We start from the raw sequence: 132,497 nt of genomic DNA, 5'->3' as shown, positions 1-132,497 counted from the left end.
GTTGGGAGACTTGGTGGACAAGTCTCTAACTTAGATGGCAATTAGTACTCATATAAGGCAAGGGATTCTAGATCCTTCCTTGTAGGAGTTAGTGCCCATGTTGACCTCATGTCTCTGTTCTTTCAGTCGTATTGGGCCGAGTCTATGAACAGCTCATGTTCGTGGACCTTGACGACCTGTGCTCATGGACCTTGACTGCTTAGACCGTCTTTAGTATGTTACGAGCCTAGACCAGCCTGGTTTGTATTGGGTTTTGGACAATAATTCCAAGCGTAATTAATATGACATTTAATATGTATTTGAGATGTATTTTCTGTCCATATCAGATATCAATATTGAGTGTCGATCAGTCTTTATTTTAGTACTCCGACCAATTGTGTATGTCGGTCATTTTTACCCTTATTTTGGTCCGGTCGGTATTGGTACAATAGGAAAAATCCTTATTTCTTGGAGGAACTATGAGTTAGATATAATATGCATATTAATGATGTGTTAATTGAGAAAATAGTTTTAAATAAATGTTATATAAGTATTAATATTCATGTATATATATATAAAATAGTAATAAGAGTAAACATAGTAAAAATATTTACAGAACATATAAATATAATTACAAAATATACTAGTTCCCCGGGGAACTAGTTCTCATTTGAGTCTGCCCCTTATATATAATATAAATGTAGGGATCCGTCGCTCTAACAAAAAAAGAAAGCTATCAAGATATTTCATACATTAAACTTATAAATTTACATGTTTAATATGTCCCATTGGCACAAATTTTAAAAAAAGCGTTAAAATAAATAGACTAATCAATGCATTTCCAAAAGAAGGGCGGCTTAAAGTTTAAAAAAATTTAAAATTGGTCGGTTCGGTTCAAGATATATTCAAATTAGTTACTATCAATATTCGGTTCATATTACTTGATTGAGAATATTTATTTTTAAAACTTATGCCTCAATTTTTGAAAGATGGGATTATATATAGGATTGGATTTAATGAAATCATTTTATTTTCACCTCAACTTATATAATTATAAGCGAATGCTTATTATAAAATTAATTCAATGAATCAAAATAAATAAAAGATAATAATTAAATTAACATTTTAACATTATAATTATAAAAAAATATTTTCAATCACTCAACATTATATCACCTCATCCGATTTTTTAATTTTCTTTTTGTCATGGTCTAAATATTCGTAGATAAATTATCTCGAAATACAGAAGTCGCTCCATATAATTTTTTTCATTTAAGAGAATTTATCATCTAATCGAAGAAAGTGCAAAGATATCCCCAAAAATTTAAACAATAAAATTTTAATATAAAAAAAAACATACTACAAATTGTTTGCTCACCTGAAAAATAAATAAAATCTTATAATATATCAGTTATAAAAATGTAAGATAATGTTCTCAAGAATAAAATGACAAGCAGATTATTCTCAAATGAAATTAAACAAGCAAATAATACGAAGGTCAATCAAATTGATGGATATCGGGAGTAGAATGTTGATATCCGAGGTTTATAAGGTTATTGCGAAGCGCGGTTTACTAAGCACTGAGTCAAAATCAAGTGTTCCGATAGTAAGAAAATCATAGAATAGTTTAGAAAAATCTGACGTTCTTCTCTGAAGTCGTCATCATCTTCACGTGCTAAGTCTAGGTCGTCAAATAATTTTCGAATATGATCATCTCGCTACTAGAGCAATAAATTTACTTTGTATAATTGTTACGTTGTTTACGAAGTGATGGATGTCCGGTGAATGATCGTCTGTTATAGTGTCTTAGTATCTATTTATTAAGAATCTCATATTGAACATCACGAAATAGGAAATTTAGAATTGATAAAATATATTAAACTTTTTATAGATTTTGTTAAAAACACGTTTATAATCATTCTAGACGGTTCGATTACAGTTAATAGGTAAAAATTTAAACTAAACCGACGTGCAGGATTTGGTAACTATTTTTGATAAAAAATATTTGAGTCGACCCGACCTGTGCACACCCTAAAACTCATACTTCATATGTTAAATGACTACATATATAATAATTAAACAATATTTTATATTTTTAAGCTATTGTAGTTTATACGAAAATGCAACTTAGAAGGTAAATAACTTCATGTTGTCAGCCAAACAAGTACTATATAAATTAACTCTACGAGGATTCATTTTATTTAAATAGTGGTATGAGATTGAAATTAGTAATCAGGTTAATGTGATATAAGGTTGAACTAGCTCGATAGCCCGTGGAATGCACGGGCATACTCTAGATTGCGCTAATTGAAATTGTTTTCGCTGTAATTATTGACAATATATTTATGTTGTTACCTAATGGATGAATAATTTATTTGTTGATACATATGATCAAGAGTGATTGAGATATGTTTACAACGGTACATTCGTAGGAAATAATAATTATGTTAGTATACATTTTTTACAACTTCATAATTTAATCGTATTTGTAATATGTTAATTCTTAGAAAGTAAAATAAATATAAGTGATTATGTGTGTCTGATATATATGAATCATTCTAAATATAACATAATTATTAATTTATCTTTTAATTATTTAATGTGTTTCTGTGTTAGAAATGTGATTGATGATTATACAATATGGGCAATTGAAGTCAATACTGTAAGTTTACTCACTGAATGACATATGATTCTCTATGTCCTAATAATTTTCTATTCTAGGATGTTCCAACAGATTATTAACATTTCCTAAAATAACATATTATCTTATAATGGCTCCAAAATTTACCCCCGATTTCTTAATTTTTCTTCAACATAATTCATTTTTTTTATCTCTATGTCTAATAACGACTAGTAATTGTAAGGCATATGTCATAGCCTATTTGTATATTCAAGGATTTAACTCAACTCAAATAAGAATGTAATAAGTAAATAGTGGATCTACCGTCAAAGAGATCTCACAAAGTAACATCTGTCAAAGGATTCAGAAATAAGGTTCATCTACAGACTTGAGGAATTACTTCACTGGAAGAAGTTCAAGAAATTGATCAAGCCTCAGTGATATAAATCAAGATTGTGGATTTAATCAAGTGACAGAGATCTTGTTAGGGTATCAGAGAATTATAAGGATTTAATCTGAAGCAAAATCAAGTATCAAAGTCAAGACATGAAGAAACGTCACAGAAGTTAGTCACTCATGAACCAGACAGTACATCGAGTGTCAACATTGAAGTGGTGGAATTGATTCATAATTCTCAGTGATTTTTAGAAGATTTTCAGAAGAGTGGTTGCTGCTCAAGATTAATATTAATTCTCTATTAATTAATTAAGTCATATAATTTAATTAAGAAAATAAATTATATCTGCAAAGATTAATTTATTGATTAATTGAATTGATTGATTAATTAATTCTGAATTAATATTAAGAATTTTCAGAATTTTAATTGGATTAAAATCAGTTTTAATTCAGCAAGACAATTGAAATTGAACTAGCATGACAATCTGGATTGTCATACCGATTGTCATGCCAGGTCATTTCAATTGTCTCACCGAAAGTTCTACTGGAAGGAGATAGACTTGCTAGTTCAGTTTGATAGTCTTGTTAGTTCAACAGATAGTCTTGCCGAAAGTCATACTAGCTTAAATTGATTGTCATACCGAAAGTTCTACTGGTTCAGCAGATTGTCTTGCTAGTTCAACCGATTGTCATTCCAGTTCAAGTGATTCTGTTGATTGAATTAAAAAGACAGAAGCAGCAGAAGACACAGTTTTTATCCAACAGAACAGAAGTCAACAACTCAAGAACAAAAGAAAAGCAGAGCATAAATATTTCATCTCATTGCTGCAAATTCAAGATCAACAATTTCTAGTTATTAAAGTTAAATCCAAACCACTAGAAATCATTCTCTTGTTCTTGTGTAACTATCTAGCGGATCAAAATCCCTAGAACTTAATCTCAAATTGCGTTTAGCATTTGATTCTTTTTATTGCAAAAATAGAAAAAGTTCATGTCAAATTTATTTTAGATTTGTGATAATTAATTTGAGATTAATCCCTTGTAATCGATACCGTTGTTGTAACACCTTTCAAGTTTAATAATATTTTTATTTAACTTGAATTTTGTTTCAATTTTTTATTCTGCACTAAATTCTATTATTCGGTATTATTTGTATTCAACCCCCCTTCTACAAACACATTGGGACCTAACAGTAATATAGCTCGTGCTTCGCACACGGGAATTTCTTGCAATATACAAAATTTATTTTAAATTTTTTTTAGTGCAATATCGCAAAATTCATCGTAACTTTGTATTATTAAAAAAATGCAAAGATTAGCATGTGTGACTGATAATTGAATTAGTATGTTAAAACACATAATTATATTTAATTATTTACTATTATAAAAATGTACATGGAGTAAACTTTAAATTTGTTAAAAATATTTTTAAACTAATTATGTTAGTGAAATTACATCACCAAAACAAATTATGCGTGCAGTACTGTATAATAATTGAAAGACATAAAATTGATAAATTGCTAATAAATATAAGTAAAATTTATAATGCTTTATGAATTCCCACCACAATATTCAATGAACTGGTTAAAATATCCAATATCCAATACCACTGCGCATTTAAAAATACTATGGTCTTAATATTTTATCGAATATATTGGCAATTTTAAATCCTTAAGATTCTTGATGATGACTAATAATTTCACTCGGCAAAATAGCGGTCCATCAAATCATTGACTGAAACAAAAAACATGATAAGATATTAACCAAAAAAATGTATAAACAATATAATTATAATTTAAAACTAAAAAAATAAATTAATTTAATATATTTAATATTTAATATTAATATAACATAACTTATAATAAAAAAAACTTTCTCTCATTATTATTACCACCTCCAAACCAGGATTAAGATATATCTTCGATGCAGGGAAATTGGTTATTTTTATTGAGCCTTTTAAAAATATAGAAGTGCAATAATTGTTAATAGGTTATAAATTATTATGTGAAAAATATGAACCTAAAAGTAATAATATTAACATTATGTCTCTTAACGATGACCTTGTATAAAATCACAACTACAGGAGTTTCTAATGCTTGGGGACAGGTGGCTCATTTCCAGTTGCTGCTCTCATTGGAACATGAGGGTCTCTTTCTATGCAGTCCACATAGGCCTCATCTTGAGAAAGCAAATGAAGATGCATCTTTACCTTCCAATGATGGTAATTATCTTTATCCAGAAAAGGAATCTTGACTCCAACATCCTTCTTGTTCATCTTGTTGTATTGTTTTGATCTTTAAACTCTTTGTTCTTCAAGAGCTTGCTCTGATACCAATTGTTAGTCCCTTAACAATATAACAAGAATTACAGAAGGGGGGTTGAATGGAATTCTTGAAACTTTTTCTTGAATAAAAATGTTCTAACTCAAATATATATATAAGTGTGAATTGATTAGCAGAATGCGGAATAGTTACTTCAAATGAATCAAAACACAAGTAATTAAAAACAAGAGTCTTTAAAAACTTTATGGTGGATTTGAATGATTCCACCAGAGATATATAATATATATCGAGAGAACTCTGTGTGCAAAAAGCTCACAGCTGCTTACAAAATGATAACAACTAAGAACGAGAGAAATGCTAAGAATACAGCTTACAAATGTTTTCTCTTGGTTGCTTAGTTTCTTAGTTAGTTGTTATTCTATTGCTGCTTCTTGGTTTATATATCACCAAGATTACAAAGTAATAAGACAGGATAATAAAACAAAAACTATCAAGTCTAATACAATGCTACTTCATTACTCTATTTCAGCATCTTTGAATATCTTCATAATAGCATGGAAATGGCAATGCTTCTTTGTTCTCGAAAACCCAGTAGAATAGGCTACCACATTCCATTTGCATACACTCGACGCATGTGACTGTGTTGTCACTGTCAACAGATATTTGAATTCTTTATCCGTCAGGTTTATGATCATCCGTCGAGTTATTGATCATCCGTCGGGTTGTTGATCATCCGTCGGGTTGTTGATCATCCGTCGAATTCATTGTTATTTATCCGCCGGGTAGCAATCAGGCACTTGACTCCATTTCATTTATGCAGAATTACAAGACATCATCTATGTACAATTAATCAACCTATTCTGAATATCTAGTTACAGTCAACATGACTTAAGTACTACTATAAATTCTAAACAATGTGTATGTAGAAATGTGCTACAGACTTATTGTTACATAAGCTACTCACTCGATGGATAATAAGTCATCATCCGTCGGGACCAAAATGAGTTATCCGTCGGGACTATAATCCTTATCTGTTGAGTGCTACATTTTCACTAAGTAAAATCTACTAAGGTGTTTTGTTCATGAAATCATCAAGTACACAACATGTACACAACAATCTCCCCCAATTTATATCTACTGGAATTGTAGCCATTAATTAAGAGATACTTGATGATAACAAAACACCCTAAAAATACAACTTTAAAAGACAGTAGATAATACTGAAAAGTGCTTTAATTAACAAAATGTAAAATGTTTTGCTCACAGTCATTTTCAAGATGCTCCTCTAGCCTGAGCAGATTTATCTAGTTTCTTGAAGGTCTGGATCTCTTTCCAAGCTTTCCGTTGTTTTCTTCAATCTGATTTTGGAGCTGCCTGTGGAATTCCAGTTCATCAGATTCTGAGAGATTTAGCTTTTCTTGCATTTCCAAGAGAGTCTCATTGCTAGAGATGCTCAATTGGTCTTCTAATCTGAAAAATCTTCTCACTCCTTTGTCATCCATGAACTCCATTAGCCAATAGGGCCTTAGATGCACTCTTCTCCCTGTTAAGGGATGATTAGAGTCTTTGGGAGTGCATCTTTAGCTTTAACACTTCTTAGTTCTTCAATCTTCTTCAGTACCAATCTTCTTGCAGTAACATTGAACCCAAAGTTCTTCTTGAAAGATGAATAAACCTTAATCAGTACAGCTTGGCTTTCTTGAAGAATCCTGTGAAGTGGCCATTGAATCTCCTTTCCTCCCTTGTACTTGAACACTAACCTTTAAGGTAGGTTTCTGTATGAATCAATTCCTCTCACTTCATCTAGTTCATCTAGATAGAGGTTTAGATCAGAAAACTCCTTGATGTCACACAAGTACAGATAATCTCCTTTGTTGACTTTAGATTGAGCTTTGACTAGAGATTTTGAATTGAGAGGTGACAACTTCACTTTCTTGAATGCTCTTGACTTTGTTCTTTTTGGCTTGCTGAGGATTAGTAAATTGAAATCAGGAATTGGTTTATTTTTCCATTCTATTGGCTCATCCTTAGGCACAATAGGTTCACCATGAATGTTCCTGTAAGGATCCACCACCTTGATATCTTTAAATACCACAGAGGGTTTTGATGCTTGAGTTGTAGTTGAAGTGGACTCCTTGGGAAATTGATTCTCCAATTCCTTATCAACAATATCCAGTTTCCTTTTGGTTCTTTTAGCCAATTCCTTGATTCTTGGAGACTTCTTCTGTTGTTCAACTTGCTTCTTTGGATCTTGAGATTTAATGATTTCAGATGGCTGAGCAGGAATTTGTTATGATGAATTTACAGCATGTAGCTTGGCCAAGATAGCAATTTGCTCTCTCTTTTATTTAGCCTTTTTGGCATCTAGAGCAGCTTGTTCTTTTTCTGCTTTAATCTAGCCTTTTCTTCTCTCTTTGCTTGAGCAAATTGAGGATGTCCAGCCACCACACAAATTTCTTTCCCATTCCTGAAAATTTTAGCAATTCTCTTTTTGGAAGCTGAATCAGCGGGATCTTTGTAGAAAACAATTGACCTTGATATAAGCTTCTTTTCATCAGGTTTAGGTGTCTCATATACAGTGTCCAAAGGGTTCTTCAATGATAATCTTGAATAATTCACCCTTGGTTTCAGAATTATTTCAGCCTTTGGAGATTTGATGCAGGATGACTGTCCCCTTTCCAGATAGTCCATGCTCATCTCATTCACGAAAATTTGCTTGACTTGAGAGTGATGGATGGCTGACTTTACTGGCTCCTTGACTAGTTCAAACTTTCTTTGTATATCCTCATCAATCTTCTCCTAGTTGAGTGGGCTCAACTTCTTCTTTTCAGTTGCAAACCCAGTTGGATGCTGCTGCATTTATCAGATCTATACTGTTTGTAACTGGTGGCTTTGAGATAGTAATTGAAGACACAGTCACTTTACTGATTTGAATTTGAAGCTTCTCCCCCTCACTTGGTCCTTTCTCCCCCTTTTTGTTATCATCAAGTTGAGCAGAGGAGGGGGTTTGAGCAGCCACCAGTTTCTGAAGTAAATTTGTCTGTTGGGCTTGATGAAGATGAATGGCTGTTAAAGATACTTCCATGGCTGACATTCTTGTGTCCAATACATCTATCTTTGTTGCAAGATCAGAATTTTTCCTTAATTGCCTCTTGATGTCAAGCATTGTAGCTTCTGGAAGCTTAGAATCCATTTTATCTGAAATGGCCTTCTTCATCTCCTCAATATCACCCTTGATGGTGTTTACATCCCTAGCATGTTGGAAGCCTTGAATTTGTTGAAGTTGCAGAGAGGTTAGATGTGCCTGAAGGAGCTTCTTGGTGCTGGCATTTGAAGTGGTTTGAAGAGCAGTATTTGTCTGATTGATTAGTTGGATCAGGGTTGTCTTGAAGTAGTGCTCATCACAGTGCTTTGAAAATGCCCATGATGGCATACCTGATCTTGAGCTGGAACCTACTTCTCCCCCTATGTCCATTGCTTCATCTTCACTATCCCCACTTTCATCACCAAAGAAAACAACTGAGCCACCAGTCTCATAATCCACATCACCAGCTGTAGAGGGCAAAGCTGTGATGGCATCCTTAGCTCTTATCATAGACTGTGTGATATGCACCAGATTGAGCATCCTTTCTGCATTGTCATTGCCCTGTTCAGCTAGAAGTTGATAAGCTGGAACAGGGTGAGTAAATACCTCAGCATCAAGGGAGGTGGAATCTATAACAGCTTTAGGTTGCTGAGATAGTCCCTCCCTGTTTGCATCCTGGACATTCATTAACTCACTTGCAATGACATCCATCCTTATAGCTCCAATACCTGCATTTCTCTCATTTTCTCTCTTTTGTTGCATCAGGGTCTCACCCTGGCTCCCCACCCTCACACCCTCACCTTCACCTTCTAAGGTGGGACTCCTCTCACTTTATTTTGTCAATCCTGAAGAGATGGATTGCATAATTTCACTCATTTCCTCTCCTTTTTCCTGGGAGCATCCCAGACTCTCACTCAAAACACTCTTCTCTCTCAACCCTAATAGTGATTGTACAACCACTAATTCTTCTGCACTTAAAATAAATGAAGTTTGAAGTTGTGCAGAGATACTCGACGGATGAGTGATATCCATCGGGTGAGTGGTTTTGCTATCCGACGAATAACTGCTGGTAAGCTTATCCGTCGGGATACAATCACTACTCGGCGGATGAGCAATATCCATCGAGAGAGTGGAAATGAATGAACAAGGAATGAAAACTATTGTGGACTATGTGCTGATTGAAGATATTTTGGGCACAGATGATTCAAAAGTTCCTGAAAGAAGGGGCAAGTGAGCCAACAAATCATCTAAAAGATGATGCTCACTTGCATTAGATTTTGGTTTCCCCAATAAAGTTAAAGAAGGGGAATCAGGAATTGATGTGTTTATCATATCCACATCCAGTGAGTTTGTAGGTGAGTTTGGTGTTTGAGGTGCTTCTATTACTAGAGATTTTGGATGTGACTCCACATTTATTGGAGTCACATCAAACTGAATTTGTGAAGGTGCAATGACTGTGTTTTTAGCACCAGTTTGCACAGTGTGTGTACCATGTGCATCCCAAGGGTTTTAGATTTCTTCTTTCTGGCATAAGTATGGGGTGAGCTTGTGTCCCTAACCCTCTTGGCCTGTGCTCTTGGTTGAGAGCTATGTTCAATAACTACATCCTTTTGGGAGGATGCAGCTAGAAATGAACTTTTATCCTTTTTAAGCACTGCAGTTTGTTGGGAAACTGCAGTGTGGCTAGGCTGGGAACCACTCAACTTTCCATCCTTATCCTTAGGGTTTCTTTTATGTTCACCCATTCCCTCACTTGTCTTGCCCACCTACACACTCCCCTATTTGGTTTTGGTGGATTTTGCAACTGGCATCTTTTGAGAGATACCAGAGGGGGCTTTCTTTAATTTGGGTTTTGAAATATTTGCAGGTTTGGTAGCTTGGGTAGGCAACTGTTGGGTCATTGACACAATTACCATAGCCACACTAGAACTCAAAGAAATTAGTGAGGCTGGAATAGTGGTAGGAATAGATGAACTTACCTTACTTACCTGAGGTGCTTCCATTACAGAGAAATAGAACAGTGACACCTCCTTGTGATGATTGGCCCTGTTCAAATCTGCAATGAGCCTTCTCTCTTGAACCCAACAATCTAATTTATTATTAGGGTTCTCAAGCACAATACCCTCAGAGAGATGATTAGCTAACATCATAAAGAATCTAGCATAATACACATTCTTACCTCTCTTATTTAACTCTCCTAGTTTAAAACCTAACTCAAACAGAACAAGATCACTGAAATTATAGAATTTATCTGTAACTAGCATGTAGAGCATGTTAAGCATGGAGATATTGACAGAATAAAAATTACTGACTTTACCTGAAAAGACCTTTGTTACTACATCACACATAAAACTCCATTCCTTCCTAAGACCCAATCTCCTAATGTCACTTAACTTAGAAGTAGGAAGAGCATAGTTCATGGAATTAAGCATATTGATTATATCAGTGTCAGTGTGTGGTGAGGTTACAGTATTATCAGGAATCTTGTAACATGATTTTATAACATCACTATTGATACAGAATTCTTTACCTTTAATGGTGAGTGTGATTGTCTTATATGTTGAGTTGTATGTAGCAGTGGTCCACATATCTTCAACAACTTCACAAAAGATTGTGGGTGACTCCAGCATGGCATAGGTAAGCTTGTAATTCTTCACAAAGTCCATCATCTTGTGATAGTCACCATATTGCTGAATACCCTTGTTTACTAATGCAGTGAAATTGTTCTTCTCATAAATAAACCCAGTTTGAGACATAATCTTGATAACGGGCGCCATTGTTAGAGAATGAGAGCTTGAAGAGAAAGAGTAAGTGCTTTGAAAGAGAAAGAAATTTGAGCAGTTGATTTGAAAATGATAAAAGAAAAGCAATTGAAATGAAATAAGCTTTTAGACTATCTCAAAAATAACTGCTAAAAATAATAAAATAAATTAAAGTAACCAATGAAAATTTCCTAAAATAGCCGTTTAAAAATAAACTGTAAAAATTCCACCCATTATCCGGCGTGTTATGCTTACAAACTGTAAGTATATTCGATGGATAATGTCCAGGGAATTAACGGCTGAGATTAAGGCAATTCGACGGATGAGGATAGACTGTTATCCGTCGAGTCATAAAATATTCCAGAAAAATAATTGATTTTTGTTAGCAAATAGTATACCGACGGATGATCAAACTCGATGGATAAGGATCATCCGTCGAGATGTAAATTTTGACTTAGCCAAAATTTCATCCAAAACTGAAAAATCAATTAAATTTCTGGCTGCATTTCAACTTGCAAATTATCTCATATAGATTTAAGAATAATTAAGCATACCTAACTCACTTACCAACCTTGAAAAGGTGGATTCATCCAGTGGCTTGGTAAAGATATCTGCAAGCTGCTTCTCACTTGGAACAAAATGTAGTTCCACAGTACCATTCATTACATATTCCCTTATGAAGTGGTACTTGATATCTATGTGCTTTGTCCTTAAATGTTGTACTGGATTTTCAGTGATGGCAATTGCACTTGTGTTATCACAGAAAATAGGAATCCTCTCAACTTGCAAACCATAGTCTAGCAATTGATTTTTCATTCATAATATATGTGCACAACAACTACCAGCAACAATATATTCAGCTTCAGCTGTAGAAGTAGAAACTGAATTTTGCTTTTTACTGAACCAGGACACAAGCTTGTTTCCTAGAAATTGACAGGTTCCTATTGTACTTTTTCTATCAATTCTACAACCTGCATAATCTGCATCTGAATAACCAGTTAGATCAAAATCAGAATATCTAGAGTACCAAATGCCAAGTTTTGGTGTTCCCTTGAGATATCTGAAAATTCTCTTAATAGCTATTAAGTGAGATTCTCTAGGATTAGCCTGAAATCTAGCACATAAACATGTAGCAAATATTATATCTGGCCTACTAGCTGTTAAGTACAGAAGTGAGCCAACCATGCCCCTATAACTTGAAATATCCACAGACTTTTCAGTAGTGTTTAATTCAAGCTTAGTTGCAGTAGCCATGGGAGTTTTTGCAGATGTACAATCCATTAGATCAAACTTCTTTAAAAGATCAAAAATATATTTAGTTTGACTAATGAATATTCCATCACTAACTTGCTTAACTTGCAAACCAAGAAAGTAAGTTAGTTCTCCCATCATACTCATTTCATACTTACTTTGCATCAATTTGGCAAACTTTTTGCAAAGTTTCTCATCTGTAGAGCCAAAAATAATATCATCTACATAAATTTGAATAAGTATACTAGAGCCATTAACATTTCTAAAGAATAAATTTTTATCTACAGTACCTCTTGTGAAATGATTTTCCAAAAGGAACTTTGATAAAGTGTCATACCAGACTCTAGGTGCTTGCTTCAATCCATAAAGTGCTTTCAAAAGATAATAGACATGTTCTGGAAAATTTGGATCTTCAAAACCAGGGGGTTGACTGACATAGACTTCCTCCTCCAAATCTCCATTCAGAAAGGCACTTTTGACATACATTTGATAGACCTTGAAATTGGCATGGGCTGCATAGGCTAAAAAGATTCTGATGGCTTCAAGTCTTGCAACGGGAGTAAATGTTTCATCAAAATCTATTCCTTCTTGTTGACAATAGCCCTTAGCAACCAATCTAGCTTTGTTCCTGACTACTATGCCATTTTCATCCATTTTGTTTCTAAATACCCATTCGATGTCTATTGGATTCTTTCCTTTAGGCTTGGGTACCAGCTTCCATACATTATTCCTTTCAAATTGGTTTAGTTCCTCCTGCATAGCTAAAATCCAATCAGGATCCAACAAAGCTTCTTCTACCTTCTTTGGTTCTTCCTTGGAAAGAAAGCTGTTGTCTTGATGTGTGATTGAGTTTTGATTGTTAGAAACTCCCCCTGAGTTTGTGGATCTTTGATTTGAGAAAGGGGAACTTTCTATAGGTGATCTATACTGACTTCCTGCTCCTTTTGATAACCCGACGGATGGTGAATTTTGAGTACCGACGGATGAAGCTGGTTGTCTCCCGACGGATAACGCATATTGCCTCCCGATGGATGAAGCATTATGCAACTCGACAGATGTTGAGTTTTGTGCTTCATTAGTAGTAGATTTTTCTGCATTATCCTTTGATACTATTTCTTGATCATTTTCATCATCACTGTCATCACTAACCATCTCCCCATTGTCGAATTTGAGGCTCTCATGATAATCTCCATCTTTCAGTCCTTCAATCTTTTTATCATCAAACACAACATGTATTGATTCCACAACAATGTTGGTTCTTAGATTGTAGACTCTATATGCTTTACCAACAGCATATCCAACAAAAATTCCTTCATCTGCTTTAGCATCAAACTTCCCATTTTGATTAGTTTGATTTCTCAGAATATAATATTTACAACCAAAGACATGAAGAAAATTTAGAGTTGGCTTCTTGTTCTTGAACAATTGATAGGGAGTCATGCATCTTGCTTGATTAACCAGGGAAATATTCTGAGTGTAGCATGCAGTATTTACAGCTTCAGCCCAGAAATATGTTGGCAGTTGAGATTCTTCAAGCATTGTCCTTGTAGCTTCAATAAGTGATCTGTTCTTCCTTTCCACTACTCCATTCTGTTGTGGAGTTCTTGCTGCTGAAAACTCATGCAGAATCCCATTTTCCTCACAGAATGCTCTCATGACTGAATTTTTGAACTCAGTTCCATTGTCACTCCTGATTCTTCTAACCTTGAAATCAGGATGATTATTGACTTGCCTTATGTGATTGATGATGATTTCACTAGCCTCATCTTTAGACTTTAGGAAATATGTCCAAGAGAATTTTGAGAAATCATCTACAATTACTAGGCAAAATCTTTTCCTTGAGATGGATAACACATTGACTGGTCCAAACAAATCCATGTGTAGCAGTTGCAAAGGTTCTTTAATTGTTGAATCAAGTTTCTTCCTGAATGATGCTTTAATCTGCTTCCCTTTTTGACAGGCATCACACAGTCCATCCTTAGAAAACTCCACTAGAGGAATGCCTCTTACCAGTTCTTTCTTTACTAGCTCATTCATGGTCTTCAAGTTTAAATGGGATAGCTTCTTGTGCCATAGCCAACTTTCATCTTAACTTGCTTTACTGAGAAGACAAGTAACATATTCTGCATTAGATGAGTTGAAATCAGCTAGATACACATTTTCTTTTCTCACACCAGTGAGAACCACTTTGTTACTTCTTTTGTTAGTCACAACACAGGCTTCTGAGTTGAAGGTTACTGAGTTGCCTTTATCACAAAGCTGGCTGATACTCAACAAGTTGTGTTTGAGACCATCCACTAAGGCAACTTCCTCAATGATGACATTGTCCTTTGAAATCAAGCCATATCCCACAGTATAACCCTTGCTGTGATCTCCAAAATTAATACTTGGGCCAGCTCTCTCCTTGAACTCTGTGAGCAGGGTAGAATCACCAGTCATATGTCTTGAACAACCACTATCCAAGTACCAAAGATTCTTTCTATTTCCCTGCACATATCAAAATCAAATCAAGTTGATTTTGATACCCAAGTTTCCTTGGGTCCTGCCTTGTTAGCTTTCTTTTTCTGTTTCTTAGGCTTTATCTCATTTGACTTGGGGATATCAGATTCATCCTTGGTCATTTGAGTTGGGCCTTCGAAACCATTCATTGTAACAGAATTATCATGCATATTATAATCAACAGGGAATGGCATGCTATTAGTGAACATGTTATTCCAGTAAGGCATGTTAAATGGCATTTGTGGCATACTAAATGCAGCATAAGAGGGATTAGGTGCAAATGTCATATTAGCAAACTGTGCATTCAAATTCTGTGTAGACATAGCATTCATAGGCATGGAAGGCATGACATTCATGTTAGGAAAGTGAGGTGGCACAGACATGGAAGTAGGCATGGTAGATTTGCAATTAACAGACAAATGATTTACACTACCACACTTGACACAAATTTTTCTAGGAGCATATTTATCAGGTGTGTAGTTATTGTGTTTGTTAATCCCTACTTTACCATTTCTATTATTTTTCTTTTTAACCTCTTTTTTCACCTCAATCTTTTCAAGTCTGTCACTTAACTGTTTGACAGTCATGTGACCAACATTAGCCTTTTTCCCTTTCTTAACTTGACTCAATTCTCATGAAACAAAGTTCTTGAAAACAGATCCATACTTTTCATTCAGCTTAACAAGTTTGGCTTTATTGATAGGCTTGCTTACAGCCGACGGACGAGGATTTTCATCATTCGACGGATAACCCTTTTTGTTATCCGACGGATGATCCTCATCATCCGTCGAGTCTACATCTGTTAGCACTCCATCCACCAAATTTGGTTCTAGTTTCTCTTTGTTCTTTTTCCAGGCTGCATCACAGAAGGACTCGATTCCTTGAACTTTGGTAATTTGAGCATGGACATCTCTAGATGTTTTCCATGCCTTAATCACCTCCTGTTCACGCTCGAGCTGCTTCTTCAGAATTTCTTCTTTCTTCAAGGACTCAGTTAATTCCTCCTTGGCAATCTTACACTCAATTCTTAATTTTTCAGAATCAATGAACTGAGACTCTAGCACATTATTTCTCTCACTTAAAAACAAATTATTTTCTTTGATTTTAGCATTTTCTTTAGTAAGAGACTTAAGTGTAACACGTAAATGATATAACTCTGTAGACATGTCATTTATAGCATCATTACACTCAGCTTTAGATAAATGTGCAAGGTTTGTGGTAATTACCTGATTACTTGAAGAACTTGTTTCTGTTTCATCAGACTTGGCCATTAGGGCTAGATTGACATAGCTGACATCTTCATCTTCATCCAGACCATCTGCTGCCCAGTCGTTTTCTTATGTAATAAAAGCCCTTTCCTTTTGTTTGAGCAGCTCAAAGTATTTTTGCTTTTAATCCACAGGCTCAAACTTTTTCTTACTGGAATCTGACTTTCTACACTCACTGGCAAAGTGCTCTGCCAAGCCACATTTGAAACATTTAAATTTTGATTTATCCACCATATTTCTATTTGGCTTGGTTGCTCCAAAGTTCTTTTTGAACTTAAGCTTGGAAAATCTTCTGGAAAGAAATGTTAAATGTTCATCAATGTCTTCCATGTCATCTTGGCTCAAAGAATCTTCACTTTCTACTGCAAGCCCATTGCCCTTGCTTTCACAGACCCTTGAAGTTGACTCAACAGCTTCCATCTTCATCTCCTTCTCTTTCTCCAACTCAGCAACTAGTGCAATGGACCCTCCTTTCTTCTTTCCTCTTTCCATCCTCTCATCTTGCTATATTTCAAGCTCATAAGTTTTCAGAATGCCATACAGTCTCTCCAAAGTAAACTCCTTATAATCTTGTGAGTTTCTTAATGAGACTGTCATTGGTTTCCATTCCTTTGGAAGATATCTAAAGAATTTCAGATTGGAGTCTTTTGTCTGATAGACCCTTCCATGCAACTTTAGAGCATTTAGCAGTTTTTGAAACCTACTAAAAATGTCAGTTGTAAACTCACTTTCTTCATTATGAAAATGCTCATATTGCTGAATCAGTAGCTGCATCTTGTTTTCTCTAACTTGCTCAGTGCCATCACAGATGATCTGTATTGTATCCCAAACATCCTTGGCAGTTTTGTAGTTGATAATGTTGTCAAACATATCACCATCAACTCCATTAAACAGGATATTCATGGCCTTTTTATCCTTCCTGACTTGTTCAATATCAGGATCAGACCATTCATGCCTTGGCTTGGGGACAGATGGCTCATTTCCAGTTGCAGCTCTAATTGGAACATGAGGGCCTCTTTCTATGCAGTCCACATATGCCTCATCTTGAGAAAGTAAATGAAGATGCATCTTTACCTTCCAATGATCGTAATTATCATTATCCAGAAAAGGAATCTTGACTCCAACATCCTTCTTGTTCATCTTGATGTATTGTTTGATCTTTAAACTCTTTGTTCTTCAAGAGCTTGCTCTGATACCAATTGTTAGTCCCTTAACAATATAACAAGAATTACAGAAGGGGGGTTGAATGGAATTCTTGAAACTTTTTCTTGAATAAAAATGTTCTAACTCAAATATATATATATATATGTGTGTGTGTGAATTGATTAGCAGAATGCGGAATAGTTACTTCAAATGAATCAAAACACAAGTAATTAAAAACAAGAGTCTTTAAAAACTTTCTGGTGGATTTGAATGATTCCACCAGAGATATATAATATATATCGAGAGAACTCTGTGTGCAAAAAGCTCACAGCTGCTTACAAAATGATAACAACTAAGAACGAGAGAAATGCTAAGAATACAGCTTACAAATATTTTCTCTTGGTTGCTTAGTTTCTTAGTTAGTTGTTATTCTATTGCTGCTTCTTGGTTTATATATCACCAAGATTACAAAGTAATAAGACAGGATAATAAAACAAAAACTATCAAGTCTAATACAATGCTACTTCATTACTCTATTCCAGCATCTTTGAATATCTTCATAATAGCATGTAAATGGCAATGCTTCTTTGTTCTCGAAAACCCAGTAGAATAGGCTACCACATTTCATTTGCATACACTCGACGCATGTGATTGTGTTGTCACTGTCAACAGATATTTGAATTCTTTATCCGTCAGGTTTATGATCATATGTCGAGTTATTGATCATTCTTCGGGTTGTTGATCATCCGTCGAATTCATTGTTGTTTATCCGTCGGGTAGCAATCAGGCACTTGACTCCATTTCATTTATGCAGAATTACAAGACATCATCTATATAGAATTAATCAACCTATTCTGTATATCTAGTTACAGTCAACATGACTTAAGTACTACTACAGATTCTAAACAATGTGTATGCAGAAATGTGCTACATACTTATTGTTACATAAGCTACTCACTCGATGGATAATAAGTCATCATCCGTCGGGACCAAAATGAGTTATCCGTCGGGACTATAATCCTTATCCGTAGAGTGCTACATTTTCACTAAGTAAAATCTACTAAGGTGTTTTGTTCATGAAATCATCAAGTACACAACATATACACAACAACAGACATTATGGAAAATGATTTTTGTCGTTCTGTCCTTATATTTAAAGGTTCTAAACCAAAACATATAAATATTGTTTAGCAATCCTTCAGCTAATATCACCCCAAATAATAATATTTATAGTTAAGTTTCCACGGTGCTCATATGAATATGCTCCCTGTTAGTGCAGGTTTCCACTCACAATCTTTCACCGAAGAAGCTCCAACTGCTGATGACAGTGATACTTTAGAAAATTGGGGGTTGTATGAGCAATTAAATCTCACCATAGACTTCTCAGATTATTTGTGGTACCTTACAGAGTAAGTATTATCATCTACTGATATTAAGTATGATCTTACTTTGTTCTCTCCATCGTGAATATAACATCGAATGAATGGTTCCTCAAGTATGGAAAAGATCATATTTTTACTATTATGTCAGCTGGCCATACTTTGCAAGTGTTCGTCAACAGACAACCATCAGGTAAATAGACTAAAGTTGAGCTAATAATTTTTCCGAAGAACCTTCTTGCAAGATGTCAGATCATAGGATAACTTTCTTATTTCTACTGCCATAGTTTTATTTGAAGTGAATTAAGTGCTCCACAAATTATGTAAATGAAAGAGGTCTTAATATTCTTAAAAAAAAAGAAAAGAAAAAGAGTTTACTCCTATGTAGAAATCACTTGTTAGTTCTTAACTTATTTACAGTGTTTCAGTGTTCGTTAACTTACAGAAACGTACCAACCATGAGCACTTATTTTAATCTGATCTTTAATTTTTTGGCTTTTGTACGATATGGTTCATGCACAAAATTGTACAATATTTTATTTTGGTTAAGTTGGTGTTGGAATAAATTAGCTCCTCCTGGTTGTTGTCTCCTTTGCTTTTACTGTGGTAGAGTTATGTTTTTATCAATTTTTAGTAATCTAATAGTACAGTATCTATTCCAGTAGAATATCCAACATCTATTCTTTGGTGTTAATTACACATATTTCCAGTAGTATTTAAGTAGACACTTACTTCATCATGGTTATATTAAGATCATCAAATATATTGTTTAAACTATTACTTGATCATCATATTAGATCATTAATTTATATCAAATTTGATAATTATGTTGATAGATGAGTGAACTCGTATGACTAATCTTCCCAAAGGAGACATCCATAGTTAAAGTACATATGGTTATAACTTATAAGAGCCTGTCCAATAGTAGAAATCCTTAGTTAAATTTTTTTGCGCGGTAACCATTAAATATAATATGTATAAACTTTGACACTCCGACCATACAAAACCCCAGAAACAAAATAGTCATTAAACTAATAGTCATTAAATTTGTCGAATCTCTTGATTTTATTTTAAAGCATAAATACAAAATATGGAAACATTACACTTAAAAGTGTCTGGGCAATAATAATAAAAATGGATTGGTACGACTAAAATGACAAAAAACTGGAAATATCATGATCACCCTATGAATTTAGAACAAAGATTCAGGCGAAAATGGACATCTACCTCTCCTAAAAAAGAAACAAATTTGTGTAATTAGAATTCAGGTTTATCACCGAACTATATATCATAAAAGTGTCAAGTTTATCACTTTTATATGTGGTAAAATAATAACAAACTGCTTAACAATTTTATTTTCTTGCTTGTAGACCTAGCGGATCCTGGAGTATGTCCATGGTCCGAAACTTCTACCACATCAAACTGTAAAAAATATAGGCACTGAATCATCAATTTTGAATGATATGAGAAACAAAAAATAAATAGTTTAAGTATCATATGATGAAATCTGAGCATTACAATAAGACTTACATTTGCTGAGTTTGAAATTTCAGAGGCCACCGTATTTGCAGACATGGAAGATGTGGAGCCATTAGTATCATAAGCATCAATTGCATAGTAAATTGAACTATTGAGGATGATGTTATCATCATTGAGCTGAATTCATAGTGTAATCTTTTTCCCTGCAATAGCCTTAATATGCGGATGATATGTTCCTGAATCCTAAAAAATAATTGATTATGACAAATAAATTTATTATAAAATAGAAATTAAAAGCTGAATTTAAAACAAAGATATTATATAACAAATTGGCATACCTCGAAACCTTCGGCAATAAGTTTTGTTACTGCTTTACCCACTAGTCGTTTTGCAGCACAGTCATAGAGGACGAAATTAAATGCTTCTGTAGAGTATTCTGCAAGTAAAAAAATCTTGAACCTAAACATTAAAAAAAATTGATTAAGAACTTATGTGATTTTTTGAAGTTTCATATAACTGTAAACTGGTTTAGTTTACAATTATACAACCTTTTTTGAGGAACATGATTGTTTTGATTGCATGTGGAGCATTTATATTTTCCTTCCAGTTTTGTGACTTCTCCAGAACAATCCATCTTACTGCAGCTACGGTACCATCAGCCGACACTCTCCTCCACATTATAACTTTCACTTTGTATAGGAAACTCATTTAAAAAATGATTAACATATGATGAATAAAATTGTTTGGAGGCAGTAGATAAAAAAAATAAACTCAAATTTCTATACATATGTAGTTAGTAAAACTGTGTAAAGCAAATAAATAATTAATACCTTCAGAAAATCAGTTGCAGTTTTCTCACTAAGTTCTTTTAGCGTGATAGTATGAATAGTATGATAAATTGACCTTTCGGATTGAGTTGATGATGATATAGCTTTCCTCGAAGGAACGTAACCTTCTTCACGGAGTGTAATTCGAGAAATGAAGTACATGTAATAATTTTGGTATTGAGAATAAATACATACTAAAGAGCCATAATTACTCAAATGAGTCAGCAACGTTAACCTCTGTCTCATCTCAAAACCGGCATCATGGTACAGATTTAGATAAATTTTGGAAGCAGGTATAGTGCTAATCTGAGCAGAGGCTGCAACCAAGAAAATTTGAAAATTAAGCTTCATTGCTGCAATATTTTTGATAGTTTTATTAATAAGGAGGTTAGTTCATTAAAAATTAACTAACTATGAAAAATCTTAAGTTTGGTAATGGTCAATATGACAATCACTCGCTCTTCTTTTGGAATTTTTTTATAACGTGCATCAATTGCAATTGCAAGATTACCCCACACGGTAACTTTGGAGGAATGCCTAAAATAAAATAATAGATGAAGTAATGGTAAACATACAATATGGAAAGTAATATTAAATATATGTACACAAACAATAATCATAAAGAACCAAGAAAATTAATACCTTCCATCAGTAATCCGAAAATGGACAATGTCCCTTTGACCAAACTTAGTACCAATCTTGGTAAGCTCCTCAAAACTCTCTTATACTCCCATAACATCTACAATCAATCTTGATGTTAGACACTTTGCGTGGAAAAAAATTACTTGAAAATTTTAAAAAAAGGATTGTGTCCTCAAAATCTGTTGCAAATTCTGGAAATTATGCACCACCGTTTGCTTATGCAACAACAAATAATTCACTCAGATCCACAAATTCAAATTTGTGGGTAGATATCATAACATCATCATCAACAGGATCTACAGTTGTCGTATGTGAGAAATTAATTATTAACATAGAAAAAACAGGTTTTAGTGTTCCAAGAGCTTTTTGGTGTAAAAATTAGAAAACACGTATACGCCACCCTCCACTATCTTATCAGAATGCATTTTCCAATAATCTGGATATATGTAAGCATGTACATGACAATCCTACATAAACAAACAATGATGAAGAAGTGGTTAAACATAGAAAACATTTTATAAACAGATTGATATTTAAATATAACTTTATGTAACTATTATAAGTTAAAAAATATAGATTTTACACTATCAACCAGCAGAATGAGGTTATCCCTTGATGGCATCACTTGCGGTAGAAGAGTTTAGAACCGAAGGCCACATTCGAGTTACTCTTACTTTAATTTTCCAGGTGGTTCTAGAGAGGTCGAGAGAAGATAGTTGATCGAACATTGTTGCTAAATATCTGGAAAATAGTATATTCAGCGAATGAGTTCGAATCAATACAACTTTTAACTACATGATAGATACATAAAAAATCATGAGAATATAGAAAATCAGAAATAGTTGAGTATTATTACGTTTGTGTAATGGTTGCTAGCTGTTAGTAGGAAGATGTGATTTGTGTGAAAGGATGAACACAGTTTATATATGTCATTGAGACATAATTAGTGGGAGGAATTGATGTATGTATAAAAAAATCAGCACTAATAATTGTTTCCATGATTCAAATAATAAATTAGTGATTTTCTAATCATAAAAGAATCAATTATAGCATGAATTATGGACATTCAAGCTGCTTTCTCAAAATCTCTTCTTTCTTCAAATCTGTTGGATAGTAAGTTGGGTTACCCAGAACCCATGGATAGTGGATGGAGTATCCGATTAAGTATAGTATTTTTGTACTGCCACACTGAAATCGGTCGAACCCATGGGTTGCAAATGGGTCAATATCATTATTATAGATAATCCAGCTGAAGTTTTCATGACCAAAAAGGGTAAGCAAATGAATTAGCAGAGTAAAATAATGAAGGGTATTTAAAGTAATTTGTAAATCCTAGTGCTAGTAAACATTAAGAATAGATTGATAACGATGTTAACAACCTATGGGACGGTGATAGTATATGACATATGTTATATAATGATTAATAGTGAAGTACAAATCGTATATATCTGTATAAATATTTTATTTTATTTTTATTTCATATAATTTTATATCATATTTGTCCATTTCATTGTGTTAGAAGACGATATTAAATTGATGACAAATAGAAATATATGAGTATGTATCTATGTATGTATGTATGTGTGTATATGTGTGCACGCGCATGCGTGTGTATGTGTGTGTGCATACATGTATGTATGTATGTAGTTATGTATGCATGCATGCATGAATGTATTAATTTATACATATATATATATTCATTATACGTATTAATGTATGTATGCACATATTAATTATACAACAATTAATAATATATAATAAATGATTGATGAGGTGAAATAAATATTATATAGATATTTAATGTAGGGGCATAATTATCATATTAATTAAATTACTCATTAAACCCCTGTTATTGTATTATATATATAATAGATCATCTTTTTCGAGATTTATAAATTATTGAGATCGGGTTAATATGATATGGGATGGAGTAATCTTTTCAAATGAATTATCGAGGTTGAACGATAATTAACAAAACATAATCAAAGTTGCTTGATTCATAGCCTACATGATCGATAAAGCTATCAATTGAGCTCTTTTACATAAGAGCAAGTTTAATGTAAAATAGCTATAATTTTTATTATAATTTGGCATCAAAGAATTTTTTTCTGTGCTTAAACAAAACTTCAACTCCAAAATTAAATGCTTTTTAAAATCAAATATTTTCAAATTTATCTGAGTTTTGTCTCACTTTTCTGTAAGTTTCATTTATGTGCTCCCGAAATTTTTTTTAAAGAGATGGGAGGAGAAGAGAAGAGAAATAGTAGAAGAAAATAAATCAGTTTGTGTGCGCCCGAGTTTGTGTAAAAAATGAGAGAAAGTGACCAAAAAGAAGGAGGTAATGTGAGAGAATATTTCCAAATCTTTCCAAAAAACTTCCCATTTTTTGGAAGAAAGTTTTTGGGGAAAATTATAGGAATTTTTCTCTGTCCATCATTTCTCTTATCTCGTCAAAAAACTCGACAACACCCCCTGTAAGGAAAATTTTAAAATTATATTTTTTCTTCTCTTCTCTTCTCTCCATTTTCAAAGTTTGGTGCACAACGTTAAAGTAAATTAACATGCATCCCAGTTAAGATTTGAATATGATCCTTATAACCCCAATTTATAACACCTTGAGATTTTAGGAGAACTAGTAATTTAATAGAATAAATATTGATATTTACCTTGATGGGCCCAAATAAATGGGACGAGATCCCCATCGGCTAATTGAAAAATGTATATTATGGTTGGCCCATAAATGGGACGAGATCCCCACCTAGTAATTGACCGGACGCTAAGCCCGAAAAGGGCCGACACCTAGTGATACACTCTACAAACCTGAATAAATGGGGTTTTGAGTGAGGAAATATTAAGATATTGACTTGATCCTCGTAAACCCAATTCCTAACATCTCGAGATTTTAAGAGAACCGGTAACTTAACAATCTCATTTGTATTTGTTTAATAACCTGGCTAAATAAATAAATGCATCCTTAATTTTAAATTTATAATCTTGAATATATACTTACATATTTGCATTCTAAGTATAAAATTTCTTTGAAACTGAAATTTTTGACATTTGATTTTAAATTATAAAAAATGATACCAAAAATGGCATTGCTTTGTAACTTGCTCTAATACTATGTAAGAATGGTAGCAGTTCACGAACAAGCTCGAATTCGACTTGTTAAGTGCTCGTTCGGCTCGACTTGTTTATAAACTCGAGCTCGAGCTCGAACACAAAAATATGTTCGTTAAGCAAAACGAGCTCGAGCCGAGTTTAGGTATGTTCGGCTCGAGCTTGGCTCGAATTCGTTCAACTCGAGCTCGGCTCGTTAAAACTCGAAAAAATAAATAATTTCTAAATATTTTTAATTATATTTACACTGCTTAATTTATATACATATACGGATATACACACAAATAAACAGAGATGATGGTTGTTTATAACCAAATCAAAACTCAATCAAGATCACAACCAAATCGAACAATTAACTTCAAATACCCACTTACATATTCTTCAATTCTTGATAAAATCCCAAATCTGAAACCGCACTTTGTTGATAAAATCCTGATATAAAATCCGCACATTATTGATATGATTCTGTGTATTGCGTTTAAGCTATAACATAATAAAAACTTGGCATAACTAAGAGCTAGGCTGGGAAGAGGAAGGAGAGATGAACTAGAAGGAGATAATTGGGATACACCAATTGCTAATACATGTTTAGGCTTTTAGTTGACACTCGGTTGGGCTTAGATTCACTAAGTAGATAATTGGGCTGGGCTTCAATTGTTTTTTCTTTTAAAATGCAGGCTTGAATTGGTCAGGTTTGGCAACAATGTTATTTTTTACTTATTCGTTAATGAGCTGCTTGTTTCGACTCGAGCTCGGCTCATATGTGTTCGCGAATAAACTCGAGTTCGGCTCGTTAGTTAACGAGTTCGAGCTCGAACACGTTTTTCTGTTCGGTAAAGAAGCTCGGCTCGACTCGGCTCGTCAGGAAAAAAATAAAAGCTCAGCTCGTTTATGTCAAAACTCGACTCGGCTCAGTAGGTAGCTAGTACTGTTTGCACCAGCCTAAACCCCGCCCCAGAAAATCAAACTTACTTCTAAAAATCTTTGCTTACAACTTACAAGTGAAGACCGATGGATTCTGTTATAACTTATAACAGTAAGGGTTACATGCATGTACTCAGAGAAGCTGATCAAGTTATACATAAACTGATTGATGAAACTTTATCGTAAAAATAGTCACCATCAAGTATATTGTTTGAATATACAATACTGTAAATACAATTTACCTGCAAATCTGATAAGTTTTAATTTCCTTTATCTCCGGTTTATAACATCCTACAACTGCAATTTGAGCATGTGTTGTGTTACAAAGTGTTAAAATATGATTCTATTGGGGTCTTTCTCTAACACCTTGAGGTTCTGTTCCGGTTACTGGTACTGCTTGTAGCAAGCATTTTACCTTTTTTGGAAGTTCAATGCCCTTATACCTAATGCAAAGGAAACTGCAAAAAGAAGTGCAAATCCAGCAACTGCAGTTGCAGCTACCCAGACATTTTTATGTTCGAAGCCAAAGTAGTCCTCGATGTAATCCTTTACAGTCGTGTTTGTATCGCGAAGGATCTTGTCATCAATGTCCCCGAATTGAGATGCAATCAAACCGTACAGGGTGAAAGCCAGTGGACATGCCCAAGAATACCATCTCCACCACACAGGCATACTCTGATATTAAAAAAAAGATCGATACTGTGTTAAAAATAATGAGTTCAATGAAATATCGTATCTGTTAACAATTATTTGATTCTGCGTTAAAAAATAATGAGTTCAATGAAATATCGTACTCTGTTAAAAATTATCCGGTACTGTGTTAAAAATAATGAGTTGTGAACTTACAGGCCGCGGTATTATGAATCCTGAAAAGAGGTTCCATAGTGCATAGAATGCAGCAGCAACAATAGAAGCAATATCGGCATTTGGAGTCACAGCCACTGACAGCATGCCGTAAAATGTGAAGTATAGGAATGTGAAGAACATGAAGTACACATACCAAAGGAATTTCACTAATGTCCATTTGAACCCGATCATAGAATAAACAATGAGGCCATAAATTCCAGCTTGTGCCATTATGTATGGTACTTCCACCAGAACCTGCAAATTAAGGAATTGTTAAGTAACTGGTTCATCTAAAACTTTAAGGTGTCAGGGGAATGTCCTAACAGGATCTTATGTTATTTAACACTTCCCCAGGATCTTATGCTTTTTAACAAGAATATTGATCGCGAGTTCATGAATTTAAGACTACCTGTCCAACCGCATATGGCAGTGCTGAATACATTCCAGCTGCCCTTTCTCTGTAGAATACTGTTCTTTCTACAGCCACTACTGGTTGGACTGCCATGGCATTCTCAATCCCTAGGAAAAGACAGGCGGCATACATAGAACCCATTGCATTACTAAGATCTTGGCGTTTCTCCCTGTATCACATAAGCCATTGGTAATGATATCGAGATGGACCACACATTTTAAATAATTGAACTATATGAAACCGGTTGTTTTAACTTACGTTTGTGTACCAAGGTCCCAGAATATTGACCCGAAAATCGTGGCTATGGCTGCTGCAAAGATAAATCTTACTGCAGTGTAAGATGTGTTTCGCCAGTAAGAGCATCGTTGTTTCCAGAGGCAAGCCACACATTGAGTGAAGAATGGTTGCGAGAATTGAGTTGGAAAATAGAGATCCTTAGAACCAGGACAAGGTGTACTTAAGGCATTTATAAGTTCTTTGTTTCTCCTGCATTATGTAAATGTTGTTAGAACAGTTCTATTAGATGTTTAAGAACCTAAAGTACAAAACATTAATTCAGTATTTATCGAAGAACAAGAAATTAGTGTGCCAATGATATCTGCAGACTGCAATCACATGTTGCTAATTTAGCCTACCTGTACAAATCAGAATTTCTGTACATTTCTGTGAAATCAATCCCCAGGGCCATTTCTTGAGCAGGGCTTGTAATTTCCAACATCCAGGTTGCTGGATTATATCCATCTTTGATTTTACTTACTCCTTCAAAAGACTTCATGGAAATATAGTTTGCATTTAGAACTTCATTTAATAATTCTGAGAATTTGTAAAAATGTAGTACTATAGTTATATCGCTTGTTCTTCACATCTCACCTCGAAGTAACTGATCAGTTCACAAGAGCGTTGTCCCAGTGGTCCGACATATATCTCCTGTCCTCCTCGTTTCATAAGGAAAAGCTGCAACCCGTGTTTTGAAGCTGTTAGTTCAAGTTTATGAACTAGCTATTTTGATAAATTTATGTTTATTTTTTACCTCATCAAATGCTTCAAATATGTCAATGCTAGGTTGATGGATGGTGCAGACAACTGTTCTTCCGGTATCCACAGTATTTCTAACAGTTCTCATCACAATTGCAGCGGCTCTTGCATCTAATCCTGAGGTTGGTTCATCCATGAATATGATGGAGGGGTTTGCCACCAGCTCAACTGCAATTGTTAGTCTTTTGCGCTGCTCAGTGGAGAGACCATCTACACCGGGCAACCCAACAAGTGCCTCCTTCAACAAATTCAGCTCAACCAATTCAAGGACTTCATCTACAAACATCTGCAAACATGATCAAAAACATTAGAGAGATGTTATCTTGCTGCACACTTGTATTAAATCTATCGATATCCACTAGTCAGAAGACTCGCAAAACAGACATTTTTATTTCTGATTGTCACATGTTTCTTAGATGGAAATGTGGAATCCGAAAACAGTTATCAACAAACATTGTCATTAGACCAAAGTATACTCTGACAAAATCATTGGTTGAGTAAGGAACTGCCATAGTTTTAAACAAATCATTCACGAGTATAAGAATAACTCAAGATATACTAACCTTCCTTTTTGCAGAATCAACTTCTGCAGGCAACCGTAGCCAGGCTGAGTACAGTAAGGACTCGTAGATAGTTACATGAGGCGAATGGATGTCATTCTGCTCACAGTATCCTGATATCCGAGCAAACGTTTCCTGCTTTTTTGGGTACCCTGAAACTGTAATGTCTCCCTTTATATATCCACCAGTTTTTCTCCCCGCCAACACATCCATTAGAGTTGTTTTACCAGCACCGCTGACGCCCATTAGAGCAGTGAGAACACCTGGTCTAAATGCTCCAGTTACTCCCTTCAGAAGCAACAATTTATCTTCACCAATCCCTTGCTCTTTCATTTCCTTCATTAAGTCATATCAAATTTTAGGCCATTGTATATCGAGTGCACTACAACACTAAAATAAACACATCTAAACACCAGTATGCAAAGTAATCACCTTTGGCATGTCAACAGAATATTTGATATCATCAAAAGTAAGGGAATATGGTTCGAATGGAAGAATCATTCCTTTTTTCTTGTTCTGATTGGCGGATTCTGATAACTCAGCACCTTCTTCAGTTTGCTCAGTATTCCCCGCCTCTGGAACTATAGCACGGACTTTTCCCAGCGCTGCAGAGTTTAAAGCAAAAGTATCATATTACCAATTCATCTTGTATTACTTTTGCCTAAAATTGGAAATGTTATTGCTACTCACGGTTAAGAATATCAAGTGCAAGCGTGTAGGCTAGATTGAGAAAAAGAATGGTTATAAACAGTGCTCCGATCCCTATCCAGTACCAGCGTGTATGAGGGAAGAACCCCTTAGACTTCAAGACAGTAACTCCTAGCGTCTCAGTACCATTGGCAGTTAACTATGACATGAATATGATATAAAAAAAATGTCAGCCTATATTAATCAAGTACAAATTGAACACTTGAGAGTAATAAAACTTACATGGCTCCACTGATGCCCCAGAAATTCATTTACTGTGATTGCATTCATTGCATACATGACAGGTGACAAATAGTAAGCCCATATCCACCAGTCTCCTATGTCGCCTGTAGTACTTTTTCAAATTAGAAGCAGCATTGGCATGTGTCGATATTTGTTTAAAACTTGGTACTAGTTGATATTAGGTACCTCGTGCTAGCATAAATCCGCCTAGAACTAAAATTATAAGAAATACAAATCCCCCGAATGTGTTGGCAAGAACCATGTTTCTACCAACAGCCCCTGTAGTCTGGAACAATGCAGAAGCTACCTGACCCATGAGTACAAGTACAATGAAGTGTTTAATGAATCTGCAGTAAGAATAATTCTCTTTATCACGCTGCCAAAATCAAAAGATAAGGTTTCTCAAAGGAACGAGTACATTTGTAACTGTAAGTTTACCTCCCAACATTTGGATCAAATCCAATAACATAGTAACTGATGGCTACCCAGAATCCAACTTCTAGCAATGTTATGGGAATCTTGACAATCCATGATGGAAGAGCATAAGACCACGAAGGAAAAAATAGAAGGTCCCTTTGCTTGTAAAAGACCGGAAGCTTGCCTATTACCACGGTTAGCTCAGCCATTCCATTTAAAACAATCATCATCACAGCAAAAAATAGAGCTCCCATGTATAATCCTCCATCGATAATAGTGTCGTGGTCTAATTCTGTTCTTAAGAACACTGTCATGTAAATCATAGCCATTGCACTAAGCTGAAAATGACAGAAGATGATTATTAGTTGTAACATAGACAGTGGACCAAGACTTAACATAAGCATATACTGCATATTAATGTGCACTGTTTGTCTACTGCAAACTCACTTGGAACAATCTGAATAAGTAAACAAACGCGTTTCTCTTGATTAACAAAATCTCTCTTGCAGTCAAAGCTTTCACAAGCTCCTTTTTGTTAACACCGTATTTTTCAGTTGTCAATGCAGCTGGATGGTTTTTGCTCTTGTCAAACGGGGTTGCAAGAGCATCTCCCACTTGGATTCCAACATGGAATGACTGGAAAGCCTCGGAAAATTCTTTGGCTGTAACAAATCTGTAAGGCGCGTCTTTGTGTAGCCAGTACTGTTTCTGGTCCTTTTTTGATGTCACCTGCACAAGAGAACAGCACTCCCCAGAATGTTAATTAAATGTTTAAGACACATATTTTTCTTCAAATTTTCTAAATGACGGAACAAATGTAGACAGCTTACCTCTTGCAAAAAGTCTGCGACGCCTTTTCTTTCAGGACATTTGAAACCCATTGATTCAAAAAACGCAAGAACATGTTCCCGAGGACCCTGATATACTATCTGTCCATCCGTAAGGAGAATGATTTCGTCAAACAGATCATAAGTTTCAGGGGCAGGCTGCAGAAGAGAGATTAGAGCAGTTCCTTGCAGAATGTGGACACTGTGCTTTAGTGAATTGACTATCTGAAAAGTTGTTGAACTGTCCAAACCAGTAGATATCTCATCCATAAAAAGAGCCCTTGATGGTCCAACTAGCATCTCACCTTTAATTGATCCGAAAATTGGTTAGTATTCAACAAAGTAATTAACATATGAATAACACATTTATTTGATATATCCTAGCTAATATAGATTCTTTAACCTGTTGTAACACGCTTGCGCTGTCCTCCAGATATACCTCGAATCATGTTATCACCAACCAATGTATCTGCACAGATATCAAGTCCTAAAATCTGCACTCAAATCGAAGGATCAAGTTAATGCATTCATATGTTACCTTGTCGTAATATGAATATGAAGGCTATAAATTAAACTTTGTACCTTTAAGACATAATCTGTGACCACACTAGCCTCTTGGCCAACTGTTGCTGCTGCCTGAACAACAGAAAGATGATGAATACATTGATCATGTCTTAATCTGAAATGAATTTGTAAATGCAGATGACATGTGTATCGTCTACATTATTCATTTAGAGGGAAGCAAGATTTTATCTTAGGTCCTTAATCTATAATATGAGTTTGTAAATGCAGATGACTTTCTTAATTAAGATGGATTGCTTCTATATGGTGAAGTTCAAATAACTACTTAGAATAATCATGCAGGAACACCTATTCAAATCAGTGAAAGTTCATTTGCATTTAAGTTGGAGGATAATTGTTTACATATATGTTGTAGTTTTCTGCACTTCAGATATCACTCTAGGACTAAATTTACTGCATAATAAAGAACTGCAGTCTGTATTATCTTTTATCGAAACCTAGAAATATTAGGAAACAGGAGAAAGTTATGAAAAGAATGACACTTTCTTTTCACATCAAAGATATTTAGAACAAAATAATTAAACTTTAACCACAAGACAAGACAATCTTAAACCTTCATGAAGATGTCGATATCAGGATCAGGCTTAATATTTGCTTCTTTTTCTCGTCTTGATAGCTCCATCAACATTTCTGTGATTGAACAATGAACAAAAGTTTATAGAATTTAACATAAAAATTCACAGTAGATAAGCTGCAGAAGAATGGTAAATGGGAATAGTACCATAGCGCGATCCAACCCCCTGGCATCTTGCAGAAAAAGCCAAGGTTTCTTTCACAGTCATTTCTCCTATATGTAAATCATATTGGCTAATATAAGCAGCTGTTCTCTGGGGCACAAACTCTTTCATGTCATGTCCATTGTAAGTCACCCTTCCGGAGACCTAGCATCAGAAGAACAATAGTGAAAAAAACTGCTGAAATAAAAGAATAAAGATCAACAACTAATATGAGTTAAACCTTTAAGGAGGATTCAAGCTTCCCAGCCAAAGCAAGCAACAATGTAGTCTTCCCAGAACTCGGAGGACCTAAAAGCAACGTCATTCTGCAGAAATCGCAAGAAATACAAAAAAAAAAGGAATGATGTGTGTGGATTCACTTAGATTTTGGATAACAATTATCAATACTCAATCTACTTTCCAAGTAATCGAAAAGTAGAAATTGCTAGTCACCTGCCAGGCTTGAGGACACCATTAACATCTTGAAGAATATTCAGTTGCTTCTTTCTGCTTGGAAGTATTTTGAGATTATTTAACAAACCCTGAGGACCAGCAAAAGAATTATAACATCTCATCAACAAAAATAAGAATAGAAGACAATAAAAATAAATGCTTACCTCAATAAGACCAATATTGAAGTTCACAAAAGAAGGCAAAGCCCTGCTCCCTACATGAACTTGTGCTTCAATGTTTAAATGCTCAAATCTAACTTCAATTGTAGGCAAATCAATCCCAACTCTGCCATGATCAACAAAATTGGTTTAGGCTTTATAATTGTAGTGCAAAATGTTTAAGAGTATAAGATCCTGTTCGGACCTTCCTCTACTACCTTACTGTTTTAGTGCGACTGGTTACTTAACACAAAATATACATCATGAACTCTAAAATTTAAACACAAGAACACAAAAATAAGTTTATTTACGCGTCAATTCGATTCTTGAGCTTCAACAGGAACTTCTCATTATCTTCTTCAGCAACCTTAACAAGCCTGTCAATTAGTTTCCTCCTATCATCATACCCAAGATTATCAATATCAACTTCATTAAAACCAACCCCTTGTGATCCAAACAACAGGCCTTTCTTTAATCTATCGAACGTCGGAAGCTTCTCAAGAGAAGCCCATTTGAGAGCTTCTTCATCATCTTCATCCTTCACTGATTTTGAAAAAATGTCCATTCCTTTGTCCCTCCATAATGATGAACTAGTAGCCCTTAAACTTCCAACAGCACTCTTTTTTCTGCTATATCGAATGCTTGTACTTGTTGGAAACAGACTAATCTCATCCATTTTTCAGTTGCTAATAAAAGATTGTTAGCTTCAAATGGATCGTTTGCATGCAACTGCAGAGTTTATATGTCTACACACTTCATAAATATTTGACAGTTAAGTGCATCTTACACCAACTGAACTACTGTTCTTTTGACATGATTTACAGGGAAAACCCGCTAAAAATGCATAATTTGGTTATTCTTTGTAAAAAAAAATTCAATTTTTATTTGGTTTACTTTATTAATAATAAGCATATATTTTTTATTAATAAGCGAAATCATATATAATTTGATTTTTTATTGTAAATTTTTCCTTCAATTTTTATTTGGTTTACTTTAAAATTATCGTATTAGTAAGTTAATTATATAAGTAAATAATTAGATGCATGCATAGCTAGAACTATACGGTAAAATTTTAGAATTACACTTAACTTCGATTTTTTTAACTACATATTTTAACAACATTTTATATATTATATTTAGATCTGTATTTTGGATGGATTATGAATTTTAGTTTTACGCAAATAATAATATGATACTATTTTTTTCAATTTCAGACCCGCACCTTTATCAACTACTCCCTATTTTAAGAGTACTAGTCTATAAGTAGTATTTTAAGAGTACTAGTCTACTGCCTATTTTAAGAATATTATTTACCTTTAAGAAGTTCTTTCGAGAAGAAAATATTGTAGTTGGCAAAATAGTTCCAAAAATTGTTTTTAGTTGAATTATCACCAGATCTGGGGTCATTGGGATAACTGGATTGGATCTGCTTTTAAAATAGGATATATTTGGAGATCATTGGGGTTGAATTGAATTTAATTTAATTCGGGTTTAATTCGATTAAAATTTTATTAATTAGGTTTGGACTAAATTTTATTTAAATTTTTTCGAATCATCACTTATTCATTTTTTAAATTTGTGATACTTAAAAATATCTTTTTATTAAATTTAGTATTTTGATATAATATAATTTACTTTTACAAAAAAAAATTGATTAAATAATTATGTTATCATAAACATAAAATTATTTTAAGTATAAATTTTGAAAAAAAATAATTTTTTATAAGCTGAATACGTTTTTTCAATTTTATTACAAAAAACGGTTTTTCTGTAACTCGATACAACTACATGCAATATTAACACGTTTCTGCAATTATATGCAATCTCGACTGCAACCAAAAAAAATTCGATACAATTAGTTACATATCAAGTTTATTTTGATTGCATATTATTTTTGTCAATATTTTTACAATGTAGTAAAATCGTAAAAAAAACTTTAAAAAATTAATATTTTTGATAATTTTTCTATTTACAATCTTAAATATTCATTATTTCAATAGATTTTGAATTAGTGAACTGACAACTTTTTTATCAAGTTTGTCACGTACCTTAAAATATATCACTATTTTTATTTTGAAATTTTATTAAATCTTTTTTCTTACCATAAATAATGTTAGAAAAATTCTTTAAAATTGTGAAAAGTAGTTGTGTTAAGAAAGAATGCCCAAAATACACCACTTTCCAGGTTCAAGTGCCCAAAATACCCATCGGCGGAGAAACTGCTCAAAATACCCACCGAGTACGCATGGTATATATGCGTATTCTATTTTTAAAAAAAATAGAATACGCATGATGGTAATACGTATTCAGTGGATATTTTGGACGATTTTCCCGCCGATAGATATTTTGAGCAAATCTTCCCAAAGGTATTTTGATTTTTCATCCTTGCGTTAATTCACTCGCCAACGTGAAAAACACATGATATGCACACACATGTTGAGCAATAAATAACTGGGTTTTAAGATTTTCGAGTAAAAAACATGACTCACATTTCGTGTTTTCCGTTTAATTCATCAATAATGCAGTTGTTGATGCTCCATTTTCTCGAAATGATAGTGCGATGCATTTGTCAAATTTATTGTGCTAAGCCAATATATGGGTCAATTCTCGAATAATTTTACTCTTTATTTGACTAGATGGTAAGCAAACAAAGCACACATATTGAACATTTTGTCAGTTTTTTGCTTTATGAACTGCACTTAGCAGTCAGCTCAGTCAAGGAGATTTTGATATTTTATACTGCAGTCACTAAATGTTAAAATACAAATACAACTTGTATATTTTATATCATGATACACTAGGGGTATATTTGTAAAAGAGCTGTATTTCGAGTTGGGAGTTCGAACTCATCTAAGTGGGCTCGACTCGGCTTGAAGCCGAGTTCGAGTAGAGGTTCCCGCTCGTTTAGTTATTTGAGTCGGTTCGACTCGTGAAATTAAACGAGATGAATTCAGGTAGAGGTTTAGTCTCGATTAAGCATGAAATTAAATGAGCCGGCTCGACTCGACTCGTTAAATTAAACGAGTCGAGTTCAATTAAATGTTTAGACTCGTTTAGTTAAACGAGTCGGCTCGGCTCGAATTACACCCGGCTCGACTAATCTCGGCTCGAATTACATCCGGCTCGACTAATCTCGACTCGAATTACACCTGACTCGAAACTAGGCTCGCTCGTCCTGAATTACAACCCTATTTATAAAACATAAGTTGATCAAAAAATTATTTAATATATTATTAAAATATATTTTATACTCATTTATCTTTAAGGAGGCATTTTTCACTTCTTAATATCTTAACATTTCATAATGATAAATTTTTTATTCTGCTTCCGTATTGTCCATCATTTTTCAGTCGGAGCTCTGATATCATTTATGTTAAGTAACCAACTCATTTAAAATTTTAAAATATTAAAAAGATTCAACCGAATCTATATTCTGACCTGACAGTGGCCCATATTCATATCAATTCCAATTCCTGTACCGATAACCCAGGGACATGGCCTAATTAAGTACATTGATCCCAGAGTCATGACCACAATTATGAGATCAACTTGCTTTTTAAACTTTTTTCCGAATTGGATCAAATCTAGTCGTATTTCAGGCTTTTTAAACATATCTGATTCCCGACCTTGCATACTCACTCCGTCTCTCTCAATTGTTATCGTTTCCGAGAAAATATCCGATAAGTATTTTAAAATAAATAGAAAGTATAGTTCTATAATTTTTAAAAAAAAATTCTTTTTCTGAATAAAAGTCTAAACCTTCTATTTTTATTCAAAAAAAAAATTTGTTTTTTATAAAGTTATAAAACTATACTTTATTTTCATCTTAAAATGCGTGTCGGACACTCTCTCAGAAACGATAATAATTGGCCGGGACTGAGGAAGTAATAAACTAAATTGACAAATATAGAAGGGTGACTGTATTCGTACTATTTTCTTAATTTTCGAAACTCAGATCACTTTTACATGAGATAAATAAGAAAAAATGACAAAAATACCTCTTTTTTTAGAGTTTGTGACAAAAATACCTCTTTTTAAAATTTTGGCCAAAAATACCCGTCTAATACGCATTTTTCAGTTGGGTATACTAATACGCATTTTAAAAATGGGTAATTCGTATTAAAAAAAATTAAAAAATAAAATAAAAATAAGATACGCATTCACAAAATGCGTATCACCTACCCATTTTTCAGATGCATAATAGATTTACCCATTTCTAAAATGCGTATTAGAAGGGTATTTTTGGCCATAAACTCCAAAAAGTGGTATTCTTGTTACAACTTCTAAAAAAAAGGTATTTTTGACCATCACCCGACAAATAATTAAAATCTAATGTGTGCAATGTACAGAATACATACATAAATGATTAAAGCTATAAGAACTAACTTCAATCTAATAATAATTCTGTTTTTTCTGAGAAAAGAAGTTAGAATGAGATTTCAATCGATCATATATTGAACTTTCATTTGACAATTGATGAACTTCGTAACATTTCAAGAGCCACAAACCAATTACATTTTCAGTCAAGGTTTTGGTTCTCAGAAGAAATACATGATCATACATTTGTTAGGCAGTCTAGCTCTATACGTTTTTTTCCGAGAAAGGTCGAAAAAGAAATTTAGGTGATGTTTGGATCATGGGATTACAACCCGGTTAACGGAAATGGGAATAAGATTTCAATACATACCGTTAACCGGGTTGAAATCCCATGATCCAAACGGCCCCTTATTTGTTTCCAATTGAATTCGAACTCTTTTTGCTCTTTTGATTCAAGGGATCCTACTAGTGTCGAGCTTGTTGTATGATCAACAGTTTACGGGGCTTATTTAATTCGGATTTTGAAATATTTAACAGACCGATAATAATCGATAGATTTGTTAAGACTGATACTAACATGTTTAACTCTAGACATGAAATAACTTAACACAGTGAAAAAATAATCTAAGCTGCATTACAATTCAAGAAGTGTTGACAAATAGATGAAAGAAAATATTTTTTTTCAAGTCCTGTATGTGTAAATGAAAGGGATATCTTACTCATTCATCCTCGTGCTCTTTTTTCTGTACAGAATCTCGGGTGGCAGCAGAAACAAGTTCAGACTCGTATGACACCGAAGGCAACCTTTCGTACGCTTGGGATCTTGATGGTAGAAGCTTTAAGCGGCCGAAAGTAAGAGCCTGGCTGAGCTGCTCGTAATTCCATCGCTGCTGAACGTAGACTACAAACGCTAGAAGAACTGCTACGAAGGGTATTGCAATGTCGCCAGCTTTAGAGTAAAAGTCATGATTTGGGTTCACAAATTCGTACTCCTCGGGGAAGTAAGGATTTGGTTCGGGAGAACTCAGGGAATCATAGATATGAGGCAGTAGTCTTACAACTGTCATCCCGATGAAATAAAATTTTCTAAGTGGTCTACAATTAATCTGCCACATTATGTTAGCAAGTACTTGTGGAAGCAAAAAAAGATCCTGGACAAGCCCCGCGTACTCCTCAAGTTCAGTTTCCCATGCTGATAGTATATGATTACCTGTTGAATCTATATACTGTGTGTTTTGTATTGGCTTCTGATTCTTGTTTACGAAATGGATTATAAGAACACTTACGTACCCGAATATATGTACAACAAGGGTACCGATAATTACACGATTGTCACTTGGGACACGATGTGGTTCATCAGGACTTCTTGAAAGGAGTCTGACTCGAGATCTATACACCTTCTGGCAGAGTCGAAGAGTGATCGAAAAAGCAACCAGAACAAGAATCTTTACTGTGTAATCAATTGCACGACTCCACTGACTATTTTCGAAGTCATAAGACGGGCTTTCATAAGATTCAGAAGCCTTCTTCTGGAAGAGAGCTTCCATACCAGTGACCAATGGAAGACTGTACCCAATAGCTTGGACACCTAACATGACCATAGATATGTAAGGAACAGATTCGACATTATCATTGATGTAGAAAAGCTGGCTCAAAACACAAGCAATTGCCACTGAAAGTGTCAGAACACGAAGGATCCCCTCCACTCCTTGGCGAGAGAAAATGTCTTCTCTTTGTCTCCTGTACATTATAGGAGTTGTTTGTAGCTTGACTGGACTAAAATACAGTGGATCATCCTCAGTCCGTTGGCTGGATATAGAAATCTTGGCTGTTGGATTGACTAACCAACGGGCTGTTGTAGGCGGATATGACACAATTACTTCAACTAAACAATCTAACCCAGCCTCTAGGTCCATGCTTTCAAAAAGAATCTTCCATGAGGCTCGAACATCTCTACAACCAATAAGATACATCTTTCCAACAAGCTGATTGTACAGGCCTTCTAAAAAAATCATTGAAAAATTGTGGTAGGGTCTCTCAACAAAACCAAGTTGAGCTGACACATTTAGGAGCAGCTGTTTTTCAGTGTATTCAGCCTTGGTATGGTAAGGAGCCTCGTCCTCTGCTCTGGTATTATTCTTTGAAGACCAGTAGCGCCCGAATAAAGAACCAAGGGAAAGAATATCCAATTGGATGTTAGTCTTTTGCGGAAGAGAACGAGGGACTGGATATGGAACAGCGGAAGTTTGGAGAGTTAGATCTTCTGAAAGAAGGGAAAGACTTTCAAGGCGCGACTCTGTGCCTTCTAATTTTGGGAATTTCAGCAGTGATTTCTTGATTTTGGTTCCAAACGTAAAAGGCTCATTTTTTTCCAGTAATATCCCTGCAGAATCAATTTTGGAGTAAGTATATGATGGGTGAGATGCAGCATATTGATTCCAGAGTTCTGCAGGTTGAACCAACTTTTCGAACGATAAGGGAAAGTATGATTCATTGTTTGATTTGATGCTTGAAATAGTCCCAACAATAATGCTTCTTTGCTTTATAGAGAATGAGAGAGGAATATATAAACAGATCCGAGAATCACAATTTTTGCCTTCTGTATCAACAAATCCAAGGCAACCAACCATGCAAAGTTGGCCACTGGAAGATTTCCAAATTCCTTCGGCAGAAAGAGTCAAGTTGTTAAGCCCAGTCCTCTGAGTTGCAGTGAACTTATTTTCAAATGGAGGAATAGCTCGAAACACAGCAGAGACTCTGTTAGAGCTAACATTTCCCTGTGAAGTTGCTTTCTCGCATCGAACATCCTGAAGTGCGAGTCTGACATTTTTATAACTCCCATCAGTCGCTTTTATCTCTTTACTGGACATGAATGGCCCGAACTTGCTACAGAAAGCATCTGTGTCATTGCATCTCCAGTTTGGAACAATCGTAAAACTTTCTCCACGAGTAAATCTACTAAGAATTGAACAGAAGTTAACTCCTTTGTATATATCTATGCCACTGTTTATAGCATTATCTTTATATGGATAGGGACTGCAAGCTTTAGAAACTATCCTTTCTGAGCCAAACTCATAATCTGCTGATGTTCCCAACCATGAAGAGATATGAATTTCATCAAAATACTTGGGATTTGATTTCAGATGTAGACTTTTCATGCTACCACGAATAGCTCTATTCGTCAAACTTATTTTCTTTGGGTAGCTAAGAACAAGTAAAACTTGATCATCTTGCAAAAGAGGTGGCTGATTAGTGTAACCTGAAACCCGTACCCACTCCCACGGATCTGCAGGGTCAATGTGCCGAGCAGGCAGCATAGTGTCTCCCAACAAACACATGACTCTTTCCCCATCGTTTCCTTTCAATTCAGTGTAAATCCCCTGGAAAGAAATCAAAAGCTGAGAATGACCAGGCCATATGTCAAAATGAGGATTTCTCTCATCTGGTTTATCCATAAACAAGTTCTCTAGGGTCATGCCCATCTGCAGAAACCCATTAACACTAACAGACTTTTTAGACTTATGAGCACGGTCAACATCAGTTACCCAAAATGAAGTCAAATTCAGAGGAGATAGTTCTTCCAACGAGACCTCCGGCTGATCTTTACTATCAAATGGCATCAACGGAGCCCCATTCGATTCTTGCCACCAATCCCCATTCAAAAAAGAAAGTTCTTGCTTTATGCTATACATTCTATTATCATCCGGTTTCAACTCCGAAGCTTCATTCAAAACAAAAGAACACGCTTTCTTCACCTCATCAATTCGATCATAATTATAGGTCATGGCAACACCATTTTTACTTTCGAAACCCCTATCTTCAACATAGTAACCACTTACAAATGTAATGCACATAAACAACAACCCAACTACACTCCAACCATGATCCATCATCTTCATATACATCCAAATCTAATAACAATCACTGACTTACAAAACCCTTAAAGCCCACCAACTAAAACATAAATCTTGAACACCCAAATGATCTCCACAACATAAAATCCTAAAAATCAAATCTTTAATTACACTAACTTACAAAACCCTTAAAACCCCACCAACTAAAACATAAATCTTGAAGACCCAAGTGATCTCCACAACATAAAAATCCTAAAAATCAAATCTTTAATCACACTAACTTACAAAACCCTTAAAACCCCACCAACTAAAACATAAATCTTGACCACCCAAGTGATCTCCACAACATAAAAATCCTAAAAATCAAATCTTTAATAACCCACAATGTCAAGAACTTAAAAGAACCAAACTTTATCATAAACCCATAACAAATAATGGTAAAGAAACAATCTTTAGCATACAAGATTCAGATTCAAGCTCATTTAAGTAACCATACATACATATGTGTGTGTATATGCTGAAGTCAATATAAACACAAACCTGAAAATGGTGTTTGGCAGGAGGTTCTTGTGACTTGTGACTTGTGAGCAATTGGATCTTGAGCTTGAATGGTGAAGTTGAAGTTGAAAATTAAAGAAAGGAAATTATTATAGTTAGAATAATGAAGTGATAGTGAAGCAATTTTTTAAGACAAAGGGCGCGTGATAATCAGACACAGTTCTAAGTCTTGAGTTGAGTTGTTGTCTTGTTGACTTTTGGTCATAAATTGCAAAGTAAATATTATTATTTTTTTAATTTTTTCTTGTGAATAAAAAATTAAGTTATATATTTAATTTAAAAAAAAATTTAAAAATTATTATTTTAATTATACGGTCAAAACACTTAAAAATAGAGGGAGTATGAGCATTGAGTTCTGTTTGGCTGAACAATTTATTTCTTTCTTTTACAAAAGGTTGAACAATTTTGATTCTACAACAAAGATTTCTTGTTGTGTTTTAGACTTTTCGTTAAAAAACAAACAAGGTCTTTTTTTAATAAAATTTATAAATTTATCGAACTACTTTCATTTTCATAAATTTTAAGATAAGCGAAAATTTCATCACTAAAGTGTTGCATTACGCTCATGCCGAAAATTTGAAGAAAAAAATATGTCGAATCACTATATTATAGCAGCCAAAATGCTTAAAGTCTTGAAATTATTGGTCGCTTTATTATTTGCTTCAACAGCAGCAGAGAAACATTATCTACTGTATATTACAATTGATTGATAAACAAACTCATAAACTTAGCAAATTTATTTGAATGTCCTTTTGAATTGTGCATTACATTAAACCGAATTAGCGTATATTAACTAAACTTAAGACTTCATATTAAAACTTGATTATAATCCTCCTTAGTTATATGGCTTATATTTTAGTCTTCTCGGGTTATATGGCTTACATCTTACTCTTCTCGGACCATTCTCTGGATACTGCTTACGACTTATTCTTCTCTTATCTTTCTTTTCGAACTAGAATAAGCCGGTATCACGACTTATTCTTCTCTTATTCTTCTCTTATCACGACTTATTTATATATCTTACTCTTCTCGTACCCTTAGATAGTTCTTTTTCGTTAAGACATAGACTTCCTCCATTTAGAAGAAGATTTACCTCGTACCATTTTACTAGTCCTCTTGTAGGTGGCATCTTGTACTAATGGCGTCCTTCTCCCAATGTTGATCTCATTCTCAGTCAAGTACTCCTTCTCTTTACCCAAAACATAGCTACTAGAAATAGTACTGGTACTTGTTTTCAGTCCAAGTTTTCTCCAGTTTCCGAAAAATCCAGCCTTCTTTTTCTCAGAATGCAGCAGCTTTTCGATTTGGGCTTGCATGGTGTGACATTGTCCTTGTAATGTAAGAACATCTTCTTTCAACCTTCTTATTTCCATTTGTTCTATAGTCATTATCCGCTTTGACTGGTTTCGACCATGCAGATGTTCGAACCCTATTATACTTGGACTGCTTCGTGCTGCTGTTAGTGATCCGCTATGATCTAGTTGCCAATTGAGTTTGGATTGTTCAGAGAATAGAACTTGGATTACTGACCTCACCGGTAACCGCTCGTTCTGAGCTGCATGGAGACATGCGTCTGGTGACAGTTTTCGGCTGTCTATTAGACGGCATAGACTCTTCCGTTCGTGCTTTCCAACGCCAGGATGTGCCTGCAAGTGTCAATTGTTAATTGATTGCGACTGAATTTACATATTTGCAGTTTTTCACCTAGTGTGTGTGTAGTGTGTAGTTGTGGTTGAGCAATTACATATATTTTTTATAAATATTGAGCGATTAAATATTGAATATTGATACGTGATTCTGGTGAGAACAAATCATACGTGAGAACACTAAGAACAATTGTTCTCCACATTTTTCATATATTCAACATTACAATATTGTTCTGCTGCAGAAAGTACAATATAATTGTTCTCACTGTTCTCACGTTAAAATGTGTTCTTCATAGAGCATGAGGCCTATTAAATATGATAGCTAGAAATATGATAGCTAGAAAGTGGACAACAGACAGTCCAATTTAGCTAGACTCACATGAGGCCTGATGACCTACCAAGTCAGAAACCAGGATAAGGGGTACTTACAAATGTGACTTATCACAGAACAATCAGATCTGCATCTCCGAACCCTACTCACTTGACAACTTTCATAAGTATAATCCGTGCCTGTTGTGGTGGCTTTGTTTATCTATGAAGCAAAGCCTCAGGCTAGTCATAAAACATACGTTATTCTAGCCTTCTAGCTAGGTCATAGAATAACTCACTGTAACACCAGGACTTTTGTTGAATACGATAAGATCATGTTGGGACTTTTCTCTTGACACCTTAGGTTTTAGGGTGACTGGTTATCTAACACGTTTTAGTGATGAATTTCGTGGACTTAAGAGTTTCCAAGAAAGAGATTAGAAGAAGATAAATCGAAATGTTAGATTGTGATTAGCCTCTAACCTTAAACATATTTTCATAAGAAGAATTAGATGCACCTACAGTTTTAGGAGTAGAAAATTTTTTTGTGGTGTTGATGAGATTGATTAGGCCCACAGAGAACTCTCATGTTCAACTACATACTGCCTGCATATGTTATCTACTTTCAATTGACTTGTAAATTCAGCAGATATAATTTAAGTTAGAATAGTAATTTGCGGAAAAGTACAAGCTAGGTCAGGTAGAGAGAAGCTTACTTTGAGGTAAGTATCAATGGCACGGTATAAGCCATCATCTACAGAACGTCCATGAGTTGGTATAGCTCCAGCAAGTGCGATAAATTCTGGTATCTTTAATCTGGAATCAAGTGCAACTTCTGCAAGATAAGAATCCACAAGCTTTCCTACTTTGATCAATGCAGCGCCACTTTTAAAAGTTTCATCCAAGTTCACAAATCGTGTCACTAGTCTTGTAACTAGTTCAACATCTAATAGCACCTCACAAGTATGACTAAATGAAGGTATCATTAGGTCATCGAGTGAAGCTTGGTCAAGCTGCCATGAAATCCTTTTCTCGAGCTCAACACGATACATGTGTTCGACTCCTAGCATGTTGGCTGACCGGAGCAGGCGAAGAAGGAAGCTACAAGGCACTGAGTCTTTATCAGGAGGCAGAATGCCTATCAGTGTTTCGACAAAAAATCTCTTTTTCATCAAAGAAGCATTGGCACCCTGTGAAGGGTCAGGTGACTTGGGAGTCCTTCTTAGACTCCCCTTCTCGGATTCATCCACATTGGATAAATCCGGGAGCCATATTGAAGCATAATGTGCTATTATTGAGCCTATAAGTTCAGGACGCACGCCTTTGGCCTTAATGCCAGAAAGAGTTTTGACAAAATAGTCCATGTCAACTAGACACGTAGCGTCGTCAAACAAGCATTCCTCGGAGAATTGTGTGAACTTCCCCGAGATGTTGCTGGATTCCGGAGAAGAGCAGGCAAGATTCTTCATGAGGGTACAATGTAGTATCAATGTAAATAATGTTGTCTGTTTAGGGAGTAAGATAGTGTTTATGTATGTCACAAGACTCTGTTCATAACTTATATAAGCAAAAAGATGATGTGTGGGTTTATCCTGGTTCACGTGTTTTCCAGGCTATTCCTGAGCCCGTGGGATTTACCCAATGCGCACCTAAAGAGTAGCGGCTGCAGGTTCTCTACGATAAAAAAAAATGAAGTGAGGGCACAAATATAGATGGTGGGAGCAAAGGTGAGAGTGATGAGATAAGAAAAAAGGTTATAAGAAGCAAAGGAAAGACACACATAACAAGAGCCAAAGGTGATTTTTCCGTTGGATGTCGTTTTCGATTTCGAGATTTTGGCGTTGCTATGGTGAGCAGTAATGTGAGCTTTTGGCATTGCTGAGGGAAGTTATCAATAGTACTAGTCATACTAGAGAATAAGTCAAATTCTGTAGTTACAAAAGGAATATGGCAATGTCACTCATTAGTTTTCCAGTCAGATAAATACATAGGAATAGCTTGTACCTTGTGCAAAATATCTAGGAGTATTAAACAATATTACGTATTACGTTCCGCACTTTTGAACCCTTAAATCTAAATAAAAACTAATATAAAATTTAATAATTGATCCAAAACATTATTACAAAGGTCATTAATAAAAATGAGCAACTAAAAGCGGAAGTTGAAGGTCAATCTACTTGAATCCTAAGTTTTCGATCTTCAATACTATTTAACTTGAATCTCAGTTGAAACCTGAAATTGTAAGTAATAAACTATACAGCCCAAAAACCAATCAATCAAATCCAACTAGAAGAACAAACAGCATATACATATATAACAAAATGCGATAATGGTACCATATACTATACAAACACTTTCCACACACTTCAATATTCTTATTTTTAATAGATATATACGATATACATAACACATAAATAACAATAATTCAAAACTCGTAATTCATGTCACGACCACCACAATCCGGTGATAACGGTCCTAAATATTCTGAAAACAGTCGCTACAATTCGGTGACCACGGTCATAAGTTTTTATTCAATATTTTCACAAATCATAACATAAATCAGATATCCAAAATACACCACACATAGACACATATACAACAACACATATAACTCAAAATATATCATCACTTATCCCAAATTTTGATAATCAAATATACACGCATAACACACAATTTTAAAATCACTAACTAGATCGATCGAAAACTTACCTCAAGACTTGACCAGATCTGAAATTACTTATTTTTGACCGTTTAAACGATGTTTTCTTGGAAAACACGAAACACGAAAGTTGTAGAGAACGAAAGGACTTTTCCGAAAAATCCAGAATCAACTTTTTCGAACTTACGATGAATTTTCTACGAATTTTACAAGATTTCTTATTTTTGTGTAAAAAAGTCCTACGAATTTTTATCTTAAAAACAAGTAAGACGAATAGAATGTATTTATAACTATACAAAATACTATTTCTTAACTTATAAGTTATCCATATTAAAATTCAATCCAAATTTTAGCTCATTACTCTAATTCAATTTTAAATATCCTAATTTTATCTAATTCTAATCTCTTTTTTTTTTATTATTATTATTATTATTTTAAAAATTACGGATCATTAAAGTATGTGATTTCGACAATATATAATAGACGAGTAAAATCTGATCTTAAAAATATCCGAAAATAAGTTTCTGGGTTCTGGGTTCGATTAACAACTCAACATTTTGGAAGAGTTAGCCACTGACCTAAGAAGTTGGAATAATCCCAATCCGTGGAGTGACTAAACTCTACCTATACCTCTGTAGGACATGATACTAAATATGAAGGACGAAGAGAATATAGTACTAAACACACATCACCTCAGTCCATCTCTGATGCGCCCATGATTTTACAGCTATGTGGTAAAATAAGCAAGGAAGACAAAGGAAATTTGTCCAGAAATTTAAATGGACAAATGGTTCATTTTCAAGCAAATAATTACATTTGTTGTGTAACCCAATTGTTGGTCCACCATAAATCAGGACCAGTCATGGTATTAAAAATCTTCAACTAGGCCTGGTTAAGGTTCACAAGGCCTCTGTAATGATGGGGGCAGGCAGGCACACAAATGTGACAACTAGTACAAGAACAAGAGTGACAGCCATGGCATATTTTGTTACGCCCATCCCTCGGATTCTCATGACGCATAACATCAAGATTACTCTACGATCTCAAAGTGTCAGAGAATGATCATTTTCAGGATCTTATATTCTAATATTCCCCTTACTCGAGAGCTCATTCGTGTGCTCCGTCGGTCTGAACTCTGGTACCATAAGGAACCAATTACTTCAAAATCTTAAGGTGTTAGAGAATGGTCAATGAACCAGTTACTCTAAAACCTTAAGATTATATTCTAACACCTTACTCCATTAATGGCATCCGTTTTACGAAAGAAAATCAAACCAGGAAGAATCTGAATATTGCAACTGCAAGGCATGGTTGTGGGGGAGGGAATCAAACCAGGAATAATCTGAATATGCAACTGCAAGACATGGTTGTGGGGGAGGGAATTCTGGGGGCTACGCATTTTGAAGCACTTCTGCCAGCTGAGACTGAGAGTCCAATTTGTACTAAATTTTGTTTGTGTGCTAATGTGTTTCAGATTTGGTGAGACCATAAAGCAACAGTTAAACTGTGGTACTAGACCAGCCAGTTTTGTCTTACGAAGAAAAATGCAAGAGAAATTGGCCAAAATTATTGACACCTAATAATATAGCACATTGATTTGTACTATCAGGAAAAAATGGACAATCTTCAAAGTTGGGGGAATTATGCTATCAACTGATATTGAAAAAAACCTTCCATCAAAATATAAAAATAATGATAAGTCCAGAAAGTGACAACAATGAAAACTAAAACTTAATCAAACAGAACTAGCCCTCAACACTTCTATGAAAAATGAGGACATAGTAAGCAACAAATTTTCGTGGTTCCCATTTTTTCTGTAAATAGACGATCGTATCTTAACAAATTCCGATTATTTTTATAGGTTGGTTGCCACATCTCTAAAACTTCTGCAAAATACTCACCATCATTTTTGCTGCTTATTCCTACATTGCTAAGGAGGTAATGGAACATATCATTACGCATTCATGGACTTCAAGTAGAATCACCTCCGATTCGCTTCAGTTCCTGCCCACTTGCAATAGAACCATTGCCAGGTTCATTTGAAGAAATTACTGGGATTTTCACTGAGGCTCTTTCCATCTCTTTTTCCAGCTCTTCTTCTTGGCGCAATGCAGTAAACTGGGTGTCCAAAGACTTCGCTGCCGCAAGCCATGCAAGAACAATTACCAGAAGTACACCTCCGAGGTAGGGGGTTGAGTTTGCAAGTGACCCAAAGGTCAAGATCATGAACTGCTGAATCAAAGCACCTCCAGATTTCCCCAAAGGATTGCAGACAACATCAATGGCAGCTTTCCCTTTAACCTGAGCAAGAATTAATTGTATTACAACCATGTACGGAAAATTACAATTGCTAGAATACCAGGAATCAGTGAAGCGAAATCTCAAATTGTGTTTCTCATGAACTAGTCATCCGATGTCAGAAACTTTTTAAGAATATAAAATCATGTTCACAATTCTAAAAAAGCATTTATTAAATAATTGCAAAACATTAATCATATGATAAAATTGAAAAAAAAAGCAACGAACCTTGGTGTCTTCGTCCAAAGGAATGTAGGCCATTTCCTTGCAAGGATCAAATAAGCTGTATTTAGCACTTTTGCTAAAGATATTCTGCATTGCACCCACATAAACCGCGGCTAGTAGTGGGGTGATCCCGAAACTCATAAGAGCAGGTGTAAGGGGGTCGCCAAACAAGAGTAGAGAAAAAAATCCCACTCCTGTGAGTAGCAGGACTGTTGGTGTAATCTTTGCTGCCATACCCCAGCCATATTTATTAAAGATCCATTGACTTAGCAACATCATCGTGAAAGTCGCTATTCCAGTGGCAGTAGAGAAGTCTCCCATGAAGGAAGAGTATTCATTTGGGCTGGGGAACTGCCACAAGGAGAAATGAGAAACCATTAGAAAGGGGGAAAAGGAAAACTAGGTTAGCATATTTGAAGGCTGGTTTAAGTTGTACCTGAGCTTTTAGCTTTGATTTCCATGTAACCTCAACAAGGTTGATACTGATACCATATGCTACCACTAGCGTAGCAAGATCCCTTATGTACGGAGAGGAGACCAAAAACTTCAAGCTTTCCATCGTCCCCATTTTCGGCTTCTCCTGCAATGATCATTATTCTATTATGTACAATCAAAATAAAAAACTTGACTTCTCAAGTGTCACGCTTAATTCATATTCTGCAGTCATAATAACTTTGTAAGTATCTTTTTTTCTCTTTCGTTTCAATAAGGAAGAAAGAAAATAAAGTTAAGGCCATTAGAAGATTTACTTAGAAGCCCTGAAGATAATGTTACAAAAGGTTACCTTCTTCTTCTTACTGCGAGTAGGAAGAGGAACATAAGTGTTAACCCACCAATATAGAGCACAAATAGCAAGTCCCATCACCACCACGATACTCATCATCCCTTTAAGTGAAAGAGCCCAACCATCAATTCCAGGAGCCAAATTCATTCTCAAATTAGAGAAGTATTTCACTGTACGTCCAGAGAAAATAAGGGCCACATTTGCTCCCAGCCCAAACAGAGGATAGAATTTTTTAGCTTCTTCAACAGTTGTTATCTGCAAACATAAGAACATAAGATGGTCATATTGCAGCTAAGAAAATATGTCATTGTTTTTAGCAAAGTATGAAAAGACCCCATATCTGTAACATTTGGTGCTAACTATGTAAACAATTTCAATCTAGTTTTTTTTCTTTACTTCCCACTGACATGGAAACAGTTACATATTTTAGAATTTAAGGGAAAAAAGATAAAGAGTATCTTGTTCTTCCCATTCAATGGCACAACATAGCTTACAATTCACAGATCCAAACAAACAATCTAATAATCTATAGCCGAATACAAAGAAAAGTACGGTCCTCTGTCTACGACATAAGAAACAAATCCGACCTTTTAGCAAATCATCAACATAGTATACAAGTGGTCTTATGTAATATAATAGTGAAATTCATGTCGCACCACTGAGCCGCGGCACACTCCATCAACTATATGTCATCCATAACAAAGTTGACCAGAGTCTCCATTTTAAAGTGGCCATAGACAAAAATAATTTGAAACCAAAAAGAGCATCACAATCACTGAGGGACCTCAATATCACAAGAATTAGATTCTAAAACCATTTAAGCCTTAGACTACTAGTCAAGCAAACAATTTCTACATAACCAATAGGAATCTCAGCTACATATCGAAAAATTAACATCAACAAACCAACTTGTGCTAACAGAATTCCAAATTTCAAAACATACATACATAGTATTACAATCTGATGCTAAATATCATGCACAATCAAACAAAAGCTTAAAACCGAAAACCGAAAACATAATCCGATGAGTTGAGATAATCACCTGATTAGCAAACCCCCAAAACAGCACAGAAACAACAACACTGCCCCAAAGCTCAGCCATAACATAAAACAAGCAAAAACTCCAAATCCTCAAAATGGCAAGTGGCCCGAGAAATCGAGGCCCAAGTGAAGCAAGCAGCTTATCAGCCAACACAGTAGGGTGAAAATAGCCATTCAAAGGGTACAAAACAAATCCAAAAGCCCCAAAAAAAGCAATAAAAGGCAACATAACAGTATAAAAAAGAGCTTGTTTTGACAACACATTAGACAATTTTGTATACAACAACATAAATCCAATAGCCATAGGCAAATTAACCCAAGTTTTCAAGAAAGGTATAATCTCAGCACTAGAGCCTTTAGCTGTCACAACTAACACATCTTTAGTATCTCTTAAAATTGTGTAATTAAAAAGAATACAAAAGAACATTAACCCGAGTGGTACAATCTTCTTTAGAGTCACAATTTCAATACCCATAAATTTTTGAGCTTCAAAGATTGAATCTTTATCAACTCCATCACCAGAAAAAGCTTGAGCTTTGCATACATGTCTATAAAGGTGCTTGCTTTGAGGTGGTTTTGTAATAAAGCCTTGAAATTTATGAAGAGCATTGAGAGATAAAGAGAACCCATGAAGAGAAGTGGGTTTTAAGGGTTTTAGAGAGTTTAAGGTGAGTCTTTGTCTGAGGGTGTTGGATTGAGGATTAAAGGACTTGGGTTTGGGGTTTGAAGGTAGAGAAAGAAGCCCTTTTGGTTGGAAGATGGTTTCCATTTTAACTCTCTATCTCTCTCTCTCTTTCTCGGCGAGAGTGAGGGGAGACTTTAAGGTGGTGGGAGAGATAACATGGGAAAGAGAGAGAGAGATAGGGAGATAAGGTGGCGAGGAAGAAGGTGAGTTTAGGGTATGCTTTTATATACTAAATTAAAATTAAAATGTTTCTAACCAAAAAAATTCAAAAATTTTACATTTGTTTTATGACGAAGTGGTTATTTGTTTGTTGTCATCCCGAAAATAAAGATACTAATTTTTAAGACTATAAGTCATATTTGTCCAAAAATAAACAAAAATTTGTTTTCTAAATTTGTGAAATTTCTTTAAAAATTTGAAACGCGTTTAAAATATGAGATTTCAACGTGTTTAGTGGAATCAACTTTTAAAATATAAAATTGAATTTGATCTTTAATTTTACTTTTATTCCAAGATTCAAATGTCATAGCTTCGGTGTAATTATTTAATTTTATTTTTTATTCATAGTGATTATTTGTATGGAGCACGATGGTGATTTTTGGAAAATAAACACTTTCGGTTTAAAAAATTACAAGAATAATTTATCATTATCAATTTAAAACTTTTTTAGAAAAATTTAATACCATATATCAAATTATTTCCAACCGTTAACAATAATATATTTGCATTTTTATTACGTATTTTTATACGAGTGGTGCTAGGTTCTCTAAATTTTTTACTAAATGATCTGGCAAACACATGACATGTTTTAATTTGTGGGCGCATATTAATACACGCGGGGTATCATATTATATTTAAGAAATGTGCTATTTATTATACGCCCATCAGCATTTTGGGGAAGTTTTGGGGGGAAATTTGGGGAACCTGTTATTTCTATTTTTATATTATTTAAAAGTTGACGTTTGCAGCCAAAACTAAAATAAAAACCCGCCCGCGGAAAAAGAAGAATCAAATAAATAGGACAATGTTTCAAAATAAAACAGAGCATAAATCACATTTTACCCGTTGTTTCAAATCAATACATTGAACTAGTAGTCAAATAAATTGTGATGAAACCTTGACAATTAAATAGGCACTCCCTCACTCTCCTGGTTTTTTACATCGGGGATAGGCACATATTTTAAAACTTCCGTAAAATATAATTTTTTAAATATTTTTTTAAATGATTATAATATTTAAATTTTTTATGAAAAAAAAATTCTAAAAAAAAATATAGAATCATATTTTATGATAATCTTAAATGTATGTTAAGCACGAGGGAAAATTATATAAAAAATACGGTAGCACGGTGAGAGTATAAAGTAATGAATGTATGATACATGCCACTTCTAGTTTAATTTTTAATTTGATAAATTTATACAAGGCCCTTTTTTAATTGGAGCTTTTAAGTTTAGTACAAATAAATAGATATGCTTACCAAAGTCTGATATTTTATTACTAAATTTGATTCATTACATTTCTTGCAAGATAGGGCACATTTCTTTTTATAGAAGTCATATTAACTAATTTTTGACAAAATTAAATATTACTCTTATATTATTTTAAAAAACTAAAAATTAAATATTAAAGTAGATTAAATCTATTTTCCGGTGATATAATTTTTTTATTTTGTTCAATTATAAAATATTAATAAACTTCACTCAAATTTTAGTCAATTTGACTGGGTTAAAGTCAAATGTGACAAATAAAATGGGATGGAGAGAGTATATAACGAACTCAAGTTTAGGTGTTTAAAATGAACCGTCGTTTAAGTTTAACAAACTCAAATCTAAAACGAACTCGACTCGTTTAATTAGCAATCGAGTTAATTTACGAGCAAACTAATTGAGAACAAGCTGAGTATAAGCTCATGCTCATCAATAAAAATAATTTCTTTTAAAAAAATTTAATTTAAAAATAAGAAAAATAATATTATTTAATAATGATTTAATGTGAATTATAAACAAGTTCTAGCTCTAATCAAAACTATTTTTTAAAATTTTCAATCAAATTAATTGGCATCAATACTCAGCTCCGTTTGATAAACGAAGTTGAAGGAAACTCGAGTTGAATCGAGTTCAGAACTCGAGCTTGAAATTAGTTCAAATTAAACCGAATTCAAATAAATGAAATCAAACTCGAGCTGCACCCTCGAATATACAATCACTGCACAAACAGAATTGCGTTAAATACACTTGAATGGAAACAAAATATAAGCCAGAATACAAGTTGAGCGCAAAGCTTCAAAACTGGTTACTGAAATTGCACTGCTCAATTGCTGTGTGGAGGGGGGGTTACAACTTGAAACTGGCGAAACATATTGTTTTGTACTCTACTACTCTGTTAACATAGATAGACGTGGATGTACGCTACACCGTTGCCAATAAAGATGAGGATTCCCCCTCCGTCCTTTTCGATTGTTATCGTTTTTAAGGAGTGTTCGACACGTATTTTTAGATGAATAAAAAATATAGTTCTATAATTTTTTAAACAAAATTTTTTTTTTCTGAATAAAAATTTAAACATCTTATTTTTATTCAAAAAAAAATTAAAAAAAATAAAGAAGTATATTTTATATTTATCCTAAAATACTCGTCAGAATCTGTCAAAGAAACGATAACAATTGGACGGAACAGATGGAGTAAATAAATTAAAAATCAATGCAATACGTGTATGTATGGGCACCCCTCGAAACTCTCAATTCTTTTGCACCTTCCATACGCCAACATCCACAGACCACATGCCTCATTTTTTTCAGTGATCGAAAAATAATCTCAAAATTAAGGATTTGAAATAAAGAAACTAGAAATCGTAAATTTTAAATAACCGATGTAAAATCTCAAGGTGGCAGAGTCCGAACAAGATTTTATATTTTTTAAGACTCTTCCTTAGTTGTATGATACGTTTCGCTATGATTAATAGTAACAACAAATATAAACAATGTCAATACTAATATAAATAACAAGTATTTAAATTAAATGAATGGGGTGGGAGGACTCGAACCCGAATACCTTCCTAAACCGAGCTATAAACCGAATTATGATACTATGTTAAGTAACCAGTATGTGTAAAATCTTAAGGTGGTAGTGGAACAACCGAACAACATTTTATACATTTAAACACTGAAATCATGATAGTAAAACTTCGAAAATCGTATTTAATCAGTTACGTTTTTAAAATTCGAGTATCTTACAGATTTTTCGAATATTCTTTTTCAGCACTCAATTATTTTTCAATCTAAATCAATTTATCTCTTATTTTTGAGTAATCGTTCGAGTGAGACCGGTTTTTTACATAAAATTGTTATAATTTACATTTAAATTTATCTAGACATAAAGAAAGCAAGATTTTATTGGTCACATGCACGTTTCCAAGTCCAATACAGCAATTGAAAAAAAAACTCGAGGCTTGAAAGGACAATTTACATGTGCGAAATTGAACAAATCTTTTTTGAGCTATTTTTTTTTTTAATTCGTTTACTTTGTTAAATAGTAATATGCACTATTGTGCTTTAAGTTTGATTCTCAATCTAATATTTTTTTGGACAAATATCAGGATAAAGCCCAACCGTAGTCTTAAAGGCCGGCCCGATTCTTTTGGGTTAAGTTTGATCGGACCCAACATAGAAAAGCATTTTAAGCGTCTAAATAAAGAAAATTTATATTTTATTCCAAATTATTGTTTTTTTTCGAACTGCTAACCTCCCGCAAATTGCACCAATCCCTACGTCGTTACATTACATTAAGGATCCTTTGCTTGGCTTCGAATTATCAATTTTGAATGATATGAAATGAGTTTACAATAAATATGAGCAACCGGTTTTTCTACCGTCTGCACATGGACAGACAATCTAATTAAAATTAGTATGTAATTCGGATACATAGAACATAATGAGCTTTCGAGTAATTCATACTAGTCAACAAGCTTGATTAGTCCCCCTCTTTCGATTTTAGAATACAAAATGCAATGAAACTTCAACTGTCACACTTGGGACCATACCTCTGCACTCTTTCATCAATCCAGGCCCTCATATCTCCCAGCACAAGATTGGCATTCTCATCAGGCTCCCCCTGTATCAATGAGTGGTACATTCCATCGTATAATTTAAGCGTTTTATCGACACTCGATGCCTTCTCGTATAACATCTCTGATCCTGTGTGGCAAGTAACTCCATCTGAGGTTCCGTGGCATGTCAGAAAAGGTGCTGTAACCTTATGGAAGTTGGCCTGAATGTAGTTGGTAACCCTTACAACTTCCCTCATTGTTCCTACCCTTGGCTTGCCCGAGTATCGTCTCGGATTCCCTGCTATTATCTTTAGTTTGTCCATGTCCTTAATGGCCTTGCCTACCATCTTATTGTCCGGCATTGCTGCCCACGTGTCTGCTAGCCCGAAGAGCAATCCGTATGCAAACAGATGCACCTTTAACAACACCGAATAATTAAATTGCAATGAGTTATCAGAACATAAACAATGAAAACAATGAAGTTGAGATTCTGACTTCTAAAACAACTCGAGATTGATAACGTGTTCTAAAAAATCTGTCTGCCAACAAACGCGCCCTTAACAACACCCACAAATAACAAATTCTATAAGCAAAGTAATCAAATTTCTTGTAACCTTAATCAACTGAAGTTATATCAGACATAACCCTCAAATTTTACTTAGATTACTTCATATTATAGTAAAGACTCAAAGCCAGTACTTAACCAGTTTAAACAAGTTAATGAGTTCCCTTCAAACATACAAAAACTATGCAGCCCGAAACTGCCTCAATCAAACAGTATCATACTACTAATTCAATCAAATTAAAAACTGGTGTAAGCGTGGTGCAAATAATCATGTAGAACTACTCTTTGTTCAATTACTCAATGTATATCCAACAATATATCAACAACACAAAGGAGTAATCTTTAGGAACAGTCGAATAGAAGAAATTTAAGGTTAAACAAGTGAGCTGATTCAGTCGCATTGTACTTGCATAGTTGCATTAGATTGCAGGTTTTTAAATGAATGCAAGCCTGCATCAAGCTGTCTCGGAAGTTTAATGTTATACTAATGTCATTAACTTTGTTGATCAGGATTACGAGGTAGGCGAGTAGCAGAGTACCTACTCTGTTTTGCCTTTCGGAAAAACTTAAGATTGATAAATTGGTCCAAGAATTTAGATCAAGGTCCTCCTCTGACAATGGGATTTCAACTAAAATTATATTCTTAGCACATACTTGTGAAGAACTCTTAACAAAATCTCCTTCCCTCACCTAGTTCACCTTAATTACAAAGTTCCACTACAAATCTTTTAGCCTGCCAACTCTAAACCATTGATCCTTTGACAAAGTTATATCCGTAAGAAGAATTTCTCGTTTGGGATATCTTATTAGTAACTTATAAGTTAAAAAATGTATGTATTTACGACCTAAGTAACTTATATTTACACCTGCACCTCAATTCACATCAAAATAGACATAGACAAAGATAAAATTCAATTAATCATAACAAGTACCTTGGACAATACTAAAATTATATCCATAGAAAGAATTACTCCTTTGAGTTATCTTATAAGTAACTTATAGTTAAAAATGTATGTATTTCTGACTTACAAGTAACTTATATTTGCATCGACACCTCAATTCACATCTAACCATATACAGACGAAGATAAAATTCAATTAATCATAACAAGTATTCTCTCCCTCCGTCCCTAAAAATGTTTCATATTTGTGTTGTGTTGGACACGTTTGTCAATACACATTTTTTTATTGTTAATATCTTTAATTTCGTATTAGTATTAAATATAAAAACTTCATTGTATTAAAGTACTCGTAAATACGAATCCAACAAGATCACTAATGACTATATTTGATCTTATAGAATAAACGTAAATTAATAGTCAATCGATTACCATGTCAGAGAGGAGAAGTTTTATGGGACGGAGGGAGTACCTTGGACGGAATCATGGCCTGAGGAATAACAAACAACGGAGCCGAAAAGATCAACCCGGTCCACACCGCAGCCTCGGACTGAAAATACATGATCATCGTAATCATACCACCCATAGACTCACCAAACAAAAACGCAGGCAAGTCCTTAAACTCCTCACTCTTTCTTACACTAACAAAATAACAAAGTGAAGTAGCCGCCACCTTGTCCACATCACCTAAATAGCCATGCAAACCCTCAGACCGTCCATGCCCTAGCAAATCAGCTGCGAAAACAGCGTACCCCCACGTGGCAAAACTAATGCAGATCTTCTGAAACATCCAGCCTGAGTCTGAACCATAGCCATGTGTCATGAAAACAGATGCTTTGATTGCAGTGTCATTGAGTGGTAAGAATGACTGTGTGAATATTTTCCCGGTTGGTGTTTGGAAATATGATTTCGAGTTTTTTACGCCCTGCGATGCGTAGTACTCTTCTTCAGGCATGTCTCCCCAGAAATTTGCTGCCATTTTGTTGAGAGGATGGAATGTGAGAGGTGTTTGAGGATGCAATGAGAATTTGAGTTTGAAGAGTTGAGGTTTCACCAACTTTAAGGTTGGTCAAATGTGGTTTTGAGCGGTTGAGGGTTTGGTTGGTGAATGACAATTTGAGATGACTTGCTTTGTGTTGTGGTGGGTTGGAGCTTTTTATGGTTTGGTAAATTATTCATGATGACTAATTGAGTGTGTGTTTTTTTAATAGTTAAATATGTTACTAGTCTGATCTTAATCTCTGTTAAAGAAATCAAGATCTCGAATATAATTAATTGAGTTTTATGTTTCTATTCCTTTGAATTAAAAAATCGAACATGTGATTTAATATTATCGTCCATTTATTATGAATTGAATATGTGATTTATTATCATCAACCGTCTCTTATTGTTGTGGTAGATATTTAACTTTAACAATAAGTAAAATATATTATGTTTTGTAACAGGGATTCGGAGTTATAGACGGTTGTAGGTTTTTGGAAATATGAGAACTAATATTTTATTTCTCCTTCCGTCCCAACCATTTGTATATAAATGATTTGAACACGGAGAATGAGAAATGTATTAAAAAATATTACATTTGATAACATGGTCTGAGATAAAAAAAAGTGTAAATCAGTGAGAAAAAAATATAAAAGATGGGTTAAATGATGAAATCAATTAATATTTAATATATAAAATGAGTGTGGTGCGAGAAAGCAATGAATATAGTTGATTTTCATATCATTAAAATTTTATTATTTTTGGTACTTTTGAAATATATAATTAATTTTTATATTATTAAAATTTTATTATTTTTACTAACTTTTAAAATGTATAGAATTTAAGGAGAGACACTAAGGGAGTAGAATGTTTTAGTTGTTAAAATCAATAAATTTAATTAATTTTCATTAGAAAGTAACCTCTAATGAGTATTGCGTTACAACTTGCAAGTCTTTATCGAGGAGTAGGTGAGATGTTTGACTTTGATGCAAATGTGCCAATTTCAGATTAAAGTTACGTCCGATCAAACAAACGACTACCAATTTATGCGTCTACACCTTATCCTTTTAAACCTAGTTTTAGACGTCTACCAACTCAACTCAGAGGAGGTATGTTTTTTTTGCACGTTTGACACGTATTTAAAGGTAACTATAAAGTATATTTTCGTAATTTTTATTTAGAGGAAAATAATTTTTTTAAAAAATTAGACAATTATATTTAATAAGAGTATTAAAGTGTGTGCTGAGCCCCTTTCCCCAATGTAAAGAATTGAGGGGGACGCATGAGGAAGTACTTTTTATTACTGCAAGTTATTTAAAAGAAATTATAATTTTGATCAATTAAAATAATTTTATTGTTCGGTGGAGCTTATTTAAAAGTAAAGCTCATAAACTGTTCATTTGATTTGATGACATCAGTTTCTATAAAATATACTCCCTCAGTCCCTTCCAATTGTTTACATTTTTTAGAAAGTGTGCGGTACGCATTTTAAGGTACATAAAAAGTATAGTTATGTAACTTATTTTTATAATTTTCTTTTTCTGAATAAAAGGTCGAATGTTTTAACTTTTATTCAGAAAAATAAAATTGTAAAAAAAATATTCAGAACTATACTTTATATGCACTTTAAAATACGTGTTAAACACTCTCTAAAAAATGTAAACAGTCGAAAGGGACGGAGGGAGTAATAATAAAAAACCTAGCTTTAAATATTTGAAATCAATTTTGAAGGGTGTTTCAAATTTAAATCCCCTACAAAATGGGTAAATTATTTTTATTGTCATGAGAAAATGGGTAATTGTACTATTTTTCGTTTAGGCAAAATTTAATTTTAAGAAGGCTCGCAAGGATTAACTCAGTTGGTTAAACAGAGAATAAATATCTTGTTAGTTACAAGTTCGAATAGTTACAAGTTCGAATTCCACATGAGTAGAATTTATGATTATGCTTTATGAGTCAGAGTTTGTCGCTTAAATGTGGTTTATCTTGATTCACGTGGTTTGTAGGTTATTGCGTGAGCCCGTATGATTTATTCGATGCGGATCCCAAAGGAAGCGGTTGCGGGTTATTTACGGAAAAAAATTCAAAAAAAAATTCTTCGAAATGTATAGGTTTGAAACCTGGACTTGGATCAGGACTAGTGGACCTAGCCAAAATATACTAATATTCTCTTGACCTTCTGTACTTGGGCCGGAATCGTTGTTAGGATATGGGCCATCTTTTGTGTGGAGACCTGTGACAGTATTTTTCAGAAAATGGGCTAGAAGAGTCGGTTTCTCTTTATCAAGCCTGCTAAAAGAGTAGAAGACCACTGAAGCTCAGGTCAGTAACTTCAGGGTGCCAATCCAACCATTAACAGAAGGGATGGTTCTTTATACTATAGGCAAAACCTATACAGAATGTAGTGAAGATAATTGTGGATGCAGCAATTTTTTCTGAGGTGGGAAGCTCTGGCATTGGTATCATAGCTCGTGATCATCATGATAGTTTACTGGAAGTTATGACAACAAGGTTCAACGAAGTCATGAACTCTTTGATGGTGGAAGTAATTGTCATCAAGGAAGCGCTGAGTTGGGCAAAAGACAAATAATGGAACCAGATTACTATTGAATCTAATTGTTTGGTAGTGATACAACTGATCCGTAGTTCCACTCCCATGAGGTCAATGCTCAGTAAGCTGATTAAGGAATGAAGGAGGTTGATTAGTGATTCTTGAGTTGTATTTTATTAATCGATCTGCGAATACGTCGTCACATGAGCTAGCTCAGGTGTCTCATAAAGTACCCTGATTGTAGTTTTGACTGAAGTTTTAAATTAAGACATGTATTTTGGATGATTTGAATGAGTAATGAAATTATTTTTCGTTAAAAAAAAGAGTAGAATACCACTTGCATAAGTTCAAACTAGGCCTCATTGCTTGAGACTGTAATATTGTTAAACATAAATTATGGAAGATAAACTTAACAAAAAAAAAGGAGAAGTTAAAATTAAAAAAATCGCCATATAACTATGATTAAAATTTTTAAAAATTGAAAATAAATAATTAATTAAGATACCGATTTATGATTTATCGGATGATTTTTTTTAAAATAAACAATATAATTTATCAGCAATTTAATAAACCGGTAAAATATTTTTAACTGATTAATAATCGATTAATTGACGATTTTTAAAAAATGATTTTGCTTCGAAAGTTTTACGACAAACCAGAGTATTTTTTAGTAAAAGTATTTTGATGAACAGGCACGCAGGTACGAGCTCTCTTAGGTCACATCAAATGATTTTTTTACTGAATTTAATAATTTTCTTCTAAAATTTAAATCATACACCCATTCTTTTGCGCCGTAAATGTCAGTTTTATTAAACAAACAATAGCCTATTTGATATTTCTACTTTTCACATTCAAAATTTGATGAAAATATTAAATTATAATCGAATATTTTAAATCTATGAAAATGAAGAATACATCCTAATATCTTAAACTGGAAGAGGAAAGTTGTACGAAGATCATTATTTTATCGGAGACTCATAGAACGAATATCTCGAAGAACGAAGAACTCGGATATCAGGTATGTTCTGCAATAAAAAAACTATAATATTTATTATTTTGTGAAGTATGTTTTACGGATATCAATAATTAATAAAAATTATTGAAGATTCTTCAAGTTAAAGAAATGTTGTGCAAACTAAATATATTTCATAAAATAATATATTCTATAACGTTCGACATGCAGTACATATGTCATATTTAAACTTTGGAATAAAATAATGATTTTTGTAGGGTATATGGTTCATAAGATAATATTTACAATATTTTACTTACAGAATATCAATGATCTTCGGGATTTCCATAAAAAATGTAATTTTTATAGAATTTATCATGGTTGTAAAAATCGGTAATCGGTACTAATCGGTTTAGGTACCGATTAGGGATTAATAGGCAAATCGGGGATTAATCGGAGAGATTAATCGGAACAAAAATCAGATATATTTAAATATTTTAATAATATTTAATATATTTACTTTATTTATTATGAAATATATAATTTAATAATAATTTATAAATATTAATTGAATTTTAAAAAATAGATCGGTCAATTTTTTTTTAAGGATTAATCGGGGATTAATCGGTGATTTTTAAAAAAATATAAACCTGAAGTCTACAATGAAAATTTAAGTTGGTTTTACTGGTGCATGTATTTTGGTCACAACTCACAATGTTGAAGTGATATTCAAATGTCGTATCGTATATTTGCTTGCACAAACAAAAATGATCCACATCAAATATGTAACGAATAATAGTCAGAAAAGAAAATATGCAATGTTTCTTGAAATAAATACATGGCCTCAGAAAATGCAGTGTATCTGAAAATAGATCATTACCAGAATTGCAAAAGGAGTTTGTTACCTATGCATTTTCAACATAACCCCATCAATTTTTACGACCAAATATAGGATGTTTAATTGACAAGCGATGCTTTTACGAAACTACAAACCACACTTTCGGTCCGTAAAAAAATCGTGAAGAATCGGTCCACTCCTAGGTTGACCGGAATTTTCACTTATCCCGTAATTGTATTTTCGAATTTTAAAAATAAGCAAAACCAAGTTAAAAAGAATATAAATTATACATAATTTTACTACAAAATTTTCATCTAAAAAATAAGATGAAAATATTTTACCTTTCAATCGCTAACTTTCTTTTCTTTTAAAATATTAGTAGCAGGACCTTAGTTTTATAGAAGGGTGAAATATTTTGATGAATCGTAATTTTTCTTTCTTTAAAACATACTTGCACATCCATTTTGTCTTTAATAAGATGTATACCGATTAGACACTACTCCCTCCGTCCCAATTTATCTGTTCTGTTTGATTTTTTATAGTTAAATTGACCAAATTTTGACTGAAAATTTTATATAGTATATATAATGGAAAAAAATTATAAAAATTATATCATTAGAAAGTACACATTATCTACTTTAATACGTATTCTTCAGTTTTTCAAAATAGTGAAAGATTGATATTTAATTTACGGTGAAAGTTGAGTCAATTTGACCGTAAAATGTCAAATATGACAGATAAATTGGGACGGATGTACTATATGTTATTTGTTTATTGCAAGTAGTAATTGTTTGAAAAGTAAAACAATGAACATAATTTTCACATTAATCTGTACGAACATCTATGAATTGAATTGGAAATTTAATTGACTAGTTATTAGTATTTTAGAAGCTGTTGTATGTTTTTAGGGTTTTGCTGGTTGCCTAAAATTGATTTCAAAAAAAATATCCTAAAATAATGTTTCACTTATTTTATTTGTTTATATTAATATCAATACATGATGTCTATCTTATTTAATTGGATCACCATATATTAGAATCTGACGTGTAATTTGTGAATTGTTTTCGTTTTTTATCGAATAATATGGCGTGACTAGAGGCGTAAATGAACCGAGTTGTTTGTTAACATCTCACAGTTCGTTCAAGTAAGCTCGTCCGATAAGTTTATCGAACTCGAGTTCGAACAATGTTTTTTGTTCGATTATTTTAACGAACCAAATCGAAATTTTAAGGTGTTCTACTCGAGTTCGATTCCTGTTCGGTTAGTTTATTAAGCTCGAGTTCGGTTCCAAAAAATTGTATATTTATAATATTATATGTATAAATAATATATGTATTATTAATAATATATATTATTTGTAATTATTTCAAATAAATATTTTTTGGTAAAAAATATTTAATTAATAGTCTGATACAAATTTGTACTTAAAATAGTATTTAAAATTATAGTTTTTTTTAAAAATATATTTAATGTTCAAGAACGGTTTGTCATGTTTCAATTTGATTCGATATGTTCGCGAACAGTTTGTGTTCGGTTCGAATATTAACTGTGGGTAAAAAGTAAAAGCCACGCGCGGTAAAAACAAGTCATACAAACCAACGGTTATCTCTCTCTCTCTCCATCACTCCTATAAGCCTACTACTCTCAATAACTGCCTGCAACGTTCCGTCGTACGCCCTTTTGCAGTTAGCGGTGCACACTACGCACCCCGCGCACGTTAGCACCACTCACTCCTATTTTCACTTCACGACAATCGACGCAAATATATTCTCTCTCTCCCACACTTTCCATTCTCAGCTCAAGTTTCATTTCTCGAGCACGAAAGCTTTACACCTATACTTACACATATACACACACCTATACTTACACATATACACACAGAACTGATCTCAGCATTACTGAAGCTCGAGCACTGTGTGTAGTGTGTGTTTTTGAGAGCATTGTGTGTGTGTGTGTTGATGCTCGTTGAAGATCTTCCCGCCATTTCTGTGAGCTTTTTGTTTTGACGTTTTGTTTTGTGTTTTTTTGATGTTTTAGTTTAATTGTTCTGTTAATGTGTTTGATTTGTGTAGTGTGTGTGTTTTTTTTTTGGATTTTCGCGCCATTTTAGTGAGTTTTTAATTGAATAATGACGTTTTTTGTGTTTTAGTTTAATCTACGTGTTAATGTGTTTGATTTGTGAGATAATTTATGTGTTGTGCATGTGTGTGTTTTTTTTAGGATTTTCGCGCCATTTTAGTGAGTTTTTAATTGAATAATGACGTTTTTTGTGCTTATTTTTGAATTGTTTTGGTTTAACTTTAATTGATGTGTTTATGTGTGTTTGAGGTGTGAGGTGATTTGTGTATAGTGTGTGATTTTTTAGAATGTTTGTTTTGTAGTTTTAGAACTATCTAGAAACAATGGACGAAGATCTTCGCGCCATTGTTGTATGCTTTGGATGATTATACACGCCTCTTTTGTGTTGTGTGTTTTTGTGATGATTTTCTAGTGTTTTATTGAATGCTTTGTTCATCAGCACACTTACACAAACATACAGAGAGAGAGAGAGAGATAGAATTGATATGAGGAATAGGTGAAAGCTGTAACTAACAACTTGACGGAGAGAGAGGAGAGAGAGAGAGAGAGAGAGAGAGAGAGAGAGAGAGGAGAGAGAGAGAGAGAGAGAGAGAGAGAGAGAGAGAGAGAGAGAGAGAGAGAGAGAGAGAGAGAGAGAGGGAGAGGGAGAGGGAGAGGGAGAGGCAAATATTTACTGATTGATTGTAAGTTTTAAGTAAGTTTTGCTTAATTAAAAAAAAGACTAGGTTTTGCTACTGGTCTAATTAGGTGAAGATATGAAGTAAAATTGTTGTTTGTATATCGTCGATATTCTTATATATGCGTATAATAACTGCGGTTCAAGTGTTTTGGAGCAATTTCAGCAGAATGTTCTTCGATTTTGTTGTTGGCCAGACTAATGTTTTTCAGAAATTTTTGCAAGATTATATCTCCTGTTCATACACATCTAACTTCTGATTATTCATGTATAGAGTATACAAATGTGCTTGCATCCTTAAATTTCGTAACTTTACTTGGTGGCGGTTATGTTTGACCTTCAGTTCCCCTAGCTACATGAGCCAATATATGAATTTTTCGTTGTTGTTTAAGTTTGTTTTCTACTCTGATCAAGCCAGCTGATTTTTTGGTTAGGAAAGTTTTACTTACGTGATTCTCTGATATATGTAGCTCAATATGATCTTTCTGTGCTTGGTATTATACATGTCATGCAAGTGGATTATTGAAGTTGTAATTTTGATAATTTTTGCCTTTCAGTATGGTCTATCCTGTAAGTGGTTGTCTTTTTACTAATATAGGTTTTGAAAGAACAACTTGTTCAAGCTTCGGGTGCTACTTGGTGTTTCTACTGATATGTCGACTCTTCAAGAAGAAGCAAGTGAACAAGAGAGTCCTGATTTCGAGTGGGGATGTAGAATAGGAAAAGGCAGCGGATTGAACAAAGATGTGCAGTTTTACAAGTCTTTCACATATGATGGTGTGAAATACTGTCTCAATGACTGTGTGTATTTGTGGCGCGATAAAAATTGTGAGCTTGATATTGGTAAGCTTGTAAAAGTGTGGGAAACGGCAAGCCACAAAAGAAAAATAAAAACTGTGTGGTTTTTCCGTCCTAATGATATAAAACATTGGCTGGGGGATGTTAAGCCGCTCAAGAATGAAATATTTTTAGCTTCCGGAAAAGGAGTTGGCGTTTATAATATCAATCCTTTGGTAACTGGCTTCCTTATGTTCTACCTCTCGTGTATCCTTGGTTTTAATATTTTGCGTATCTATGGAGCATGTTTCCAATAAAGCCATTTTCCCTCTTCAACTTTTGTAGGAATCAATATCTGGGAAATGCAATGTTGTTTGCACATCAGATGATAGGAGGAACATGCAAGTATCCAAGGAAGAACTAAAAATTGCCGACTACACCTTTTCTCGCACATTTGATGTTGACAACTACAAATTATCTGATAAATTTACTGATCCGATAGCTGGACATCAAGGTCAGCTATTCAAATTATGCTTACTGGATTATTTTTGCCCCTAATTTTTTATATATCAGAAACTGTAATCTAATGTTATTATGTGCTCAATTTCACTAGAGTCGCAATGATATTCATATATTCTAATACATATTCAAAGAAACTGCATATTATCTTCTTGCTGACCTATCATCTACGTAAATATGATAGAATATCAACAGCAATAGAAACTCAGGATGGAATTACCTGAATTATTGGAACAACTGTAAATGACCATTTTACTGTGAAAGAAAAATTGTACACGCAATCTCATGCCTATGGGTGGGTAACATTTACAAGTTGAATACAATTGTGGCTCCATTTCGAAATGCAAAGTTTTAGGTGTTCACTTCTGCACCATGTCCCTCCAGCATTTGAAGGTGCAGGGGCAGTGGACCTACACCAGTTGTCTTTTTTCATATTTTAAGAATCCAACTGTTTCCTTAATTTAATGACATTACTTTTCCTGCCTGGTCGGATGTTCATCAAATTTTGATAATAATCTCGTTTTGACTGTTATAGGAAAGTTAGAAATTTTGGTTTGAAAATAATTCTTTGTAAAATTTTATGGTGCTGCTATTATTGAGAAAAGTGGTGACCTCCACCAGGGGGAGGTTTACTGAGTTTAAAAGTGTCTGTAATCCAAAAGATGAGTGGCATATTTGTAAATATAAAGCTTATATCCTGTATGTCCATATATACACCTGTATGCCTTATTACAAAATCTTTTAACCTCATTTGACCATCTGAATTGCCCTCAGGATTCCTTTGCTCACTTTAATTCTACCTCTTTTTACTAGAGATGATGGAAGATGGGTACCATGATTATCCTTCATTCTCCACAAGGCATAAACTAAAGTTCCAGATTTTTTTCCCTTCATGCAGTTGAAAATTTCTTTAACAAGAATACTGATCAGAAGCTTAAAAGATTACATGTCAAGGCACGTTTGAATCAGGAACCCAGGAATGTAGGCATTCCAGCAAGGGCAGTTGGAGATAAAGATTTTGACAGGACTGGCGGTGCCGGGCAATTAGAGAAAGGTGATAATCGTACACTTTATTCTCTTCTATAGTGTGCTTTAAATAACAAGATACCGTGTTTTCTCTTATCCAGGATCAGTGAATACAGCTGCCAGTTTTGATAAGAAGGAACAATTTGTTGATAAAAATACTACACTGAGGCCTAAATCAATCCTTAAGACTGTCGAGAATCGTTCAGCTAAAATGTTTTCGTGTCAACTACCACCAGCTAAACGTAAAGTAAGATACTTGGAAGATTTACCCTGTGCGAAAGAGTCGGATATTAGTTCCTTCAAGAAAAGATTGCCTCTTAAAAATCCAGGTATGAAGTTGTCTCTGTCTTCATTAATTCTCCTATTTAGATAGTTGATATGCAATTTAATGCCAAAATTTAAGTGACATCAGGTTGGACAGAAGATCCTGCAAATTGTGCCGACCTTTTGCCAAATCTCCCTGATCATATACAAAATCTACTGAATTCTAGGCACCGTTATACAGATAAGATAGGACCCTTCAGTGAGGGGCATAATAACAAGGAAGCAAATGCAAATCTTAATAGTAGAACTGATCAGTCTAAGCGTCAAAAGGGACGCCGAACCCTGTGCCTAACTTCTGAGGTTGTTAGGAGGCCAGATGTGGTAAAGGTATAATATATAATGTGATCAATGATAAGATCAACTGCTAGCTATAGAAGTATAATAATTGACCGTTAAATGAAGTTCACTATCGTTGTTTTTAGAAATCGGCCACCCAAAGTTTCATGTACTTGACAAACCTTTTTTTTTAAATTATGAAATTGATTTTCTTTACTGTCAAATAAAATATAGTATGGTTTACATATTATCACCAGAAATTATGGCTATAAATATTTTTACTAAAAAGTCTACTTGTACATATTTTTTTATAAAAAGCATGTCTTTAAATATATATTTTTACCATTAGTTTAAATTACTGAGTAGTTATCATTCTACAATTTTTCATCTGACTTGTTCTTGTGGTACTTTAACATACTTGCATTACACATCCCACCATTTTCTAGAACAACATTAAATTTTCCAACCTGATTCATTTTGTGCTCTGTCTTTCTGCAGGAGTCCAATAAATGGTTCAAGCAAATGGTAAGCTTCATTGGTGTTTGTTTGTTAAATGACCAATTTGCCACTAAAAGTTCATCCACAGGCTTTGTAAAATGACTAATCCGTCTTCTAATATTAATATTGTTATTTATTATCAACATCATCATCAACATTATTAATGATTATGAGATTGATTAGAAATGGTGGTGAGCATGGAATGTGTTTTAGTTTCATAAAATTTTATTTTTGTTATGAAATGTATATTTAATATCATTTAAATGAAAATAGAAAAATCAAAGATAGAATCTGTCCACCAAAAAAATAAATAGGATTAAGAAGAACTTATAAAATTTAGGATAGATGCACCTGTTGATCTTTTTCAAAAAGTTAAATTGTTGGCCACTATTAGAGTATCTCAACTAAAATAAAGCACAGCATGTTTGGAGTAATAATTATGAGGATTACTTGTGATATAAAATGTGTTTTTCTGCTATAACTTGTAAGTTATAGCTATGTATTAGGTCCAATTTGCAAACAAAGACATGTATTTCTTATGTTGCAGAAGTCCATGATTCAGATATCTCATTTTTTATCCTGGATATCTTTATTTCTAATCATCATCAATTATTTTTCATCTTCTAGAAGAACCTTTTTGACATTTACCGTTCTGTCTCATGAACTTGTTTGTCAAATTAATCTTCTCTCTGTTGTAGCACAGATTCTCCATTTGATATTTCGTACCTTATATGTTTTACCTTTCACTTTTTCTTTTCCTCAGTCATGGAAGGAAAGACTTGAGAGAGCTCATGAAACAAACTGCCTTATCTTGCTTGAAAATCTCGATCCATCATATACATCACAAGATGTTGAGGTATATACATTCCAAATTAGGTATTTAAAACTTGAACCTGTGGTAGAATATTGTATATCCTTCAATTTGGGATCAACTAGCATTTTACCTTAATTCTATCGATTTAGGTTTGTAACATTTAATGAAATAATGTTAACAATACATTAGTAACACAAGTCATTTCTCAATCTGTTCCAACACGTCGATTTTAAACTAACATATTTATGTAATTACAATTATTTTGTTTTCTGGATTGCAACTGTGAATATGAATTTGAAGTTTTCTTTTATTTGTATGTAGTTCTCAGTAGATAATATGGTAAAGTCGCAGGAGCAGATGGCAAATATCCCCTCACACTCATAAATGTCAATTTTAACTCATTTTTCCAAAATTCCAACAGTTGAAAGTTGAAACAGAGTCTTTCTGAAGTCTATAAGTTGATTAATATAATAAGACTGCAAATACTGAAGCTGCATTACACAAAACAGTACCTAGTATCTTTTATTGGATATAATAGATGCATGATTATGAATAGCTCAACTCTTAAGCTTTTTGAATAAGAAAGAGGTATATGCAGCTGTGTATAATCCAATTGATCCATTTGAGGCATAATTATATTACGGAATCCTTGTTAATTTTCAGGACATTATTTGGCATGCATTCCAAGAAAATGTCAGTGCAAAGATGATACAGTGCAACAAATTTTGTAGCCCACTCAATGGTATTATATCTCATTTGAGCATATCATCTTGTACTTGTGTGCACTCGAATTAAACATCTTTTAGTGTCAGAATGATCGTTTTTTCCTAATAGGTCGAGCGTTGATCATATTCAAATCAAAAGGTGTGGCTGATTCAGCTCTGTCAGAGTTAAACAATAGATGCTTAATGCTAGATAATCAAAGGTGATGATGCGAATCTCCTAGAATAACTAGTTTGGCTTTTGTCCTCCCCCTCTTCTCATAATTTGTACTCCAATTTAAGTAGCTTTTAAAAATTATTTGAATCATTTGATCCCAAGTTGGTTCACAAGAATGATTCCAGTAGGTTAATTTTTACTGTAACTATAGGCTAAAGCTATACACACCCACTGTTCACACAGGTTTCCTCCTAATCTTCACATAGTTGTGTTGAGGCGTACTAATATGCAAACAAATCAATTTAATTTATTCCCGTCCTACTGGTGATTTGTAATTACTAGCTTGGCTTATTTTAGGTTTTCAAAGGATCCATACCAAGTATAATCTTAACAACTAGTTTGTTGTTTGCTTAAATACTCTAAATTTATTTTGTTAATGTGTTTTTCTGCAGACCAATTGTAGCTCGTAGGAGAAACCTAAAGCAGCCAGACAATTCAACCAATTTTTTTGGCCATTTATACATCGATAAGCCTAGATATCAAAAGCCGCGGGATGTGGTAATCTGTACTGTACATACATCTTTCTTCTTTTAACTGCCTTTGCTGTATAGTTATCTGTACTATACCTACATCTCCATTCTTATAACTGTCTTGCTATATTTGTCTAACATACAAGTCCCATTTGAATTATTATGTCGGACATATGAAAATTTCTATAATTTATTTTAGTTGAATGTTTTAGTTTGGAGTCGTATTCTGATCTATTACTCTAGATTGCCTTATTATATATAGGTCCATCTTCATGATATTAGTTATGAATTTTGGCACACTTATAATGTTGTATTGGATCCTTTATTTTGTACCCTTTCCTTTCTTTTTTAATTTCTGTACAACGCACAACAGAAGTAAGAGACTAAGTTGTATATGGTACTTCATAGAGTGCAACCTATATAATATTTCAAGTACCAAAAAATAAATTTATAAAGTAGAATAGGTTGGCGTGGAGCAAGTAAATGACTATTACTTGAAGCAGAACAGACACAACAAAGGGAGTGCAAATTGTCAGCATCATTTTTTTCCTTCCAAGTATCAGCATAAATTTGCAGTTCATGTAGAATCCATCAAATGTGATTCTTTTTTTTTCTTTAGTGAAATAGTACGTACTGAAGTCTCATTTCCTTTCACACAGCAGAATGCAGTGTCTACATCACATTATGCCCAGCAAAATACTGCTGAATATGAGCTGGCCCTGCATTGGTGGACATTGCAAAGGAAATCAACTTTAGTGTGGGATGCCTTGCACAAGGTAACTATTAATTAATTTATTTTATTTATAAAACTTTGCTATTAACATCAAATTGTACAACTATAATGCACGTTATTATAATATATTATAAATTATTATTATATTTAAATAATTATGTCGTGTATTTCGTGTCGTGTCGTGTACCTGATGGGTAAACCCAAAAACAAAATAATTATGGTCGTGTACTTTTGTGTCATGTACTAAAAATGTAAACACAAATCCTAAATCTCAGTGTCTTTTCATGCTAGTGTATGTGTAATATATTGTTCACACCTTCCATTCTTTCAGAATCAAGCAAGGGAGATGAAACGGATTGTAAGTCAACTGAAAACTCACAATACGAACTGAGTCTCCGGTAATCTTCTTCTGGCCGGCCATTTTGACAGCAGGCAGTTTCTAAAGAACGAAGTAGTCTTTTGTTCTTGCTACGGCTTTTTGAAACTAGTATTGTTGTATTTGCTGGTTTAAAGATCTGTTGATATGTCTCCCTAGGGCTTGTACGATAGCAGGAGAGTTTCATCTGTACAGAAGTTACCAGTTTGGGATTTAGAAGATCCAGTCAGATGTCGCTTTTGTATGGAATACAAGGTGGTCCTTGCAACTTGCAAGTGTATTAGAAAAATTGTGCAAATTTTATCTGAATGAACCCAGAAATGTACAATTTTTGTAATGTCTGATGGATGACTTTATATGTACACATCTCCAGAAATTCTCTTGCCACTGCAAACGGCTACATAAGCAGTATATTATCTGGTAATTAATTTGAGATTTCTTTCTGTTTTCTACTAAAAAAATTCAGAGTATCAGTTGGCGTAGTTTATATGAAGATTTAATGCATCATGTAGTATAAAAGTGTTCTACATTATATGATTACCACGAGCGTAGAGAAAATTTGATGCTGGATGAAAACAAGAAAAAACCGAATCCTCCTGACAATTTTCCATTCAGCCGGTTATCAATCTATGGCCAAGTTAACTACAGTTATAGATATAACGAGTCCTTACAAAATGATATAGGTGGCCCGGGTTGTGTAGTGTACAATGCTACGTGTAGTTTTCAGTCAAATTTTTTTTTCGTTCTTTTTTAATGAGGGTAAGATTGTGTACATCATACCCTCCCCCTAACTCTGTTAGAATGAGATTTTAATCTGACAGATTGAAGCTTTAATGTAAATGTAGAAGATGAAGAATGAAAATATGTATTACAAAGCCTAACAAAGACAGAGAGATAGTTTTTGTTTATATACAGGTACATATGAATCTTCTAGACTATATGACATATATAATCTGTATGTATAACTCTAACTAACTATGCTGATGTGACTTGATGATTCAACAGTTTTTCCCACCTTTTCTTTCCTTGAGTCTTTGCAGTCTTTACTCTCTATATTTGGCAATGTCTCTGTACTCTATATATCTGTAACATCCCCCCTCAAGTTGGAGGGGAGAAACAAATTACACACTCCCAACTTGGAGATAAGAAACTGCAATTGAGATGAAGATACAGCCTTGGTGAAAACATCAGCAGGCTGAGATGTAGTAGAAATATGTGCAGTAGTAATAACCCCAAGCTGAATCTTTTATCTGACTATGTGACAATCATGCTCAATATGTTTTGTTCTTTCATGGAACACAGAATTTGAAGTAATATAAAGAGCTGATTTGCTGTCACAAAACAAGGTTACAGGAGTAATATTATAATAACCAAATGTCTGAAATAAGGTAAGCAACCAAACCAGCTCACAGCAAGTATCAGCCATGCATCTGTACTCAGCTTCTGCTGATGATCTAGAAACAATATGCTGTTTCTTACACTTCCAAGAAATTAAAGATTCACCAAATTTAACACAATAACCTGTCAAAGAGTGTCTTGTGGTTTGGCACCCACCCCAATCAGAATCACAAAATGCAATAAGAACAGGTTTAGAAATTGCAGACATTAACAAACCTTGACCTGGTGAACCTTTCAGATATCTGATAACTTTGTAGGCAGCATGAAGATGATCAATTCTGGGCTTAGCTATAAATTGTGATAGAACCTGTACAGCATAAGACAGGTCTGGTCTTGTGACTGTAAGATAGAGCAGCCTGCCTACTATCCTTCTATAAGTAGATAACTCAGAATCAGATAAAAGCATGCTAGTATTCTGTTGTAGATTATGATTTTGCTTTATAGGTATTTTAGATGGTTTTGCACCTAGAAGTCCAGAGTCAGCAAGTATGTCTAATGTGTACTTCCTCTGATTCAAGTAAATATCAGCAGAAGATCTAGCTACCTCAACACCTAAAAAATACTTTAAATCACCCAAGTCTTTGACTTTAAAACGAGTGCTGAGAAAATCAATCCCTTGCTGAATTGCAGACTTTGTACTACTAGTAACTAGAATGTCATCTACATATACCAAGATGGCCACAAATTGAGAAGAAGTGTGTAGAGTAAACAAACTGTTATCTGAATGAGATTGCTTATATCCAACAGATTTCAAAGCATCAGAAAACTTTGTAAACCAACATCTAGGAGCTTGCTTAAGTCCATAAATGGATTTCTTGAGTCTACAAACCCAATCAGAAGTGTTCTTAATGACATTTAACACTGGAATAGATGAAAGTTGAAAGTATCCAGGAGGCACTCTCATGTTGACAGTTTCTTGTAGATCACCATGTTGAAAAGCATTAGTTATGTCCAGTTGAGATATGGACCAGCCTTGAGCAGCCGCAATAGCAATTAAAATCCTAACTGTAGTCATTTTTGCCACAAGTGCAAAAGTTTCAAAGTAGTCTAGGCCAAATGTTTGTGTAAATCCTCTGGCAACTAACCTTGCCTTGTATCTTTCAACAGTACCATCAGAATTGTATTTTACTTTAAATAACCACTTACAATCAACAATATGAGTATTGGCAGGTTTGGGAACCAATTCCCAAGTTTGATTACTTTCAAGTGCATGTAACTCTAACTTCATAGCAGCAAGCCATTTAGAATCAGTAGCAGCTTGTTGATAAGTATATGGTGTAGGTATGACAGCAGTAACACACAAGTATTTGTGATATGAAGATGAGAAAGCCTGATATGACATATAGTTGTGAAGTGGATAAGCACAAAAAGATGTACCTGACAGAGCTCCTGCAGATGGAGTAGATTGATGCTTGTTGAAAAGAGGGAAGCCTGTATAGTCTTTGAATTTTGAAGGCACAGTCTTGGTTCTAACAGGTCTAGTTTGAGCAACAGGTATAGATGATGATGAAGGATTAACCACATGTGTATTAGAATTATTATCTATATCTGGTGAAGATATATGTGGAATAGATGAAGGCATAGTTTGAACATATATGACATTATCATCAGTAAACAATGGTGTATCAGGAAATATGTATGTAGAAGATGTGGATAAAGAAGTAGAGACAGTATCAGATGTCTTATAGTGAAAAGGAAAGCAATCTTCTACAAACACAATGTCTCTGATAATATAACATTTTTTTGATGAAATATCTAAAACTCTGTACCCTTTTTTGTTAAAAGGATAGCCAATAAAAACACACTTGAGTGTTTTGACTGCAAATTTGTTTTTCTGAGAATAAAGATCAGAAATGTAACAGAGACAGCCAAAAGCTCTCAGTGAAGAATAATCTGGAACTTTTTTTAACAGTATCTCATAGGGTGATTTAAAATTGAGAATAGGAGAAGGTAACATGTTTATGATGTGAGTAGCTGCAAGAATGCAGTCTCCCCAAAACTGAATAGGTAAGTTTGACTGAATTTTGAGAGATCTGGCTACATTGAGTAAATGTTGATGTTTTCTTTCTACAGTGCCATTTTGCTGAGGTGTATGTGAGCAACTGGTCTGATGAATTATTCCTAAAGATAGTAAATGAGTTGACAGATCATGATTAACAAACTCTGTGCCATTATCTGTTCTTAGAATTTTGACAGAGGTTTTAAACTGATTTTGTACATACTGAATGAAGTTTTTGAGTAGCTGTGCTACTTAAGATTTTGCAGTTAGAAGAAAGACCCATGTACATATGGAACAATCATCTACTATTGTAAGAAACAGATTATATTGACCATGAGTGACATGTTTATATGGTCCCCAAATATTACAATGAACTAGACCAAATATTTCTGTAGTAACAGTAGCACTAGTAGGAAAACTAGGTCTGACTTGCTTAGACAAATGACACACATCACAATGCTCAATTGGAGTAATATTACAAGAAGAAATACTTTTGATATGACTAAGTACACTATTAGAAGGGTGACCTAGCCTCCAATGCCAGTGATGACCTTAAATAGAAGTAGCAGAATGAACCTGAACATGAGTGTGCTGCAATTTGTCACTATACAGTTTGTACAAACCCTCTTCCAACTCACCAATCTCTTTCTCCATCTTGGATGCAAGGGCCTGCAGAATACATTTATTGGAAGAAAAAACAATAGAGCAAGAAAGTGATTTGGTGAGTTGTGGAACAGATAACAAATTACATTCAAATGTAGGCACCACCAAAACATCTCTAAGTTGAATCTCTGGAGTTAATTGTACTGTACCAATATGGCTCACTATTGATATATTACCATTTTGTAAGTGAATTTCTGAATTAACAACTATTGCATCTTGAAGCAAATGATAATGAGGAGTAATGTGATGTGTAGCTCCAGAGTCAATTATCCAAGTATAATGTGATGACTTAAATTTAGTATTACCAGCAAAAATAACAGAATTGGTGAAATATGTACCTGCACCTTGACTGACATCAGTGTTAAGCCAGGGAGCACAATTTGCAGTATGTGAAGGCAATTTTGCTTGCAACATAGAAATCAACTGTTGGCACTGAGTTTCTGATAGACTATCAGTTGATGAAACCTGAGAAACCTGAGAAACCACATCTGAAGAATTCTGAGAATTCTGAGCCAGATTAACAACTTGATTTGTCTTCTTAGGCTTGAATTTAGGCTTTGGTTGCCCATACAAACGATGCCATTCTGGATAACCATGCAGTGCAAAACATTTCTCCCTTGAATGCCCTGTGAACTTGCAGTAATCACAAACAACGGATGTATTTTCTGACTTACGATCATCCTTTTTCACAAATTTTGGCTTATTACCAAACTTCACATTCATAGCAGCATTTTCAGGAAGAAATACAGTGTGATTAACACTCTCCCTCTGGTTTTCTTCTTGAAGAAGCATTGCATAAGCATGACTTAAATCTGGCAGAGGACTCATTAACAATATTTGTCCACGAATACTCGTGAATTGCTCATTGAGCCCCATTAGAAACTGACTAAGTTTCATCAATTGTTCATATTGTGTGAGTTTCTGTGTGTGTTGACAATTACAAGCAGGAATTTGACAAACACAACGAGGAATAAGTGCAAGATTATCTAATTCATCCATTAATCCTTGAAACTTAGTGAAATAAGTTGTAACAGATTTTGTACCCTGAGTAAGTGATGATAATTCTTTGCGTAGATTAAACAGACGAGGAACATTATTTTGAGCATAGCGATGATGTAAATCGTCCCAAATCTGCTTAGCAGTTGACATATAAACAACACTTTTACGAATTTCTGATGAGACTGAGTTTAAGATCCAGGAGATTACCAGATCGTTGCTACGCATCCAGAGCGCAAGAAGAGGTGAGTTTGCAGCTGGTTTCACTTGAGATCCATCAATGAAACCGAGTTTGAGTTTCGCAGATAGTGCAATTGATACAGAACGACTCCAATGGTGATAATTTTGATCAGTAAGCACTTCACTTACAAGCGAAAGTACAGGATGATCGGATGTGCTAAGATAATAAGGATGATTAATGTCGATGACTGAAGTAGTAGAAGAAGATGCCATGGATTGCGTTGTTGAAGTAGTAGATGTCGAGTTTGTTATAACGGAAGCATACGATTTATACATTCAAAGAAAACAAGCAGAGACGAAGCTCTGATACCATGACATATTGAAGCTTTAATGTAAATGTAGAAGATGAAGAATGAAAATATGTATTACAAAGCCTAACAAATACAGAGAGATAGTTTTTGTTTATATACAGGTACATATGAATCTTCAAGACTATATGACATATACAATCTGTATGTATAACTCTAACTAACTATGCTGATGTGGCTTGATGATTCAACAGCTTTTCCCGCCTTTTCTTTCCTTGAGTCTTTGCAGTCTTTACTCTCTATATTTGGCAATGTCTCTGTACTCTCTATATCTGTAACATAATCAATCGTATATTGAACTTTCATTTAACAATTCATGAATTTTGCAACATTTCACGAGTCACAAGCCCATAACATTTTCGGTCAAAGTTTTAGTTCACAAAAGAGATATATGATCATACTTTCATCATCAATAGCAGTCTTCTGGGTCTGGATCCTCATTTACACATTCTAATTTACATTGCATGTTAATGTAGTCTCTCACATGCAGCAAGATCATGTATAACAATCGATCCCTCCCGAAACACCATATTTTCTCCAAGTCGAGGCTCTTTTTTCATTCTAACAATCGATCCCTCCCAATCAAATGCAAGAAGTCCACAATTTTTCAGATAATGGGGCCAAACACGATTCATATACTTGCTTGCTTCTGAGTCCTGATCAAGATCATGTATACAATCTGATCATGATTAATAGAGCCCCCTATAGATGTGAGTAACTTCGATCAAAGGCATTGTCTTAATTTCATTCAAGAAAGAATCTTCAACCATGCGGCCACATGTATCCTCATGATGATCGCAACAGCCGTGAGTGTATATAAGAACAATCTCAAACTCTTTCGAGTTTTCTGACAACTCTTGATAAAGCTTCTTAAGTGTCCGTGTGGTGTGTAATTCATCATGTTCATCTAGACATGGACAAAAATATACGCCCACTACCTTATGATCAAGACCATCGAGGGGTGCCTGCCAAATTAAGTAGCATTTGTAAAGAAAGAAACCGATGTTAGTAAAAGTATGTATAGTTGAATGTACATATGAAAAAACTAGTAATACAAAACAACATACTTGTCAAGGCGTAAAAACGAACAAAGACAATAGCGAACTCTAAGGTGCCCTCCTAGATGTCCATTAGGCGAATTAGGCGTTTTACTATAAACTAGCTTAACACAGATTTATTTTACTATTATATATTTTTTTAAAAATATATTGAATTTAATTCTTAATTTTGTTCATTTAAAACTTTAAAATGATATGATTACTTGATAATTATATTAGTAGACGTATATGTTTGTAACTTTTTAAAATATTTAAACTTTTAAAGTGATAGTATTGGTAAGGGGGGAATATTATTATAACGAATTTATTATTTTATTGAGGGTAAAAATATAATGTCTCCATTATGTTGGAACCTTAAAAAAATTATTATTTTAACATGGTGATTACTTAATCGATGAACTATAACTCTATAAAAGATATTTGAGAAAGACAATATTATTGATTGAACGATATAATTTTATTGATAATTATCTCTGTATTTAAAAAAAATATTTATGTTTTAATAGGATACGAATTATACTTAGTGTAATATTAATTTGTTTATCTCATGTCAGTGGTTTACATTATTTTATTTTAGCCCAATGCCCAATATACCGACCAAATCAAACTAATTATTTTTAGTTTATTTTTATTTTTTTTAAAAGTCTGGATCAATAAGATAATTTTATTTTAGATTGAATAATTAGTATATATGATTTTATTTTTGTTGGTCTACATTGTATTTTTATTTAGTTTTGTGTTAATCTGAATCAATTGTATAATATATTTTTTTATCCTGTATAAGTAAAATATATTATTTTATTTATCCAATTTCATTAGTATAATTTTTTAGGGGGGATTGATAATATTATTATTTTATCTTAACCCGAGTCACATTATATATCAACTAAATCTTAAAAATTATATTTAGTCTGCTTAAATTTAATTTAGCCCGAAGTAATAATTAGAATAAATATAAAACTCGATATGAATTAAAATTTAAATTGGTAGAAGAAGTTGAATTTAATATAAATTATAATGATACAAAGTTCGATATAAAATAGAATTGAAATTGATGAAGTAATAGAGGAAGTTGACTTCAATATCAATTAGAATTGATCGACCTAGTAATTAGAATTAAATAATTAAATAATTGATCGACCCAATAATTAGAATTAAATATTTAAATATGGGTAATTAAGTAATTTCAGTAAATACCGACCTACCAACTACCAAACTTTTAATGTTTCGTCTATTATAATATAGTATAGATAGATATCTATTATAATATAGTATAGATATCAATTAGTAATGTGGAACTCAATATAAGTAAGAATATAAATTGGTAAAATAAGTTGACTTTAATATTCATTATAATGATACAGAGTTCGATATGAAATAGAATTTAAATTGTTAGAGGAAGTTAACTTTAATTTCAATTAGAATTAGAATTGAACTACCTACCAATTAGAATTAGAATAATAAAATAAGGGTAATTATGTAAATTCAGTAAGTACCGACCGACCGACTACCAAACTTTTAATATTTCATCTATTATAATATAGTATAGATACGTATATATTAGATATTATGTGCATACATTTTAATTGGTTTTAACAATAATTATATTATTAATTTAAAGATTAGTCTATTTGATTTAAACAAATAAATTTTATTAACTTTTGTTTGTTTAATTTGAAGACTCTTGTTAAAAGTATGATGGTTCAATACTTAATTGTACAACTTTATAAATTTAACCACTTAAAGACGAAAATAGGTAAAATAAATCATATATTTAAAAAATCACACATTTACATATAGTTCATTGCCTAAATCGCCTAATGGTACGCGTTGCTTAGTTACCGCCTAATTCGCCTAACCTAATGGAATCAAGACGGTTGAGACACCTTTTCATTTTTTACGGCCTTTCTAAGCGACGACTAAACAACGTCTTAATAACTATGCAAAACAGACAAATATCTTTATTTTTTGTTAAGAAAACAGACAAATATCGAATATAAATAATTAGTAAATAAAACTTTATAAATCTCAATATATTATCTAAAATAATAGAATTCATAATTTTTCATTTGGTTATAGTAGAATTTAGGAAAAATGTATATAACTCCACAAAAATAATTTTTAATTCTCAAATATATATTTTATTTGATATTTATTTTGAATTTAGTGATTCAAAAGATATGCATTTAAATTTAATGAGTAACTTGATAGTAGCCCTTCACTTTAGCAAGCGATTTGAGATTTAATACTATAATTATTTTGTCTGAGCATATAAATAATGTTATAAGGCCCTCAGTTGGTTAAAGAGGGGATAACTATCCTCTTGGTCACAAGTTTGAATCTCACGGGAAGAGAATTTATGATTATGCTTCCTGAACCGGAGCCTGTCACTTAAATGCGGTTTACCTTGGTTCACGTGGTTTGCAGGCTATTGCGTGAGCCCGTGGGGTTTACCCAGTGCGCACCCGAAGGGTAGCGGCTGGGGGTTACCTACGATAAAAAAATAATGTTATAAGAAAATATATTATCTATTATATCTTAATGAGCACTAGTGAAGAGCCCCTTAAATTAGTACTAAGAATAACATTTTTGTAAATATTTTGACCCATATTTTTGAAATTTGACCAGTAGGTCGACCCATATTCATAAATCAACTAAATTCTATACAAATATGCAAAGATCCATGGACTATCCACATTTTAAATGGTATTTAAAATTATTAAAAAAAATCAATTATCATTATTAAAAAGATCAAACATATTATTAAAATAGATTTGTTTTTATACTCAATCAATTACATATCCACAATTCATATCTTCAGTAATTCAAATTCAAAAATAATTACTACTTTCATTGATAATTATTATTATTATTTTTTTTGTTAAATGCCATATCCATAAATCTGAATAATTGTATACATCTTCATCTCCGATCGATAAAATTAGTACACCTTAAATATAGAAAACATTTAATTTATTGTTCAACCATTCACCTGACTACAATGTTGTCAAATTAGATATACAAAGGAGAGAGGTATATTGTTATTAACACCTCGATTAAAATGAATACATATGTTTATAGAGAGTTAATTTTCAATGTGACATGTTGCATGTACCAATTTTCTGTAATAATTATTATATATCATACTTATGTTTTTAACCGCATTTGCATGATAAACATATCTAGACAAGAACATGGGGAATGTATTCGTGGTTTTAATTGTGAAAGATGAAAACGTAAATAAAATATGGTCTAATCAGATGATACAAAATCTCCACCATCATGTAATCATCTTTCTATTTTCAAAATTATTCTAAAATATAATAGTCTCTTAAATAATGTTTACTGCATAGACGCTACCAGAACAGAATTCATAAAGGTATTGTCCGAGGATACAACCATAAAATATAAGGGGGACTGAATGACAATGATTCTTTGATTCAGCGGCTCATCTCTTCCACTTTGAAACTTTCCTCTTCGATTTTATACTATTTTTTTTTTGAAATAAACGTACTTGCATTAATCAAATTGCTTCCAAAGCAAGGTTACACATAATAAAATCAGGAGCGGTAATAAGCCACTCTTGTAAATCAGACATAGAATAAGCACCCTTTGCTAACAAATGGGCAACACTATTCGCTGATCTAGGAACAAACATAATTAACACTTCCTCATAGTGTTTAATCAACTCCCTACAATCATCAACGATCGTATCAAATGTCGAACACCCTTGTTTATCCTTTGCTGCGTTGATTGCATCTACTAGAACTTTGGCATCCGTCTCAAAAATACACCTACTCGATCTCCATTCCTTCGTCCATGATAGAGCTTCCCTCATACTTAACGCTTCTGCAACTCTTGGTTGACATATGGCCTGCAACCTCCTGCTTCTAGATCGAACAAATTGTCCAGTATCATCCCTTATTACACATCCCAGGCCAGTCAATCCTCCCTCTGTATCACAAGCTGCATCTGTGTTAATTTTTATCCACTGTAGAGGTGGTTTGCACCATGTACTGACTCTTCTTTGCCTCTGAGTCTCCCTCTGATCATCAACCTCCCTGGCCTTACTCCAATCAGACCTCATATTTAGCACCATAGATTTCACCCCAAAAACGGACATTGTCACCCTCTCCCATATCCATTTATTCCGTCTGTACCATAAAGCCCATCATACCATACCAAACATAGCTCCCTGTTCCTTACTACAATTACTCAGAACTCTTTTAGTCACTTGTAAAATCGTGTCGCCAGGCATCATTGATATCAAACTAAGCATACCTACATCAGTCCATACTTGAACAACAAAGTCACACTGAAACAGTACGTGTAAACTGTCCTCAATATGATTATGACACCAAGCACATCTATCCACGACATTGACATGTTTAGTGATCAGATTAGCAGCCGTTGGCAGCACATCTCTACACATTCGCCAAACAAAATTCACTACTTTTCCTGGAAGCTTGAGTCCCCAGACTTTATTCCAAAACCTTCTATCAGGACAATCACTTTCTCCCTTTATTTTACGGTAACAGCTCCGTACGGTGAACCTACCTGTGTCATCAAACAACCAGTACCAAGAATCATCCCGTTTTCGAATAGGAATATGAACTTGTTTCATCAGACTCCTATCCCTTTTGTTAAATAAGTCTTCTAGAATCTCTTCATCGCAACCCATCTGATCCTCATCCATCAACTGATCAATTGTGGTATGTTCCAACTGTGGATACCGTTCAGTTGTTATACATCCATTTTGAGCACAGGGCAACCATGGGTCTTGCCATATCAACGTACTTTTTCCATCTCCTATTTTTCTTCTCATTCCCTGTCGTACCACATCCTGAGCCTCAAGAATACTCCGCCAAATATAACTCGGGTTACTTCCAATTTCAGCATTCAAAAATTCAGAACGTGGGTAATACCTGGCCTTCATTAGAGCTGTAACTACATGATTGCAGTTATTAACTAAACGCCATGCTTGCTTTGCCAACATTGCGATATTAAATTCCTTCAGCTTCTTAAACCCAAGACCTCCAGCCTCCTTTACTTGACAAAGCTTGTCCCATGAAAGCCATCTTATTCCTCCATTCGAACTGTTCTTCCCCCACCAAAAAGCATTAATTTTTTTCTCAATCCCATCACAAACTTCTAATGGAATTAACATCAGACTCATCCAAAAGTTTGGAACTGTCTGGGCAGATGTTTTTAGTAACAAAACTTTCCCAACCTTTGTCAAAGTCTTGTTTCCCCATGCTTGCAGTTTCTGGTCTACTCGATCGAGTAAGAATGAGAAGGTTGCAACTCGATTTCGACTAATTACCATGGGCATTCCCAAGTAATTCCCTGTTTTATCAATTTCAGTCACTCCCAACTTATCACAAACTTTTCTTCTATCCTCCACCTTTGTGTTAGGAGAGAACACAACTGTAGACTTCCCAAAGTTGATTTGCTGTCCTGAGATCGACTCATATATGTTTAAGATACGTTTCATATTATCTGCTTCCACCTCCGTAGCCTTGAAGAATAGGTAACAGTCGTCTGCAAAAAATAAGTGAGAAATGTTTGGTGCATCCCTAGCCACTGTACATCCATGAATAAGCACAGCTTCAACATTGCTTCTCAACATAGCGCTTAAACCCTCAGCACACATGATGTAAATGTATGGAGAAATTGGGTCCCCCTGTCGTACGCCACGGGTTGGAATCACTCTTCCCATCTCCATTCCATTATGCAGAAAACCATAAGATACCGTCGTTTTATACCGTTTTTTTAGTTTAAAAGATGGACATGTTTTTCAGCTATTTTATATTCATAGATCCAATTTAGATAGGTTATAAAAATAAGATATATTTTTTTCATGAAAGGTTGTATATGGAACTTATTAAAGACCAGTAATAAAAGTAGGAAATTATCCTATTAGTAATTTAATTTGTAAAATTGACTTAAAAGATATTCTCCTACATAAAAAAAAAGATATTCTCAAGGAAATTTGCATATTTTTGTCCATTAAAATTATTATTTCCTAATTGCTCTTATGTTTCAAATTTTTAATTCATTCCTCCAAAAAGAGTATTGATTCTACTAATCAAACTATTATTATGCTAAAATAAGAAAGTATTTAATGTACTAAACCAATTATAGTAAAGTTTGTGCATTGATTAAGCAAAATAATATATTTTCAGCATCATGTGTTATTGTTTCCCTATTCACATTATTTTTCAAAATTTAAAATTTAAATTATTTATCTCAATAGCCTATTCTTGGACATATTAGTTCCTTAACCCATTGATAATTAACAACCGAAAAGGAAAGTTATTTAATATGTTGGGTATGAAATTTGCACATTTCTGTCCATGAAGATTATTCTTTCCTACATGGTGATGAGGATCAAGGAATGAATATGTTAATTTGGATTTGGTTATGCGTACTTGTGGTGATGTTCAATTGGAGAGGATGCAAACATGAGTTATGCAGCTTACTTGGACAACAGGGAATAAAGGAGCGATGCATGAAGTTGGACAAGTAGCTGATTATTATATAATTATTAATTCGAATTTTGCTTGCAAGTTTTTACCTTTCACTTGAAAGGGTTTTTCTTGTTTTAAGCACTTAGGATTTTATTTTCCTATTTGGATTTGGTTTTTGTCTTTTTTCTATTTGGATTTGGTTTTTAAATTTGTTTCCTAGAAGGATTCAGATATTGGCTAATTCAAGCTGATATTGAATTTCTCTCGAAATCCTATTGGGTTTGGGTTATTGTCTAAGCCTATAAATACCCTTCTAATGTAATCTTTTAAGGGAGACAATGGATGATATAAAACTTGTGTTTTGAGATTAACTATGAGTAGTTTTTCTTTTCTCTAAACTTCAATTACTGGATTGTTTTGAAGGTTAGATTCGAATTACTTAGTTTCTGGATTGATCTAAGCAATTTGAGATTCAAAGTTCACGTTTCTGGATTGATCGTGTTCTTTTGAAATATCCTCTTCTTCTCTTATCCCTTTTCTTTCTTATTTTTTGAATCATCACTGTTTCGCAGATGATCTTTTCCTGTTCTGCAAGGCTGATAAGAGATTCTCTTCCTTTTCTGATCTCAAAGCAGATGTGGATAACTTCGAACTCGTATGCTGGAGCATTTGATATGGAAATTTAACCAGAGAGAAGATGACAGTGATAAGAAAGAAACAGGGCATTTGAGCTTGAAAACAGGGGAGAAAACAGAATGAGAAACTGTCTGCAGCATGGCATTGCATGAAACAATATTAAAATTTGCTTAGTGGATAAGAAAAATCACATGTTAAGTATATGCAATGTTATTTAACCACAAACTTGTATGCAATTTATTATTTAGACTTTAGAGTATTTGATAATAATTTATCCATTTTGAAAAAAATTGTTGTTAATTTTAATATTTTGTAGAATCTTCATTATTTAATATATTTTTTGGTTAATTTTTAAAAATCTTATGTATTTTGAAGAGATTTTAAAAATTAAAAAATATACTATCAAATTTATCAAATAAAAAAATCATGAACTTTTGAATGCACGGTTAAAATTGAAATTTGTATGAAAATTTGTTAATAGACATTTTAAAGTTTATATTAAATGAAATTCTTATTACAAGAGGTCTTTCCCGTTTCTTAATAAAAAATATCAGTACTTTTCAAATTTTAAATTAAATATCGAGAAATTTAACATAAAAATAAATTTTAAAATCTAAATTAGATATCCTTAACATTAATATAACACTACTTCAATTTTAGAATTTTTTTTTTTATAAAAAAGTCGAACTATAATTACCCGAATGTTGAGTTGACAAAAGGCAGCAATTCTTACCTCCCGCACGCGCGCCCAGAGCATAACAGAACACTGGCCCACAAGTCCACAACTATATATTCACAGTTCACTTCTTCACTTGCAGCTTATTTTAAAACAGAGAATTCGCAGTTCGCTTCTTCACTTGCAGCTTATTTTAAAACAGTTCTTGTTCATATCAGTTCTTGTGTTTGGTTCTTGCCTTCTTGGTATGATTATGTGTTTGCACATACATGATTCTTGTTTTTTTCTACATTTGCTTGTTTGCGTGAGAGAGATTGAGAGAGATAGAGGGGGGAGAGAGAAATTGGGAGAGATAGAGGGAGATATTTTGTATATGGAGTAGCATTTCTTGTGCATTATTAGTAGTTCTTGATCTCTGCTTGATCATATCAATTCGTGTGTTGTTGTGTTGATTTTACGAAAGGTATGTATGTGACAGAGAGAAAGAGAGAGGGAGAGAGAGAGACAGAGAGGGAGGGAGAGAGAGAGAAGGAGAGAGAGGGAGGGAGAGAGGGAGAGAGAGGGAGAGAGACAGAATGGGAGAAAGAGGGGACAGAGAGAGAGGGAGAGAGAGATAGAGGGAGAGATTTTGTATATGCAGTAGCATTTCTTGTGCATTATTAGTAGTTCTTGATCTCTACTTGATCATATCAATTTGAGAGAGCGAGAGAGGGAGAGAGAGAGAGAGAGAGAGAGAGAGAAGGAGAGAGAGAGAGAGAGAGGGGGGGAGAGAGACAGGATGGGAGAAAGAGGGGATAGAGAGAGAGGGAGAGAGAGAAAGATAGAGGGAGAGATTTTGTATATGCAGTAGCATTTCTTGTGCATTATTAGTAGTTCTTGATCTCTGCTTGATCATATCAATTCGTGTGTTGTTGTGTTGATTTTACGAAAGGTATGTATGTGACAGAGAGAAAGAGAGAGGGAGAGAGAGAGACAGAGAGGGAGGGAGAGAGAGAGAAGGAGAGAGAGGGAGGGAGAGAGGGAGAGAGAGGGAGAGAGACAGAATGGGAGAAAGAGGGGACAGAGAGAGAGGGAGAGAGAGAGATAGAGGGAGAGATTTTGTATATGCAGTAGCATTTCTTGTGCATTATTAGTAGTTCTTGATCTCTACTTGATCATATCAATTTGAGAGAGCGAGAGAGGGAGAGAGAGAGAGAGAGAGAGAGAGAGAGAGAGCGAGAGAGGGAGAGAGAGAGAGAGAGAGAGAGAGAGAGAGAGAGAGAGAGAGAGAGAGAGAGAGAGAGAGAGAGAGAGAGAGAGAAGGAGAGAGAGAGAGAGAGGGGGGGAGAGAGACAGGATGGGAGAAAGAGGGGATAGAGAGAGAGGGAGAGAGGGAAAGATAGAGGGAGAGATTTTGTATATGCAGTAGCATTTCTTGTGCATTATTAGTAGTTCTTGATCTCTGCTTGATCATACGATTCTTGTTTTTTTCTGGCTCGTCGGCTCCGCGCTCTATTCGGCCGAAACCCGGTTCTTCTTTTATAGCACATTTTATCCTTTAGCCTTATTTGCTTGCTTGCGTGAGAGAGATAGAGAGAGAGAGGGAGAGAGAGATTGAGAGAGATAGAGGGGGGAGAAAGAGAGGGAGAGGGAGGGAAAGAGACAGAGAGGGATAGAGAGAGAATGATTATGTAAAAGTGACTCTGTTTCTTCTTAATGATGTATATGCATCACGTGCAGTGCTAATTTAAGATTTAGTTGTGTGTGTGTGTTTTTTTACATTGGGTATGTGAAAGCCTAACTAAGTTGAGTTGTAATCTTGAACTGGGAATGCAGGTTCCGGTTTATACATGGAAGTAAATATGTCTGATCACTTGAATAAAGAAATCGTGTTTCTAATGCTTCAATACTTTGATGAGAAGAAATATGGCAATGCTTTTCACTGGTAAGACTCTCTATCTACGTGCAATGTACTGTTCATATACTTAGTTTCTCTGTTAGTTTCTTAATTGTTCATGTTTGTTTATTTTACTGAGTGCTCCGTCTTGTGTTTATTGTCCCATGATTCTGAAGGTTGGCAACAGACTCAGGTTTTTATTTCTCTATGAAGTATTTTGAAAATGCTATTGTGAATGGAGAATGGGACGAAGCTGAAAAATATTTGTCTGCATTTACCAAGTTTGGTGACAATCCTCACTCTTTGAGGATTTTTTCTGAGATTAGAAAGTATAAGTATATCCAAGCTTTGGAGAAGTAAGTTACCATCAATGATTTAAACGTATGTTTAACTTTTCTAAAACTAATGGCTGTAACTTACTGTTTCGTCATTTGTTTCAGGCTTGATTATGAGAAAGCAGAGAACATTCTGAGAAAAGAAATATTCGTTTTGTGCACTTCTCCTGATAGTCATCTTGATGAAATCTCTCTGCTTCAAGGATTGCAAAAGCTAAGGTATACATGTTAATGTGCCTTCTTTTTTATATTCTCGTAACATGTAATTATTAGGATAGATATTTGAAAATATATGTCAATTTTCAGGAACCATGTAAAACTTGAGAACTTTGGAGGTAACAGGATAGCCACATGGCCAAGATCTCATTTGTTTGAGATTCTTAAGAAGTGCATTGAGGAAAATCTTCTGTTTCAAGATAAACTTCAGTTTCCTAGGTTGGACAACTCACGATTGCAGACATTGATAAATCAGAGGTACAATACAATTGATCTAACTTTTTATTGTGGAAAACTAATAAAATTCCTCATATTGCCTTTCTTTTAACTTTTGCAGCTTGAACTGGCAAAAATTTCTCTCTGAAAATCCAGAGCGTGATGTTGATATCAAAACTCTATTTACGGATTGTACGTGTGGGCAACTATATGGAACTCGGGCACCCTCTGACGTTATGGTTTCCAAGCCTGAGTTGCATAGTGTCCCATTTTCAGTTGCTTCCAGTGTACGTTCATATGTTTTAATAAGCAATTGCTAGACTGTGAATGTGAATCTGTTTAATACTTGTTGGTTTTTTGACCATTTTTCTTCTTACCTTCCAGTCTTCACATGCATCTGATACACAAGGTTTAGATGATCACTTGGATAAAAAAATTGTGTTTCCACTTCTTCTATACTGTGGTGAGAAGAAATATAACAACGCTTTTCATTGGTAAGGCTCTATCTATGTATTGTGTATCGCTCATATACTTAGTTTCTATGATAATTTTTAATTGTTCGCGTATGTGTTCATTTACTGTGAGTTCTATTTAGTGCTCACTGTCCTATGATTTTGAAGGTTGGCAGCAGACTCTGGTTTTTATTTCGATATGAAGTATTTTGAAAATGCCGTTACCAATGGAGAATGGAGTGAAGTTGGAAATTATCTGTCCGCGTTTACCAAATTTGATGACAATCCTCACTCCTTGAGAATGTTCTCCGATATTACAAAACAGAGATATCTTGAAGCTTTGGATAAGTAAGTTGCTCTGTATGATTTGCATCATGTATATTGAACTTTTCAGATAATAATGGCTGTTACTTACTGTTTTGACAATTTTTTCAGGCCTGATTATGAGAAGGCATTGGAGATTTTAAGGAAAGATTTGACTGTTTTCCCCACTTCTCATGATAGTCTTCTTGAAGAGACTTTGCTTTCGGAATCGCCAAACTTAAGGTTTACATATTAATATGGTCTTTTTCCATCTTCTTTGAATGCATATTGGTTAGGATTGGAGTTTATCTATTGAATGCTGTATTTAAAGATGCTTTTTAGATTTAGCCAAAAAAAATGCTTTTTAGTTAGTATGGTTGTAATGTTGTTTATGAACTTTAGGTTGTCTAAGGAAAGAACTATAAACCATGATTAACTGGTTTGGTATTCATTAAGTTATATTCCCCTCCTGATAAACACTTTGTTGTAGAGGACACTTTGAAATTTTCTTTAGCTGCTTTCTTTCACTTCTAAGCAATAACTAAAGACTTATTAATTCTAATATCTTCTGTGCTAAATACAAAGTGGTGTTTTCTCTTTATGTACTTTTTTTGCCTGTAACATGCTGCTATTTATGTAACGAATTGAATATCTAAAAATCACCATTGCTGCTTGATACGATGACTTGCATGCCCATCTTACTAAACATCTCTTGATACAAAAGTAGATATGGAAACATAATAGTTGCAACATAATAGTTGCAGAGAGATGATATGGCCTCCTTTATCTAATTTCTTTGGCAATTCTGTGTAACTACCAATTTGTAGGGACCATCCAGAACTTGTGAACTATGGAGATACCAAAATAGCTAGATCCAGATTGCTTGGGAAGCTTAAAGTGTGTATTGAGGAAAATCCACTGTTTAAAGATAAGCTTCAGTTTCCTAGGTTGGAAAGCTCAAGGTTGCCGACATTGATTAATCAGAGGTACATGTCCTATTTTTCTAACTGTCAATTGTGGGAAACTTATAAAATTATTCTCATTACCTTTCTTTTTGCATTTGCAGCTTGAACTGGCAGCATTATCTATGTGAGAATCCAAAGCCTGACATTGATATCAAAACGCTATTTTTTGATCATATATGTGGGCAACCATATGGAACCCAGGCACCCTATGAGGTTAGTACACAGCTTATGAGTTTCGTGCCTGAATTGCATAGTTTCTCCATTTCAGTTGCTCCCGGTGTAAGCTGACAAGAAATGTTTCTTTTTCTTCTTACCTTTCCAGGCTTCACATGCACCTGATACTGCCTCACTTGGAAAATTAACTAAAGATCCACAAGGCTTTAGTGCTCCTAAGAATGCTGGTAATCCTAGTGATTAACACAGTTTGTGTAATTAATATCTTGTTGTACGCATTAGGTCTTAGTTATTATTGGCTCGTTATATCAATAGCTGTCTCAGGAGATCATGAATTACATCTATGAGGTTCTAGGAAACACTTTGCCTAGTTGGATTGTGTATGTGTTTTATGCATTTAGCTCCTTACCAATAGTAGCTATAGTAATTAATCTAAATGGCATGATTACGCGTAAAACAAACATTTGAAATAACCTGAATATGATATGATTAAAGTTCATGGCTGCATATTATCTGACCATATCAAATTGTAAATCATGCTTAGATCTTTTTTACCCTTGAATTCTCCCATGGTTCCAGAATAGATTGTATATGTGCCAGTATGGTACTTGTCCTTTTAAGTATAATGTTTACTCACTTAGGCGCAAGCACAACATGATTTCTTTATACTGTTTGGTTATCCATAACTAAGTCTTACATTTTCCTTTCTGTCAATAGTTTGTGATAGCAAGTCCTTTTCCAGAATAATTTGCGATAGTATCTGAGCTGAAGCATTTTGTACTACTGTTAATCCAGAAATGGGTTATCATACTGCAGGTTATGAATCCGGGTCAGAGAGAGCTAGAACTTCAGGGTTATTGGATAAGGTACACTATGTTCCAACTTGCTCCTCTGCCTTTAATGCTTTACCCTGTTTTATAAGAAAGATGACTTATTCCAAATATCTATGTTGTTTGTATTGTTGCCTCTATTTATTGAAAAATGAGTTATGAATGTACCTGTTACCGTTAATTATGCATAATTTTTCTTTAAGAATCTTCTTCATAATGCAGCTAGATTCAACTCAACTGTTTAGGTTGATTGTTTGAGTTTCCTGTCAATATTGTGTTTCAACTTTGTCAATGAGAAAGTAGTCTTAAATGATATGTTATGACTAAATTATACTCAGATAGTTCTTCATCTTACCCGGAGTTTTTGTTATGTAACGCACCTACTGATTTGTTTCATTTAAGAAATTGCTAGACTATGACTAGGAATGTGAATTATGCTTACTAATTTGACCATTTCTTGTTATTCTTCTTCTCACCTTTGCAGGCTGGAAGTGATAGGGCATAATAGACCCGGGTAGGTGTCAACCTGGACTAAAGGGAGGCAGGATCAACCAACCTGCTAAGACCCCCCTCTCCCAGGCCAATCAAGCATAGGAGCCCAGACCCGGGCCTATCCTACTTCCCGGATCCGGATCCGCCTGCATACCCGGATCCGGATCAGGGCCGAAACCACAATGAGGGAAGTCCCAGCAAGCACATGCACATCCCACAACTCGCCAAGCAAAGGTACGTGGGCACGTGACTATGACAGCTATCAACAACCAGCACACCAGACAAGCACGACGCGTGTCAGATGCCGTTAGGGTACTCTGGAGGTGGTCCTCCCCTGGACACGTGTAAGCAATCCACCCAAGCCAGGCATCCTCTGGTCCCAGCATCCAACGGCCCAGATTTAGAGGTAACTACCCCTAAACCCTACCTTGGGGCTATATATACCCCCAAGACTGAAGGGTTTAGGGGTTGGAAAATGTTTTCACTCTTGCACTCACACACTCTCATATACTCAAAACACACAGCAGCCATCGCACATACACATATACACAGCAGCCTCTAAATCACACGAACATATATACCTTCATCTTCTCCAAATCTTGTTCTTACTCTTACACCGGAGGCGCCGTGGGAGCCAAACCCCCCTTCCGGTGTTGTTTTGCAGGCGCCCAACCTGCAGCTACACCTCTCTCACACACAGAAGGTCCAGGAACGCCGACGACGGAGCCGCCCGCTCACCGGAGTTATCATTTGGCGCTAGAAGGAGGGGGCTCCATCCTTGGGTCTCGGTGCCCCTGGATTCATCTCCATCAGCAAACTCTTGAGAGAGTCCACTTCCAAACCTGTAAGAACATAAACAACCAAGCCCTTTCTTGAATATGAGTTTTCATTTTAGCCACGTTTATATGAGCTTGTTGACTTGGGCCTCGATTGTGTGAGACCGCCCTTGTTTGTTAAGTTTTAGTTGTTTAGGGTTTGATAATTTTTGTAATCTTGAAGCCTGGGGTTTGATAGTCTTGGTGATTTTAAAACCCAGAACTGTTTTAGCTTGCATATTTTCTTTTGGGTTAAAGAGCCTGCTATTCTCGTTTAGTATCATTCTTAGCAAAACCCAGAAAAGTTTGCTTGCTGTTATTCTGGAAATTTTTTGTAATCTTCAAATAAGCAACCCCAGATCCACATTTGTAGCCTCAAATCTTGGTCAGTTGTTTGCACAATTGTGGTAATGGCAAGAGCAGGAAAAAGTACAGCTGGTAGGCCCTCCGCCAGTACCCACATTCAGGATCAAGAACCCTCTCAAGCCCAAGAACCTGGAGACAGAGAGATCTTCCAGGAGCAACCACTGACGCAGCATACCCCGGTAAGGAATGCCAGAAATGTCATAGAGCTCAATCAGTACAAGTACACCAATGTTCCAGTTGCAGAGGAGCATATGGCTAACTTAACAAGCCACGAACTTGCTGAAGCAATCAGACTCTACAGAGATGAACAAGCCCGGGCTCAGATGGAATTTGAGCAAGATGATGAGCAAGAAGAGTCCGGGGACTCTCAGCAATCCAGGAGATCTGTCTTCGACCGAATTAGGGCCAAGGCAAAGAAGAATCAGAAGGAACCTAGCAAAAAGGAGACAGAGGCAACAAGAAAGAAAAAACTAGAAGAAATGAGAGAAAAGATAAGAAAGGAAGAAGAGGAAAAGCTGGAGCAAAAAATTCAGAAAAGAATGCAACTGGAGGAGGAGAGGCTCCTAGCTAAAGCAAGAGGCAAAAGAACTCGGAGGGACCCTACCCCCGAACTTATTTCTGACGACGAAGAGGAGGGTCAGAAAGATCTCAAGGACATGATTTACGAGCTCCAGAGAAAAATGGAGAAAGAATCCGGGGTGGAAGTTGGGGAAACCCTCACGCCCTTCAGTCACTCCCTAGAAGCCATCCCTCGACAGAAAAATCTCAAACATTACAACTTTGACTCTTTCGACGGACTGGGGGATCCGGAAGAGCACCTCAACTACTTTGAACAGATAGCTCAGATATACTATTACAATGACTTGACGAAATCCAGATTCTTCGCCTCGACCCTCAAAAAGGGGGCTCAAAGATGGTTCAGCAGAATCCCGTCAAGAAGCATCCACTCCTGAAAAGAATTCAGAGGAGCCTTCCTTAGAAGATTTAGAGCCAATAAAACACATGAAATGCACATGTGCCACCTGGAGACAATCCACCAATATGATAACGAAGCACTCTCAGCCTATATGCGGAGGTTCCAGGAAGCCATCAACAAAGTCTCGAATCTCGATGAAAGGGAGGCTCTAAGCATATTTCGAAGAAACCTGGATCCAGAACACAATGAGAGGTATATTGTGGAGTTGATAAACAAAGAGCCCCAAAGCCTGGCCGCGGCTTATTCCATGGCAGCCCGGTTCATAAAAGAAACAGATGTTCTCCAGGCGATGAGAATGACTCGGAATGGAGGGAACAGGAACAAATCTTCTGATGACCGACCGAAAGGGGGTTACCATCAGGAGAAAAAGTTTAAACAAAGCAACCAAACCCAGCAAACAAATGTGGTACAAAACACCCCAATTTTCCAAAGATTGGGTCCTAAAACAGAGTCCAAAAGTGATCACGATCCCCCTAGGCAGCAAAGAGAGCCCAGGCAAGAGCCAGAATGGACGCAACTAAACAGAACCCGGAAAGAGATACTGAAGGAGATCAAAGGAAAGCCATTCTACTATCCTCCAAAGCCAATGCAGACTCCCCCAGAGAGCAGGCCTTACAACAGGCAGTGCGACTATCATGAAACCCATGGGCACAAGACTGAAAATTGTCTCTCTTTAAAATACTTTATCGAAGATCAAGTCAAGAAAGGCAACTTGAATCAATACATCTCAAGGGAGAAAAATCAGAGAGAGGAAAGACAAAGAAAAGGTAAGAATGTGGTAAATGTGGTCCTGGGAGGCTCACATTCTCCCCCGAGGAGCCCGGGCTCAGGAGATGAGGTATTCTCAATCCAATCCTACCCGGAGATGATGATCTCATTCAGCAACAAAGATTATGAAGGGGTCAACCCAAATCACAACGAAGCCTTGGTGGTAACACTCGACATCTTTGATAACGAAGTGAGAAGGATGCTGATCGATAATGGATCCTCAGTAAACATACTCTTCAAGCATACCGTGGACATGATGAAGCTTGGGAGCGTACGCTCCAATGAATGCCAAGAGGACCCTCTGTATGGGTTCGGGAACAACTTGGTCCCGATCCAGGGAACTTTATACTTGCCAGTCGTATTCGGATCGGGCTCAAACCAAGTTACCCATGTGATAAAGTTCTACGTGATCAATACTCCTTCATCCTACAACGGCATAATCGGACGCTCGACCTTGACCAGGATCCAAGCAATCACCTCCATATCACATTTGAAAATCAAATTCCCAACTCCGACCGGGGTAGGAGAAATCAAGGGAGACTATGAAGTAGCTGAAAGATGTTACAGCCAGGCTCTGGTAATGGCTGAAACCCACCAAGATAACAAGAGAAAGGTCGTGGTACTCCGGAAACAACAAAGTATTAAGAAACATCGCCCCCACTCAAGGGACGACGCGAGGAAAGAAGTTCAGGTAATAGAGTCCCTCTCAAATCCGAAAGCAACCAAACCAAGCTCAGAAGAGCAAAAAAGCAACCAAGTCACAGGAGGCATTGAATTGAGCCTAGGCCTTGGCCAAACCAACCCTACTGTGCAAGCAACCAACCCAGAAATAATTGGAAAAAGAAACAATAAAGAGATGACAGCCCAGGCTCAGATTTATATGAAAAGCAACACAGAGGCTCGGATCCAAAAGATGGTATCAAATACGGATCAATCCAAGATAGAGGCTGCCGTTGAAACAGAAACAATTCTGATAAATACAAGCGATCCTTCCAAAAAGATAAAGATAGGATCCGGGCTCGAGGCTAATTTTAGAGAGGACCTGGTTTCGCTACTCCAAGGGTACTCTGACATATTCGCTTGGACCCCGAAAGAAATGCCCGGGTTGGATGAACCCATAGCAATGCATAGCTTGGACGTCAACCCAGAGAGGAAGCCAGTCAAGCAAAAGAGAAGAAATTTTGCCCCGGAAAGGCAGAAAGCAATCGATGGAGAAATTGAGAAACTACTGAAAGCCGGAATAATACGCGAAGTCAAGTACCCGGAATGGCTGGCAAATGTAGTGATGGTGAAAAAAGCAAACGGAAAGTGGAGAATTTGTATCGATTACACAGATTTGAACAGTGCATGCCCCAAAGACCCCTACCCTCTGCCAAATATTGATCAATTGATCGATGCAACCTCTGGGCACGTGATGCTAAGTTTCATGGACGCCTACTCGGGGTACAACCAGATAAAAATGAATCCCAGAGACATTCTAAAGACAGCCTTCATCACCCATAGGGCGGTCTATGCCTATGTAATGCTGCCGTTCGGATTGACTAATGCGGGAACAACATATCAAAGGGCAATGAATAAAATCTTCAAGGACCAGATTGGAAGGAACCTGGAATCCTATGTGGATGATATGATTGCAAAATCCACAAGCGTCCCCGGGCACATAGGAGATCTGAGAGAATGCTTCGACAACTTGAGAAAATACTCACTCAGGCTCAATCCAGAAAAATGCACATTTGGAGTAGGGGCAGGAAAATTTCTTGGATTCATGATAAGCAACCGAGGAATTGAAGCCAACCCAGAAAAGATAAAGGCAATCCAAGAGATGAAGGCTCCTAGAACACAAAAAGATGTGCAGAAGCTAGCAGGATCACTAGCTGCACTAAGAAGATTCATCTCCAAACTAGCTGAGAGATGCCTACCCTTCTTTGACCTGTTAAAAGGAGCAACCAACAAGAGAGAAGTCAATTGGAGCCAGGAATGCCAAAGCGCATTTGAAGAAATCAAAAAGTACCTTTCCCAACCCCCTGTTTTAACGAAAGCTCAACCCGGGGAACCCCTATCCCTTTACCTGTCAGCAGGGGCCCTGGCAGTTGGAGCAGCCTTGATCAGGGAAGAGAATGGGAAACAGCAACCAGTTTATTATGTGAGCCAAGTGCTAAAAGATGCAGAGACCCGGTACCCGAGTCTAGAAAAGTTTGCTTTTGCCTTAATCACAGCATCCAGGAAACTCAGACACTACTTCCAGGGAAGGGAAATACGAGTTGTAACAAATCAACCATTAAGGAAAATAATACACAAGCCAGATGTCTCAGGGAGGTTGGTAAACTGGGCAGTTGAGCTAAGTCAGTTCAACCTCACTTTCATCCCTAGAACAGCAATCAAAGCCCGGGCTCTAGCCGATTTCATCATAGAATGTAATTTCCCAGAAGAAGACCCTGTGCCCATGTGCATTGACACTGAGAGAAAAACAGATCAAGAAACAGAAGCCTGGACTCTCAAAGTTGATGGTTCATCAACAAATGAAAGATCGGGAGCCGGGCTCATCCTAAAGAGCCCAGAAGGGTTCAAAATCCAAACAGCAATCTCCTTTGCATTCTCAGCAACAAACAACCAGGCAGAGTACGAGGCCTTGATTGCAGGATTGAAGTTAGCAAGAACACTCAGGATCCAGAATCTCAAAATCTACAGCGACTCCCAGATCATCGTAAAGCAAACAAATGGCGAGTACATAGCCAAGGATCCAGTTCTAGCCAATTACCAGGCTCTGGTCAAAAGCTACCTGGCCTCCATACCAAAAGTCCAAGTCATCCAAATCAGCAGAGAGGAGAATTCAGAAGCTGATTCATTATCTAAACTTGTTCAAAATTCATCAGACCTGGATTGCTCCGTCTACTTCGAAGAATTGCAGAAGCCAAGCACAGAATCTGAGGAAGTCATGGAAATAGAAAACAGCCCGAATTGGATGACTCCATTCATTAACTACTTGGAGAAGGGAGAGCTCCCGGAGGATAAAGGGAAGGCTCAAAGGTTAAAGGCAAAAGCTTCGAAATTCTTCATGGAAGAGGGAATACTCTATCGCCGGACCTTTTCCTCCCCAATTCTCAAGTGCATAGGCCCAGGAGAGGCACAATACTGCCTTATGGATGTTCACGAAGGAATATGCGGGGACCACATGTCCGCAAAAGCACTAGCTCACAAAATCATAAGGCAGGGGTACTACTGGCCTACCATCCACCAGGCTTCGATAGACTTTGTGAAAAAATGCAAGGAATGCCAACTCTTCAGCAATGTGACACGGATGAGCCCAGTCCTACCCTCCTCAGTCTTGTCACCAATCCCATTTGCTGTATGGGGAATTGATATCATGGGACCCTTTCCCAGAGCCAGAGGAGACCTCAGGTACTTACTAGTCTCAATTGACTATATGACAAAATGGGTAGAGGCAAAGGCAATGAGAACAATAAACCAACAAGACTGCATCAAGTTCATGGACAACATATTGATGAGGTTCGGGATCCCGAGAGTACTTGTCTCAGATAATGGTCCACAGTTCGTCGGTTCAGAATTCGAATCCTACCTTCAAGAAAGGGGCATCCGACACAAGAAGTCTTCTGTAGCCTACCCTCAAGGAAATGGTCAAGTTGAGGTAACTAATCGAATACTTCTCAGGGGGATAGAGAAGAGACTCAGTGAAAGCAAAACCAAATGGCCAGAAGAATTGCCTAATGTACTTTGAGCATACAGAACAAGCCCCAGAACAAGCACAGGAGAAACCCCCTTCAAGCTGGCTTATGGAACTGAAGCAATGCTACCAATTGAAGTAGGATCCCCCTCCCATCGAGCAATCAACTTTGATGAGATAGCAAATGAGGAGGGGCTCAGAACGAATATTGAGCTAATCGACGAAGTCCGAGACCAGGCAGTGGCAAGAATGGAAAAATATAAGCAGAAAACAAGAGAGCACTACAGCAAGAAGTCCCGGGTCAAAAACTTTCAAGTTGGAGACCTGGTCCTTCGAGACACGGAAGCTTCAGACCCCACAAACACTGGAAAACTAATGCCAAAGTGGGAAGGCCCATACAAAGTCAAGGAAGTTCTAAGGCCAGGAACATACAAGCTCATGAACATGGATGACTCTGAAGTACCAAATACATGGCATGGACTCAGGCTCAGAAAATTCTACCAGTAGAAAAGCAACCAAAAGCAACCAGAACTTGTAGCCTATGGCAAGCAACCAATCTATGATCCGATATTTTGTATGAAAAAATTTGCAAACCAATGAAAAGAATTTTCCCTTCTCAGAAAGTTATTTTAAATTACCAGTTATGGAAGGAAAAAACAACCCGGGTACCTTCTCACACCCGGGTCAGAAGCAAAAAACGAAAGCAACCACTATTTGCTTAGAAAAATTCTAAGTAGATGGAGCAATCACCAATCCGGGTTAGACATACCCGGATTGAAAGCAAATTTAAAAGCAAAAAACAACCCGGATTAGCATTTAAATCCAGGTTGCAAAAAACCATTATGTACTTAAATTTTCCAAGTGCATAAAGCAGAAAAGCAAACATCAACCGGGGCGGGCCATATACCCGGATCGAAAGCAAATTTAAAATCAAAAAAAAAACAACCCGGATTAGCATTTAAATCCAGGTTGCAAAAAACCATTATGTACTTAAATTTTCCAAGTACATAAAGCAGAAAAGCAAACATCAAACGGGGTGGGTCATATACCCGGATTGATAGCAAATTTAAAAGCAAAAAGCAACCCGGATTAGCATTCAAATCCAGGTTGCAAATTTTCAAGTAAACAAAGAAAAAAAGTAGACATCAATCCGGACACTGTCCCATACCCGGACCAAACCCGATATGAAACAAGTCCGGATTAGGGGCCATGACAAGGATCCGGATTGCACAAAAAGATAACAAAATATGGAAGAAAAGCAAACATTTTCAAAGGAAATTAAAAGGCTAATCCGGATTGACATCAATCCGGAATAAATCCAAATATTACACGGTTCAAATCAAAGTACGAAACAAAGGAATCCTAGAAATGAAATTACATGGGCTGGGCCCGAAAAGCCTTGCAAGGCTGATCCGGATCTAGAGGAAACTGGGACTCGGACCATCATAGGGTTTCGGTTCCCCTTGACCCTGCTCAACAGCAGCCTTTGCAGCAAGGAACTCTTGAATGAAGCTATCCCACGAAGCAAAAGGGTCAGTCTTGATATGGCGCTCTGCAACAACCCAGGATCTGCGTACCTCGGGAACCCCGGCCTGAGCAACTTCGAAGTCATAGACATCGCTGGCCTTGAACTCAGCAATGATGGCCTCCTTTTTCAGATTCTCTTTGGCAGCAAGCTCGACCTTCAGCCTCTCGACTTCCTGGGCCAGCCCCTCAGCCCGGGTCTCAGAGTCCTTCAGCTTCTCGTTCAACCCGGACTCCACTACACGAAACCCCTCCCGGGCCTCCTCCAGCTCACCCCTCAGGGAATCAGAAAGCATCTTCTCTGCTTTGGTCCGGTTGTTGGCCTCCTTGAGCTCAGTGAAAGCAACGTCGGAGCAAATGGATATTGCACTCCCAAGCTGAGAAAAAAAAAATACTATGAGCAAAATACAAAGTAAATTCGGGGCATAATCCGGAACTAAGAGCATAAAAATCCAGAAATTACCTGCCCCCATTGACCAGTGACCCTCTTCAAGGCAGCAGCCATGTTGTAGCCCTCGACCACCTCCCAATCTTCTTCTGAGGGGATACTGGACATGAACCCGGCCAGATCAATAAGGCTCTTTGTCCCTACCCGGATAGGAGCCCCATCCGGTCCCTTCCCCTCCGAATCGCATATGACCCGATCAGCAACAACAGTTTTTCCGCGGGGAGGCTTTCCCGGGGCGGACTTCCTCTTCTTCGAAGGAGGTTCCTCTTCAGAGATTTCTTGAACGTCCGGGTCCTTGGCCAAGGACACATTGGCCGGATCAGACACATTCCGGGGGGCAGAAGATTCGGCACCACCCTCAGCATCCGCAGATCCGGATCCGGTACCAGGAGCCCCCTTTGTTGTCTTGTATGCCAATCCCAACGAGTTAAAAGCTGCTGCATAAGCTGAAGAAGACATTATGGCCCGGGATGCAGGGTTGTAATGCGGCAAACCTGAAAAATTGAAAAGAGAAACTATCAGCACAGGATCGATAAAAATGCAAAGACTACCAAATCCGGAAATAGAATAATGCAGTAAGCCCGGACCATGTCAAGACGTTTTATGCAAATCAGCTACAAGTGAAAAACAAAAGGTATGTTGATCCGGACCAAAGATTACAAGTTACAAGCAAAAGAAGGGTAATCCGGTTCTCCATGCTTGGATGGAGACCCGGATCAAAAAAAAAACATGTTAAAAAAGAACTTACAGCCAAGTTGGAACATGAGTTTATGGTTCATAAACGTATCCCGGGTTGGCTGGAACCCGAGACTACCACAAAATTTTCTAACTTGGTCTACAGCCTCCCCCTCTAAGATCTCTGGGTTGAACTTCGTCTTAACCTCCCCAGTCGTGAAATAAGGAAGATACTCCAAATCGTAACCCTTCAACATCAGTATCTCCCCATTCCAATGCTTCAAAGAGGTCTGATGCATAACTGGTTTGGACCTACCCGGACCGAATCCGCACTCTGCTGCCCGGAACCTCAGCTCGTAGAAAGGTTTCTGGCTTGACCTAGAAAGGTAAAAAATCTGGTGGAATAACTTGAAGGTAGGAAGGAGCCCGGACTTGTTACAGCAAGCTATGAACCAGGTCATAGACTTGATCCCATTCGGAGTTATCTGCATAGGAGAAATCCTGTAGACATACTTACAAAGGTGCTTCAGAAAAATGTGCCACCTGGGGCTCCACCCGGACCTTAGATGCTCCAGCCAAACCGGAACAAAACCATCCGCAGGACGATGGAAGATCCTCTCATACGGTTCGGGCCACCTCCAAGCAATATCACTGGTCAATTGAAAAGCAGCCCGGATCGCCTTATCCATATCACCCGGGTCAGCCTCCGCATGAAAATCCTTCAGCTGGTAATGATCCCGGTTGATCCCAAAGGAAGCAAAAGCTGCTTCCAGAGCACCTTGGTCATAAATACCCGGGTGCCCATCCTCGTGCCTCTCATATCTGACCCGGGTATAATAAATGTTATCCTCGAACCCGGGTGGCTTTCTCACGAAATAATACTTAATATCAGACCAGCGGCCCTCTGGCGTAAAAATAACAGAGTTTTCTGGAAGCCTCTTGAACCGGAAGCTCGTAATTGTTCCCACGGACCCAGACCCCTTTCTAACCATCTCGCCCTGGATCTGTTCTCTACCAGACGAATCCGGATCACTCTCTTCCTCAGAAAAGTTTGGATAGCAATTATATACTTTCCTAGCTCGCTCCTTGGTCCAGACCATATACCTATTAAATTGAAGGTCAGTTAGTCTGTGCCCTACATATTTTATTTGTCTTACTAAGTGGTCCGAATCAGGTACGTTATGTTAATTTAATCATAACCTAATGACCCGGACCACCAATGCAAGTCCAACCCGGAAAAACATCAACGATCCGGATCATGTTAACTACAAACCACAAAAGCAAAACCCCCATAGACCCGGATCTTGGTGGCAAATACCCAGATCCGGACCCATAGCAGGAAAAAACCTAAAACAAAACCCATATACCCGGATCAAAAGAAACCAAAAACACCTTAAAAACCCGTCATATAATTCTACACAGAAACCTCCCCCAGATCCGGATCCTATACACTCGACCCGGATCAAAATCAAAACCCTAACCCACAAACAGTTACTTTTGAAAATCAAAGAGCAAAACCTAAGGTTTTCCCCTAGACACATACATTTAAGCCAACAACAGCAACAACAGGCCCAAGAACCCAGAAAAATTGAACCCGAAAACACGATTTCCTTTGCAACAAAACAGCCAAAAACAAACAAAAAAGCACAGATCTAAACATGTTTAAACATCAAAATCAAACAAAATCAAACACAACCATTACAAAAACAAGCAAAAAAAGGGGTATCTACTATCAAGTCGACGTATGCAAAATCGAAGAACAAAAAGCAAGAACAAAATCGAAGATAAAAACTGAAGAATAAAACGAAGCAGCAAATGAAGATCTTACAAATTAATGGGAGATCGATGCAGAGGCCAGAGACACAACGACAGCAATCAACCGCAAGCACCGCGTTTTGCAAAGAAGCGAGAGAGAAAAGGAGAAAAAACAAAGGACTTTTCGGCTTCTTTTGGGAGAATAAAAAAGAAAAGAAGGGGGAGGTGTATCCTTTTATAGAAAGACGGAGAGAGAAAACCCCCTGCCACGTGGAAGAGCTGGATTGGAAGAAAAAACAGTTACAAAAAAAAACCCTTTATATACATATTAAAACACATTTAAAACCCATAATGATTATGGGCCGAGTTTTCAGGAAATAACTACCCAAAAATTCAAATTCGTGGGAGGGAATAAACTGAAGGACGTTACAACTCCTCGACTTTTCAAATTCCACTACGCACTACCCGGATCAAGAGCCCTGATCCGGATCATTTTCATCCAGATACAGATTTGGAAGCAAAAATCACCCAGGCCCAATCCGGGTACTTTTTCTAAAGCAACCACTCTACCTCAATCCGGATTGGGGGGCAACCAGGAGCAGAAATTTTTCTGGAGCAGCTATTCTACCTTAATCCGGATTGGTATCCATCACACCAGATCCGGATTGGGGGGCAACCAGGAGCAAAAAAATTTCTGGACCAACTATTCTACCTTAATCCGGATTGGTATCCACTACACCAGATTCGGATTGGGGGGCAACCAGGAGCATAAATTTTTCTGGAGCAGCTATTCTACCTTAATCCGGATTGGTATCCATTACACCAGATCCGGATTGGGGGCAACCAGGAGCAGAAATTTTTCTGAATAAACTACTATACTTTAATCTGGATTGATATCCATTGCACCAGATTCAGGGGCAGAAATTTTTCTCTAAGCCAAATATGCGATCCTAATCTACTCCCTCATCCAGAAAATCTGCATAAGGGAGTGGGGGGCAAATGATAGGGCATAATAGACCCGGGTAGGTGTCAACCTGGACTAAAGGGAGGCAGGATCAACCAACATGCTAAGACCCCCCTCTCTCAGGCCAATCAAGCATAGGAGCCCAGGCCCGGGCCTATCCTACTTCCCGGATCCGGATCCGCCTGCATACCCGGATCCGGATCAGGGCCGAAACCACAATGAGGGAAGTCCCAGCAAGCACATGCACATCCCACAACCCGCCAAGCAAAGGTACGTGGGCACGTGACTATGACAGCTATCAACAACCAGCACACCAGACAAGCACGGCGCGTGTCAGATGCCGTTAGGGTACTCTGGAGGTGGTCCTCCCCTGGACACGTGTAAGCAATCCACCCAAGTCAGGCATCCTCTGGTCCCAGCATCCAACGACCCAGATTTAGAGGTAACTACCCCTAAACCCTACCTTGGGGCTATATATACCCCCAAGACTGAAGGGTTTAGGGGTTGGAAAATGTTTTCACTCTTGCACTCACACACTCTCATATACTCAAAACACACAGCAGCCATCGCACATACACATATACACAGCAGCCTCTAAATCACACGAACATATATACCTTCATCTTCTCCAAAGCTTGTTCTTACTCTTACACCGGAGGCGCCGTGGGAGCCAAACCCCCCTTCCGGTGTTGTTTTGCAGGCGCCCAACCTGCAGCTACACCTCTCTCACGCACAGAAGGTCCAGGAACGCCGACGACGGAGCCGCCCGCTCACCGGAGTTATCAGGAAGAGAGTTTCTGCTGTACAAAGTTGTAGCAACAAACAAGGCTTCCGTACCATATCGGAAACTACCTTTGTTAGAGGAACCTGACTGGCCACCATTCACCATTCATGGATTTTTCTGCGTTCATGGTGTTGAAGTTACAATGCCGGATAAAGGAAAATATACAGTGGTATATGCATCGGTATATGCATCTGAATGCGACCATCAAGTAAAACATGATGACACAAAGGAGAAGGGTTATATCTCAGGTAACCATAGAGTTAACATGCTACCCCCGGGATTTTGGAAAGAATTTTGGTCAAAACCCCCGTCCATTACTATTAAAGTATGTTAATTGTGCGTTTTTCTGAAATATCTTATTTGTATGAGTCTACACGTGATGATCCAAATATTATTTTTCAGGATCCTGAACTGGTAAAAGATATGCAAAAATTCTGGCCCGGCCTCAATCAAAATTCTTCGGAAAAGACCAGGGAATATCAGGTTGTTAAACACAAATTTGAACTTCCTTGCACAGATGAAGAGTATTTGGAACTTGCTTCTCGTCATGGAAAAGCATGTATTACTACCTTTTTGAATGAATTGCGTAAGCAAGATCATTACATATTCGGTAGTAATGAGAAGTACTCGTGTGTGGAATTCCAAGAATGGGTTAACAAGGCATTCGAATATAAGGTGGATTGCAGATTCCGCCAACTTCAAAATGATGAAACCTATTTCGGATTGAACAAGATTGGAGTGTTGGGAAAACTATACCTTGATAATCTTGAATGGAAAACTGTCAACCTTGTTGTTTCAGATGACAACATAGAAAAAGAAGAAAAAATTGATGGTAACAGAGAGTTCTTCCTTCAACACTTAAGCGAGAGTGTCAGAATGCAGATGGGAATGATCAAGATGGGGGATGAAAAGGACCACAGAAATGCAAACACAAAGGATGACAAGGGCAAGAGGAAGAAGGGATTCGGTGACGAGTCCGTGGCAAAAAAGCATAGATATTATTAGATAATCAGTAGTCACATTTATACATACATAACTCTTACTTAGGTTTGAATGTCACATAGATACTATTTTTGCACTGGTTCTATTTTTTTATTGTATACTGTCCAAAATGTCACATAGATGAATGCTTGCAGCTGTCCAAGAGCCTTATTTGTACCCGTAATGGGGAGAGAATTGAAACAAAATCATGTCTTTACACTGACTGATATCTTTACTTACAAGTGCACAATGTAACTCTTTTATTTGTTTGCAAGCAGGGCCAAGTCTCTTGAGTAACTCAGGATTTTGTAAAAAATTACTAATATGGATATTAAGATAACTACGCCAAATAAAGATAAGTTCGATAGGTTTACTGAAAAAAGAACAAAAGTTCCCCGCAATAAAGCCAAACAAGAACTGATGATTACCAAAAACAGAGTTTAAAGCAGTAACATTTAAACAATAGGTTCAGAGAAAGAATTTGACATCATCATTTACAGCTTCAGGGGCGTCAACGTTGAAAACGTCATCAGGAAACGACTTGTTATAGATATGGATAGCCACGTCAATATCCCACAACTTCCACTTGTCACTTCAGAATTCCAACATCATTTCACCACAGTCCTCATGGGGTGCTTTAGTGGCAACTTTCTGAGCTTCAACTTGCATCTTTTGCTCGAGGGATTGAACTTTGACTACAAATTCGTCAAACTCCTTCTGCACTTTCACAGTCTTGGCCCTTTGTTTGGATAATAAATCTTGTGCAGACTTCAGCTCATTCACGGTGTTAGCATGCTTAATCTCAAGCTACTTGAACTTCTCTAGCTCTTTTTTGCACCTTAGTACATTATAGTAAATCTCGTACCAACAACAATGCGAATAAAAGAAAGAAGGGAGTAGTAATAGATGAGATTACATGAAAGGCGTTCCCAACAGTGTGATCCAGAACAGACGTGAGGTTATGGGCAGAATACCCATCCAATGTTTGTGGTAAAAACATGTCCTTCACTTGATGCACAAATGACAGGGGCTTGGCGTCAATAGCATGAACAGAAGCAAACTAGTTAGGATTGACAGCAGGACTGACTTTAACTTTCATGTGGTCAGGACTTGACATGGAAACTTTGGATGAATCAATTTTAGCAGGCTTCTCATCACGGTCTCTTTTAGCGAACATTTCCTTACTTGACATCAATAATGGTTTGAGAACAGGGACTTTGAATTATGCAAAAAAAGTGAGAAATAAATATCCAATAAACCAATGTGTTAAAATAAATACACGTATAACACCTGAACACATACCTTTATCATACACACGACCAGAACTTGTCCCATTCTCTATAACACCCATGGGAGAATCAGACGAAATTCTTTGTGCAGAAAGTTAAGATCTTGGAGCAATACTAACGACTTGCAGCGGTATTGTTCTCATCAAACTCAAAGCTGGGGTCTGCATTACAAAGGGGTAGAAATAAGCGACAGTTTAACAAGTAGCAGTAAAAAATTATTATGTCTGGACACGAAACCGTTTACATTACGATATACAATTTACTCATATGGAGCACCTACATATAATTAAATTATACAATAATGCCAAACGACTATCAATAAGGTGTTGTAATGACAGGATTGTATTATGAGTGTGAACTTCGCATAACAAATCTTTACACCTGTTGTAATTCCGAAAAAGTCAAAAAAATAAAACAAAGGATGGAAATCAACAAGAAACAAAAATGAAGGCAATGATAGAAATTGGTACCTTCAGCGTTCTAGCAATCAATAAGATAGCTATTGTCTCCATCGGGAGGGTCAAAATCTCAAGGAATAAGAACTCGTTTTTACAACCTCTGTCGTTTGCAGTTTCATTGTCACGAGTAAAATGGCAATCCAATTTGATATGCTTTGTACGTTCGTGAAAAACTGGGTTTTTTAACAATGTAAAGAGCAGATTGATTATCACAGTGAAGTGTTATTGGAGTCAAATTACTGACACCGAGTTCAGTTAAAAGACGAACCAACACTGCGCCTGTTTGGGGCATCACATGTGCAGCTTATATGGGCCAAAAGACCAATTCAGTTTATCCCCGACTGTTTGGCCATTTATCAATCTAGCTTTCATTTCACCATTTTGTGGTCATCAGTTGAAAGTAGGAGGCACGTACTTTTCCCGTTCTGAGTTCTGACTTATTTTTTCAACCTCTTTCTCCCAATTTAATGTTTTGAACTTCAGTTTCCATTTATCTAACAGGTAAATTAGGTTAATATATTTCAATTTTACTATATTTTTCTTAGTAGTCCCCACCACTTAATTTGTCGGTGTTTTTTTCATTTTACTAATATAAGTTTTCGTGATTTGTTGAAATGTTAGAATAAATTTTCTAACTTTTAGTTTTTCGGAATATTTGTGCATAACAAATAATCTTTTTAATTAAAGCCATTGTAATAAGTATTCTTTTTAATATTTTTTTAACTTTTAACTTATAATTTACCAAATACATACCCAACTTATAGAAAAATTATCTAAGCTTCAAAATGACCTATAAATAATAATTTATATATCACTTGTAAATAATAATAATAAACTGATAGAGCAAATAAGGCTTCCGGAACGGGGAATAAAATTAATTTTGAAAATATAAATTTGAAATGGTTGAATTTTTTATTCATGTAATCAATTATTATATTAATATCTCGATTTTTTTAAAAATAAATTTACCTTATAAGTTATGATTTACCAAACACTTAAACAACTTATAATAAACTTATACGCAAAATTATTCAAACACCTAAATAACTTATAAGCTACGATGTTCATATAACTTATATGACACTTTTCAACTTTAAGTTATAAGTTACATTTTTTAAGGAACCCCAAACAGGTCCACTATCTTTAAATCCCTCAAGTCAAGTCCTTCAGCTGAGAGGAAGCTCTCGGTGTGGTTGAAAACTCTTAAAAGAAAGCTTTAAGATGGAAGTCTGACATACTTAGAGCATCTCCAACTTATCACCTATTAGGTAAAAAGTCTACGTGGCAACATGATATAGATATTAGGTAAAAAATATACCCCTCCAACCATTAAACATGTTAGCAATAATTTTAGATATCCTCCATCGCGTCTTTTTTATATTTGTTGATCCTGTATCCATTAGTTAAAGCATCCACATACTATACACATTAGTATATACATATATTTATATTACACTTAATACATATATATATATATATTAAAAATTTTATTTTATATATAATATTTTGAACTTTAACATATTTATTTTAATTTACATTGCATATTTGTATAATACAAATAGATATAATATAATATAATTATATATTTTATAATAGATATATAAATAATGTTTATTAATTGTGTTTGGTTATATTTAAACATATTATTATATTTCAATTGTAATATATATTAAAATGCTATTATATTTAATATATTTTCAATGAATATAATTTTTACATTTTCACCTGTATTTAACTAAATATATACTAAATTTATTTTAACATACAAAATTTATATATATATATGTATGTAAAAATAATAATAAAATTTTTTATTGAATATAGCTAACCATTATAGCTAGTACCACTGGAGTAAAATTCTTACAAATTCAACAAATTTTTAGATAATGCTCATTTAGCTAACCATTTTAGCTATTAGCTTTGGAAATGCTCTTAGTCTGTTCTTTCTAGAATCGTACAACATTTCTCCTAATCTAGTTTTTCCAAGAAACATATTTTCACCAGAATAGAGTAATAACCACTCTATCTCCTCCGAACCATAGTTACAAGTGAACATTTTGTTCCAACCCACGTCATTGGAAACTCCTACCGGTGTTTACAAACCGAGTTCATTTTCAACAAGTGATTTGTGAGGAACGGTTTCAAGAACCACAGCCACAGAGCCTTCAAACTCCATAATATTGGACTTTCTTGTATGAATAAAGCTAGGATATGAAATCAGTCCAAACAGTTCATCATGCAAATCAAAAGTAATAATGGCATCCACACCTTCCATATACAAAACCCCGTCAACAACGAGACAGACCTCAAAACAGGACATGGGGGTAATACAGAAGACTTGCTAACTCAGTATTATCAATGCGCTGTTTCTAAATCCATATGATTATTATCTAGGAAGCACCGACACTCCAAAAAGGATGCCGTATGCGTGTCGGACACGGCCGACACGGCGACACGGCACCGACACGGCTGAGTTGTCTGACACACCACATGGCGTGTCGACAGAAAAAGGCAACCGATACGCGACCGACACGGGTTCGACACGCGACCGACACGGGTACGACACGCGACCGACACGGCCCACCGACTCGGCCCATATAAAAAAGCCCAAAATCATCTTAAAAAAGCCCAACATCTTTTTTTAAAAGCCCAAACCATCTTATATTAATCCTAATTTTGGGTCTCTGTCTTTTATAACCTCCCCTCTTCATCTTTTATAACCCTATATATATACAATCAAATATATACATACATCTATATATATAACACATAAAAATATTTTTTATATTTTTGAAACTTTTTTTTGCCGTGTCCCGTATCCACGACACTTTGATAATTGACGAATCCCCGTGTCCTGTGTCCGGTGTCGCCGTATCAGTGTCGGTGCTTCCTAGATTATTATCAATTTGCCGATATTCGAGAAATAAAACCTTTAAGTCACGGGATACACAATCAAATCCAAACCCAACTTCAACTTTATAGGCTTTTAAGACTGGTGGTGGTGGGCGGAGTATCGTACATTTCCTCAACTCAGTCGTGGTGAAAGCAGCAGGTGGAAGCCTGAGTTTCTTATACATTCTAGTTAGGGGATTTAATAGATATAAATCAGCTTCATATTTATGAAAATAACTTACAAATTCTAAATAGACAAAAGGGGGCATCAGGGGGATATTCACCGAATATTGTCCGGGGTAGAGAATAGTGGTAGCGTGACAGCCTTCATTATCGTCTACTCTAGAGGTAATCATAATAATAGAGGGTAATTTATCTTCACCTGAAGCTAACAATTATTGGTTCTCAAGTGGCTTGACATCCTCCAACCAATGATTTATCATCAGGACGAAAAAACCACACTGGCTTACATCATATTTCATTCTTTAAACGCATTTCTCCAGTAAAACACAAAAAGCCTTAAACATTAAAAAATACAAGATTTTACATTGTAATTAGCAACAGATGCACGATCCTTTTATTGTCAAATATGCACTTACCATTCATCCAAGTGTAAGGCTCCATCAACCCTCGACACGCAGCATCACAATCACCATCTTGCTCACCCTGTCACAATATTATAGGTCATTCATATGAAGGCCATCAAGCAAGGCTGTTAAATTCTTATATATAAAAGCAGAAAGTTAATTAAGGGGCTGATCATCGTAATAAGCACACTCCATACAATTTCAAAACATACAACTTTTAATTTTGCTCCGGTTTTACCATTCCACATCCCACTTCCTAGAAATCTGCTAGCGTCTCGTGTAAACTAGACAGCAACATAAATATAACCCAAACTGTTCAAGGGTGCAGACTGCACGCATGACATACACGGAATTCTTCAAAAGGAATACATTTAATGATGTAATGAATAATTAAACCACATTAATGGTAGTGAGAAAAAAGAAGCGACAAGAAAAAAAATCTGATCTTTATACAATCAAGTGACAAATTTATATAATATGTCCATAAATAAATAAAAATAGTTCTTTTTACAAGGAAACAAGGAACCAAAACGAAAACTTAAGAAACTGTCCAGCTGTGTACAACTTAAACAAATAACTCAATGTATTGTGTATCGTAAACATAACTCACCAAACATAACTAGCAGCAACCAGCATATGCATTCAGCTGTCTTCTACTCCCGCAAATTCTTCAATTGAGAGGAAGCTCTCTGTGTGGTTGAAAACTATTACAAGAAAGCTTTGAGATGGAAGTCTGACATACTTAGTCTGTTTCTTCCTGTAATCATACAACATTTCTCCTAATCTAGTTTTTCCAAAAAACAGATTTTTACCAGAATAGAGAAACAACCAATCTATCTCCTCCAAACCATGGTTAAAAGTGAACATTTTGTTCCAAGTCACGTCATCGGAAACTGCTACCAGTGTCCACAAACTGAGCTCCTTTTCAACAAGTGATCCGTCAGGAACGGTTTCAAGAACCACAGCCACAGAGCCTTCAAAATCCAAAACGTTGGACTTCCTTGTATGAACAAAGCTAGGATAGGAAATCAGTCCAAAGAGTTCATTATGCAAATCAAAAGTTACTATGACATCCGCACCTTCCATATACAAAACCCCGTCAACAACGGGACCAGACCTCAAAACAGGACAAAAGGGGTAATAGAGAAGACTTGGTAAATCAATACCAACCTCAATTGATCTCCAGGAATCAGAACTTGAACGATACAAATTTACTGCTGCTAAATCCACGTGTGTATTATTAGCATTCCGATATTCAATCAATAAAACCTTAAAGTCACAGGACACACAATCAAATCCAAACCCGACATCAACTTTCCAGGCTTTTAATAGTGGTGGTCTGTTGTCGAAAACAATGGTGGGCGAACAGTCCATAGAAGCAGAATACGGACGAGGAGGCGCAGGGTATATCACAATTGGCCTCCTACTTACAGTGGCCACAGCAGGAGGGAGGGATAATTTCTTAAAATTCTTAGTTAAGGGATTTAATAAATATATATCACCGAAAAATTTATTAAAAACACAGACAACACCATTAAAAGAGCTCACAAATTCTAAATGATCAAAAGGGGGATTCAATGGGATATTCACCGAATGTTTTTCGAGCGAATCGGGGTAGCAAACAGTGGCGTGACAACCTTCACTATCGTCTACTCTAGACGTGATCATAATAATTGAAGGTAATTTATTAACAGAAATTATGTGGTGAGCAATCATGAAATTAGGTTTTGAAATAATAGAATGCCATAACTTACAAACAGATTTGCATCCGAGCAGCGATGTGACACAAGTGTTGGAGAGTATGTTGAATATCAGCTCCTCCGATAAATAACTGCTGCCACAACTGCTTAACGTTCTCTTTGTGTTTGATGATAAAATCATATGTTTAGACATCCCTGACATTTGATTTTAGTTAGGCTTCAACCAAGTTGTGTGGGTACGGCTGTCTTAATATACTTGTGTTAAACCAAGCACCAAGTGGGCTTATATGGTCTATTGGGCTTTGGTTCCAGATTATTCACTAGTTCACTAGTATTAATATTTAAATTTGATTGTCTATTTTTTTAAATATTAAATCGACGAATATCTAATCATATTCTATCTGAGATTATATCAATATCTCATATCTTGGATTTTGAATAGCAGTAGAATAATGTAGTTATTTTATGATTATAATTAGTTGTGCGTCTAATCATATTCTTACTAATATTGTATGATATCCAATTATAATCTATCTACGGTTATATTATTGTGTCATATTTTGGTTTTTAAATAGTAGTAGACCGTTGTAATCATTTTTATATTTATGATCAATTAAATCTCTATGTATATTCTATTTAGGATTATTTAGGATTGTATTAGGACATTTTTATTGGTTTATGGTGTTTGAATCGTAGTAAAATAATATAATTGTTCTTTTTTATGATTGTGCTAGGATATAATCTTGATTATGTATTTTTAAAAATATTATATTAACATATATCTAATCATAGCTCCATGTCCCCCTCTATAAGAGCTTCGAATACTTCCTCATTTTTAGGAGTGAATATCCCTCAACTATTATTATATTATATTTTTTTACCCGATATTTTATATTTAATGAATGAATATAAACATGGTAGTAAATATACGTTTAAAATGAAATGATTAAACTTAATCTGTAGAATGCCGTTAGTACGTTTACAAATAAAAAACTACAAATTAACATATATGTTGAATAGAGAGTTGACCAAAATCTTGAATTTTATTTAAATACACTATATGTACTGCTCTATATTATTACTGAGTTCACTACTAACTTACAATTAATTTACTCAATTTAAAAAGATAAAAAATGCATAATTGAAGTCATAATGACTTGTAATCATAATATACAATAATGTAAAATTTACATTATTGTTAATATTAAAGTTGATTTTAATGAAAAATATTAGTTTTTGAAATTCAACGTATGTATGTATGGGAAAATGTTAGTTTTTTATTTACACTACTGTTAACAAAGTAAGATTAAGTTATATGTATGTGTGTGTTAGCATGAAAATTATTGTATGTTACATCTCTTAGTAAATTATGATGGTTTCAATTATTTATATGCTAAATATCTGATTTATGGACATGTATAATCATTATTAACATTCAGTGAGATAATTGATCACTTAAATAACGTGCATTTATAATTATTCAAAAATAAAAATTATGTAATAAATAAATTGCTATAATTTATATACGGTATTCACATTATCACTGACAAACAATCCATATCTATTTTTTACGCAACCGGGTATCAATCATGGTTGTAACATAAAAATGAAATATATATTTTTAAAACTTATTATTGATATTCATGATTTTTTTAAGAATTCGAAAGAAAAATTGTATTTATATCGTTATTTAAACCGTTTTTAAGTTTCTTTCATTACGACTCTAATATTTTTTTATATAATAACTTCATAACATTTTATACTATTCTTCTAAAATTAAAAATTTTTAGTTCGATAAAATTTTAAATATTAGTTGAACTGGTTGGTTCCTTCAAATTATGGAACAATATATATTTTTTCTTAAATAATATAAAATGAATTGAATCAGATGCTAAAATAAATCGATTTAATATATCATCGTAGTTTTAACAAATCTAGTGAGATATCATTTCAAATTTAAAATATTCTTAAAATTCGAACAAATCCCAAAAATAATAATGCGTTACTAGTGAAGTTAGTAATTTTAATATAAATAATCAATTGACTTGATCCTATAAAGATCTCAAACACATTAATTTATATTAACATAAAATATTAAAAAAATTCACATTATTAGTAAGATATTCTCGCCGAGCTTGTAATTTAAATTTACTAAACGTAAAATGCGACGATGTTTTTCGACCGGGTCATGTAGTCAAATATGTTAAAAGTATATGAGATATATTTTCAAACCAAAAAATGATTAATAAATAAGATAATGATCCATTTATGTACTATGCCTAATTTTATATCTCGAATTCAATTTTTTAAAATTAATTGTACAAATATTCAACTAACTGTCCTTTTTTTTGCGGAATTCAAATAAATATATTTAAATTTAAATAAAATATTCATTTGACACACTTACATATTATGTGTATGATAAAAAACACATGTGACAATATGGTGTAGTGGTAAGAGGTTGTATAGTTGAATAAAATAACTTGAGTTCGATTTTCACAAACCACATTTTTATATAAATATTAAAAACAGGGGTAATTTAGTCTTTTTAATGAGACTTTTTAATCTCATGAAATTATACCCCTGTTCTCCTATTATATATAGAAGAGATTTTGGTGTGTGAATAATAGTATAACAATATAATCATTTTATATTTATGATTAATTCAATTTCTAATCATGTTATATCTATGAACGTATATTAGGACATTGTTATGGCATTCTAGTTATTGAATAAGTAAAATAATATAAGCATCCACAGAGCTTACTGGACGGTTTTAGGAAAGCAGTGGAAGATAGCTCTCTGATAGAAGTGGACTTGAAAGGTGGTGAATTCACTTGGGAGAAAAGTAAAGGAACGGCAGGATGGGTGCGTGAAAGATTAGACAGATGCTTTGCAAACAGTTCGTGGTGGCACAAATTCCCTCTTTGTACATTAACGGGTTTTCATGCTATAGTGTCTGACCATGATCCCATTAAGCTTGAGCTGGTTAATACGTCAATTCCCAAGAAACAATTCAGATTCAGATTCGAAAATACGTGGTTGAAAGAAAGTAATTTTCATACGGAGGTTACAAGTTTCTGGCAAAGTCTTCCTGCAATGAACCTGCTGCCTAAGTTATTTTCAGTCTCAAAATATATGGCGAAGTGGGGGAGAGTGTTTTTTCATAAGTTCAGAGAGAAGGTAGTGAAACTAAAGGAAGTTATTGATAGTTTAAAAAGCAGAGAGGATGACGATGGTGTCCAAATGTATTTTGATGAGAAGGACAAACTGAATGAGTTATTAATTCATGAAGAAGCTTATTGGCAACAGAGAGCCAAATCATTTTGGCTAAAGGAGGGGGATACAAATTCTAAATACTTTCATGCAGCGGCATCGAGTAGAAAAAAGCTTAATCATATTTCTGGCCTGAAAGCTGATGATGGAACCCTTGATACCAGTCATGATGGAATGTGCAGAGTGTTAATGGAGTACTTTAGTCAGGTGTTCAAGGCTTCGGACAATAGTTCTAATCAGCCAAATCATATTACTGATTTTGTAATCTCGAACAGTCAAAACGATGAGTTAACTGCAGAGCTGACTTTTAAAGAATTTACACAAGCTGTTAAGAGCATGCACCCAGATAAAGCAAGTGGACCGGACGGATTAAACCCAGCTTTTTTTCAGCATTTCTGGAAGCTGATTGGGGAAGAGGTGTTCAAGTGTTGTCAACAATGGCTAGTAGAAATTGCTTTTCCAGTTGAGGTAAACGATACTACTTTGGTGCTCATCCCTAAGAAAGATAATGTTGATGATCCTAAAGACCTTCGACCAATAGCATTATGTAATGTCCTATATAAGATTGTAGCGAAAGTTTTGGCGAATAGGCTTCAAAAAATTCTTCCAGGTATCATTTCTGAAGAGCAATCAGCTTTTGTTCCGGGTCGAAACATAACAGACAACGTTCTGGTGGCATTTGAGATATTACACTACATGAAACGCAAAAGTAGTGGCCAGGAAGGAGAGGTGGCCCTAAAATTAGATATCAGCAAAGCCTACGATCGGGTGAACTGGAATTATTTGAGGAGTCGAATGACTGGGATGGGATTTTCAGAAAAATGGATCAAATGGGTGATGCTTTGTGTGACAACTGTTTCTTATTCCATCTCCTTTCAAGGATCTACATTAGGTCCCATTGTGCCGACTAGGGGTCTCCGTCAAGGAGATCCTCTATCTCCATACTTGTTCTTATTGTGCGTTGAAGGCTTGTCAGAGGCATTGAAATCAGCTGCAGGTTCAGGGCAAATAAATGGTTGTCGTATCTGCAATTCGGCTCCAGCAGTTACGCATTTATTGTTTGCCGATGACAGCTTTTTATTCTTTAAAGCTAATGGGATAGAAGCAAGGGCTGTTAAAGATTTGCTGAACTACTATGAAGAGTGGTCAGGTCAAGCAGTGAATTACCAAAAATCTGCGATCTTTTTTAGCTCGAATGTCAGGATGGATAAGCAAGTTCAGATAAAACAGGAGCTTGGAGTTCACAAAGATATAGGAGATAGTAAATACCTTGGTTTACCTTCGTTAATAGGACGATCGAAGAAAACAGTGTTCAGGTACTTGAAGGACAGGGTTATTCAGAAAATTAAAGGATGGAGCTCGAGTCTTCTGTCAAAGGCTGGGAAGTTGGTCATGTTAAAGAATGTGGTGCAGTCAATTCCAGCATACGCCATGTCATGCTTTTTGCTCCCTAAGTCATTGTGCCAGGAAATAGAAAGAGTTATGAACGCGTTTTGGTGGCAGACTAATTCCTCTAATAGCAAAGGCATTCGTTGGTTGGCTTGGAGCAAGATGTGTATGTCAAAAAATAAGGGAGGTTTGGGTTTTAGAGACATTCTTGGTTTTAATCTGGCTTTATTAGGTAAGCAATGCTGGAATCTAATGAACAGACCAAATGCTTTGGTAACTCGTGTTTTGAAGGCAAGATACTATCCAACCTGTCACTTTTTACAAGCTGGTAGAACTGGAGGTGCTAGTTATACATGGTCAGGTATTTGGCAGGCAAAAGAAGAATTGAAGAAGGGTCTGAGATGGGTTTTGGGTGATGGTAAGTCGATCTTGATTGCTAAAGACAAATGGTTGAGAGCAAAGGAAACTTACTGTGTTGATAACACATCAGTCAGCAACCAGTTGGAACAGATGAGAGCTTGTGATTTTTTTCGTGAGAATGAGAAGGCTTGGGATGTAGACAAAGTACGAATGCATTTCAGTGGTGATGATTCAGAGGCCATATTAAATACCCGTATTCCGCAAGTGTGTACAAGAGACAGGATTGCCTGGGTCCATACGAATAATGGGCAGTACACGGTGAAGTCTGGGTACTTTGAGTGGTGTAGAGTTCAAACTGCTGAAGTAGGAATTCAGGTGTCAAGTGGTTGGAGTAAGTTATGGAAGCTGCAAATCCCTCATAAAATGAAAGTGATGTTGTGGAGGTTTTGCCGTAACACGATACCAGTTAGGAATATACTCAGGGGTAGAGGTGTTCCAGTCCCAATTGGATGTCCGATGTGTGTGGGAGATATTGAACATATGAATCATCTGTTCATTGATTGTAATTATGCTAAGGAGTGTTGGCATGAAGTAGGCCTCGACTTTGACACGAGAGAGGAGGAATATGCTCATATTTGGCTAATTAATGTGTTGGCAAGCGCTTCAAATGATGTATTGATCAAAATTTCGACTGTGATCTGGGGAATCTGGTTTGCAAGGAATAAACGTATCTTCGAAAACAAGAATATGTCAGCATCGTATGTGATTTCCTGGGGCAAAAAACAAGTTGCAGACTGGCAGTTAGCAAATAAAAGAAACTCGAGTATGCAGATTGGTGGAGAGAACGAGGCAAGGAGTGAGCACAAATGGAAACCTCCAGAGGTAAATCAGCTTAAAATCAACGTGGATGCGTCAGTAGTGGGAGGGCAAGACTTTTTTTCAGTTGGTATGGTTCTGAGAGATCACCAAGGTCAATACATTGCAGGTAAAACAATGCGGTTTGCTGGTGTTGTTTCGGTCGTGGAAGCAGAGTTAACAGGCATCTTGGAAGCTATGTTGTGGTCTCAGGAATTGGAAGGTGATCATATTACTGTTGAGAGTGATTCTCTGATTAGTGTCAATGCAATCAATCAAGGACAGGCTAACCTACTGGAGAGTGGGGACTTGATGCAGCATTGTCAAGAGTTGTTAAGAAATAATGGTAGGCTTGTAGTTAATCATGTTAAAAAGCAGGCGAACAAGGTAGCGCACAAACTTGCTAGGTTTCCTTGTGAGCTTAGTTGCTTTATTGTAATCCCGTCTCCTCCATCATGTTTGTTGGAGACATTATTGTCGGATGTTTTGGCTTAATGGAATTCTATTTCTCAAAAAAAAAAAAAAAAAAAAAACATGCCAACCTTTGTTGAATTACTCTTACTGATGATAATATATAATAATAATAATATTTATTTATTTATTGGGAAAAAATTATTAATCTAATATGTTTTACTTTTGTTTTAATTTGAAAAAAAGATAATAATATCATAAATATAAAAAGTTTTAGTCAATTAGTTCTAATTCTAATTGATATTGAAGTAATGTCAAAGTCAAAACTTTCTATGAGTTCTATATTAAGGCCTATATTATTATCATTAAAAATTTATTTGGTACGATACTTCCTTAATAAAATACTATACTTATTTAGAGATACGACCTATTTTAACAAGTCTAATTAACAAAAAATGTTAAAATAAAAATAAAAATATTATAATTATTTAAAACAATGCACGACACCGGTTTTAGGCTAGTTTAATTTAATTTTAAAATTGAAACATATTTTAATTTAAAATATTTCTGCGGACACGTAGAAAGAAAAATAGGACGGCTAGCCCAACAAGCCCTACTCCAAAACCAAAACCAGATCGGACTCTTGGCCTTCCGAGGCCCGTAGGAGTATATAACTTAATAGAAACCCGAATAGCCCTATAATAGCACTATAATTTAATCGAACTAAAAATCGAAAGAGAGAGAGAGAGATTTGGGGGAGAGTGTGTTTGGAGCGTGACTGAGGAAAAAGGGAGAGAGAGATTTGGGAGAGACTGTGTTTCGAGCCTGGGAGGAAAGAGTGAGAGAGAGAGATTTGGGAGAGAGTGTGTTTTGAGCGTGGGGAGGAAGGAGGGAGAGAGAGAGAGATTTGGGAGATTGTGTGTTTTGAGCGTGAGGGAGTAAAGAGGGGGAGAGAGATATTCGGGAGAGAGTGTGTTTTCTGCGTGAGGGAGGAGAGAGATTTGGGGAGAGAGATAGAGATTAGGGGAGAGAGAGTGTCTTGTGTGTGGATGGATACGGGAAAGAGCACAGTAGCAAGAACATTCAATAAACATATTGAGAAGAAGTGGAAGACGAACGAGGTTGGTGAGGGGACTTTGCATAAACATGTCGAAAACGAGGAGTCTAAATCAAATTCATCATCATCATATACCAAGAGAAAGAGGAGAAAGAGAAAGAGGAAAAATAATAGGAATAAATTTGATAATGAAGAGCAGCTGAATACTACTACTCCCTTGGTTATCAAAATTGGTGATACGGTTAATTTATCGGACCTTCTGTTTACGAAAAACCGGAATTATCTCATCAATTCCAACAGACAGCGGGTTGAGGCCAAGCATTTGTCCGGCAAGTATGTTGTTTTGTATTTCATGCCACTTACCCCTTATCATGACTCTTTAGGCACACTAACAACACATTTATTGGATGTATATAGTAAATTACAGCCTAGAGGTGATTTCGAGATTGTTCTTGTTGCAACTAATGATCATGTTTCTCATTATTATCAAGGAGCTTCTACCACTCCTCGTGAACGTTTTCGAGAATTGTTTTCTACTATGCCTTGGCCTGCCATTCCTTTTTTCGATTTAGAATCCAGGAAACGCCTTGAAACCATATTTGGCAACTCCAGCTCCGCAATCATTGACCCGAGAGGTGTGGTTTTGCAGTGTGAGGCCGATCCTTTGTTTCTTAGGTACGGAGCTGATGCTTATCCTTTTACCAACGAAAGAATACAATCCATTGATTTTGAAGATAATCTAGTCCTAATGCAGCAGCCGCTTTCCATTAAAAAACTCCTGGCCACTCCAGAACGTGATTATCTCATCAACAACATTGGTGACCAGGTATATATAAATTCTATAGCACCATGTCGTGATATTGACTATATTAGATATTTGTTTGTTTTGTATTAGTAGTTTTTTAATATGCCTATTCTGATGATATGTCTTTTACTATAATTGACTTGTTCCATTACTAAAACTACTTCATTTGGCAGGTCCCCCTTGATGGTCTTGATCATAAGGTGGTAGGCTTATATTTTTGTCCATGTCTGGATGAACAGCATGAACTACACACCACAAAGACACTTAAGAAGCTTTATCAAGAGTTGTCCACAAATAGGAAAGAGTTTGAGATTGTTCTTGTATACACCCATGGCTGGTGTGATCATGAGGATACATGTAGCCGCATGGTTGAAAATTCTTTCTTGAATGAAATCAAGACAATGCCTTGGTTGGCACTGCCGTTTAAAGACACAAATTGTATTAAGAAGTTGCAGCGGATATTCCAACATCCCCAAGAAGTGGGACAACCAATACCTGTAAAGCTGGTGATTATCGGACCTCATGGAAAATTCATCGAACCGTTGGGCACTTATATATTGCTGAGTTATGGTGCTCCAGCATACCCGTTCAGCTTAAGCAGTGCTGTCAATTTAGAGCTTGAAATGGCAAAAAAAATTAGGCTGGAGATGTTCTGGGATCTGGACACCGTCTTTGGTAAAAGGAATGGGTCCCAGATTCGATTTTCACAATATATTGGCAAGAGAATCATTGTCTTATATCAGAAACACCCGTGTGAGTTCAACGATTTTTGGAAGGAACTGAGAGCAAGGTATTATGGGATGAAGGGTACTGATGATGAGTTCGAAGTTATCCACATCTGCAAGGGAATCTATTTTAATTACGATAAAAAGATTGAAGCACCTATGCCATGGTTTATGCATCCTCCTCTTGACCGGGGCTCAAATGTCAAAAAGTATATAGATCATGTTTGGCCTGGTATTCTTACAAATTGTGGACTTCTTGCATTTGATCGGGACGGATCAGTTGTGAGAATGAAAAGAGACCCTGAGCTTGGAGACAATATGGCGTTTCCCTTTTATCAGGATGGTGATATGGAAAACGAGGTCTTGCTGCATGTGAGAGAGTACATTAAACGTAAGTTAGAATGTGTGAATAAGGAGCCAGAATTCTCCTAAGATGATGATGATGATGAAAGTAATTCTGGTTTACGGCTTTTTTTATGCTTGAAAAGGAGCTCAGTTTGTGGACCTGGTAGTAGTTTCTCTTTTTTTCTTTTCGTTTTTACTAAATAAGTGGTAGCAGTTTCCGAAGAGGTGGTTTGGAACAAAGGTTCACTTGGCTCTGGTGGGTTGGAGGAGATATATTGATTGTTTCTCTATTCTGGGGAAAATCAGTTTTTGGAAAAACTAGATTAGGAGAAATGTTGTGCAATGACAGGAAACAGACTAAATATGTCAGACTTCTATGTCAAAGCTTTATTGTAAGAGTTGTCAACCACACAGAGAGCTTCCTCTCAGTTGAAGGATTTGCGAGAGTCTAAGAAAGCTGAATGCAGATGCTGGTTGGTACTAGTTATTTTTGGTGAGTTATGTTCACGATTCACATTACATCGAGTTATTTATTTAACTTGTATACAGCTCTACAGTTTCTTAACTTTTCATTTTGGTTCCTTGTCTCATGTAAGAAGATCTATTTTTATCCATCTACGGTCATGTTATATAAATTTGTCACTTGATTTAATAAAGATTATATGTGCTTGTCGTTTCTTTTTTCTCACTACTGTTAATGTGATTTAATTATTCATTACATCATTTGGTTGTAATTCTTTTGAAAAATTTTGTGTATGTCATGTGTGCGGACTGCACCCTTGCACAGACTTGGGTTAAATTCACCAAAACAGATTTGTGGGAAGTGGGACGTGCAATACTGTAAGGGTAAAACCACAGCAAACTTAAAATTTGTATGTTTTGAATTTTATGGAGTGTGGTCATTAGGATGATCAGCATCAGCCCCTTTATCAACTATCTTCTTTGATGTGTGAGAATACAATGGCCTTTCTTGATGACCATCGTATGAATGACCTATAATATTGTGACAGGATGAGCAAGATGGTGATTGTGGTGCTGGTTGTGATGGATGGTTGATGAATCCTTACACTTGAAAAGGATCCTGCATATGTTGCTAATTACAATGGGTAATCTTGCATCTTATAATTTTAAGGCTCTCTGTGTGTTTATGTTTGGAGAATGAAATATGTGAGAATACAATTGCCTTAATTATCTTTGTACCATGTTTTCAATGAAGTCACCCAAAATATTTAAAAATATGAATTTGTGATGTTTTGTAAAACTCACATTGACTTCTATAGAACTTGTAATTGTGTTGACCCTCTTGTTTGACTTCTATAAAACTTGTAATCGTGTTGACCTCTTGTTCTAACAAGGTAAGTCACTTGTTTATTTGTGCTCTGTTTCGAATTCTCTGTTATTAGGAAATATTCAGGTCCTGTTTTTGAATTTGTTATATGATTGCACAACATTAGACCTAGCTTCTGCATGTTCTCATGTCTCAGTTTTTGGGCATGCTACTATCAAATTTACAATCACAGTTATTTAATGGATGTAACCTTAAGATTTTTATATGGAATATAGGTAATACAGACCGTTTCTCTCCTGCTGTAGGCTTTCACTTGTCCTCATTGTACTAGATTGTTTTACGTGTAAGAGAAAACATATTCAAAAAATTTAAACCTTCAAAACTGAAGACTTCTTCTAGAAATTCATGAGCTTATGACCACCATTTTCTCATCTTTAATTATTTTAGGAATCGATATGCAGAAAATGCAAGGTTTTTTGCACATTTGATGATAGATGGAACCCACAAGCCTTATGAAGAATTTAAAATTGCTGACTATCGTATCTACGCACATTTGATGTTGGAACTACAACAAATCTGACTAATTTTCTAATTTTTATTGCTGGAAACCAAGTTTAGCTCTATACTTGGAATTCTTTGTGCCTCTAAAGTTTAGCTCTACACCGAAGACACCAAATGTACTGATTTTTATTCTTTGATATATTTAGATTATGTAATGTCGTTATGCATTCTGGTATCTGCAGTAACAAACCATTCATATGATCAGATAATTTCTTTAAAGAAAGAGACATATTCTTTTTTGATGACCTGTGGTGTCATCTAAGTAAATATGACAGAAAACCACATATGGCAGAAAACCAACAACAATAGAAGAAATGCAGGGCAGGATTACCTGAAAGATTGGTATGACTGAAATTAGTATTCCATTGGGAAAGAAAGAATTGTGCAATCTACTGCATTATATATGTGCAGGTCACATTTACAAGAACCTATTGTACTATTAGCGAAGTATTATATACATAACATAAACATTCATTGATGTGTATTTCCAAGTCTGAGGTAGTCACTTATCTTCTGGAACTCTGGTTGGCTTTCCCAGTGCATCATTGATAAGTGAAGTCTGCTAGTTGTTTTACTCACTGATTCGATGTTGTCTAGTATGTTGGGTAATGACCCATATTGTGCAAGACATGCCTGTATATAACAATTAACAAGACTAAGAACTATAAGATTAAGTAAGATTAAGTTGTATAATAATCTATATTTGTATTCTGTAATTGTATTCCTTGAGTCGGTAAAAATGTGAGGTAGATTACGAGCCCGTCTAGGATTCCTTAAAAAATATAACTTATAACTTAAAGTTGAAAAGTGTCATATAAGTGATATAAGTGATATGAACATCGTGAATAATAAGTTATTTAGGTGTTTGGATAGTTTTATGTATAAGTTATTTATAAGTTTTTTTTTTGAAACAAGTTATTTATAAGTTGATAATGTGTTCGGTAAATCACAACTTGTGATATTTTTTTAAAAATAAATTAAAATATAAATTACAATTTACATGAATTAATAATTTTGATACATGAATATAAACTAAAAAAAATTAAAAACAAGAATAGTTACTTCGGGATATAACTACATCATATACTATTTATTCCAGTTAAAATAAAATTTTATTATTGATTGTAGCGAAAAAAACTATATATTATTAGTTAGATTTAGTTTGGTCGGTATAATGGTCTCGAACTAAATAAGATAACATATATTATTCACCCGTATTAAAATTTTATACGATTGAAACGGGCTGAAAAGGTTAAAATCTAAAAATAAGTAATCATCAGATTGTGCGGATGTAACTCTAAACCAACTCCAAAATGTGAGCATACATGAAATTTCGGGTTCGAGGGGCGAGCTCCTTTTAATAAAGCTTTTGCTTGCATCTTCCCCTTCACTCAGAAGAATGGAATTAAGGCATAACACTGAAGTGAATGATTCTAGACAGTACTTGAGGATTGAGCGAGAGTCGCTGCAGTTCCCTAGAAAATCCCCAGCAGTAAAAATATCTTGGAGGAGTTGATCAGGCCTCTGTTTAAAAAGTTGGAACTTGGAAGTAGTAACTATTGCAGTACTGGTTGTTGGTTACTCAAATTCATTTAGTTTTGGAAACAATTTAGCTGGCTTTGTTTAATGCTAACTATAGGCTACACAAGTTACTTTTGATTTTGAGTTGATGTTACTTTTGACTGTTAGATCTAAATTTAACCTCAAGTTGAAATCATATTGAGTTGATAATTTGATTAGTACAAGATACGGTAGTTGCTTTCATTTAACATTTAGATGAACCGGTTAACTAACATTGATAATATATTTTCTTATAACATTATTTCACTCAGAAAAGGTAACGAGGTTTGTTTGAAGTTAACTTCAGAACTGCTCAACAAACTGCTTGATTCTCCAGGTTTCAAGTACCATTCAAACATGAAGGCTATGAGACTGAATCATCACTGTTTCGCAGATGATCTTTTCCTGTTCTGCAAGGCTGATAAGAGATTCTCTTCCTTTTCTGATCTCAAAGCAGATGTGGATAACTTCGAACTCGTATGCTGGAGCATTTGATATGGAAATTTAACCAGAGAGAAGATGACAGTGATAAGAAAGAAACAGGGCATTTGAGCTTGAAAACAGGGGAGAAAACAGAATGAGAAACTGTCTGCAGCATGGCATTGCATGAAACAATATTAAAATTTGCTTAGTGGATAAGAAAAATCACATGTTAAGTATATGCAATGTTATTTAACCACAAACTTGTATGCAATTTATTATTTAGACTTTAGAGTATTTGATAATAATTTATCCATTTTGAAAAAAATTGTTGTTAATTTTAATATTTTGTAGAATCTTCATTATTTAATATATTTTTTGGTTAATTTTTCAAAATCTTATGTATTTTGAAGAGATTTTAAAAATTAAAAAATACACTATCAAATTTATCAAATAAAAAAATCATGAACTTTTGAATGCATCGTTAAAATTGAAATTTGTATGAAAATTTGTTAATAGACATTTTAAAGTTTATATTAAATGAAATTCTTATTACAAGAGACCTTTCCCGTTAACTATTAGTACTTTTCAAATTTTAAATTAAATATCGACAAATTTAACATAAAAATATTTTTTTAAATCTAAATTAAATATCCTTAACATTAATACAACACTACTTCAAATATTAGAAAAAAAATTCAATACAAAAGTCGAACTAAAATTACCGGAATGTTGAGTTGATAAAAGGCGTCGATTCTTAAGCCTCCCACGCGCGCGCCCATAGCATAACAGAACACCGGCCCACAACTATATTTTCACAGAACACCGGCCCACAACTATATTTTCACAGTTCACTTCTTCATTTGCAGCTTATTTTAAAACTGAGAAAAAAAGAGGGAAAAGTAAAGACTAAAGATTTTTTTGAACTAGTTCTTGTAACATTTTCTTTTCTTGAACAAGTTCTTGATCATATCAGTTCTTGTGCCATCATTGATAGGGGGTGAGCATTCGGTTCGGTTAACCGAATACCGAACCGAAATAACCGAAATAGTTCGGTTCGGTTACCGAACCGAAATAACTCGGTTTTTAATTCGGTTATGATTTTTTGTGTTATTCGATATTTCAATTTTTTCGATTTTTTTACCGAAATACCCGAATTACCGAAATTACCGAAATATAATAAATAATATATATATATATATATTAATATATACATAAATATATTTATTTATTTATTACTTATATTTACCTAGCTCCTTTGTGTTTTTTTCACTTGAATTATTAATTCCCCGTTCCCAACTTAACTTTTCTCTCCTTTAGGCTTCCCCGTGTGCTGCTGTTGAAGGTGCAGACTTGCTATAGCAGCCTGGACTGGGGTAGTGGAGTCACTCCGGGACTTCTTTTTATTTATTATATTTAATTGCTATTTGCCTAATTTAGATTTTAATGTATTTAGTTTTCATGATCTTCAATTTAGTTGCTAAAATAAAAAACTAAACTAACTAGTAAGAATTACTTTTATTATAATTTGGACCCCACACCATAATATTTAGGTGCATGGAAGTGTAGCTAAGAGTATAAATTTAATTGTTGTACCATCATTAATCTTTATTGTAATTTATCATATATTTTTATTATTAAAATTTTAATTTTTTTCCTAATTCGGTTTTTAATTCGGTTTTCGGTTTTAACCGAAATAATTATTTCGGTTCGGTAAATAACCGAAATTATTTCGGTTCACTATTCGGTTATGATTTTTACCCTTATTCGGTATTCGGTAACCTAATTATATTTCGGTTCGGTTACCAAATAACCGAATACTCGGCCATAATTATTGAGTTGATTTCATTATAGGTATGTGGGTATATGTTAAGTTCTTGGTATGGATTATGTGTATACATTATTATTGTTTTTCTACATTTGCTTTCTTGCGTGAGAGAGAGGGAGAAAGAGATATTTGTATATGTAATAACATTTATTGTACATAATTCTTGATCATATAAATTATGGTGTCGTGTTGATTCACCGAAGCTATGTAGTATAGGTTTAGGTTTAGCTTTTGGTCTGATTATGCTTGCAGACATATCAATTCTGGTGTCATTGTGTTGATTTCACATTCTAAAGTACTTTTCAAATTCTAAACTAAATATTGAGAAATTTAATAAAAATAAATTTTAAAATCTAAATTAAATATCCTTAACATTAATATAACACTACTTCAAATTTTAAAAAAAATCAATAAAAAAGTCTGAACTATAATTACTGGAATGTTGAGTTGATAAAAGGCGGAGATTCTTACGCCTCCCACACGCGCGCCCAAAGCATAAACTTTTTCCCTTGCAGCTTATTTTAAAACTGAGAAAAAAAGAGGGAAAAGTAAAGACAAAAGATTTTTTGAACTAGTTCTTGAAACATTTTCTTTTCTTGAACAAGTTCTTGATCATCTCAGTTCTTGTACCATTATTGAGTTGATTTCATTATAGGTATGTGGGTATATGTTAAGTTCTTGGTATGGATTATGTGTATACATTATTATTGTTTTTCTACATTTGCTTTCTTGCGCGTGAGAGAGAGGGAGAGAGAGATATTTGTATATGTAATAACATTTGTTGTGCATAATTTTTGATCATATAAATTATGGTGTCGTGTTGATTCACTGAAGGTATGTAGTATAGGTTTAGGTTTAGCTCTTGGTCCGATTATGTTTGCAGACATATTAATTTTGGTGTCATTGTGTTGATTTCACATTCTAAAGTACTTTTCAAGTTCTAAACTAAATATCGAGAAATTTAATAAAAATAAATTTTAAAATCTAAATTAAATATCTTTGACATTAATATAACACTACTTCAATTTTAGAAAAAAAATCAATAAAAAAATCGAACTATAATTACCGGAATGTTGAGTTGATAAAAGGCGGCGATTCTTACGCCTCCCGCACGCGCGCCCAGAGGATAACAGAACACCGACCCACAACTATATATTCACAGTTCACTTCTTCACTTGCAGCTTATTTTAAAACTGAGAAAAAAAGAGGGAAAAGTAAAGACAAAAGATTTTTTTGAACTAGTTCTTGTAACATTTTCTTTTCTTGAACAAGTTCTTGATCATATCAGTTCTTGTGCCATCATTGAGTTGATTTCATTATAGGTATGTGGGTATATGTTAAGTTTTTGGTATGGATTATGTTAAATAATGTCTGATGGATGACTTTATATGTACACATCTCCAGAAATTCTCTTGCCACTGCAAACGGCTACATAAGCAGTATATTATCTGGTAATTAATTTGAGATTTCTTTCTGTTTTCTACTAAGAAAATTCAGAGTATCAGTTAGCGTAGTATAAAAGTGTTCTACATTATATGAAGATTTAATGCATCATATAGTATAAAAGTGTTCTACATTATATGATTACCATGAGCGTTGAGAAAATTTGATGCTGGATGAAAATAAGAAAAAACCGAATCCTCCTGACAATTTTCCATTCAGCCGGTTATCAATCTATGGCCAAGTTAAATACAGTTATAGATATAATGAGTCCTTACAAAATGATATAGACGGCCCGGGTTGTGTAGTGTACAATGCTACGTGTAGTTTTCAGTCAATTTTTTTTTTCGTTTTTTTGAACGAGGGTAATGTTGTGTACATCATACCCTCCCCCTAAACTCTGTTAGAATGAGATTTTAATCAATCGTATATCGAACTTTCATTTAAGAATTCATGAATTTTACAACATTTCATGAGTCACAAGCCCATAACATTTTCGGTCAAAGTTTTGGTTCACAAAAGAGATATATGATCATACTTTCGTCATCAATAGCAGTCTTCTGGGTCTGGATCCTCATTTACACATTCTAATTTACATTGCATGTTAATGTAGTCTTTCACATGCAGCAAGATCATGTATAACAATCGATCCCTCCCGAAACACCATATTTTCTCCAAGTCGAGGCTCTTTTTTCATTCTAACAATCGATCCCTCCCAATCAAATGCAAGAAGTCCACAATTTTTCAGATAATGGGGCCAAACATGATTCATATACTTGCTTGCTTCTGAGTCCTGATCAAGATCATGTATACAATCTGATCATGATTAATAGAGCCCCCTATAGATGTCAGTAACTTCGACCAAAGGCATTGTCTTAATTTCATTCAAGAAAGAATCTTCAACCATGCGGCCACATGTATCCTCATGATGATCGTACCAGCCGTGTGTGTATATAAGAACAATCTCAAACTCTTTCGAGTTTTCTGACAACTCTTGATAAAGCTTCTTAAGTGTCCCTGTGGTGCGTAATTCATCATGTTCATCTAGACATGGACAAAAATATAAGCCCGCCACCTTATGATCAAGACCATCGAGGGGTACCTGCCAAATTAAGTAGCAATTGTAAAGAAAGAAACCGATGTTAGTAAAAGTATGTATAGTTGAATGTACATATGTGTTGGCTATAGGCCCAATAAGGCCCACTGAACGAAGGCCCAACATATGATTGAGCTATTGGGCCGAAGGTCCACCAGGCCCGTAAGCCGAAGGCCCACGAAGAGCCTCAGGCCAAGGCCCATCTTTCTTCCTGAACGTTGGAAAGCAGAAGGGACATAACGCCCCCCTTTTCACTCCCTCCTTAATGATTAGTAACTGATGAGCATTCATGACCTGAATGGGTATAAAACCCCTTGGAAAGTAAGACAAAACATACAGACATTCTCTCTAAAACACTCTACTTTTCTTGTATTTTCTACCTATTTTGCAACCAGATTCTTATTCTCACACCGGAGGTGAATTGGGGGTACAAACCCTCGCATTCTCTTCACTTTCAGGTATAAGCCGAAACTATCTTCACGGAGGCCGAAGGCTGTTCATCCACCCGAAGGAATCTGGGTTTAACATTTGGCGCCGTCTGTGGGAAATATGAGAGTTACAAGCCGAGATAACAAGAACATGCCATAAACAATTCATGAGCATTCACTGCCACCTGGCTTTTCCGACAAGGGACAACCATCCACCCTAGTGGACGAAGATGGGGTCATCACATTGACTCCTGAGGAAGAGGCATTACTCCTAAAGATCCGGGCAGAAAAGGTCGCGGAGAAGGTCAAGGCCAAAACTGATCAAGCTGAAAAGGAAGTAGAAGCCCGAGCGAAGCGAAGAGAGGCTTATGCGCTCTGGCTGAAGGCCCTGCAGCTGCAAAGAGAGAAGATTGAATTACAAGAACGAACCTTGCGCGAAGCGATGCAGGCCGATGAGCCCGGAAATACGAAAAGGATAGAAGAGAACGTAGGGTGCATGACGAAGAAGATGAGTCTGACTCTGATTCGCATCCCCGAAGGAAAATGACCAAACAACCCTTTTCGTCTGATTCGGACGAAGAGCCTGACGGATCCCGCCTTAGGCTCAATCGTCTGGAAAAGGCCCTGTTCGGCGATAGGAGGGCCGATAGGGAACCGGTTGTGACCCTAGAAATTGAGCAATATTGACCCCCCCGGGCTAAGAAAGGCAAGTCCCTAAGATGAGTGAGTTCAGCGGGAAGGGAGACCCTGAAGACCACTGCGAAAAGTATGAGCTGCTGATGATCGGGATGGGTCACAATGATATTATGTTGTGCAAAATGTTCAAGACCTATCTGAAAGGGTCAGCTTCGATGTGGTATAAATCCCTTAAGCCTAGGTCCATTGGATCCTACGAGCGACTGAAGAGGAAGTTCCTGAAATACTACTCGCACCTATGCCGAAAGGCGAAGGACACTGAAGCCCTGGTCCACTGCAGGCAAAGAGCGAACGAAGAGTTGGAGGACTATCTCGCTCGGTTTAAGGAGGAAGCTGGAATGGTTACTAATCTGGACAAGGTCAAGGCAATGGGCTTCCTAACGGCGGGGCTGGACCCCTATAAAGGTAAAAAGCTTCGCTCATCTCTTCACGATTTTCCCCCGAAATCCCTGAATGATATATCTGTGAGGGGCGAGAACATTCGCCGAAAAATGGAAAGTATTGGGGGATATAATAAGGACTCCCGAAGGGATGACCGATCAAAGAGAGCCGACAGATACGAAGGCTCAAGATCAGGCGCTGACCGAAGGGATGGTAAAAAAGAAGGAAGAAAAGAAACGGATCGGGGGGCTGAACGGCGACGAGATAGAGATTCGGCCGTGTTCACTCCTTTGAATGCGTCGATCTCCAAGATTCTCTATGAGATCAAGGGCAAACCCGGATTCGTCTGTCCGACTAAAATGAAGGTCCCAAACCACAAGAAGAACCCCGACAAATACTGTGACTATCACAGGGATAAGAGGCATAACACCGATGAGTGCTATCACCTCAAAAAGCTCATTGAGCGAATGATCAAAGACGGCGAACTTAATCAGTTCGTCCGAGATCTGAGAGACAGGCTTGGGCCGAAGGAAAACCAAGAGGAAGAGATAGAAGCTGAAGAGCCAGAACGAAGGGATATGATCAGGGGCGAAGTAAAGACTATATCTGGGGGGAGCATCCTAGACAAGGATAGCAATACAACCAAGAAAAAATACGCCCGACAAGTCTACAATCTCTATCAATTCGGTCAGGCGAAGCCCCACATGCACATGACCTTCAGCACTGAGGACTATGAGGATGTCATTCGCCCGCACGAGGACCCTCTCATTATAAACCCTATCATCGGGCAGAACAAAATATGGAAGGTAATGGTCGATACCGGGAGTCCGACCAACATACTGTTCCACAAAACCTATTGCAATATGAATCTGGCCGGAGAACAATTAGAGCCCTGCAATGAGGCTCCCCTTTACGCCATCGGAGGACATCCCATCCAGTTCGAGGGAACAATCACACTCCCGATCCTCCTGGGCAAATTGCCATATATTGTTGAGAAGTCGGTGAAGTTCTATGTGGTTCGGATTAAGAGCCCGTATAATGCCATATTCGAAAGACCTTTCCTGTCGACCTTTGAAGCGGTATAATCTATACCCCATCTTAAACTCAAGTTTCCAACCGAAAAGGGGTAGGAGAAATGAGGGGCGATCAAAAAACTGCCAGAATCATAATGCTTGAGGACCTGGAAAAGGATCAGGAATACGGAGGGTCGGATGAAGCCGAAAAAAGAAAGCAGGCCGAAGCCGAGCCCAATGGAAACCGTGAAACATTGAATATTGATATGGAAAAGTTTGGAGCGGATCTCTCA

General features: G+C 35.4%; 9 protein-coding genes across 28 annotated transcripts; 3 read left to right on the top strand and 6 right to left on the bottom strand.

Moving 5' to 3' along the window:
* Positions 1-25,801: 25,801 nt before the first annotated feature.
* LOC141717507 (pleiotropic drug resistance protein 1-like) lies at positions 25,802-33,337 on the bottom strand. The gene is made up of 23 exons (XM_074519621.1): positions 32,903-33,337; positions 32,598-32,718; positions 32,434-32,522; positions 32,222-32,306; positions 31,986-32,145; positions 31,818-31,894; positions 31,265-31,318; positions 31,086-31,176; positions 30,686-30,987; positions 30,303-30,584; positions 29,877-30,193; positions 29,625-29,785; positions 29,439-29,542; positions 29,199-29,355; positions 28,941-29,113; positions 28,512-28,844; positions 27,944-28,234; positions 27,784-27,867; positions 27,549-27,682; positions 27,172-27,399; positions 26,911-27,082; positions 26,502-26,756; positions 25,802-26,330 (listed from the first exon to the last, which is right to left on the bottom strand). Exons 1-23 carry the CDS (start codon positions 33,265-33,267, stop codon positions 26,067-26,069), a joined length of 4,299 nt encoding a protein of 1,432 aa, XP_074375722.1. The 5' UTR covers positions 33,268-33,337; the 3' UTR covers positions 25,802-26,066.
* A 4,183-nt stretch (positions 33,338-37,520) lies between these two features.
* On the bottom strand, positions 37,521-41,438 carry LOC141717508 (uncharacterized). Its single transcript, XM_074519622.1, has one exon. It carries the CDS (start codon positions 40,811-40,813, stop codon positions 37,628-37,630), a length of 3,186 nt encoding a protein of 1,061 aa, XP_074375723.1. The 5' UTR covers positions 40,814-41,438; the 3' UTR covers positions 37,521-37,627.
* Positions 41,251-45,089, bottom strand: LOC141717509 (root phototropism protein 3-like). 2 transcript variants are annotated; one of them, XM_074519623.1, is made up of 3 exons: positions 43,992-45,089; positions 42,414-42,966; positions 41,251-41,365 (listed from the first exon to the last, which is right to left on the bottom strand). In XM_074519623.1, exons 1-3 carry the CDS (start codon positions 44,742-44,744, stop codon positions 41,286-41,288), a joined length of 1,386 nt encoding a protein of 461 aa, XP_074375724.1. In that variant the 5' UTR covers positions 44,745-45,089; the 3' UTR covers positions 41,251-41,285. The 2 variants fall into 2 exon arrangements, with proteins under 2 accessions (XP_074375724.1, XP_074375725.1); XM_074519624.1 differs by lacking the exon at positions 41,251-41,365 and having other exon boundaries at positions 42,027-42,966; positions 43,992-45,087.
* Positions 45,090-47,591: 2,502 nt separating this feature from the next.
* LOC141717506 (plastidic ATP/ADP-transporter-like) lies at positions 47,592-51,173 on the bottom strand. Its single transcript, XM_074519620.1, has 5 exons — positions 50,284-51,173; positions 49,242-49,496; positions 48,894-49,037; positions 48,461-48,808; positions 47,592-48,235 (listed from the first exon to the last, which is right to left on the bottom strand). Exons 1-5 carry the CDS (start codon positions 51,049-51,051, stop codon positions 47,906-47,908), a joined length of 1,845 nt encoding a protein of 614 aa, XP_074375721.1. The 5' UTR covers positions 51,052-51,173; the 3' UTR covers positions 47,592-47,905.
* Positions 51,174-54,814: 3,641 nt separating this feature from the next.
* Positions 54,815-57,606, bottom strand: LOC141717505 (caffeoylshikimate esterase-like). The gene is made up of 2 exons (XM_074519619.1): positions 56,947-57,606; positions 54,815-55,427 (listed from the first exon to the last, which is right to left on the bottom strand). Exons 1-2 carry the CDS (start codon positions 57,451-57,453, stop codon positions 54,981-54,983), a joined length of 954 nt encoding a protein of 317 aa, XP_074375720.1. The 5' UTR covers positions 57,454-57,606; the 3' UTR covers positions 54,815-54,980.
* Positions 57,607-63,457: 5,851 nt separating this feature from the next.
* Positions 63,458-71,746, top strand: LOC141717504 (protein ANTI-SILENCING 1-like). 7 transcript variants are annotated; one of them, XR_012573690.1, is made up of 14 exons: positions 63,458-63,784; positions 65,150-65,564; positions 65,674-65,842; positions 66,746-66,901; positions 66,975-67,202; positions 67,286-67,524; positions 67,972-67,998; positions 68,735-68,827; positions 69,449-69,527; positions 69,620-69,710; positions 70,117-70,234; positions 70,854-70,970; positions 71,259-71,378; positions 71,463-71,746. XR_012573690.1 is itself a non-coding variant. In XM_074519617.1 (13 exons), exons 2-13 carry the CDS (start codon positions 65,205-65,207, stop codon positions 71,316-71,318), a joined length of 1,722 nt encoding a protein of 573 aa, XP_074375718.1. In that variant the 5' UTR covers positions 63,458-63,784; positions 65,150-65,204; the 3' UTR covers positions 71,319-71,746. The 7 variants fall into 7 exon arrangements, 5 of the variants coding, with proteins under 5 accessions (XP_074375718.1, XP_074375717.1, XP_074375715.1 ...); XR_012573691.1 differs by having other exon boundaries at positions 70,117-70,229; positions 71,259-71,746; XM_074519617.1 differs by having other exon boundaries at positions 70,117-70,222; positions 70,857-70,970; positions 71,259-71,746.
* Positions 71,747-105,745: 33,999 nt separating this feature from the next.
* LOC141717503 (putative F-box protein At4g09190) lies at positions 105,746-112,504 on the bottom strand. Of its 2 annotated transcripts, XM_074519613.1 has the most exons (5): positions 111,383-112,504; positions 111,181-111,259; positions 110,583-110,649; positions 106,647-106,794; positions 105,746-106,559 (listed from the first exon to the last, which is right to left on the bottom strand). In XM_074519613.1, the coding sequence occupies exons 1-2, from the start codon at positions 112,470-112,472 to the stop codon at positions 111,213-111,215; spliced, it is 1,137 nt and encodes a 378-aa protein (XP_074375714.1). In that variant the 5' UTR covers positions 112,473-112,504; the 3' UTR covers positions 105,746-106,559; positions 106,647-106,794; positions 110,583-110,649; positions 111,181-111,212. The 2 variants fall into 2 exon arrangements, with proteins under 2 accessions (XP_074375714.1, XP_074375713.1); XM_074519612.1 differs by having other exon boundaries at positions 111,181-112,504.
* A 6,775-nt stretch (positions 112,505-119,279) lies between these two features.
* Positions 119,280-125,659, top strand: LOC141717502 (putative nucleoredoxin 1). 12 transcript variants are annotated; one of them, XR_012573682.1, is made up of 5 exons: positions 119,280-120,444; positions 120,597-121,986; positions 122,281-122,333; positions 122,504-122,599; positions 125,240-125,659. XR_012573682.1 is itself a non-coding variant. In XM_074519611.1 (2 exons), exons 1-2 carry the CDS (start codon positions 119,611-119,613, stop codon positions 121,578-121,580), a joined length of 1,818 nt encoding a protein of 605 aa, XP_074375712.1. In that variant the 5' UTR covers positions 119,280-119,610; the 3' UTR covers positions 121,581-122,169. The 12 variants fall into 12 exon arrangements, 1 of the variants encoding a protein (XP_074375712.1); XR_012573680.1 differs by having other exon boundaries at positions 122,281-122,339; XR_012573688.1 differs by lacking the exon at positions 125,240-125,659 and adding an exon at positions 123,243-125,164.
* Positions 125,660-130,833: 5,174 nt separating this feature from the next.
* LOC141718198 (uncharacterized) lies at positions 130,834-132,276 on the top strand. Its single transcript, XM_074520576.1, has one exon. The coding sequence runs from the start codon at positions 130,834-130,836 to the stop codon at positions 132,274-132,276; it is 1,443 nt and encodes a 480-aa protein (XP_074376677.1).
* The last annotated feature ends 221 nt before the right edge of the window (positions 132,277-132,497 follow it).

The sequence above is a fragment of the Apium graveolens genome, chromosome 4 (assembly GCF_009905375.1).
Source record: "Apium graveolens cultivar Ventura chromosome 4, ASM990537v1, whole genome shotgun sequence".
In the NCBI taxonomy this organism is placed as follows: Eukaryota; Viridiplantae; Streptophyta; class Magnoliopsida; order Apiales; family Apiaceae; genus Apium; species Apium graveolens.
This window is presented reverse-complemented; position numbering and strand designations above follow the sequence as displayed.

Excerpts from the sequence above, each read along its gene's own strand:
- LOC141717507 (XM_074519621.1), bottom strand. The coding sequence starts at position 33,267 with ATGGATGAGATTAGTCTGTTTCCAACAAGTACAAGCATTCGATATAGC. Across the intron at positions 30,194-30,302 it reads ACTTATTCAGATTGTTCCAA|CTTAGTGCAATGGCTATGAT; the intron begins GTGAGTTTGCAG and ends TGTCATTTTCAG. Across the intron at positions 26,757-26,910 it reads TGCCATATGCGGTTGGACAG|GTTCTGGTGGAAGTACCATA; the intron begins GTAGTCTTAAAT and ends CTTAATTTGCAG.
- LOC141717508 (XM_074519622.1), bottom strand. The coding sequence starts at position 40,813 with ATGTATATGAAGATGATGGATCATGGTTGGAGTGTAGTTGGGTTGTTG.
- LOC141717509 (XM_074519623.1), bottom strand. The coding sequence starts at position 44,744 with ATGAAGAATCTTGCCTGCTCTTCTCCGGAATCCAGCAACATCTCGGGG. Across the intron at positions 42,967-43,991 it reads CCATTGATACTTACCTCAAA|GCACATCCTGGCGTTGGAAA; the intron begins GTAAGCTTCTCT and ends TGACACTTGCAG. Across the intron at positions 41,366-42,413 it reads GACTAGTAAAATGGTACGAG|CTCAAGATCCAATTGCTCAC; the intron begins GTAAATCTTCTT and ends TCACCATTCAAG.
- LOC141717506 (XM_074519620.1), bottom strand. The coding sequence starts at position 51,051 with ATGGAAACCATCTTCCAACCAAAAGGGCTTCTTTCTCTACCTTCAAAC. Across the intron at positions 48,809-48,893 it reads AATCAAAGCTAAAAGCTCAG|TTCCCCAGCCCAAATGAATA; the intron begins GTACAACTTAAA and ends TCCTTGTGGCAG. Across the intron at positions 48,236-48,460 it reads CTTTGGACGAAGACACCAAG|GTTAAAGGGAAAGCTGCCAT; the intron begins GTTCGTTGCTTT and ends ATTCTTGCTCAG.
- LOC141717505 (XM_074519619.1), bottom strand. The coding sequence starts at position 57,453 with ATGGCAGCAAATTTCTGGGGAGACATGCCTGAAGAAGAGTACTACGCA. Across the intron at positions 55,428-56,946 it reads AGGCCATGATTCCGTCCAAG|GTGCATCTGTTTGCATACGG; the intron begins GTACTCCCTCCG and ends GTGTTGTTAAAG.
- LOC141717504 (XM_074519614.1), top strand. The coding sequence starts at position 65,205 with ATGTCGACTCTTCAAGAAGAAGCAAGTGAACAAGAGAGTCCTGATTTC. Across the intron at positions 69,711-70,116 it reads TTAATGCTAGATAATCAAAG|ACCAATTGTAGCTCGTAGGA; the intron begins GTGATGATGCGA and ends GTTTTTCTGCAG. Across the intron at positions 70,235-70,853 it reads GGGATGTGGTAATCTGTACT|CAGAATGCAGTGTCTACATC; the intron begins GTACATACATCT and ends CCTTTCACACAG.
- LOC141717503 (XM_074519612.1), bottom strand. The coding sequence starts at position 112,472 with ATGTCAGGGATGTCTAAACATATGATTTTATCATCAAACACAAAGAGA.
- LOC141717502 (XM_074519611.1), top strand. The coding sequence starts at position 119,611 with ATGGATACGGGAAAGAGCACAGTAGCAAGAACATTCAATAAACATATT. Across the intron at positions 120,445-120,596 it reads TCAACAACATTGGTGACCAG|GTCCCCCTTGATGGTCTTGA; the intron begins GTATATATAAAT and ends TTCATTTGGCAG.
- LOC141718198 (XM_074520576.1), top strand. The coding sequence starts at position 130,834 with ATGAGTGAGTTCAGCGGGAAGGGAGACCCTGAAGACCACTGCGAAAAG.